General features: G+C 48.9%; 1 long non-coding RNA gene and 3 other non-coding genes across 4 annotated transcripts; all 4 read left to right on the top strand.

Moving 5' to 3' along the window:
• The first annotated feature begins 5,349 nt into the window (after positions 1-5,349).
• Positions 5,350-5,422, top strand: TRNAT-UGU (transfer RNA threonine (anticodon UGU)). The gene has a single exon. It is a non-coding gene; the product is annotated as a tRNA-Thr (tRNA).
• Positions 5,423-6,326: 904 nt separating this feature from the next.
• TRNAT-UGU (transfer RNA threonine (anticodon UGU)) lies at positions 6,327-6,399 on the top strand. Its single transcript has one exon. It is a non-coding gene; the product is annotated as a tRNA-Thr (tRNA).
• A 17,827-nt stretch (positions 6,400-24,226) lies between these two features.
• Positions 24,227-24,299, top strand: TRNAT-UGU (transfer RNA threonine (anticodon UGU)). Its single transcript has one exon. It is a non-coding gene; the product is annotated as a tRNA-Thr (tRNA).
• Positions 24,300-35,474: 11,175 nt separating this feature from the next.
• LOC146847613 (uncharacterized) lies at positions 35,475-132,072 on the top strand. Its single transcript, XR_014980714.1, has 4 exons — positions 35,475-35,856; positions 95,965-96,023; positions 96,123-96,348; positions 131,755-132,072. It is a non-coding gene; the product is annotated as an uncharacterized LOC146847613 (long non-coding RNA).
• The last annotated feature ends 12,107 nt before the right edge of the window (positions 132,073-144,179 follow it).

The raw sequence follows: 144,179 nt of genomic DNA, 5'->3' as shown, positions 1-144,179 counted from the left end.
TCAGACCAGGGAGTTACTGTTGCAGGCAAAGAGTGTTTCCATCTGGGAAGAGTTTTCTGCTAGAGTCACTTTCCCAGAGCGACAGGGATCGCGCGAGGGTTTTGCAATCCTTTTGAGATTCCTTCATTTTAATTAGTCTCAAATTCCTTCGTTTTAATCATGTTCAAATGTATGGGTTTTCATCCACGTGGAAAAGATGTGTTGGTATCCTTTTAGAGTTCCGAAGACTTTTCCTGTTACGGCTCTTCAAGTGTTACTTTTTGTTAAATCCGAGGCCTGGAGATGCATTTTTTCCCCTTTTTTTGGGAGGAAAATGGAAGTGGCAGTTCTCGGCCCGCGATCTGCAGCAAGACTCGGAGACCGCAGCCCGAGCGCCTCGAGTGGCCGCCAGAGAGGTACGAGCTCGCGAGGTCCGGGAGTTCCAAAACCGAGGCCCCAGTGACGTTATTGGCCCTGAGCCCCTCGTATTCTTTTGTCATCCCTGTAAATACTTCACTCTGTGGGTCCTGGGTTTTGCGTGGTGAAATCTCCTACCGTTATTTATTTCTCCTACTCTCTGGACTATGGAGCTCTCAGGGTGAATGCTCCCGCATTAGAACTCAGTAAATTACACTGAGAGTTAATGTGCTTACTGCAGATATCTGTGTAGCCCGCGCCTCGTATGCCGTTGCAAATGGATTGGCTCAGAGGAGTTCATGCCTTTGTTGCTGCGACAGAGAGGAGACGTCATGCGCATGCACATCGCCTGTCCGTGCGCGCACATGGTTTGTCTCCCTTCGCGCACCAAACCGACAACAATAGTCTTGCCAAGGCTAAGTAGTGCATGCGCTGCGTTCGCTAGGCGAGACCTAAAAACATCCTATTTCCCAAGGCTTTCTGTCCCCATTCAGAAGGTGAAATGTGATCATGTTCGGCGCGCCTTGAAGCACGGCGATATAGCTCAGTGATGAAATAGTGAACACGATGGGTGAATATAGTTCACGCACACCAAAGAGGTGAAGGACAGGAACAGAACTGGGGGACATGTTTGTAGCTCAGTGCTAGCAACCTCCAACAGCGAGAGGATAGAGCTGAGCGGAAAAACCGAACTGGAAGACAGAAATGTATAACTAAAAGATACTACACAGGCAGGCCCAATGAGAAAAGATATATAATTGCTTGTTGTGGAAAAAATTGTACAGTGGGGATATAGTTCGGTGGTCGAACACTTGACTGCAGATCGAGAGGTCCCTGGTTCTAATCCGGGTGTCCCCTGCAGATGTGTTTATGTCCTTTTTACAATATGTTTTTTGCAAAGCCTAAACGGAAGTTCGTTTCTGCGCAAAAGACCAAATTAAAAGAACACATGCTTGTTGGATCACGTTTCCTAGAAACGTCCAACAGATTCAAACATTTAACTTTTTAGTGAGAAGTTGACTAAAATTAAGTTCACTCTGTCTGATAGAGAGACACAGAAGGCGAAAGAGAGAGAAACACAGGAGCCGAGAGAGACACAGGGCGAAAGAGATATCCCCAAGCGTTTGGAAGCATGTTATCGCCTCCAGAAGGATGAAGAAAAGAAGAGGTTTTCTCTGGGTTTGCTCAGTGTAGTGAGCTTTCTCACATATTATTCTTAAGTCCTAACGCAAGCTTTTAAAAGTGGTCGCACCCTTTTACATCACCAAAGACAGAAGTTTCTGTTTAATGTAAGACATCTCGATTCCAACGTGTGGAAGGTTGGTGAAACCTGTAGGGTTTGCTGATTAATAGACTACCAGAAATCTAATTTAATAAACAGAAATGTAGAAAGAGGCACGCACTGGTTCTGAAAGTAAGTGGTGCGGGTCCCTGTCGACAGCTAGAGATTGTTAAATGCCCACCTTTGCCCTTTAAATGACATTCTCTGGATCCACTTGAAAGGACAGGTTGAAACTTAGTGAAGGAGTAAAGGATGCTCTGTGTATTCGGATTAGTGACAGCCTCGTGGCAGTGGGAGGGTGGGTACCAATTTCCATGGGGAGTGTAAGGCCTTCCGTAGAGCAGCACTAAACTTCTGCAATATTCCCTTCTCCCCCCTTCAGAACCTTTGGGTTTTTGTTGAACATGTATGTGACAAATGTGCTGTAAAAGTCACCTTGTTTAATCAGTGTGAACCCCCTTCCCCCACGAACCTCTTAGGTAGGCTCCCCAGCTAACATTGCTTCCAAGCTGGCCTGGCAGTAGCCCTGGAAACAGCGGGCAGTGCCATGGTGGCCCGGTGGAGCACACCCTCTTCAGAAACATTGTGGGCAATTGCACACATTTGTTCATATGTTGATCAATGAATGGACGTCGTTTTACAAATTAAGCACTGCCTAATAGCAGCTCCTGTTATATATAGCGCTTAGAAAAGATAGAAGGGAAATCCCTTGGCGAGAGGAGAGAGGGGGGGGGGGGGAGCAAGAGGGCGCACACTTGATGTCGCCCAGGGCGCTAGCTGTCTCTGGTCCCACATGCACACACAGGCTGCATCACGCTCTTGTGAACGTTGTCTTCCGTCACCTTGCTGTCTGTACCTGCTTCTCTCATCGAGCGGTTCTCCTCCCAGCAGTGGACATTAAGGATCTTAACAGCCAGATCCCGGGGTGCCTCGTGAAAGCTACTAGTGGGTGTGGATCCCTGTAGATAAAGATGTGTAAATAACAAGTTTGCACCAACATTATGAACGCTGTGTCGTTTCATTTCTGATTGCTGTTTAACTCTGTTTCAGTAATAAGCGGATTGGTGCACCCGGATCAGTCGGGCTTAATGCCCCAGCGCAATACTGCGCTGAATCTGCGAAGAGTACATGGTGTGATGGGAAGGCTGGCCACGATACAAGAGCAGGCGATTATAGTTTCATTAGACGCATCCATGGCGTTCAACACCATCGAATGGCCATACCTCTTTGCCGTGCTAACAAAGATGGGCTTTGGGCCTGGTTTTATTCAATGGATCAAACTCCTCCACTCGGAGCCCCTGGCACAGGCTGTAGTTAACAATGTGTTTGCATGGGTCGGGGGACCCGTCAGGGTTGTCCGCTGTCTCACCTCCTCTTTGCCCTCCCCCTGGAACCCCTGGCGGCATGGGTTCATAGGGATCCAGTAATACGTGGCCTGCGATGGGCAGCAACATCGGAAGACTGCATCTCATTGTATGCGGACGATATTCTTCTGTTCTTAGCCTCCCCAAAAGCGTCGTTGGTCGCGGTGCTTGCCATTTCTGCAAGCTTTGGCACATACTCTGGATCTTCCATCAATTGGAGTAAATCTCTTCTATATGTCCTCAGCGGGGACCCGGCCGCTCCACCTCAGGGCTGCCCTATACAAATTACCACGGTAGGCTTTAAATATCTGGGGATGTTCGTCACGTCGGACCAAAAACTCCGCTACCACTGTAACCTGCTCCCACCACTACAAAGACTAAAGCGAGATATAATAAGCTGGAAGGTGCTCCCTCTCTCACTGCTGAACAGGGCAGCGCTTTTTAAGATGATGTCCCTGCCTTGTTTCCTTTATGTACTACAAAACTATCCTGACCCTGTACCTACGCGTTACTTCAGGGAAATAGAGGGCCTGCAGAGGGACTTGCGGTGGGGAGGGAATCCTTGTATAGCACTGACCAAACTCACCGTTAACTGGTGTGATGGGGGGGATCAGTCTCCTTGACCTTAAGAAATACTACTGGGCGGCTAACCTTGCGGCCATTGATCACGGTACTTATTGCCGCATCGACGACCCGGGCTATGCCATGGACTGGTGGCTCCTCCCAGGAGGGAACTACAACAGAGCCCTTTATTCTAGACCCAAGCAGTTCCCCCTAACTGGGCTGACTAGACACTCGGTACAGGTCAGGCACGCAGCACCTTAAAGCCTGGGATCGGAGCGGAAATTGACGCTAGCAACACCCCTCTGGGTCTCAGAGACACTAGGGGATCTGTGGAAGTCGAAAGGGTTCGATAAATGGGATCTCTTCGGGATGTCGAAAATCGGAGACATGTGGGTGATGGGTGACGTGGTGACATTCGCCTCCCTGCAACAGAAACACGAGCTCACTAACCCAGAATTCTTTTGTTACCTCCAAGTCTGCCACGCACTACAGACTCACCTAACTAAAGGTTCCTACCTCCCCCGGAATCCTCACCCCTTCAGGACAGACTGCTTGATGGATACCTACCAGAGAAAGCATTCTCCATGACCTATACGAAACTGATAAATAACACTGCAGACCCCCTCCAGAGCACCAGGGCAAAGTGGGAAGCGGATGGTCTCAAATTGGAAGAAGACGAGTGGCAGGAGACACTTGCCTCCCCAAGGGAAGTTGCAATCTCGGCCAGACTGAGGCTCGTCCAGCTCAAAATACTGCACAGGGTGTACATCACTGGACCTTGCCTGGTCCGCATGGGGAGGGCAGCAGGGGGGGATTGCAGATGACAGTGTGGCCATGAGAGCACATTTATCCATATATTGTGGGAATGTGATCGCATTCAGGTGTACTGGCGGCAAATACATGATGTTCTTCGTAAAGTGTTGGAAATTGTCATCCGCCCAGAAGTGAAGAGATGTCTTTTGAATGTATGGGGAACCCACAGACTTGAGCAGTAAGGGTAAGATCTGGGTCACACTAGGCCTCGTGGTAGCAAAAAGAAACATCGCTCAGCTGTGGGAAGCCGCAAGCCCACCCACCATAGCAGACTGGATGAAAAACATGGACTGGTGTATGTTCCAAGAAAATACAGTATATTTGGTGAGGGGCTGCCCCAAAAAGTGGTCTCTATTCTGGGGTGCATGGAACGCCTACCGGGGAGATATCTGTAGCCCTCCACGTGATTCCCTTGCTGATGACTTGCCCTCACCGTAAATGCTGTAACCCAAACTACCCCATTGCTCTGTTCCTATTGCTAATGTGATTACCACTGTATTATTGAATGAATTCCTCTTGCCTGTAAATTGCCACGCTGATTCATGTTGTTTAATAAAAAGAATTGTTTTTAAAAAACTCTGCTTTATATGCAGCTGTGCCTTGCACTTTCTTCTGCCTGCACCTTTAATGCTCCTAAATGTGCATATTAAAGAACAGCAGCTGGGGGGGGGGGGGGGTCGGCTGCCAGTGTGCACAGCACAGATCAGGCTGTTTCTTGTGAGTGACTCACACTGTGCAGTGAGATGGGGCAGTCTCTAGACACAGCAGTTCAACATCCTGTAGATCCTGTTTTCTTTCTCTGACTCACCCGGACTCGCACAATCCTCTCTCCTATTGACTCTCCGCCCAATGAACAATAATAGTATTCTTGCCAGAGATGTGTGAGCTTCATCCATTGTTTAAGCTACTGCAGAAGAGTGAACAGCAAGAGGCTCCATAGCTCAGGGGTTAGAGCACTGGTCTTGTAAACCAGGGGTCGTGAGTTCAAATCTCACTGGGGCCTCTACCACCTTTTTTAATTACATAAAATACCAATTTCTTGTTAATTAGGGGATGGCGATAGAAATATTCCATTAATATTTGCCATTAATCACGGTACTTATTGCCGCATCGACGACCCGGGCTATGCCATGGACTGGTGGCTCCTCCCAGGAGGGAACTACAACAGAGCCCTTTATTCTAGACCCAAGCAGTTCCCCCTAACTGGGCTGACTAGACATTCGGTACAGGTCTGGCACGCAGCACCTTAAAGCCTGGGATCGGAGCGGAAATTGACGCTAGCAACACCCCTCTGGGTCTCAGAGACACTAGGGGATCTGTGGAAGTCGAAAGGGTTCGATAAATGGGATCTCATCGGGATGTCGAAAACCGGAGACATGTGGGTGATGGGTGACGTGGTGACATTCGCCTCCCTGCAACAGAAACACAAGCTCACTAACCCAGAATTCTTTTGTTACCTCCAAGTCTGCCACGCACTACAGACTCACCTAACTAAAGGTTCCTACCTCCCCCGGAATCCTCACCCCTTCAGGACAGACTGCTTGATGGATACCTACCAGAGAAAGCATTCTCCATGACCTATACGAAACTGATAAATAACACTGCAGACCCCCTCCAGAGCACCAGGGCAAAGTGGGAAGCGGATGGTCTCAAATTGGAAGAAGACTTGTGGCAGGAGACAGTGTGCACAGCACAGATCAGGGTGTTTCTTGTGAGTGACTCACACTGTGCAGTGAAATGGGGCAGTCTCTAGACACAGCAGTTCAACATCCTGTAGATCCTGTTTTCTTTCTCCGACTCACCCGGACTCGCACAATCCTCTCTCCTATTGACTCTCCGCCCAATGAACCAGAGGTGTGTGAGCTTCATCCATTGAATGAGCTACTGCAGAAATGTAAACAGCGTGAGGCTCCATAGCTCAGGGGTTAGAGCACTGGTCTTGTAAACCAGGGGTCGTGAGTTCAAATCTCACTGGGGCCTCTCCCACCTTTTTTAATTACATAAAATACCAATTTCTTGTTTAATAGGGGATGGCGATAGAAATATTCCGTTCAGAGTTTACCACTCAAGCTCAGCAGTGCTGCTGCAATTGTTCACGTTGGACCAGGACTGAAGTTCCTCAAATGAAATGAAAAGGTAAATTGTTATGTCCATGACCGACCTTATGATATGGTATGTTAATAAAAAATGAATGGCTAGTTTTCCAGGAAGGGCCGGCTGACCTCCCCATCGCTACATCCATGACAAACAGCCGTCACCTGCAGGGCACAAGGTCATTTTGGGCCTCTAGGGCTTATAAATAAGTTACATTTCTTTATTTTGATTGAACACAGTGACATTTTTAGGTTGAGCCTGGGCAGCGCATGCATGCTCTGCAAGGCACGCTATATTCAGGTAGGGACTTGAAGCTCCGCCACTCTCCACACATATTTTTCATTGGCTTGTGTCATTGTCCACTGCAAACCGTGGCTGTTCATTTGTCATAAGGTTTAGTAGTTCCTCTTTAGTACCGCCTGGTCTCATTTTGTAACCTCCCAAGGCGACATCCCCCCTGTTACTTTTTTTGTTACTCCGTAGGCTTTAAATTCATCCTTCGAGCACTATATTCTCAAATAGCTTTGTCCTGCCTGCTGTTGCAGGCTAGACACGCTCTCGCCTAATGCTTTTTAGAAACATTTTATAGGGCACATTTGTAATGTAATATGTTTCGTATTTGCAAGAGTTTAAGCTATTGGCATTGTAAATGACAATGCCTTTTATTAATCTGTTTTAAAAACAACACATGAATAAAAGGCATTGTCATTTATCATTTCACGGGGCCCAGAGCGAGGGTAGGACGATTGCAAGTTGCCCGCCTACACTTCTATCGGAGCAACCAAGGTGCTCTGGTTTAATCCCCGTCAGCTGGGACTAGGTTACGAGGGGTCTTTATACCTCAGAACCAGTTCTTTAGTATACCCCCTACAGTTTCTAGCAACTTGACTCTATAGTGCTAGACGGTAGTGCACTCACCACACAACTTCACATTGGTCCTGACGAAGTGCCATTGACCCCTTATGGGGCAGCTAGGGCACGAAACATGTTGACCACTTCTACTACTCACTAACCCTTAAGGAACATTACTCCTAAATAAAGGCTTCTATATAGTTTTTAAACTAGGCTAGAGCTACCTCAACAATAAACACTTGAATTAAATAGGACGGCTCTATACCTATTTTACTCACCTCATACTTTGTGCACTACCCAGCCCTCACACCCACACACACCCCACGGCTTCTTCAAAAGATCCCCGATAAAGAGCCCCGGTTTCGGGAGCCCGTCAGGCATTGCAGCGCCGGCTTGACGAGGGGCAAATGCCCAAATGATGAAGCATGACATCCTTTGGGGTGTGTGAGGGCATTTTGAAGAAAGACCTGTTCTTCCCCCCTTCATAGTCTTAACTATTCAGGAACTGCTCAATTCTTACATAGTACTCTCCTTGGTGCCTATGAGCAGGACCTTATAAACTTGGCTCCGTGTCCCTCCTTTGATTAAAAAATTGTCATTTACCATGCCAGTAGCTCGAACTCTCGTAAATGCGAGACCTATTGCATTGCAAATGCTTGTTTATATATTCTAATGGTAGTTCACAGATATATATAAAGGTCTGGGGCCTGTGCCAAACTGTACAGTAGCCAACCATTTCAGTCTTTGAGACCAAGAGGAAGTGGGCTTTGGAGAAAGGAATCCCAGCTACAACAATGGTGGACAAGAAAACCAAGATGACAGAGTGACAGTGGGATCACAAATACTAAACACAGCAGCACAAGAACACAAGACAGAGGAGTGGGTTCAAGGGGGTGTTTGGAGTATGATACCCCCTCTCCAAAAATACGTTCTTAGCTTGAGAGTTGGGCCTGGACCCTCAGTCAGGTCTGTTTAGTTCTGTGTCAGTTTTTCATATCACCCTGATTTTACTGTGAGGTCTTTTTTTTCTGGATTAGGAATGTAAATATATTTAGGCCCTGTTTTACAAAAAGTTTGCATCAGATCACATTACTTTATTGATGCGGCCTCAATGCAAAATCCTTTTTGGGATTTACAAAGCCACACAGTTGGTTAATTTGCATGGCTTTATTAGAAAAAGCAACAGAACGCAGCACATCGCTATGCCATGCCTTACTTTGCACCAGGTCGGCATTCCATGGGTGGTGCATGGTAATTCTCGTGTATCCAACCATGGATTTTAATGTCAACCCATATTTACAAAAAGTTAAAGACATAGCCTTAGGCCAAAATGGTGCACCCCCTGCGGCTTGCGTAGCGAGAAGAAATATCTGTATTTCTCCTTGTTACTTCCTCTTTGCGTGTGTGCTGCATTCTGCTGTACACATACAAAGAGTAAACAAATCTCCAAGGATAGTTGCAGGGCGGTACCCCTTCCAGCACATAACCTATCCTGACTGTCAGGCAGATACCCTTGCACTATGGTGGAAGGTGCCTGCGTTGGTGCCAGTGTTTAATTTGAGCTTTGGTTTCTAGTGCTCGGCACTGGCACTTAACTGTCAACACCCGCAATTGCAACTGTCTGCCAACAGTCTGCCACAAGCTGGCCCTGTCCGTCTGATTGAGAGATGACCACAACAACAATCAACTATTAATTCAATATACACAGGACCACTGGAATTATGTGATTGTGCGTCTGTGGTGATTGTGATTGTGCGGCTGTGGTGATTTTCACATAATTATTGATTTTCAGCATTTGCCACATAATCCATAATCTGCAGATTTTTGCAAAAAAAGAATTGTTCCTAGCTCAAATGGTTAAAAAGTTACTACAAACTCAGCAACACGTGTTGCAGTGCAGAGGAAAGCCGTTTGCAAAGGTTGAACGGTCACCTTTCTGTTGCTTATTGCTATTTTTGGGTGTTACACTTGTACTAATGAGGTGCACCCAATGCCCAAAACAGGGTTAACAAGTGTAAAAAGTAGTAAATAATGAAGTAATGCTATTTAAAAATGTACCGCATTACACTGCATGATTTGCCATTTCCTGCCGCATAATTTCCTCAACCCTGCCACATAATTTGGCCCTCTCTTGCTGCATAATTGCAGTGGCCCTGAATATCCAATAAAAATGTATATTACTTGCTGCCAAAGCTATTCTTATAGTTTTTGGGGCCCCGGAACAGCCTGAACTGTCACACTTGAAGGAGTGTGATGTTAGTAGTGGTGTTGTAACTATCATTGGCAGCATGGCAGGGGCGATGTATAGTGCCAGCTGCAGTGGCCTCCTGAATAGAGCCCTGGCCGTTATGTTTTTACAAATTAAGTACTGGTTGGCACTAGGCAGCCTGAAGTGCAGCAGCGCACTGAGAGCCAGAGCAGAACTGCACCATTCCTGTGAAGACATGGCTCAGCTCTGCTCTCTTCAGGTGAAGCAACAACGCACCTTTGCTTGCTGTGCTGCGTTGCGCAACTTCTTCCTAAATAAAACTATGTCAATTATTGACCAGTTTACCAAAAAAGTATCAACTCTGCACCCAGAGGAGTACTCTTTGAAGCATACTACTGGCAGCCAAACACCCAAAAGGTGTTGAGAGGAGCGCTTGCAAATAGTCTGACTACTGGTAATCCCACTGTTTAGCATTCCAGGCCATTATTTTTTGCTCACTGAGCCACTTAGGATTTAGCAGATGGAGTAAAGACAGATGGTGGAGGAGGTAACTGCCTTTACTACGCCTACCAAATTTAGAGATGTTCACAGCCCAGGGGATATCTCTATCCATTAGCAGGAACCACCATCGTGGCAGTTCCTGTCAATGTAGAAAAAGTTTAATTATTGGTGTAGGAAGCTGGCTTTGTATATGGTATAACACTACGTGATTATATAATGCAGAGTCCAGAGATTCCCCTAGAAGTGTATAGGGCTCAATGTAACCCCAAAGTGCCCTATTTGTGGTAGTGTGGTCGAGCAGCCTTATGCCTAACACAGAGGAGTGTAAGACATTTGTTATGCACACAGTGATTAATAAATGACGCCCAACTCTGACATTTTATTATACTATCAACTGCGCGTGACCTGTAGAGCGTCGTTTGAAACATTCCCAAATCCCCCACAGGTCCTCCCAGCACTGGAATAGCTTTACACTATCAACAGTGCACAGACATAAATCACTTCATTATACAATCGTATGCAACAGTCAGCGCCTGCAGCGCTCACACCTAACCGCGAAGCATAGGATACAGATCTTCAATCGCCTCTTACAGATAAACAGAGGGCATTCTGTTGTGGCCAGCTGGAATCTCTATCGCCCAACTACAGGTTGCGTCTCATCCATTTAACATGTTTACATCACATCTATAGAACGCCTGTACTGGCACACCACATGGGGCTCACCACAGACTCTCGCTGCAGGAGGTGTTGTTCGCCTGCGGCGGATTTTGCGCACTTGGGGGCAGATTTATGAGCCCCTTGCGCCACTTTTGCGTCACTTTTAACATGGGAAAAGTGACGCATAAGTGGCGTAAGGGGCTCATAAATCTGCCCCTTGGTATGGGACTGCCCAGCCATCGCCAGATATTGTGGGGAGGTATTCCAGACCATCAGGACCATGATCGACGCACCATTAAGCCCTTCCCCACTGCTGGGACTGCTGGGTTATGTGGAGGAGGTGGACCGTGCGGTCCGCAGGCTTGTCGCGCTGATGTTTCTGCTTGCGAAGCGCAGGGTCGCGATGAACAGGGGACGACTCCGGGCTCCTCAGGTGCAGGATTGGCTCAGGGATGCCACATACTGTCATGAGCAACTAGATAACTATTGGGAACTGATGCCGCCGAAATCTCATCTGGGAACCATTTAGCGTGTATCTTTGACAATCAGACACCACTGCGGGGACCCCTGCTGAACAGAGAGAGGGACCCCCAAACCCTTAGAGCGCTGGGCTATCCGGCTGCCCATACACCTTTCTGCATGTGTTTCCTTATTAAACACATATGACAAACACTGCTATTATAATGGATTCATGATAGACTGGGTCGGGTGGCGTGTGCCGGGAGGTAAGGGTCCGGCACGGCTACTCCCTGTCCTTGTGGGTATGTCTTCTTATTCACCCATTCAGGTTCTGCTGCTCATGTGGTGCGGAGTAATAAAATACTATTGTACCTTTGTAATTGCATACCTGTCTGGGATGTGCGCAAAGTGTCATTGATAACGTCGTTCGCATTTATTGCCAACATGGTTAAAAAGGTTTTTAAAACTAAAAAACAATAAATAAATAAATAAAGGACACAACTCAAAAAGGAGAGCAACACCAATTTTATAAAAATACTCTTCTTTCAAGATTTATTTTGAGACCAAGAATTACGTAAAACGGTAAGTATGTTTTTTATAAGTACTTTTCACTTTAAAAAGTAGACAGTGCAATATTCAGGCTGTGTAATGTTAACCGACGGGGGAAAGAAGAATGCAGTTTTTCAGATATGGTTATGACTTACAGATCCAGTCTTCGGGGTTTCAGGCCAACACCAGGCAAGGTTCAGATTGGCACCACCAGCGTTCTGCCCCCGGTCGCCCCTGGGGTAAAAGTTAGGTGGAGGGTCAAAATGTCAATTCCCTCTATAGGGTTACCCCATTACTGCAACTCTCCATCTACCCATGACACCTCGAAACACCAAGAGGACAAGCGCTTGGTGAGCTGCCTTGTAGAAAAAAACATAACATAACATAGCAAGCATATTGTGTCTTTAACAACCCCTCACAAACAAAGGGCTCAGATTTGTACTGATGCTTGCACCGTGCAAACGGCAGCACTGAGTAACTTTTGCACACAAATTCTGTTTTGCATTTCAAGTCGACGCATATACAGTGCTGAAGTCCCAGAATTCTAGTCCCACAATAATCTGATTGAAGAGGGCATAACAAGGGAGAAATAATGCAATCATATATACAGTTTAATTCAAAACCAGATCTTTGAAAACACTGTGACCTGCCTTTGCATGAAATAGTAATGCCAGTGCGGTGGTACATCATCGTCTCCAGACGCTTTTTACACATGGTGCTTGTGAGAAGTTGGCCTGGTATATGATGCTCACTAGTTAAAGTGATCACCTTGTACCATGCCAAGCAACCCTTATGGTGTGGTTGTAAGTCAACCTTTTCGGACTAGCTGCCCTAGTGGTAGCGTAGGCTAAGCAGTCTTTGAGGCTAAACTCGTGAAGCGTGTTAAGCAAGCTGTTTTACCAATAGTAACCCCCTTTTATACCAATGAAAGGACACCACACAGATATATATTCAAAATATATATGTATTTATTTCTCAAAGTAACCCCTAGTCTCTTTATGAGCACAGGAGCACAAATCGTCAAACAAGATTATCACAGAATACACAGAAGTTGCACGTTATATGGATAGGCCCTGGTGGCCACTCGAACCATATACTAAAATAGTGGTATAAGTACCACGAACAGAAAAGGGAAAAGGCCTAGGGCCTCTAGAATCGCTGGGCCTACAAGGAGCTAACGTCAGTTAGTGACCAGGAGGTCCACGGGTGGCGTGTGCAGAGCAAATAGTCACACGCGTGCTCCCATAGGTTTCAATGGGTGCGTAAAAAGTACAAAGTTACTGCAAAAGGAATCTTCCGGATGACCTAGGAACTTAAGATTTGGAACACAGGCACTAGAGATGTATTACTACACATGGGCACCGGAGTACCAGCTTTACCTCACCCACAGGAAGCGGGTGCATAGGCCTCAAAGTGCGTCGGGTTTCTTCTATCTGTTCCGTTGAGCCTGGGACAAAGATGCTGCAGGCGGTCGGTCGGGAAGAGATGCGGTGGATCCAAGAGTGGATCGGAGATGTTGAAGACCTGTAAGCAGAGGGGACAGTGTTCACAGTCACTAGCCAGTGACCAGCGTGGCACCAGGTGGGTACCAGGCGATGTCGGGTGCAAACAGGTGATGAGGGGTAGCTTGTCTCCGCAGCCACGTGGTCCCTGAAGGTCGACGACGTCCAGGAGTCGGCTCACGAGCTGTCCCACGCAGGCTCTCGCTGTCGGCGGTGTCGGCGACTTGATCGAAGCAAACAAGCCTTGGCAAAAGCAATTGTAGAAGGATTCGGAAATCAGCTGTTGGTTCTGACCAGCAAGGTCAGAGGGATTGCTCCTTTGGAGGGGAGCAAGGGCCAGTCTGGAGCAACCAGACCAGCGGTGTTTGTCGTAGATTTCGTCGCCAAGATGGCCACTAGCCAGCGGGCCAGCAACCGGTTAGGCGCGTCGAGTGGCAAAATGCAGAAGGGCCCCACGCAGATCGTGGAGATGCTGGAGGGCTCACCTTTGGTGCAGATGCTGCTCGAGGGTTGGGCTTCTCAGGACCCAAAGCACAACTTGGAGGGAGCCTCGGTTGTTGCACTGGTCAGCTTGTCGTAGTCGTTCCAAGATGGCTGGCTCCACGTGTCTCGGTGCCTCCACGGGTCTCCTCTTTTCAGGGACTGTGGATCGGGCGGTGAGAGGTCTGGAGGTCCAGGTCTTGTCAGTCTCTGGGCTCGGGCTCCGGCGGGAGGCGGCGGCAAAGCAGACGGTGATTCGCTGGATGGTGCTTGCGTTAGCAAGGTGGTCACTCCCTGACCACAGGGGAGATTTTCTTCAGTCTTCTGTGCAGCAGAATGTCGAAGTTCCCGTCTTCTTCTTAATTTCAAGTTGATTCCAGGATGTCTAAAGTCTTAGGACACAGCTCCTACCTTTATTCGGATTCTAGGGGCCGGACTACCTGCTAGGTCCCTCCCTATGGGTGGGACCAGGAAGGGGGGTGGTTACACCCCCAATCCTTTGTCCAGCTCGCCCCAGGCCCGGGACTGGTGTGCCCCAGGACCGGTTTGAACTGGCATATGCCCCGAGGCTCCTTGTGAGCCACAGGCATGTCTGGTTTCTTTCAAGCCCTACCTGACCAATACACAAAATCCTGTCTGGGGTGGTGCACGCACCTCCCCTGGCAGGAAACCCTTTGTCCACACCTCCCAAGCTGGAAGGACTCCCAGCAGCAGGAGGGCAGACTTGTGTCTGTGGTGGCAGCATCCATTTTGTGGAGCTGAGGCTATGTCTGATTTTACCCGGGTTTCAGGTACTGTACATGTCGTGTCCCTCTAGAAGGGTGGAATGCTAACCCCGTCGCCAGAATTGGCGAGGGGTTAGTATTCCAATTCGTATGACACCTTACTCGACATGTTTTGATAAAGCCAAACCAAAGATAGCATTTAACCGCGAGGTTCATAATGCACTTAAGAGTATATGGTATGACGATATCTGGAAACAGTAGAAGGAAGTTGTTCCGACCACTGCAGACAGGCTCAGCTCATGCCAGAGCACCATCTCACATGGAACCAAGCACTCTGCCTTCAGGATTGTTAAGGCCTGCCATAGGAGTGACTTATAGGTTACCAGGTGTCCCATTTAAGGTTAGGTATAGGTATACTACACCTAAGTAAGAGGTGATTACACCAACTTACCCCAGCTGAGTGATCAGCCAGTTGTGTCAAATTGTTAGGCCAAGCCTGGGGTGGCATAATACATGCTGCAGCCCTTGGCAGGCCTTGGGTACACCAATGCCCTGGGTACCTAGTGTACACTGGTACAGGGGCTGACAGGGTGATCCACTTCCAATTGGTTATGCACCTAGGGTGCATAGTTTTAATTTAGTAGAGAGAACAGCAGGCTGGGGGTCTGATTGGCAGGCCCACAGCCTCAATATGTCAAAAACCAGTGAAGCAAAAAGCAAAAATTTGGGGTGACCATAGGATAGCAGACCCTACTCTCCTACACAACCCCCCCCCAAACGCTGGGACATTAAACTAGCCTTGACCAGGCTCGTCTTCATGTCCTAAGTGGAAGTACCTGGAGAGACCATCTGCATTCCCATGGTCAGTACCTGGCCGGTGCTCCACTGTAAAGTCCATCCCCTGTAGGGAAATGGACCACCTAAGCAGTTTGGGGTTTTCACCCTTCATCTGATTTAGCCACAAGAGGGGCTTATGGTCGGTCTGAATCTTGAAGTGAGTGCCAAACAAGTATGGCCTCAGCTTCTTCAGGGCCCACACCACAGCAAAGGCCTCCCTCTCAATAGCTGACCAATTCTTCTCTCTGGGGGTCAACCTTCTGCTAATAAAAGCAATGGGTTGGTCTTGACCATCTACATTAAGTTGTGACAGCACAGCTCCCACACCCAACTCAGAAGCATCTGTTTGGACAATAAACTCTTTGGAGTAGTCAGGACTTTTCAGGATAGGTGCAGAGCACATGGCCTCCTTCAGGTCATCAAATGCCTTTTGACAGCTTACTGTCCACTGAACCTTTTTGGGCATCTTCTTGGATGTCAGATCATTAAGAGGAGTCACAATGGACCCATAGTTCTTAACAAACTTCCTGTAATACCCAGTCAAGCCCAAGAAAGCTCGAACTTGAGTCTGGGTGGTTGGAGGGGACCAGTCCTTGATGGATTGTATCTTACTCTCCAGTGGTTGAACTTGGCCTCCACCTACAAGGTGGCCCAAATATACAACCCTACTCTGCCCTATCTGGCACTTAGTAGCCTTGATAGTGAGGCCTGCCCTCTGCAGGGCCTCAAGAGCCTTCTTCAGGTGGATCAGGTGATCCTCCCAGGTGGAGCTAAAGACAGCAATGTCATCAAGATATGCTGCACAAAAGTCATCCAACCCAGTAAGGACTTGGTTCACCAGCCTTTGGAAGGTGGCAGGTGCATTCTTCAGACCAAAGGGCATCACCACAAACTGATAATGCCCACCTGGGGTTGAGAATGCTGTTTTGGCCTTAGACTCCTCAGCTAATCTGATTTGCCAATAGCCAGCTGTTAAGTCAAATGTGCTCAAAAACTTTGCAGAAGCTAGTTTGTCTATGAGCTCATCTGCCCTTGGAATAGGGTGTGCATCTGTCCTGGTGACAGCATTGAGTCCTCTGTAATCCACACAGAACCTCATCTCTCTCTTGCCATCTTTGGTGTGAGGTTTGGGGACCAGAACCACTGGGCTAGCCCAGGGGCTCTCTGAGGGTTCAATGACACCTAATTCCAGCATTTTATGTACCTCAGCCTTTATACAGTCCCTGACGTGGTCAGGTTGTCTGTAAAGTTTGTTCTTTACAGGCAGACTGTCACCAGTGTCCACAACATGGGTACACCAGTCAGTTTGACTAGGTATCAAGGAAAACATATGTGAAAATGATTGTAGAACCTGTCTACATTCAGTCTGCTGATGGGCAGTGAGGTTGCCTCCAAGGGTCACTCCTTCAACTGAGCCATCTTCAGGGTTCTGAGACAACAGGTCTGGGAGAGGGTCACTCTCTTCCTCCTGTCCCTCATCTGTAGCCATGAGCAAGCCCATGTCTGCCCTGTCAACATATGCTTTAAGCCTGTTAACATGGAGTACCCTGTGGGGACTCCTGGGAGTTCCTAGGTCCACCAAGTAGGTGACCTCTCCCTTCTTTTCCAGGATTGTATGGGGTCCAGACCATTTGTCTTGGAGTGCTGCTGGGGCCACTGGCTCCAACACCCATACCTTCTGTCCTGGCTGATACTCAACCAAGACAGCCTTTTGGTCATGCCAAGCTTTCTGTAAGGCCTGGCTTGCCTCAAGGTTTTTAGATGCCTTCTCCATATACTCAGCCATCCTGGAGCGGAGACCAAGTACATAGTCCACTATGTCTAGCTTAGGCTTTTTGAGAGGTAACTCCCAGCCTTCCTTCACCAAACACAGTGGGCCTCTCACAGGGTGCCCAAACAACAATTCAAAGGGGCTGTAGCCAACTCCTTTTTGTGGGACCTCTCTGTAAGCAAACAGAAGGCAGGGTAGAAGGATATCCCATCTTCGCCTGAGCTTTTCAGGTAATCCTTTGATCATACCCTTTAGGGTCTTGTTGAATCTCTCAACAAGCCCATTGCATTGTGGGTGATAAGGGGTGGTGAACTTGTAGTTGACACCACATTCCTTCCACATAGCTGTCAAGTATCCTGACATAAAGTTGGTACCTCTGTCAGATACTACCTCCTTAGGAAACCCCACTCTGGAGAATACTCCCAGCAGGGCCCTGGCCACAACAGGTGCTGTAGTGGTCCTAAGGGGAATTGCCTCTGGATACCTGGTGGCATGATCCACTACCACCAGTATAAATCTGTGCCCAGATGCAGTGGGAGGATCCATGGGACCCACTATGTCTATTCCCACTCTTTCAAAGGGAACCCCCACCACAGGTAGTGGTATCAGGGGGGCCTTTGTTGTGCCACCTGATTTGCCACTGGCTTGGCAGGTAACACAGGAGCGACAAAACTCCTTTGTATCTTCATTCATATGAGGCCAGTGAAAGTGAGGGACAAGTCTGTCCCAGGTCTTGTTCTGGCCTAGGTGTCCTGCTAAAGGAATATCATGGGCCAAGGTAAGAAGGAAGCCCCTAAATTGCAGAGGTATAACCAACCTCCTGGTTGCACCAGGCTTGGGGTCTCTAGCCTCTGAATAAAGGAGCCCTTCATCCCAATACACTTTATGGGTACCTTGAGCATTCCCAGCAGCCTCAGCAGCAGCCAGCTGTCTGAGGGGTTCAAGAGAGGGACAGGATAACTGAGCCTGCCTCAAGTCAGCCCTTGAAGGTCCCCCTGTCCCCAGAAACTCAACCTGATCAGGTTCAAGCTCTTCAGGGACAGTTCCTTCAGGGTCCTCTAGATCAGCTTCCTGGGAAGGCTGATCATCACTCTGAGGCAGGGGGGAAGGCACAGCCTTGACCCTCCTGTTCTTCTTCTTGGTAGGTGCTTGGTCCATTGTTCCAGGATCCAAGACCTGAGGTTCAGTGAGGCACTTTTTGGCCTGTGACCTGGTCACAGCAAGGACATGTGATGATATACCTAACATCTCTGCATGAGTCCTGTACTCCACTTCTGACCATAGAGAACTCTCTAGGTCATTGCCCAACAAACATTCTACTGGGAGGTCTGCACTAACCACAACCCTTTTGAGGCCAGTTACCCCTCCCCATGAGAAGTTAACAACTGCCACACTATGTGAAGTAGTGGCATTGCTGGCATTGGTCACCAGGTAGTTCTCACCTGGTATGTACTGTCCAGGATCCACAAAGCCTGGTGTCACCATAGTGACACTGGCACATGTGTCCCTGTAGGCTTGAGCCACTTTGTCATTAATTAAAGGAGTCTGTCTGTACTTGCCCAGGTTACTGGGGCTCACAGTCAGGGACAAATCAATGTCCCCATCACAGATCAAGACTGCCTGTGTCAGGGTTCTGTCTAAGTCAGAATCTCCTTCAGTTCCCATAGTGATTCCCACTACACCCTTTGTCTGGGGACCAACACTGCTAACAGTAGTACTGGGAGCAGGTGCCTTAGGGGCAACAGTGTTGGGGGCTCCACCCTTTTTGCAATCACTAGTCCAGTGAGTTGTATTTTTACAATGATTGCACCAGGGTTTCTTCTGACCTTCTTTCTTCTTCTTGGACTGTTGGGACCCACCCTCCTTAGCAGTAGTTTGGGGCCCTGTTGAAGACTTCTGGTCTTTAGGTTTCTGATCTCCACCCTTTTGGTCTGTTTTCTTCTGATCACCCCCTTGGCCCTGGTTCTGGTTCTTTTGCTTAACCCTGGTTCTGACCCATTTGTCTGCCTTCTTTCCCAATTCTTGGGGAGAGGTCAGATCAGAGTCAACCAAGTGTTGATGCAGTTGCTGGTTTTGACAGTTATTTAAAATCTGTTCTCTCATCATCAAATTATACAATCCTGTAAAATCAGATACCTTACTTCCCAGCAACCAACCCTCCAAAGCCTTAGTGGCACATTCAATGTATTCAGACCAGTCCTGAGTCTGTGTCTTTTGGGTGTCTCTGAACATTAACCTGTACTGCTCAGTGGTTAAGCCTAACCCATCAACTAGAACACTCTTCAGGACTCTGTAGTTTCTGACATCCTCTTCTCTAACAGTGAGGAGTCTGTCTCTGCCTCTTCCTTCAAAGGAGAGCCAGAGGATTGCTGCCCACTGATCTTCAGGAACCTGCTGCACTTTGCAGGCTCTCTCAAGAGCAGTTATCCACTTGTGGATGTCATCCCCACTTTTGTAGGGGGGCACAACCTTAGACAGGTTTCTATTGTCGAAAACCCTATCTTTGTCCTTAGGGACAATGCTGCCACCAGTGGGTATAGACCCACTCTCTTTATGCTGTCTAGCCTTGCTAAGTTTCTCTTCCATCAGGGCTACTTCTAGCTCCTGCTTCCTGATCCTCAGCTGGGCCTCTTGCATCTTGGCCTCATGTTCCCTCCTCTGAGGGGTGGTCATCCTTCTCCTGGAGTGACCTTGAGAGCCTCTAGAGCCATGGGAAGCATTGGAGTCACCTGAGCGATTCCTTTGCCTTCCAAGCCCTGTGTTAAGTCCACTGGGGAGATCCAGTGGGTTGAACCCACTGTCAGTCCCCAATAGCCTTGGTTTAGCTGGGCCAAGTATAATACTTGGCACTGGGCTAGTTCTCCCTTCATCCTCACTACTGTCAGTATCCTTTTCACTCTCATCCTCTGTGGTAGGCATCCCATCTAAGGGGTGACTATTGGGAAGGGGTACTTCAGTGGCATCTTTAGAAGGGGGGCCTCCTGTTCCTGTCCCTAAGGGGGCTAACTGGGAAGCTTTCTTGAGTGCTCTCTGATTCTCATCATTCTGTAAGAGCTCTCTGAGCTCAGCAGAGTTTGGGTTCTTGGGCTGTTTAAGGCCTCTAAGAGTTGCCAAATGCCTGAGCTCATTCTGATTAAGGGTAGCAAAGCTGGATGGTGCCCTCTGGGGGTCACTCTCAACAGAGATGGGTACAGTGGACCCCTCTGCCCCGGCCATTGCTCTTAAGTGTGGGTGGATGTGTTGCAATCTACCTACACTTGGGTTTACCTACTAAACCTATCTAGTAGTTGTAGTCAGGGTGTGCTACTCCCTTTGCTCTACAACAACTAAGTTCAGTAGAACTTAAGTATATCTAATCTTGTTTTATATGTACCTACAGGTACCTATGTGATCTTTCAATTGGTAACCAAGAGATTACAATGGTAAAACACAGCAAGCTCAAATCCCACCGCTGCTCACCAATGTGAGAAGTTGGCCTGGTATATGATGCTCACTAGTTAAAGTGATCACCTTGTACCATGCCAAGCAACCCTTATGGTGTGGTTGTAAGTCAACCTTTTCGGACTAGCTGCCCTAGTGGTAGCGTAGGCTAAGCAGTCTTTGAGGCTAAACTCGTGAAGCGTGTTAAGCAAGCTGTTTTACCAATAGTAACCCCCTTTTATACCAATGAAAGGACACCACACAGATATATATTCAAAATATATATGTATTTATTTCTCAAAGTAACCCCTAGTCTCTTTATGAGCACAGGAGCACAAATCGTCAAACAAGATTATCACAGAATACACAGAAGTTGCACGTTATATGGATAGGCCCTGGTGGCCACTCGAACCATATACTAAAATAGTGGTATAAGTACCACGAACAGAAAAGGGAAAAGGCCTAGGGCCTCTAGAATCGCTGGGCCTACAAGGAGCTAACGTCAGTTAGTGACCAGGAGGTCCACGGGTGGCGTGTGCAGAGCAAATAGTCACACGCGTGCTCCCATAGGTTTCAATGGGTGCGTAAAAAGTACAAAGTTACTGCAAAAGGAATCTTCCGGATGACCTAGGAACTTAAGATTTGGAACACAGGCACTAGAGATGTATTACTACACATGGGCACCGGAGTACCAGCTTTACCTCACCCACAGGAAGCGGGTGCATAGGCCTCAAAGTGCGTCGGGTTTCTTCTATCTGTTCCGTTGAGCCTGGGACAAAGATGCTGCAGGCGGTCGGTCGGGAAGAGATGCGGTGGATCCAAGAGTGGATCGGAGATGTTGAAGACCTGTAAGCAGAGGGGACAGTGTTCACAGTCACTAGCCAGTGACCAGCGTGGCACCAGGTGGGTACCAGGCGATGTCGGGTGCAAACAGGTGATGAGGGGTAGCTTGTCTCCGCAGCCACGTGGTCCCTGAAGGTCGACGACGTCCAGGAGTCGGCTCACGAGCTGTCCCACGCAGGCTCTCGCTGTCGGCGGTGTCGGCGACTTGATCGAAGCAAACAAGCCTTGGCAAAAGCAATTGTAGAAGGATTCGGAAATCAGCTGTTGGTTCTGACCAGCAAGGTCAGAGGGATTGCTCCTTTGGAGGGGAGCAAGGGCCAGTCTGGAGCAACCAGACCAGCGGTGTTTGTCGTAGATTTCGTCGCCAAGATGGCCACTAGCCAGCGGGCCAGCAACCGGTTAGGCGCGTCGAGTGGCAAAATGCAGAAGGGCCCCACGCAGATCGTGGAGATGCTGGAGGGCTCACCTTTGGTGCAGATGCTGCTCGAGGGTTGGGCTTCTCAGGACCCAAAGCACAACTTGGAGGGAGCCTCGGTTGTTGCACTGGTCAGCTTGTCGTAGTCGTTCCAAGATGGCTGGCTCCACGTGTCTCGGTGCCTCCACGGGTCTCCTCTTTTCAGGGACTGTGGATCGGGCGGTGAGAGGTCTGGAGGTCCAGGTCTTGTCAGTCTCTGGGCTCGGGCTCCGGCGGGAGGCGGCGGCAAAGCAGACGGTGATTCGCTGGATGGTGCTTGCGTTAGCAAGGTGGTCACTCCCTGACCACAGGGGAGATTTTCTTCAGTCTTCTGTGCAGCAGAATGTCGAAGTTCCCGTCTTCTTCTTAATTTCAAGTTGATTCCAGGATGTCTAAAGTCTTAGGACACAGCTCCTACCTTTATTCGGATTCTAGGGGCCGGACTACCTGCTAGGTCCCTCCCTATGGGTGGGACCAGGAAGGGGGGTGGTTACACCCCCAATCCTTTGTCCAGCTCGCCCCAGGCCCGGGACTGGTGTGCCCCAGGACCGGTTTGAACTGGCATATGCCCCGAGGCTCCTTGTGAGCCACAGGCATGTCTGGTTTCTTTCAAGCCCTACCTGACCAATACACAAAATCCTGTCTGGGGTGGTGCACGCACCTCCCCTGGCAGGAAACCCTTTGTCCACACCTCCCAAGCTGGAAGGACTCCCAGCAGCAGGAGGGCAGACTTGTGTCTGTGGTGGCAGCATCCATTTTGTGGAGCTGAGGCTATGTCTGATTTTACCCGGGTTTCAGGTACTGTACATGTCGTGTCCCTCTAGAAGGGTGGAATGCTAACCCCGTCGCCAGAATTGGCGAGGGGTTAGTATTCCAATTCGTATGACACCTTACTCGACATGTTTTGATAAAGCCAAACCAAAGATAGCATTTAACCGCGAGGTTCATAATGCACTTAAGAGTATATGGTATGACGATATCTGGAAACAGTAGAAGGAAGTTGTTCCGACCACTGCAGACAGGCTCAGCTCATGCCAGAGCACCATCTCACATGGAACCAAGCACTCTGCCTTCAGGATTGTTAAGGCCTGCCATAGGAGTGACTTATAGGTTACCAGGTGTCCCATTTAAGGTTAGGTATAGGTATACTACACCTAAGTAAGAGGTGATTACACCAACTTACCCCAGCTGAGTGATCAGCCAGTTGTGTCAAATTGTTAGGCCAAGCCTGGGGTGGCATAATACATGCTGCAGCCCTTGGCAGGCCTTGGGTACACCAATGCCCTGGGTACCTAGTGTACACTGGTACAGGGGCTGACAGGGTGATCCACTTCCAATTGGTTATGCACCTAGGGTGCATAGTTTTAATTTAGTAGAGAGAACAGCAGGCTGGGGGTCTGATTGGCAGGCCCACAGCCTCAATATGTCAAAAACCAGTGAAGCAAAAAGCAAAAATTTGGGGTGACCATAGGATAGCAGACCCTACTCTCCTACAGTGCTGTACATGAATATTTTCACTAGCACAGCACAACAGATTTTCATGCATTGATGAGTTGAATAAGAACAAATGTTACTTACCTGTAAACTGTGGTTCTCCAGTATTGGTGTCTTTCATAGATTCACATACTTGAATATTCCCCGTCGTCGAAGTGGGACTCCCACTTCGACGACGGGGAATTTTCAAGTATGTGAATCTATGAAAGACACCCTAATACTGGAGAAATGTTAGTTAATCTGGGCTAGCCTGTGCTAAAAGGGATATCTGTCCCCGATCACCCTATTTGTTGAAAGAAAATTAAGTTCATGTAATAGGCATGTCCTCTGCTGAAAACCAGTCCAGTAATGGGGGTTTGGAAATCACTTGAGATTGTTTTCAAATGGTGTGGGCTTCTCTTGAGTGGTGTCTCCTGGTGGCACCTCGATGGCTGCTTTTATTGTTGTGTTGACCTCCAGTAGGTTTTGCGGTACTCCAGCGAGACTCATAGAACCACTGAGAGGGACCCACAACTTATAGAACAAACTTGTGTTCACTAGGAAGTAAGATAAAAGACGTGGATTGTGCCTGTACAGAGGAGGCGACATTGCTTTATTAAACTTAAGAAAAGAGAGTTGAATATTCATGAGGACTGGGCGAGTCTACTATTGGGGATAATCCACCCAAGCTGAAGAATTATTACAAGTATCGAGCACCTATTCCATTAGTATACTTTGTTTACCGACGTCGCTGCTAGGGTTGGCTTGTAGCCATACTTGTCAACAACTAAAGAAACAGGACTGCAACAAGCACTGAAGAAGTCCCAAGTGTACATCCTGTTTTCTTTCTCTGACTCACTTGGACTCGCACAATCCTCTCTCCTATTGACTCTCCGCCCAATGAACAATAATAGTATTCTTGCCAGAGGTGTGTGAGCTTCATCCATTGTATGAGCTACTGCAGAAGTGTAAACAGCATGTGGCTCCATAGCTCAGGGGTTAGAGCACTGGTCTTGTAAACCAGGGGTCGTGAGTTCAAATCTCACTGGGGCCTCAACCACCTTTTTTATTTACAAAAAATACCAATTTCTTGATTAATAGGGGATGGCAATAGAAATATTCCGTTCAGAGTTTGCCACTCAAGCTCAGCAGTGCTGCTGCAATTGTTCAAGTCGGACCAGGACTGAAGTTCCTCAAATGAAATGAAAAGGTACATTTTTTTATGTCCATGGCCAACCTTATGATATGGTATTTTAATATAAAATGAATGGCTAGTTTTCCAGGAAGGGCCAGCTGACCTCCCAGGCACAACATCCAATCCACGATGAACAGTCGTCACCTGCAGGGCACCTTCAGCTCACAAGGTCATTTGGGGCCTCTTGGGCCTATAAATAAGTTACATTTCTTTATTTTGCTTGAACACAGTGCCATTTTTAGGTTGAGCCTGGGCAGCGCATGCCTGCTCTGCAAAGCACGCTGTATTGAGGTAGGGACTTGAAGCTCCGCCCACTCTCCACACATATTTTTCATTGGCTTGTGTCATTGTCCACTGTAAACCGTGGCTGTTCATTTGTCATAAGGTTTAGTAGTCCCTCCTTAGTACTGCCTGGTCTCATTTTGTAACCTCCCAAGGCGACAACCCCCCTGTTACTTTTTTTGTTACTCCGTAGGCTTTAATTACATCCTCCGAGCACTATATTCTCAAATAGCTATGTCCTGCCTGCTGTTGCAGGCTAGACACGCTCTCGCCTAACGCTTTTTAGAAAAACTTTATAGGGCACATTTGTAATGTAATATGTTTCGTATTTGCGAGAGTTTAAGGTATTGGCATTGTAAAGGACAATGCCTTTTATTAATCTGTCTTAAAAACAACACAACATGGGGGGTGGTATGCACTCCGTGTTTCTCGCATTTTTAAACAGTGATAATTTAATTGCCCTTTGTTGGTTTGCACCCGAAGATTAAGCAAGTTAAAAGACGCAGGATGGCTCTTGACCAAAGACCACATATATGATGTAACAACAAGTTCATAGCAGCATTGGAAGATCGAGCCAACGAGAAAGGAAACACTGATTTTAATTGTACCAAAAGCAGAAATTTGTAACATTTTGTGTAAATGTACATGAGTTTAGATTTGAACTTAATCACAGCACTGTTTTTATTTCCAGGGGATGAAATGCAATATGGGAATTGTAGTTTGAGAGTAATGTTCTGGGCGTCAGGTAACTAATTAGTAACACATGAAGGGGGTGGAGTACGCTTGTTTTAAAAGCGAGTCGTGACTACGTGACTGTTATGCGAGGGAAACTAATCAGCCGGTGGTGAACGCCGAGTAGAGCGAACGAAATGGTGTAAGCAGGTACGCATTGAATGTGATTCTAGGATTTAGATTTAAGCAGAACGTGCAACGCGTAATAGCTTTGTTCACTTCAACATTCTTCTTTACTTAATAGATGAGGGTTTATTGAAACAGCATGCACTCGGTGGGAGAAAGGGAGGAAAGTAGCAATTTCGGGAGATAGAATGAAGTTGTGAAAGCATAAACATCGGAGTAGAGTCAAGAATTAGTTTGTGTATACCAAAATGATTTTTAATAGATGGACACAAACTCTGAAGGGAAAACCGATGATGACATGTGGTTTAGTCCCGATACTCTATTGTGTTTATATAAGAGAGGAACTTGAGGTGGTAGAACATGGGGTTCAAACATTAGATAAATTCATGTAATCCAATGAATTTGATTTAATGTGAAGTGCTGGTTTGAGCATAAAATGTTACATGCGCAAGACTTAATGACGATTTATGTGATTTTGATTTACAAAAAGTATAAAATATCAATGTTAATCCTTGTAATTGTTGATTCTTAGATACCCCTGACGAAGGGCTGAACATTAGCCCGAAATGCATTGGGTTTTGAATAAAGAAATGCTGCACTGAACTACTTTTGTATTTGGATCATATTTCCGAAGAGGCCTGGACGGGCACACGTTAATATGAGAAGCATTCCAAACGCATGATGAGACGTATGTGGATAAATGAGAGAAGAAAAACGCATGATAAACTTTATGGATAAAACTGGATGAATGTTGCGCAAGATGAAATGGAGTAAAATAGGTTGGATCTGGTATCCTTCACATGCAGTGCGTCTGGGAGTGGAGCACGGGCTACGCGCTCCCCACATAATTTGTTAAAAACAACACATAAATAAAAGGCATTGTCATTTACCATGCCAATAGCTCGAACTCTCGTAAATGCGAGACCTATTCCATTGCAAATGCTTGTTTATATATTCTAATGGTAGTTCACAGATATATATAAAGGTCTGGGGCCTGTGCCGAAACGTACAGTAGCCAACCATTTCAGTCTTTGAGACCGAGAGGAAGTGAACTTTGGAGAATGGAATCCCAGCTACAACAATGGTGAACAAGAAAACCAAGGGGACACAGGGCAAAGGACAGAGTGACAGTGGGATCATAAATACTAAACACAGCAGCACAAGAACACAAGACAGAGGAGTGGGTTCAAGGGGGTGTTTGGAGTATGACACCCCCTCTCCAAAAATACGTTCTTAGCTTGAGAGTTGTGTCTCAGGACCCTCAGTCAGGTCTGTTTAGTTCTGTGTCAGTTTTTCATATCACCCCCTGATTTTACTGTGAGGTCTTTTTTTTCTGGATTAGGAATGTAAATATATTTAGGCCCTGTTTTACAAAAACTTTGCATCAGATCACATTACTTTATTGATGCGGCCTCAATGCAAAATCCTTTTTGTTATTTACAAAGCCACACAATTGGATAATTTGCATGGCTTTATAAGAAAAAGCAACAGAACGCAGCACATCGCTATGCCATGCTTTACTTTGCACCAGGTCGGCGTTCCATGGGTGGTGCATGGTAATTCTGCTGTACACATACAAAGAGTAAAAAAATCTCCAAGGATAGTTGCAGGGCGGTACCCCTTCCAGCACATAACCTATCCTGACTGTCAGGCAGATACCCTTGCACTATGGTGGAAGGTGCCTGCGTTGGCGCCAGTGGTTAATTTGAGCTTTGGTTTCTAGTGCTCGGCACTGGCACTTAACTGTCAACACCCGCACTTGCAACTGTCTGCCAACAGTCTGCCACAAGCTGGCCCTGTCCGTCTGATTGAGAGATGACCACAACAACAGTCAATTATTCATTCAATATGCACAGGACCACTGGAATTATGTGATTGTGCGTCTGTGGTGATTGTGATTGTGCGGCTGTGGTGATTTTCACATAATTATAGATTTTCAGCATTTGCCACATAATTCATAATCTGCAGATTTTTGCAAAAAAAGAATTGTTCCTAGCTCAAATGGTTAAAAAGTTACTACAAACTCAGCAACACGTGTTGCAGTGCAGAGGAAAGCCTTTTGCAAAGGTTGAATGGTCACCTTTCTGTTGCTTATTGCTGTATTTGGGTGTTACACTTGTACTAATGAGAAGCACCCAATGCCCAAAACAGGGTTAACAAGTGTAAAAAGTAGTAAATAATGAAGTAATGCTATTTAAAAATGTACCGCATTACACTGCATGATTTGCCATTTCCTGCCGCATAATTTCCTCAACCCTGCCACATAATTTGGCCCTCTCTTGCTGCATAATTGCAGTGGCCCTGAATATACAATAAAAAAGTATATTACTTGCTGCCCAAGCCATTCTTATAGTTTTGAGGGCCCGGAACAGTCTGAACTGTCACACTTGGAGGAGTGTGATGTTAGTAGTGGTGTTGTTACTATCATTGGCAGCATGGCAGGGGCGATGTATAGTGCCAGCTGCAGTGGCCTCCTGAACAGAGCCCTGGCCCTTATGTTTTTACAAATTAAGTACTGGTTGGCACTAGGCAGCCTGAAGTGCAGCAGCGCACTGAGAGCCAGAGCAGAACTGCACCATTCCTGTGAAGATATGGCTCAGCTCTGCTCTCTTCAGGTGAAGCAACAACGCACCTTTGCTTGCTGTGCTGCGTTGCGCAACTTATTCCTAAATAAAAATATGCCAATTATTGACCAGTTTACCAAAATATTATCAAATCTGCACCCATAGGAGTACTCTTTGAAGCATACTACTGGCAACCAAACACCCAAAAGGTGATGGGAGGAGCGCTTGCAAATAGTCTAACTACTGGTAATCCCACTGTTTAGCATTCCATGCCATTATTTTTTGCTCACTAAGCCATTTAGGATTGAGCAGATGGAGTAAAGACAAACAGGGTGGTGGAGGAGGTAACTGTCTTTACTACGCCTACCAAATTAAGAGATGTTCACAGCCCAGGGGATATCTCTATCCATTAGCAGGAACCACCATCGTGGCAGTTTCTGTCAATGTAGAAAAAGTTTAATTATTGGTTTAGGAAGCTGGCTTTGTATAAGGTATAACAATAAGTGGTTATATGGTGCAGAGTCCAGAGATTCCCCCAGAAGTGTACAGGGCTCAATGTAACCCCAAAGTGCCCTATTTGTGGTAGTGTGGTCGAGCAGCCTTATGCCTAACACAGAGGAGTGTAGGACATTTGTTATGCACACAGTGATTAATAAATGACATTTTATTACACTACCAACTGTGCGTGACCAGTAGAGCGTCGTTTGAAACATTCCGGAATCCCCCACAGGTCCTCCCAGCACTGGAATACCTTTACACGATCAACAGTGCACAGAAATAAATCACTTCATTATACAATCGTATGCAACAGTCAGCGCCTGCAGCGCTCACACCTAACCGCGGAGCATAGGATACAGCTCTTCAATCGCCTCTTACAGATAAACAGAGGGCATTCTGTTGTGGCCAGCTAAAATCTCTATCGCCCAACTACAGGTTGTGTCTCATCCATTTAACATTTTTACATCACATCTATAGAACGCCTGTACTGGCACACCACATGGGGCTCACCACAGACTCTCGCTGCAGGAGGTGTTGTTCGCCTGCGGCGGATTTTGCGCACTTGGCATGGGACTGCCCAGCCATCGCCAGATATTGGGGGGGAGGTATTCCAGACCATCGGGAACATGATCGACGCACAATTAAGCCCTTCCCCGCTGCTGGAACTGCTGGGTTATGTGGAGGAGGTGGACCGTGCGGTCCGCAGGCTTGTCACGCTGATGTTGCTGCTTGCGAAGCGCAGGGTCGCGATGAACAGGGGACGACTCCGGGCTCCTCAGGTGCAGGATTGGCTCAGAGATGCCACATACTGTCATGAGCAACTAGATAACTATTGGGAACTGATGCCGCCGAGATCCCGTCCTCACAATATGTGGGAACCATTCGGCGTGTATCTTTGACAATCAGACACCACTGCGGGGACCCCTGCTGAACAGAGAGAGGGACCCCCAAACCCTTAGAGCGCTGGGCTATCCGGCTGCCCATACACCTTTTTGCATGTGTTTCCTTATTAAACACATATGACAAACACTGCTATTATAATGGATTCATGATAGACTGGGTCGGGTGGCGTGTGCCGGGAGGTAAGGGTCCGGCACGGCTACTCCCTGTCCTTGTGGGCATGTCTTCTTATTCACCCATTCAGGTTCTGCTGCTCATGTGGTACGGAGTAAAAAAATACTATGTTTACAACTGTACTGTTGTAATTGCATACCTGTCTGGGATGTGCGCAAAGTGTCATTGATAACGTCGTTCATATTAATTGCCAACATGGTTAAAAAGGTTTTTAAAACTAAAAAACAATAAATAAATACGTAAATAAATAAATAAATAAAGGACACACAACTCAAAAAGGAGAGCAACACCAATTTTATAAAAATACGCTTCTTTCAAGATTTATTTTGAGACCAAGAATTACGTAAAACGGTAAGTATGTTTTTCATAAGTACTTTTCACTTTAAAAAGTAGACACTTAGTGCAATATTCAGGCTGTGTAATGTTAACCGATGGGGGAAACAAGAATGCTGTTTTTCAGATATGGTTATGACTTACAGATCCAGTCTTCGGGGTTTCAGGCCAACACCAGGCAAGGTTCAGATTGGCACCACCAGCGTTCTGCCCCCGGTCGCCCCTGTGGTAAAAGTTAGGTGGAGGATCAAAATGTCAATTCCCTCTATATGGTTACCCAATAACTGTAACTCTCCATCTACCATGAGACATCGAAAAACACCAAGAGGACAAGCGCTTGGTGAGCTGCCTTATAGAACAAGCATCTGCAATGCAATAGGTCTCGCATTTGGTGCCTTTGGCATGTTGAAGCACACCAATGGTGCAATGAGGAAGAGGCAGGACGAAGAAGAAGGAGCCTTCACATCCAGGGCTCTACTTCCCAGTGTGCAACATGGTGGCAATGTTCCCGCCTATGCTGCAGGTGCCCTGAGCATTGATCGGAACCACTTCTACCAAGGAATTGCTCTTATTGGACAGACAGCAGTACAAAGAACAAAGTACCATCACCAGGGACCAGCACTTGAATGCACATGAGCAGGTGTGCAAAAAGTAGTTTAAAAAAAGAAACATTGAATCCAAGTTTTAAAGGCTCTACTCTGGTCTTAATTCAGTTACCAAAATATTTTTAAATATAAAAAATAACAAAACGGTTTAAAAAAATCACTTTTTCATGGGCCCTTGCCTGTCGCGGGTACTTGGACCTCCCACACAAGTGAGGCACCATTTTTTATCGGGAGAGCTATGGGAACACTGGGTGGTAGGAAATTTGTGTCAGCCCGGTGACGCCACAACTTTCCCACACAAAAATGTGTGAAAAAAATTATTTTTTCAGCTAAATTTCAGGTTTGCAGGGGATTCTGGGTAAGAAAAGGTTGGGGGATCCATGCAAGCCAATCCTCCCTGGAATCCCCCGGATGTCTAGTTTTCAGAAATGTGTAGGGCTTCTTTGCCTGTGGACTGCAGCTCCTGTCACGGTTCCCTGCGGGAGTGCAGCAGCTCTTCCCGGGGCTTCCTTGCCTGCGGACTGTAGCTCCTCTCAGTGCTCCCTGTGGGAAAGCAGCAGCTCTTCCCGGGGCTTCCTTGCCTGTGGACCACAGCTCCTGTCAGGGCTCCCTACGGGAGGGCAGCAGCTCTTCCCGGGGATTCCTTGCCTGTGGACTGCAGCTTCTGTCGGAGCACCCTGGGGGATGCAGCAGCTCTTCCCGTGGCTTCCTTGCCGGTGGACTCCAGCTCCGGTCAGGGCTCCCTGCGGGAGGGCAGCAGCTCTTACCGGGGCTTCCTTGCCTGTGGACTGCAGCTCCTGTCAGGGCTCCCTGCAGGAGGGCAGCAGCTCTTACCGGGGCTTCCTTGCCTGTGGCCTGCAGCTCCTGTCAGTGCTCCCAGCGGGAGGGCAGCAGCTCTTCCCTGGGCTTCCTTGCCTGTGGACTGCAGCTTCTGTCGGGGCTCCCTGCGGGAGGGCAGCAGCTCTTCCGTGGCTTCCTTGCCTGTGGACAGCAGCTCCTTCAGTGCTCCTAGCAGGACGGCAGCAGCCTTTCCTGGGGCTTCCTTGCTTGTGGCCTGCAGCTCCTGGCAGGGCTCCCTGTGGGAGGGCAGCAGCTCCACCCAGGCTTCCTTGCCTGTGGACTGCAGCTCCTGTCAGGGCTCCCTGCAGGAGGGCAGTAAGCTCTTCCTGAGGCTTCCCTGCCTGTGGACTGCAGCTTCTGGCAGGTCTCCCTGTGGGATAGCAGCAGCTCTTTCCACGGCTTCCTTGCTTGTGGACTGCAGCTCCTGTCAGGGCTCCCTGCTGGAGGGCAGCAGCTCTTCCCAGGGCTTCCTTACCTGTGGACTGCAGCTCCTGTCAGAGCTCCCTGCGGGAGGGCGGCAGTTCTTCCCAGGGATTCCTCGCCTGTGGACTGCAGCTCCTGTCAGGGCTCCCTATGGTAGGGCAGCAGCTCTTCCTGGGGCTTCTTTGCCTGTGGACACCAGCTCCTGTCAGTGCTCCCTGCAGGAGGGCAGCAGCTCCTGACAAGATTCCTTACCTGTGAATTGCAGCTTCTGTCAGGGCTCCCTGTGGGAGGGCAGCAGCACTTTCCGGGGCTTCCTTGCCTGTGGACTGCAGCTCCTGTCAGTGCTCCCAGCGGGAGGGCAGCAGCTCTTCTCGCGGTTTCCTTGCCTGTGGAATGCAGCTCCTGTCAGGGCTCCTAACAGGAGGGCAGCAGCTCTTCCCGGGACTTTCTTACCTGTAGATTGCAGCTCCTGTCAGGGCTCCTGGCGGGAGGGCAGCATTCTTCCCGGGGCTTCCTTACCTGTGGACTGCAGCTTCTGTCAGTGCTCCTAGCGGGAGGGCAGCAGCTCTTCCCGGGGCTTCCTTGCCTGCGGACTGTAGCTCCTGTCAGGGCTCCCTGTGGGAGGGCAGCAGCTCTTCCCCGAGCTTCCTTGCCTGCGGACTGTAGCTCCTGTCAGGGCTCCCAGCTGGAGGGCAGCAGCTCTTCTCACGGTTTCCTTGCCTGTGGAATGCAGCTCCTGTCAGGGCTCCCTGCGGGAGGGCAGCAGCTCTTCTCGCGGTTTCCTTGCCTGTGGAATGCAGCTCCTGTCAGGGCTCCCTGCGGGAGGGCAGCAGCTCTTCCTGGGGCTTCTTTGCCTGTCGATTGCAGCTCCTGTCAGGGCTCCTAACAGGAGGGCAGCAGCTCTTCCCGGGGCTTACTTACCTGTAGATTGCAGCTCCTGTCAGGGCTCCTGGCGGGAGGGCAGCAGCTCTTCTCGGGGCTTCCTTACCTGTGGACTGCAGCTTCTGTCAGGGCTCCTGGCGGGAGGGCAGCAGCTTTTCCCGGGGCTTCTTTGCCTGTGGACTGCAGCTTCTGTCAGTGCTCCTAGCGGGAGGGCAGCAGCTCTTCCCGGGGCTTCCTTGCCTGCGGACTGTAGCTCCTGTCAGGGCTCCCTGTGGGAGGGCAGCAGCTCTTCCCCGGGCTTCCTTGCCTGCGGACTGTAGCTCCTGTCAGGGCTCCCAGCTGGAGGGCAGCAGCTCTTCCCGGGGCTTCCTTGCCTGCGGACTGTAGCTCCTCTCAGTGCTCCCTGTGGGAAAGCAGCAGCTCTTCCCGGGGCTTCCTTGCCTGTGGACCACAGCTCCTGTCAGGGCTCCCTACGGGAGGGCAGCAGCTCTTCCCGGGGATTCCTTGCCTGTGGACTGCAGCTTCTGTCAGTGCTCCTAGCGGGAGGGCAGCAGCTTTTCCCGGGGCTTCTTTGCCTGCGGACTGTAGCTCCTGTCAGTGCTCCCAGCGGGAGGGCAGCAGCTCTTCCAGTGGCTTCCTTGCCTGTGGACTCCAGCTCCTCTCAGTGCTCCCTTCGGGGGGCAGCAGCTCTTACCAGACTTCCTTGCCGGTGGACTCCAGCTCCTCTCAGTGCTCCCTGCGGGAGGGCAGCAGCTCTTCCTGGGGATGATGCCTAACTGTAATAGGTGTAAGAAAGCAGTGGGACAAGCGCAGTGCAGCATGATCTTAGATTTCCCCGATACAGGCAAACAAGCAGCAAAGAGTCATGCTGGCTAAAAACATAACATCAACCCCCTCCCCCAGCACCCCCCCACCTACTCCAACCCCCAATCAGGTTGTAGATAACCCTCCCATGAGAACAGAAAGAAACATTGAGCACAAGGGAACAGTCCCGTAAATAAAACAAAGCGAGCTAACCATGGGAGTTCTCCCAGTGGGGGCATGGATCACCGGCAAACACCCCCGTCAAATGACGTGGTGGCTGGGCTATACCTTCGTACCGGAATCAAATATCGAAGAGATAAAGAGAAAGCTGCGCTCTAATGGAGATAGTCAGCGCCACAGACACAGATATAAGGCGCAGAACAAACAACGGTAACATATGCAATGTGAGCAGGGTGCGCTGTGTTGGATTAGTAGTACCCAATCAGTCATTGTCACTGATATTTGCAGTATTTTCAACAGATTGTGAGGAGCGTGGCGAACGTCGCCCAGCACAAATGTGTTTAGCATATTTATGAGCTGATTTCGCATCAGTGAAAAAGTGTGCCTGGCCATCGTAGGAGATCTTAAGTTAGGCCGGGTATAGCATGGCGTAAGGAATTTTATGCTTTCTGTAAGAGGTGCTTGGTAGGGAGGAATTCCTTGCGTGCCGCCTGTACCAGGGGGGTGAAATCAGGAAAGATAGAGATGTTGTTACCCTGATAAGTAATAGGACCGTGACCTCTGGCTGCTTTAAGGATAGAGTTTCGGTCTTGGTAATTTAGGATGCGCGCAATAATGAATCTTTGAGTTCCGCCTGTCAAGGTTCGTTTTATTTTCCTGCAGGAACGTCAAGGATATGAAGCAATATCCACTCCCTCCCTTCACCATCCATAGCACCCAATAGAGATCAAAGTGCCAAGGGTGATTCGGGGAAGAAGGGAAACAAAACAAAGGATAGAGGAAGCTCCTTCACTGGACTGTTCAATAGCTCCAGACCCGTTAGTGTCAAAATAAGCTAGGGAAAAGAAACAGAAAACAGATCAATTACAGAGCAGTGCTCCAGAACCCTGTGTTTCCTAAGAATTATTTGTGTATGAGCGTCCTTCTTACCACACACTAAAAGAGGCTTGCCTTCCCTTCTTCTAAGGGTCAAACTCAAGGTCCTTAACAGTACTCTGAAACACAAGAATAATGGTAAACTACATCTCTAGTCAATGTGTGAGGAAAGAAATATCTTAGGAAAAGTAATATATAAATTGGACCCACCTTAAGGAATAGCTTGCAGACAATTGTAGTCTTCACCAAAGTAAACTAAAAAGGTACACCTTAAATTCAGGTTAGTTTCTTTTCTTTCTCTTGTTTTTCCAGTAATATAATAAGGAAAGCGCGGATTCTGCAGCCGCAGAACAACACAGGTAAGTGATTAGTAATTACAATAAGTAACATGAGTAGAAACAGCGCAAATGCGCTGGTACCGTAATACTTTTCTCTTCTCCGTGACGAATTCTCCAACTGGGCACAATGTCCTTATTCAATTGGGTCTCCAACTCGAGACGCCAAACAATAGGGACGCCGTGAGGAGAACCAACGAGAGTCGAGGGAATTCCAATGATAGGAGAAACGCCGGTGAAGATGCCAAAATACGCAAGACCCTGCCGAATGAAATATCACCCAGGGAAAAGGCTGCACTGCCGGCGGGGACCTTCCGTAGATATATTTCGCAGGGTAAAAAATCCACAGATGCTGAAATTGAAACTCCGAGGCACAGAAGCAGGAAGAGCGCGAAGCGTCTTGACGCTACGGGAGGTCGGGTTTAAACAAACGCTCGACCTCCGCGCAGGCGCGCTACATCAGCCGCCATTTTGGTAGTTCTTGTCAATGCGCCGATCGGGACGCACCGATCCTGACACCGCCAACAGGTGGCCGGGACCTAAGGATATGTGGGCTCTCTCCACTACAATTACAGAGGAGAGGGCCGAAGGAAATAAGTCACGCAGCAATATCTCAACATAGAGTTCCATTTTGGGAATAGCTGTGTTCTCCAGCACCCCAGCAATGCGAAGGTTATTGCGCCGTGAGCGTGCTTCTAAGTCATCATTCTCTGCCTTGATGACTGATAGGATCTTCTCCATACTAAGGAGGTGTTGTTTAGATTTGATTTGAAACTCGTTGGCCTCTGTTGAGTGATTGTCGAGAAGATCAAGCCTGGTTTCATGGATATCAACCTGTCGCTTCACGGATTCCAGCCTAGAGGTAAGTGCATCTAGTTTAGTGTCCATGGATCTAAGGTTGGAACGTATGTCTAACATTATGGAACGTAGATCCTCTTCCTGTGGGTCATTTTGTAGCTGGGATTCTGGGTCTGGTTCGGAGGATGAGTCCATAGTGCGAGTGTGACGTTTGTTTTCGAAGTTGATTTTGGGCTGTTTTGGATCGTCTTCTGGGACACGAAGCCTTTACAGTGTGGATAGCCACGGAACAGTGCGGGGGAGAATTCTGGTCACGATGCATCGTGGATATCCAGTGGGTCGCCCGGCTGGGCGTACAAGCGCACCGGCCTCGGGGCCCGGAGAAGCATGACCATGCACAGACCCTATAGTGTATGGGATGGAAGGGGGATGTAGGGTTGAGCCTTACCACGTGCTCAGCGTCCCAGGCCAGTGCCCACTGTCACACCTACCTGGTTCCCAAGATGCCCCTGGCGCACAGGCCCCACCACCCCGCACCTCGCGCCCTGCGCCCAGCACACCCGCACCGGGTATAACTAGCAAGTGCGAGAGGGCCTACGGGCGAGCGCGCATCAGCACAAGGCCCAAAGCCCAGCATGCCCAGGGGGGCACTCACTGCGATTATTGAAGGGCTCTTGGAAGATCCAGATGTCAGCAAGCTGTTCGTGATCACCCAGATCTCTGCATACAGTCCAAGCCAGAAGTCCGCTGCCGGCCAGGTAGCCAAAGCCAATCACCACCACAGGCAGTCACTGCGCGAGTCCTCACCTGGCTATAGGAGTGGGACAGGTGGGTAAGGCACTGCACAGCCGCAGTGCCAACGCCGTCAGCGGTGGCCCCGGCCAAGTCCAGTCGCGGCCAGAGCGCCTCTTGAAATGCGCCACACAAGGTGACAATGTCCCAGAAATCCTCGATGTCTGGTCTGAGCCACATAGTCCACAAATGCCTGGGCCCTAGATGTCGTAGCCCCAGTACCTGCAGTCGCACCACACCAGCGCCGATAGGAGAGGACGGGCGTGCACCTCAACTGGGAGTGGGCTCGAAGATGACACAGTTTGCATGAGGCAGAGCTGTTGAAGGCCCAGCAGTCGATCACTGCTTCAGCTCCGTCAACGAAGTCGATCCGGAACACGGGCCCCAGCGTGGGTCAGCACGGCCCGCTGGAGCAATTGCAGGCATCTGAAGCAGGCAGCAGGCAGCCCGAGTGTAAGGTGATCAACCAGGCCGCAGCTGCAGGGTAGGGTAGTGCTGCCCACACAGCGCAGGGCCCCGTGTTGTCCTCCGTGTTCACGTGCCGAATGGGTGAGTTCCGTTCTCAAGGCGCGGTGCGGCAGCCACAGATAGCTCCAGGGTTGCGGCGGTGACAAGTGCACTCCTCGATGATCCGCCGCAGGGTTAGATGACTTGCAGAAGGCGGTGTCGGGCTATGGGCGTGAGGACTGCACTCGAGTCGAAGGCCGCAAGGCGCCATATTGGTGTCAGGCGGATCGTGGTCCTGGACACCCTGCTTGCTCCAGGCGGCTCAGAAGTTTCAAGGTAGGTGAATAAGGCGCCACATACAGTAGAAGATCAAGCGGCAGCCTTTTAAGGCATCAGGTTTCCGATTCACGGCAGGACAGTGCAGGATAAAGAGCCCAGCCGGCGGAGCTCGCTCAGTTAGCGGCCATCTCGCTGCACGGCCAAGCCACGCCCCCTTCACCGGGCTTCCTTGCCTGTGGACTGCAGCTCCTGTCAGTGCTCTCTGCTGGAGGGCAGTAGTTCCTCTGAGGCCTCCAGTCACCTGCAGTAGACCAAAGGTCATTAAAAAGTCATTAAACTAGCAAAGAGAAGAAAGGTTTTACATTTGCATAAAATAATTGCATGTTCAGCCCTAGGCTCATGGTTTCAGTGATTTAGGGAATGTATTAATGAATGTATTCATGTTCAATTACTAAAAACCATTACATGGTACAACATACACAAAAATATTATTGAACTCAAAAGCAAGAATATAAAACCAGATATTCTTGAGAAGTCCATGAAGATGGGAGTAAGACTGGGTGGCCAAAAAAATCCACATGATTTTCATAATAGTTATATTGTTTCAGAGAAAAAATAACTCTTAAAGTGCTGATGCTTACGATTAAAAAAAACAACCAGTATAATACATTGTAAAGTGCTAAGTGCAAATAAATGTTCTGGGCAAACAACAAAGGTCCAAGTTTGCTTTAAGAGAATAAACGGAAGTTGAACATTTTAAAAGTCTGTCAGCAGCGGTGTAGCTTCGGGTGAGGGGGGCGGGTGCTTGGGGTGTTACAAACCCCTCTAAAAATGTATATTTTGTAGTAAGTAGTTGGGTACATGTGCTTTTAGTTGGGTATGATGAAATGTCTGTCGGATTTCACCCAGTATTTTTACATGCACACACAGACAAGAACACACACATACACACTCTCTTGGCTAGTTTGAAAAACATTGTGTTTTAAGTACCCCTAACAATCCACGCTCCTCTCTTTTCCGCTGTCTCTTAACCCACCTCGTGTCCTCATTCTCATGATGCATTTTAACATTATATGCCAGCGTGATTGATGGGAAATCTGAAGTCTTACTGACCAAGCTATGCCCCTCAAAGACGTTTTAAGGCATGGGCAAAGTGGGCTCTAGCCCAGGGCCCCAGCCTTTCAGGGGGGCCCCCTGTCAGCTCTGTTTTGCAGAGAGTCTTACCCAGATGACCTTGAATAGTTCCTGATTGTTTTAAATACCATTTTTCTTTAATTTATTTTTAATGTGGGAGTGTATTACCAACACTTTGAAGAGAAATGTGTTTAGGTAAAAATGCAACATCCATAAAAAAGCTTCTTATAAATCAAAAGAGGACCTCACATATGAGAAATGGGAGGGTATCTCAGAGATTATTTGCAATAATTTGAGTGAGCTGCTGCTGTGTTACAACATTGAAAACACACCTCTCTATCCCTATTAGACCTAAAATCATTTAGAATTTGGAGCAGTGTGCCTGTACACTGTCAGTGACCTGGCCAAAGAGGGCAAGAAAGAGGTGAAACTATATCATAAATTCAAAGCTGGTCTGAAGAGGGGCCCCCAAAATACGTTTGGCCCAGGGCCCCCAAAATCCTTAAGATGTCCCTGATGCCCCTCTCCGTCACATAGAAGTGCTGGTGCAGAGAAGTGTTAGAACGCATGGGTGAGTTACAGGTGTCAAGGGTCGCATAGCCAAAATGGTAAGTGCTCAAGTTTTTCCAGAGCCCAGCCAGGAAAAAGTGCCGCGGTTGCGTTGGAAGCGGTTGCCTTAAGATGGAATGGTGCAGGTTTAACCAAGGTGCACTCCATTGACCTGCAGAGAGGGCTGGGGCGGGATCAGGGGGTGTCTTAGCAGAAGGAGCCGGCCCGCCACAGGTGCAGTGCTGAGTGAATGGCATCAGCAAATCCCCCCTGCCTTGCCAGGGTCACAGGAGTGGCGTCTGGAACACACAGATCCATGGCCGCTCTGCAAGTGCCGATCCCGTGGGCCAGAAATAGTTGAAAAAACAAGCGAAGTCGGTCACAGTCGAGTTTGGGGAAACAGCACAAGTGTGGCCAAGATTCGATAGTTGCGCAGCCTGCATGATCTTTCCTCGCCCTGCCTTCCCCCAGGAGGGTTGAAGTCCGTGATTGGTCGGGCAAGGAGACGCGTTTATAAGATGTTTCTGCGGGTATGAGCAGCTAGTGCTTGGCGCGAGCAGGGCTGCGCTTTCCCAGCCGTGTAGGAAGCATCTGGTACCTCCGTGTCCGGGGATCAACGTAGGCTGTTCTTGTCCAGTTCCAATGAGATGTTACTGACCTCAGAGTTTACTGTCTTTTTTTCAGGCTGCAAACAGTGTTTTAAATAGGAAAAAATAGTGCAGGTACTCATTTAAATGTGGCGAGTGGGCGGGGCTAGAGGCGTGGCCAAAGGCAAGACATGACATACTTTTTGACTTCTATACTAGTTGCAGCACATAGCAAAACACATGAGGAACGGTGTCTATGAACAAAATAGGTGAAATCGTTACACAAAGCAAAAGGCAAATGCATTGATATTTTAATAATTCCTTGTTTTGTAATATTTGCAGCTTGAATACTGTTTGCTGTTACTTGGCACAATACTATATATTCTGGAACACGCAGTCACACACAGAAACAAACGAACAGATGTGCACACACACAGCATTCCACACATTTCCTTTAATATTCCCCCAATAGTGTCTCGATGTTCTCCCTCTTTTCTCTCACATGAAACCACGTGCAGGTAATAGACACACATAAGCAAACACTCGCACAAAAGAATCAGGTGGGATTAAAGCCATTTTAACCTCCTCACCTCCCATGGCTTTCACAATTGCACTGTCACCCGACTGCCTCGATTCCTTACAACACAGCATGATGGTGAACACCCGGATATCATGCAAACAAGCCCACGTTGAAAAGTTCAGCGGGGGCTCGGCTCAGGGCTACAGAAGTGTTTTGACTGTCAGAGACAGGTTACCAGCCCTAGCAGCAATGCGCCTATCCCTTAATGAGTATGGGTACTCTCCTCTGCACTAGAGAAGTGCCAGTAATCAGAGTGATAAAAATAAGAAGTGCCGGTACTCAGTACCTGTCAGCACTGGCCCATTTAAAGCACTGGCTGCAAAAGAGATGTCAGAGCAATAAAGGTTGCAGGCTTCTATTTTTTTGTTTTTGATTGCTTGTGTTAGATACTCTTGCAGGGATTGCTGGCAGATTCAAATACTGCTTTGAGTAGAGCCTTGAGGGAGTTCACAGGTGCCCGCAAGATCCTGATGTAATATTTCAGCAGTGCCCCTTGACCTTCCAGGTCCTGTCTCACAAGGTCAGCTCTAGCCTGAGCCCGATCATCGTGCCTGCCGGGGTACATGGAAGATTGTTTGTATGCTCTGCTTTGGATGGTGTCCAGTAATGTTGCTCATGCACCAGGGAAAGATTGATGACTATAATTTAAAAATGGAATTATTTTGCCTTCTAAAAGTCTTAACATGCGCTCTGCAGATAGGCTCACCAGCCGGCTGTTAAGGAGGTTTAGGCTGTGGATGACAGCTGCTCCCTTTGTTTTTATGTGTTTCAAGAGTGCTGTTGGTTTTGCCCCTTCTGAGAACCAGACACCCAGGTAGTTATATGTTGTTACTGTAGTTATTTGCAGCTCCCACAGCCACCAGCGAGAGTATTTTTTTAGGGGGCTCTCACGGAAGAAGATGACTTTCATTTTACCTTGATACACCCAGTGGTCGAAGTAGGGGGGGGGAAGTAGGGGAATTGTGGGCGGAGAATCAGAGAGCGGGAATAACCCAAGGATTGGATCAGTGGGCGGAGCCATAGGTGTGGCCAGAATGCGCAAATATCCCAATTTTTAGCATTTGTTTGACATTTCACTGCCCATTTTAATCAACCAATGGGTACACATGATTATTTAAGGTTATAATGACTTATTGACATTAAAATATACTCACAAAGTGGGATATTCTTCTAATCACAGAATGTCCCAAATACGATAAAATGTGGAAGCACAAGCCATTTGTCTCCGAGCCATGGAGTTTCTGTCATCAGCACTTCTCCCTCTTTCCACAACAGCAGTTCAAACATGAATGGCAAAATATCCTAGTTTGCAAATGTTTTGCATATTATTATGGCTCTGCCATATTTACCTCATAATGCAAGATCTGCCTCATGATCTGACCATATAAACTAATAAATTGTTTGTAGCTCAAATGTATCAAAAGTTAATAAAAAATGTGACTTGTGTTGCTGCAGAGTGGATGGCATATTGCAAAGGTTGACTAATCACCTTTCTCACTGCTGCATTTGTATGTTACACTGGTACTAATAAGGCAAAATCTTTCCAGAGACGGTTAGCGTGGACACATATCAAAATAATAAAATATCAGAAAATATACTGCATTGTGCTGCAGCCTTCTTTTTAATGCATAATTTAGTCAACACTGCGGCATCATTTTGTCCTCCTTTGCTGCATTATTAATTCCAGTGGCCCCACAGCAGGCACCACATGTTAAAGGTGCTTGTGAATGAGGCAGAGAGACTGTGATGTCTGCAAACTTAGTTGGTGTGCGTGCAAATCCTGCATTGCCAATCCCTGGTGAGTTGCAGCTACTACTTCTGAAACAAGGCCAATAGAGGTACCTATCAGTGAGGCAGACTGGTCTCAAGGACAGGGCCGGCCTTAGCACTGGAGGTGCTCTGTGCATTAATGTTTGTTAGTACCCTCCAATGACCACCTCACAAGCTCAGATTTTGAAACGTAATACCATGGTTGGGGGTTCTCTTTAATAATCAGAATTGATTACTGTCCAAAAGAACACTTTTTGCAACATTAGGATAATCAAAGACTGAGGGAAAAAACAAAATGCTCTGATTTAAACCTTGCAGTTTGTATGCAGCTCTTAGATGACAGTTAATAGCTCACTGTTCTGTGTTAGGATTTTAACTTATAAACTGCAAGTAACAAAACCATCTCTCTGACAAAAGCAGTAGCCCACTGACCTATTTACATTATGTGCACTTTGTGATCTGCATGGTACATGTTCTTTGCAGAAGGTACATTATCCCTCTGAGCTACCTTTCCATGAGTCAAAACTTCCACTAGACAAAATTCTGATCTCTCTCTAGGAAGAACATTAATCACCAGAGTCATCATTACATTTTTATTGTTGCCGAAAATTGCTGGAGGGAAGGAAGAAGGCAGCAAGCGCTTTTAAAACCGTAATATACTTGCAAACATGATGCCTCCACCTAAAGTCAGCAACCGGTGCGGTCACACCGGTTGCACCGCCCTAGAGCTGGCCCTTCTCAAGGGTCCTGTGACCTCAGTGACATGGTCACTGTTGTTCTGAGGAAAATAAAATATTATGAGGCCTATGTGTCCCCGTGTGTTCCCCCACACTCATGTGCACATACATGTCACCTACGTATTTCCCCTCCATGGCCTGTCTATCATGATGCTCATGCTATAACGTGGCCTGCCATAATCCAGTCTCCTATGAGAGAAACGACAAATCTGCTCTGAGGCCTACACGTTTTGCATCATGTTTTCCTGCATTTCCATTATTGTGGCCCAGCCAGAGCCGAAAAAAAAGGCTTCAGGCCTCAGAACGCTCTGAAAGCTGTAGCTGCGTATCCTTGGCCTTGCACACTTGGGCCTCAGCCAAAGGGGCCCTGTCCGAGACAGTATTGAGGACGGTTATCTGCTTACTCCTACCGAAACCACATTCCTGCCTGGAGAAGGAGGGATAAACATGACATCTGCAAAGGAGAAGCCTAGCCTTTCTGTCTCTTTTTGTGTGATTACAAAGCTCACGTTTGTGAAAAGCCCATAGCCCCCGTGCTAGACTTCAGCAGTAAACGAAGAAATAAATGCCACATTGGCCCTTGGTGATGGGCAAACTATGTCACGAATCAGTCCCTGCTCCAAACTTCAGATATCAGACAATACGAGATGTGCTGGTCACCCTGACACTGAAGGTCTCACTTCTAGACTACAGACTCCCCGGTTGCATAGCAACCCTTTACACGTCATGCTCGAGTTGAGCACAAGTAAGGCAAAGTTCCAGTAAAATTCCAGCTGATCACGCAACCCCCTCTAGGCATCCACCCACCTATGACACTTACCTGTTATCATCAAGTGGACGCCCACCTTCACGCCTACTTACACGCCCACATGCTCCTATCTCATTCTCTCTTGCTCCGCCTGAAGCGCTCTTGCTTACGTATATTATTACAAATATATATATACTGTACTCTGTGAATAAAGTTTGAGAATACCTTTTTGAGAACCCTGGTCCTGATCCCTTGTGGTGATGGAACTATTCTCCCTATAACTCGAGTTATTGGAATAAAGCCCTTTTTGAACCTGATACCACAGACTCAGCCTCTTGCTTTATGCATGATCTTATTGATATTATGAAATTATGAGAGCGTAATATTTTATTTACGACATAAATGGCGCCCGAACAGGGACTGATCTCCTTCCCCATGCGCCGGAGATGAAGGTCCAGTTTTGCCCCCTTCCACAGCCGTGACGGACTTCGAGTGTACACGACGCGGGTTTTCCCGCCAACTCCCTCAGGCCAACGAAGGAGACGGACTGCGACCAAGCATCCATACGAGGCGGTGAGGATTGCGGATCGTCCCGACCCAGAGCCCACCTGCGAGAGAGCTGTGTCCGAGGTTTCAAGAGATCCACCTAAGATACGCCATTCCCCGCGCAGCGTCAAGTTTCCGAGGCCTTCAAGTTCAAGTACAAGTTCTGCTTCCCGGTGAGTTTCTCATGGGGGTTGCAATCATGACGGGTTCATTTAATGAACACGGTAAAGACGTGTCTCACTTGTGAGACCGGTATGTTCAAGTGCATGCGTTCAAGAATTAATGTTTCCAGATTTAGAGGCCAAGTTTTCAGGTGCACCGATATAGCTGTATGAATGTTATCATCTTAAGTTAGGTTCAGTTAGGTTTGAATGTGTCAGGTTTGTGTGTAAGTTTGCTACATTGTCATTTTTTTTTTTTTTTTTTTGTGTTCATTGTGATTTTCGTTTTCGGTTACATTCCAACATGCCGTTATTTTCGAAACTGCGTAAGATAGGTACCAGGAAAGGTGTACTAGAGGAACCAGTTAACATTCCACCTAGAGACACACCTGGACATTTCATGTACTGTAAGCATGGGTTAGATGCCGTGTTGTTTTTAGAACTTTGGGTGGATTACACAAAGGATTTAGAGACAAAGTATAAATGGCCCATTACGGGAACGTGGGATGCGGAATGCATCATGAAGGTAGAGGAAGAGATACGGAAGAGAAAATCTAGACCTGCTCAGAAGGATGCCATTGAGTTATGGCGCAAGGAATCTCATAGAAGAACAGATAAAGAGTTCCAGAAAGCAGAGAGAAGTAGACAGGAGTCCGAAAAAGCAAAGGAAGAAAAATTACAGGAAGAAGGGGAGCGGGTAAAAAGAGAGCAGGCTGAAAGAGAAAGAAATACTGCCGTTGCTGGTATTTATCCCGTCCTTTCAGAGGAACTAGCAAAAGTGGCCCCAGTAGAAAAATTAGTTAGAGTGCCACCGCCAATACCCCGAAAAATAAAACAAACAGCATCCGACACGTTCATTAACAACTACCTAGAGGAACCCCCACCATCATACGTGGACGGAATTTTCCCTGCACCCCCAACACAAGAACAGCTCCAGGAGCTCGAGGACGGCAGGGAGGGAGGATCCGGGGCAACATCAGGAGGGGGACCGACAGTAAAAGTAGCAATCTCCGAATGTATATATGACCCAGATCCAGGAAAGGGCAGAATGCTCGTGTTTTCATTACGGCTTAGACGAGCAGTCGCAGATTTGGAAAAATTGCCAGATATGGATAGACATCTAAAGAAAATTTACGCGTTCATAAGAACAGGGGAAGGTCCTGAATGTATAGCAGAAGCCGTACAAAATAGAAAGGTAATTATTAAGAACTATATCCTTCGCTTCCTAATTAATTGTCTGATCAGAGAAAAAGACGAAGGTGATGGTGATGTAGACCGTTGTTATACTGGTTGGAGTGATCGCATAGATGCCGGTCAGCATGATAAATCAGGCCAAACAGACAACATGTTGGCCAAAATCCGGAAGGCAATAATAGCATCACATGAAGGAAACACGCACGAAACAGCTGAGTTGTCTTCTGATGACGAAGCAGGGGACACAGACAGAATACATTATGTGGGCCGTGCCCGGCGATTCGAAAGGCCCAAGGGCCTCAACCACCGTAAACAGGGAACTGCCATAAAAGAAAGATATTCCCTTGAAAGTTTGTTTCAGATCACCGAAAAAGCAGGGTAACGATCAGCCCCTCACCCCGACCGAAAATGAATTAGCACGATCAGCTACCCTGTGGATATCCCAATATGATACATATAATAATGATATCGTGGCCCAAACGTTCCTGAGCCTCCCACCAAACGAACAGCGCATAGCTGGTGTTTACATGGTCCAACATTTGATCCCGCTATATGAGAGTCAATATTCTGGTCCTGGTCTGTTGTATAAATTGCTGGACGACATAATACTAGACAGATGGATGAACATGGGTACTGAACTGATTAATGTCATTCTGGATCAGCGACACAAGTATATAGTATACGTGACTAGATCCCTGCTTCCCGCTCCACCCCAGGTTAAGGAACAGTCATACGACAAGCTGAACCCCTACGAGAGGTTCATCCTGTAAAGGATGCAAACAATGAACTGCAACGGGTGTATGTCTACACCCCCTTGTCAAAATTAGAGATACTGGAAATGAAGAAAATGTTACCATCCCATGATAAGGACCCGGGGGGTTTTCACCGAGAACTAAAGGACATTCTTCGTCTAGGAGAATATACATATGCTGACATTCTAAAGTTATTAAAAGTACTATTGCCCGCTGGTATTTACGAGAAATTGAAAGGACAGGACTGGGAGGTAGGAGACAAAAGACTCAGTTGGGATATACTGGAAAGAGAAGAGGCAGGAAGGGGCCCGGGGGTTGGTCTGGGTCCTCGAGCTAAAGACCTACCTGAACTCCTTGTACAGGTTTTGCCCAGATTACTAATCACCAAGAAGGAAGACTGGGATGCTATTTCGGCCTGTAAACAGAAACCAGACGAAGACACTAGCGATTTTTACTCTAGGTTCGAGAAATGTTTCACTATCAATAGTGGTCTTAAGCCCGGTAGTGATTCATATCCCCATCTTTTCGTGAGCAAACTAGTAGAAAATTCCCTACCAGAAGTGAAGTATAGGGTACTAAAGGTTGAGAGTACTTGGCAAGCAAACAGCCCTTCACAAATGTTACAGATGTTACAATACCACCAGAACAGAATTAGAGAGGAACACGAACAGGATAAGAGACGCATGAGAGACACAAAGATGAAGATGCTGGTGGCCCAATCAACACCGGCAAACACAAACACGAACAAGAATAGCACGAAACAAAATACTGGGACCTGTAATTATTGCAAGAAGCCAGGTCACCTAATAAATGAATGTGCGGTCCTGAAACACAATATAGCGGTAGGTAAAACTAAGCCACGACCTTACCCTCCCAAAGAAAATAACACACATCAGACATCAGACACCTTTCCACCACCGCCGCCGCCTGTCCATGCACCTGCACCAGCCCACGCCACAGCACAAATGTATGAGCACGCTCAGACTAACTATCCAGAATACCAAGCATATTTGTGAAAAAGCCCAGAGAGGGAATTCGACTTGCCCCTTATTCCAGTTCCTGTGGACCAAGCGGGTCCCTATGTGCATGCACGTTTACTAGGACAGAATAAAAAGTTTTTGATTGACACCGGGGCAAGTAGAACTACCATCAGTCATTCTGAGGTTCCAGGGGCACCCCTCTCGGGCTCAAAAAGTGTATCCCTGGGTTTTTCAGGAAGGCCTATTATCAATGAGGTTTCAGAACCAGTCTCTTTAGGAGTCGGTCCACTAATACATACAACAGACTTACTGCTTACTAAATCATGTCCAGAAAACCTACTTGGCATAAAAACATTAAAGGAACTGGGAGCAGTTATCTGTTGTTCGCCAGAAGGAGTGCGACTGTATTTACGTGATTTCAAGGGACATTTTGTCATGAAAGACATTGACATCAGGCTTCAAAATGTACCACAGCACCTATGGGCACAAGGCCCGACTGACGTAGGTTTCATGAACATTACACCATACCAGGTCACCCTCAAGGAAGGAACGGTGCTGCCGCGGATTCGGCAATATAAAATTCCTCCTGAAGCTGAAGTAGGGTTGCTGAAAATTATCGATGAACTCATTGCACAGGGGGTGGTGATGGAGACAGAGTCAAACATATGCAATTCACCTGTTCTTCCTATTCTTAAAAGAACTGATCCCAATGCACCACCTTTCTATAGATTAGTTGTGGACCTGCGAGAATTAAACAAATGCGTGGTGCCACAGTACCCTGTGGTCCCGGACATTTCTTCATTATTGACTGCCATTGATGCGAAGGCTACGTTCTTTACAGTTATTGATCTAAAGAACGCCTTTTTCAGTATCCCAATACATCCGGACAGCCAATATCTTTTCGGTTTCAGTTTAAAAGGCCGCAGCTTCAGATTCACGAGAGCACCACAGGGCTTCACGGAAAGCCCTAGCATCTACAGTCAGGCGCTCAAAAGACAACTAGACAGTATTCATATGCCTACCACTACAGCACTGATACAGTATGTAGATGACATTCTCATTACCGCACGATCGGAAACTGACTGTGAAAGTGCATCACTCACTGTTTTACATTTCCTGGCTGACAAGGGGCACAAATTGTCCCCTTCGAAGTTACAATTCTGTGAACAGCAAGTGGCGTACCTTGGGCACTTGCTATCCAAGGAGGGTAGGCGACTAACACCAGAACGTATTCAATTGATTTCTGGTCTTTCACAGCCCAAGACACAAAAGGAGGTACGTGCATTCATTGGCCTCACTTCATATTGCAGGCAGTGGATTCCCCAGTATGCTCACATAGCCAAGCCCCTAATACAATTGACGACACAGGAGGTAGCTTCTACTAAAGTCCTCCCTTGGACACAAGAACACACTGTGGCATTTGAAGAATTAAAAAGAGCTTTATGTCAAGCACCAGTTTTAGCAATCCCTGATTACAACAAATCTTTTATGCTTTTTGTGACAGAGCGGGATGGAACAGCACTATCTGTCCTCACACAAGATCATGCAGGAAAACACAAGCCCTGCGCTTATTTTCTAGTACATTGGACCCAGTAGCACAGGCTTTGCCTGCGTGCCTAAAATCTGTTGCAGCAACAGCCCTAGCCATAAGACAAAGTGACTCGATAGTGCTGGGCCACCCCCTGACAGTACAAGTACCTCACGCAGTAGAGGTTCTCTTGAACCGAACACAAACACAACACCTGACTGTAGCGAGACTGACAGGTTATGAGCTGACGTTATTTCAACCACACATAGAGATCAGACGATGCAACATACTGAATCCTGCTACTCTTTTGCCCTCCAGTACAGAAAACGTTTCCCCACACGACTGTGTTGAAGTAATACATACCGTGACGAAACCAAGACAAGACTTGACAGATGTTGCACTCCCAGACCCTGACCTAACACTCTATGTTGACGGCTCATGCATGAGGACGGGGGTGGGAGAATTAGTGGCAGCATATGCAGTGACCACTGCTACTGAAATCATAGAGACTAAAAGAATAGACATACTGTCAGCACAAGCAGCAGAGCTCATCGCTCTGACTCAAGCGTGCATAAGAGCTAAGCACCTGGGAGTAAATATTTACACTGATTCACAATACGCATATGGGGTAGTTCATGATTTTGGCGTCCTATGGAGGGAAAGAGGGTTCTTGACTTCTCACGGGGCCAAGATACAGCATGGCCCCCTTATTCATGCCCTTCTGGAAGCGATACATTTACCAACAGCCATAGCTATCCTGAAATGCAAAGCACATACTAAAGCCACAGATACCATTTCTCAAGGCAATGATCTGGCAGACCGAACAGCTAAACAGACAGCTCAGACCCCACTAGACATGACGAAATCACAGGTACCATTAAGGTCCAAAACCATGACAGTTAGGGATCCTTCCAAGGATGTACGAGACATACAGACACATGCTACTCTAGACAAATTAAAGAAATGGTCGGAACAAGGAGGGGTACTGACTGATCAGGGTTGGATGACTAAGGGCAAAGAAACATGGTTTCTTCCTGATTCAATGGTACAAGTGATTATAAATACCGCATATAGCCCTGCACACTTAGGAGAGAGAGCAATGCTAGACAGCTTACAGAACATATGGTTCAACAAGCACCTGCGTGCAGCAGCGAAACAAAAAGTCAGAACATGTATGATCTGTTGCCAATTCAATCCAGATAAAGGCATTCCGATGGAACAAGGTGGTTTCCATCCACCTGACCATCCTTTCGAAGTCCTTCAAATGGATTATATCCAAATGGACAGATGTAGAGGTTACAAATATGTCCTAGTAGTAGTATGTTCCCTATCAAGATGGACAGAGGCCTATCCAGTCCCTGATTATACTGCTGTGACTACCGCCAGACAACTGGTGCGAGAGTTTTTCCCACGTTATGGATTACCGCGTGTCGTATATTCCGACAACGGTCAGCCTTTCTCTTCTGAACTCATGAAACAAGTGTCCCTTCTGTTAGGGTATACCTGGAAGTTCCATTGTGTACGACATCCTGAGGCAGCAGGCCTTGTAGAAAGACATAATCAGACCTTAAAAATAAAACTAGCAAAAATTTGCGCAGAAAAAGGTGTGGATTGGATGGTAGCCCTGCCGGTTGCCCTCTTTTACATGCGAATGGTAGCCCATTCTAGAACAGGTTTATCTCCCTATGAAGTGGTCTTTGGTAGACCACCGAATATGTGGGGCACTCCAATGCCTAAAAAGATCACTGATGTTGATAGTAACATGCTGACAGATTACCTGGCTTCCTTGATGTCTGCACTACTCTCTTGTCGTTCGCAGGTTGCTGCCGCCTTCCCTGACAACACCCAGGTCAAGGAACATTCCCTCGCTCCTGGGGACTTTGTTCTTATAAGGAACTTTGACAGAACGAGCCCTCTTGAGCCAAGGTGGAAAACGCCTAAACTAATACTATTGACTACGAGAACCGCTGTTAAAGTGGAAGGAAGAAAAGGATGGGTCCATATTCATCATTGCAAACGCTACTTTGGGAATAACGATTCGTTTAAAAAAGGCATAAAGACTTCAGACTTTGAGCCCCCTTTATTAGAGGAGACTCCTCAGCAGACTTACAAAACCAAACTTAGATCTAACAAGTCAGAACCCGTTTGATCAATTAAGTCCACTAGGTGGTGAAGCGGTTGAACATGTATTCTGGCTCGCATAAGATCTTGGATACCGGAGATGAGAAAAAGAGCAAGATGAAAACAAAATACTGTAAAATATTACGTGGTAGATGTATAGCGACTCTGATATTTTTATTTCTTCTGTGCATCACGATGATATGTATTAGCTTAATACTACATGCTATTTTTCCTCCTATTGCCTCACTCTTACACTCTACCAATGATACCATAAAACACACATTCAGTGATCTGCCATCCCATGAGCTATCGTATCGACTTGCCTTACGCAACAATACTTTTATCCAGATGCTGCACCATTCACATCAGACTAGCAATGCTACAGACTGCTGGGTCTGTGGCCGACTTCCCCCGTATCAGAAGGTGAAGGGAGTGTTGCCTCTTTTCCCTTTTCCATTCTCCCATAATGGTTCTTGCGGACCATGGTTTGCCTTAATGACATCCATCAATGGTGATGCCAAATAATGTCAAGACAAAGAATGTAGGGGCGACTGGGTATGGGGTAACTTGAACAAAGTCATGAATAAAGCATGTTTCCCAGATGAAGAAGGTCTTCCCCAAAGGAAAGGTACCGATCTAGAAAATGAAGAGTATCTGCAAGGAAATGCGACCCTTGACTTTATAGTGTTGAATGTCAAGCCCATACATAATTTAGGTCCATCCTCAATCACAGTCCTGCCAGTAAAAGGGAACTTGTGTGTCAGAAAAGAAGGCTCTGTACAGTTGGGGCACAGCGAGTGTAACACTATACTAGTGTTCAAAGACAAAGGAAAGTCTTACTTCAGAGCATCACGACACACCTACTTTATTTGTGGCCCGACAGCCTATGTACAACTGCCCTTAGACTGGGGTGGGACGTGCTATATATCATTCCTCCTACCACCCGTTTTCTTGGCCCCATCGAACTATCATCAAAATCTTCAAGTAGAACTTATCAGGCACAGACGAGGGCTCGATGCCTCTGGCATTGACCAGACTGAAACAGCTTGGGAACAATATACAGATTTCAACAAAGGATTCTTTTTCTTCATAGGTCCCGTCCAGAATAGTAAACTTATCCGCAGACTAACAAGGATTCTAGAAACAGTTGCTAATGAGACTGCATCAGCCCTGGGGAACTTGACCCAGGAACAGCCTGCTATGAGAATGGTCGTTCTTCAGAATCGTCTTGTTCTTGACGTCATGTGGTAAATAAAAATTCCTAGGCAGGAATGCATCGGCTGAGGGGGAAGCAGATAATTCGAAGGTGAAATACAGTTCTTGGCAGAGAATAGGCTGATGTCAGGCTTCGTGAGCCGCGCAGAGAATGAGACAAAGTTCATGGTCACAGATGCAGGCTCAGACTGGAGCTTTCAGAGGCAGAAGGCAAAAGGAGTTTTGATGACAGAATCAGGGCCTACTTGCCTGGACTGTAAAATGGCATAAGTGAACCATATAAAGCCGGTGGCCTTTCATATTTAGGAATGGAATATCCGGCCTATTCATGGCGGATCTGACAGAGGACATGTTGACGGTGGACGCACATGTATTTGCGTCTACATAACTGGAACTGGAGGGAACATACATGTACTTGTGACATGCACATGGAACCGTTGGGGTCCAAGATAGGGGACATAACTGACCAGAAAAATCCATATTTCCACATTCCCTCCTTGTCCCCTACTTGCCCTTCAAGAGATATCAATCTTCATCAATCCATTGATCTGTTCATATAGCATCATTTGTTCTTCTTTCTTCTTCCGGGATCTTGAATGAAATCTTGGTGGTGGAATACACGATGTGGCACACAGACCACAGATCGCTGGTCCACATTGTAGACATAGACAGCAACTGAATAGTATGAGAAGGCCAATACCTAGGAAGGATAAAACTCTCCATCCCCAGGCTGATACCACATTCCAAAACCAACTGGACCAAGTCCAAGTGCCTGGGTTCTGGTGTATCTGGCTTACAATCTTATGAAGGCGAGTGATGGCTTTATATACAGATGGCGAATTTTCTGGTATGAATACGCAGCAGCTTGATCCGATGACCCTACAAGCTCCGCCCCTATCAGCCAGGATGACGTCAAGGACAAGACGATTTTGAAGCACAACAATCCGCATAGCAGACTGCTCTTCCGTTAAATTGCCTAAGGCGGTAATAGTCTCGTTCACTACTGCTTCAAGGGTTCTAGTTAATCTACGTATCAGCTTACTATTAGTAACAGTACCTATATAGGGAAAGATGCCTTTATTAAAATCTACATACTTGTCCCATGCCGTCTCAGTGTAATCGACAATGGGGAGATCTCTCCGCTCTCTGTTGTGTACTAAATGAATATTTCTGTAATAATCAGGAGGAGCTAGGAAAACAGGTGGCAAAAGGAATGCAATGTAGCAGGTACCATCCCAATCTGGAGGTAGACGCATATATGCAGTCTGACCACATATAAAGTAGGAGTGGCGGGAAGCTCTAAATGAAGATTTGCCTTGATCACTGAATTCTACTATAGAAGTGCATTTACTATGGCCCATATGTATGGAACCAACCTTTCTTACACACAATTCACCCTTCGCTGGGAATACTGACATGGTGGGTAAGACTAATTCAATTTCAGATACGACATTTAGAATCATGAGATTAGGTGTAAAATTACCTAATCCATATACTTCATTTTCTAGATCAGTTCCTGTTCTTTTGGGGCGACCCTCCTTGTCAGGGTAGCAGACCTTGAGTAAAACTAGGTTCAGGTTTCCCCATATCCAATGATCTTGGTAAACTGCGGTGTCTGAGTCTATGGAATTGATTAAACTAAACCATGCTCCACAGGAGCCATTATGTGTAAATGGATGTGGAAAGAAAGGCAGGACTCCTTCATAATTCTGATAGGGAGGGAGTCGGCCACACACCCAACAATTAGTGGCATTACTAGTCTGATGGGAATGATGTAACATACTAATGAAAGTGTTATTGCGCAGCGCAAGTCTATAAGACAATTCATGCGGAGGTAAGTCACTAAAGGAATGTTCAGCAGCAACATTATAAACATGTCTAGAAATAGGGTAATATATGTGCAACAACATACTTGTAATAATTATTATGAGACTCAATAAAAACAGAATTAATAATGTCCCTATACAGTGGCTACGCAGTGATTTACAATACGCCTGTCGTTTCAACATTTTTCGCGACTGTCCATGATTCGGGTCTAGAGGATACATGTCAGAGACAAATTCAACCGCTTCACCTTGGAGAGGACTTAAACAATCAAATTGTCTGACGTTCTAGGCCTCAATTTTACTTTGTAGTTTTCAGAGTCATTTGGTTCAACAAAAGGGAGTTTTGTATCAGTCTGTGAGGGAGTGCAGGGCACAATGTCTATATCCGAGGATAGTCCATGAAATTTCTTGATATGGCTTGAATGAATCCAGCCCTTGCGGCCCTCGATCTTCACGGCTGTCCTTGTGGTCAGCAGGACCAACTTGGGTGTCTTCCACCTGGGCTCCAGCTGAGTCTTTCGGTCGAAATTCCTCACAACGACAAGATCACCCGGAACAACGTCATGGGGTTTCACCTCAGTGTTGTCGGGAAAGGCTGCAGCTACCTGTGAACGAGAAGATTGTAGTGCAGACATCAAGGAAGCCAAGTAATCTGTCAGCATATTACAGTCAATATCAGTTATTTTGCGTGGTATAGGCGTCCCCCACATATTCGGTGGTCTGCCGAAGATCACCTCATACGGGGATAGCCCTGTTCGAGAGTGTGCTACCATTCTCATGTAAAAGAGTGCAACTGGTAATGCTACTACCCAGTCGACACCTTTTTCTCTGCATATTTTGGACATTCTGATTTTCAGTATCTGGTTATGTCTTTCTACGAGACCTGCTGCCTCGGGGTGTCGGACACAGTGGAATTTCCACTGATATCCTAACAGAAGTGAAACGTGTTTCATTAATTCGGATGAGAACGGCTGGCCATTATCTGAGTGAACAGCACGTGGTAAACCGTATCGTGGGAAGAATTCTCGAACCAACTGTTTGGCAGTAGTCGGGGCAGTGTAATCTGAAACCGGGTACGCCTCTGTCCAACGGGACAGAGCGCAGACAACTACGAGAACATATTTGAATCCTCGACATCGTTCCATCTGGATATAATCCATCTGTAGGACTTCAAAAGGGTGATTAGGAGGATGAAATCCACCCTGTTCTACGGGAACGCTTTTTCCTGGGTTAAACTGGCAACAGATCATACAGGTACGGACCTTTTGTTTGGCTGCTGCTCGTAAATGTTTATTAAACCAAATGTGTTGAATGCTGTCTAGCATAGCTTTTTCTCCTAGATGTGCTGGACTATGTATTGTGTTAATTATAACTTGGACCATTGAATCAGGAAGGAACCATACAGACTTTTCCTTCATCATCCATCCCTGGTCCGTTTGAATCCCTCCTAATTCAGTCCATTTCTTTATTTCGTCTGGTGTAGCATGTGTCTGTATGTCAATCACGTCAAGAGTAGGATCTTTAACTGTCATACAATGTGTCGGTGTCGGGACTATTGTCTTTGTCATGTCGGGGGTTTGAGTTTGAGCAGTCTGTTTAGCTGTTCTGTCGGCTAGATCATTGCCTTGGGAAATGATATCAGTAACCTTCGTATGAGCCTTACATTTCATAATTGATATTGCAGTGGGTAGATGTATTGCATCTAATAAGGCATGAATGAGGGGTCCGTGCTGAATGTGGGCACCGTGGGAAGTTAAATAACCTCTCTCTCGCCACAGCACGCCGAAGTCATGTACAACTCCGAATGCATAACGTGAATCAGTGTATATGTTGACTTTTTTATTTGTGGCTTGAATACAGGCTTGTGTCAGAGCGATGAGTTCTGCGGCTTGAGCTGACAAGGTGTTTATACGATTAGTTTCAATGACTTCAGTATCTGTGGTGACTGCGTAAGCAGCCACTAACTCTCCTGTACTTGTTCTCATACATGAACCATCTACATACAATGTTAGGTCTGGATCTGGCAATGGGACATCGGTTAAGTCTTGTCTGGGTTTCGTCGTTATCGTAATAACTTCAATACAGTCATGGGCTAGTGGGTCTGTTCCGGTTACTGGCAAAAGTGTGGCAGGATTCAATGTGTTACAGCGTCTGATTTCTATATGTGGCTGGAACAATGTAAGTTCGTATCCTGTAAGTCGCGCTATAGTCAAGTGTTGTGTTTGCGTTCTATTTACAAGAACCTCTACTGCGTGTGGTACTTGAACTGTCAATGGATGTCCTAACACTATGGCATCGCTTTGTCTGATTGCTAAAGCTGTTGCTGCCACTGATTTCAGGCATGCAGGCAAAGCCTGAGCTACGGGATCTAATGTACTAGAAAAATAAGCACATGGTTTGTGTGCTCCTGCTTGTTCCTGTGTTAGTACTGACAAGGCAGTACCTTCGCGTTCTGTAACAAAGAGTATAAACTGTTTTCTGTAACATGGTGTTGCTAAAACGGGTGCTTGACATAAAGCTTTCTTTAGGCTTTCAAAAGCTTGTGTGTGTTCCTGAGTCCAAGGGAGAACAGTCGGTGTGGCTGCCTCCTGTGTGGTTAACTGAATGAGTGGTTTTGCTAGAAATGCGTATTGAGGGATCCACTGTCTGCAATATGACGTGAGGCCTATGAAAGCTCGTACCTCCTTTTGTGTCTTGGGTATAGACATGTTAGCTATCAACTGAATGCGGTCGGGTGTAAGCTGCCTTCCCTCCTTGGACAGCGAGTGTCCAAGATAAACAACTCGCTGGACACAGAATTGCAGCTTAGAAGGGGACACCTTGTGCCCCTTTTCGGCTAGAAATTGTAAAACTGTCAGTGATGCTTTTTCACATTCGGGTTCGCTTCTCGCGGTGATCAGCAGATCATCGACGTATTGAAGCAAGGCAGTGTTAACTGGCATGTGGATACTGTCAAGTTCTCGTTTCAGTGCTTGGCTATAGATGCTGGGGCTTTCTGTAAATCCTTGAGGTGCGCGGGAGAATTTAAAGCTGCGCCCATTTAAACTAAATCCGAATAAATATTGGCTTTCCGGATCTATTGGGACGCTGAAAAAGGCATTCTTGAGATCAATTACAGTAAAGAATGTTGCTTCGGAATCAATAGCTGTCAATAATGACGAGATATCTGGGACCACAGGAAATTGTGGCACAATGCATTTGTTTAACTCGCGCAGATCAATAACCAATCGATATACTGGCGGGGCTGTCGGATCTGTTCGTTTAAGAATAGGAATTATCGGTGAATTACATACATTGGAGTCTGTTTCTACAACTACTCCTTGGGCAATGAGCTCGTCAATGATTTGTAGTAAAGCCACTACAGCATCTGGTGGTAACTTGTATTGTCGCATTCGTGGTAGCACCACTCCTGCCTTTAGTGTGACTCGATATGGTGTAATATTCATGCAACCAACATCAGTAGGGCCTTGTGCCCATAGATGTGTAGGTAAAGTCTGCAGTCGGGGATCCATGTCTCTAGATATATAGTGACCTTTAAAATCACGTAAAAACAACCTTACTCCTTCCGGAGAACAACATATTATGGCTCCTAGAGCTTTCAGGGTTTTAATTCCTAACAGATTTTCTGGACAGGATTTAGTAAGCAATAAATCTGTAGTTCGGGTCAGAGGTCCTATCGTAAGTGGAAGAGGCTGTGATACTTCATTTACAATAGGTTTTCCCGAAAAACCAAGGGAAATATTCTGAGAGCCTGAGAGGGGTGCCCCTGGAACTTCACTACGTTTTATAGTTGTTCGACTTGCCCCTGTATCGAGTAAAAATTTTCTATCTTGACCTAATAATTCACTATGTACATAAGGTCCTTCTTGATCTACAGGAATCTCGATAAGGGGTAAGTCAACTTCCCTCTCTAGGCTAGTTCATGCGTAACGTTGATACTCAGGATATTCATACTGTGCAGTCTGATACATTTGTCGTGTTGTGGTCTGTGTGGCAGCAGCAGGCAACGGTGGTGCAGCTGGCACAAACTGTATTGGCTGTTGTGCGGCTGGCATGGCCTGGGCATGCTGCATAGCTCCTTGTTCATTCTGATCTTGTCTTAGTGGCCGTGATCTTTCTTGTGTTTTACCTATGGCGATATTATGTTTTAAAACTGGACAATCGTGTACGTAATGACCTGGCTTTTTACAATAATTGCATGTCCCTTTTACAGGTCCTGCTGAATCGGAATGTGTCATACCCTTTTTATGTCCTTCAGCTGGAACTGTCTGGGAAACTAGCATTTTCATTTTCGTGTCTTTCATGCGTCTGTGTTCATGTTCTTGTTCCTCTCTAATTCTATTGTGGTGGTACTGTAACATTTGTAACATTTGTGATGGAGTGTTACCTTGCCAGGTACTCTCGAATTTTAATACTCTATTCTTTACTGGGGGCAGGGCATTTTCTACTAATTTTGTTACAAACAGATGCGGGTATGATTCGCTACTTGCTTTTATGCCACTATTTATACCAAAACATTTCTCGAATCGGGCATAGTAATCACTAGTGTCTTCATCTTGCTTCTGTTTACAGGCTGAAATTGTACCCCAATCTTCCTTTTTCGTAGTTAATAAACGTGGCAGTACCTGTACTAGTAGACCTGGTAGTGCTTTAGTTTTATCCCCAAGTCCTGCTCCTGCAGTTCGGGCCCTTTCTTCCGCTTCTAACACTGACCACTCTATCTTTTGGTCTCCTACCTCCCACTCTTTTTCCTTGAGTTTTTCATAAATGCCAGCAGGCATCAACACCTTTAATATTGTCATAATGTCGGGATAGGTATACTCTCCCATGAGTAACATGTCTTTAATTTCTCGGTGAAAACCCGCTGGATCTTTGTCATGACTGGGTACCACTTTCTTCATTTGTAACAGTTCTATTTTTGATATGGGCGTATATACAAATACGCGCTGAAACTCATTGTCCTCGCCTTTTATTGGGTGCACTTCTCGTAAGGGATTCTGTCTATCCATGTGATACGTGGTTCTTTCTTTGACGGGCAATGAGACATGCTCTGAGCATACAAAAAGAATATACTGCTTTCTTGATACTAGAATTTCTTTAATTAATTCAGTACCTGGACCTCTCCATTTATTCATAAGCAATTCAGTCAATATGTCAGGTAAGGGACCAGGGTCCGAATGCTGACTCTGATATAGTATAATGAGTTGTTGAATCATATAAATCCCAGCTAACCTCTGCTCATCTGGGGTGAGATTCAAAAATGTGCGTACTACTGTAGCATCACTATATTTTCCGGGACTGTCCACCCAATGAACAGCTGCCCTGGCTAAATCTTGTTCATCCATAGAATCGAGAAAATGATAACCCCTTCGTTCTCGGAGTAGTTTGTCGGCGGTTTGGAACGAATGCTCGTTAGACCTTATATTAATTATAGGTATTTGGAAATTCCTGTCATTATCTGGACATATCGGACGTATTGAGTCAGTATGACATCTAGTCTGATTCCTATTACAAGATCTTCCTCTACCTACATAGGCTATGGTGTCCGACTGTCCTGCGGGCAGTCCTGACCCTTCTTCCTCTCTTTGTTCGAACTCGTCTGTCTCTAATCTCTCTTCGTGTAGGCGCTCTATTTCTTTACGGATCTTTCGGCACATGGCTATTATACAATTTTGTTTATCGTGTCTCCCTTCTGATATATTCTGGCTCCACCTTGTAAGAATTTGCATTGCATCCGGATTTACCCCCGGTCGGTCTTGATTTCTGATCACACAATTTATGAGGAAACGTAACAGTTCCCCCTGTATCTCTACTTTCTGGTATTCCATAGCTCTGTTAATACATTCTGGATCTCGCCCTGTTTGGACAAAATGATATATTTTATCTAGATGCGCAGTCATTCCTGGTAGCTTCGCTAAATACCCTGCGGCTCGTCTGATACGTAATGATGCCAGGATCATTTCGTCCTCTTTACCGAGCACCGGGTCATATCTACAATCTATAAGAAGTTCCTTAAGCGTACGATCACTTACGAATTTGGGTGTACGTGAATGCGCTGACTCTTGAAAAATAAGTTTATTTATTCTAGGTGGCGTAGAAAAAATATTGGTAGCACCTCCCGTGGCCCCATCTGGGGCGTCGGGTGTGAAAGGATTCGTCGAACGTGACACAGCAACTATAGGTGTGGACACAGCTATAGAAGTAGCTGTAGGAACGGATGCAGAAACAGATGTGCTTGCCGGAACTTGTGACTCGATTTGTTACTGTAGGGATACGGGTGCTGGATCTTGGCGTTGGACCTCCCTGGTATGCGGTCTATGTGGGGCAGAATTAGCATACTCGGGAGCTGCGTCATCTAAATATGAGGAAAGAAAAACATCTTCTGCGGTTCTAGGATGCCCCTTAGGATGTACCTTAATTGGGAATAATGGGGGTGGCAAGTCTTTCGGTATCTCTGGGGTAGCCTTAGGTAATCCTTCGGCCAGAAGGGGATACATACCATTCATGAGGGCATTTCTTTGTCTATCTACTTGTTCTGATTTCACTCGGATACCTTCCTCAATTAATAGATTTTCTTGAACTTTACTTGAACTTTCTTTACTCTTCTCTTCCTGTCTACGTGCTTTTTCTGTACGTCTATGAGATTCTTTACGCCATAACTCAACGGCGTCCTTCTGTGACTGTCTGACTTTCCTTTTCCATAACTCTTCCTCGACTTTCATGATGCACTCTGCATCCCAGGTTCCCGCTGCGGGCCATCTCTGACTTTCCGGTAATCCCTTGGTGTAGTCTACCCATAAATCAAGAAATAATATAGCGTCTAAGCCATGTTTGTGATACATGAAGTGCCCTGGAGTATCCCTAGGAGGAATAGGGACGGCTTCTTCGAGTACCCCTTTTCTAGTAGTGATCTGTCTTAATTTCGAAAAGAGCGGCATATTGACAACTGATCTGACACTTAATCTTGAACACACTTAATACGAAAGCACAATAATGAACAACCATTCATACCACAATATGCAGGACGTTTAACACATTAAACATTAAACATTAAACATTTAACTGAAACAACAATGATGATCGTCTGCATAACTAATCACCACGCTTAATTCTTGACACTTACTAGATACTTCGGAATACTTGATATACTGCTAAACAGTACAGATACACTGCTAAAACAGTGCAGACCGGATTTGTGTACCCAAACCCGTCTTGACCGGCACAACCTATGTGCACGTCAGAAATGCCTCCCCGGTAATGGTACTCACCGGGTAGCTTCGGAAACGGAAGGCCTCGGTAACTTGAACTTGAACCGGACTGGACTCGACTCGTCTCATCGGACACTGGGCTTGACTTCGAACTGGTGGGTCTCTGTATACCTCGGATCTTGCTCTCTCAGCTAGGCTCTGGTCGGGATACTTCGCACTTCTCACCGCCTCGTCTGGGTGTTGATCGCAGTCTCAGTCGCCCCCGCTTGGCCGGAGGGAGATACAGGAAATCCTGCTGGTACGCGTTATTGTCCGTCCAGCTGTGGCAGGAGACCGGGCCTGCAACTCACCGCCGGCGCGTGAGATGAGAAAGTGTCCCTGTTCGGGCGCCATCATGTGGTAAATAAAAATTCCTTTACCGGGACTGAATTTGATACAGAAACATTATAAAATAGCTCAGTAAATGAGAGGCAGAAATCCGTGGTATTAGAGTTTCGGAATGGGCTTTATTCCAGTGATCGATTATAATCGGATGCTCCAAGTTCCATCACCACGGGGGTTCAGGAAGTGAAGTACATACTTTATTGACAAGAAGTAACTTTTATAGTACATACATTATAATGAAGTGAATACAGTAGGCGTAACAATTGATAAGGAAATTGACGTTTTGTCTGCGTAACCGAAAATGGGTGTAATAATGAGTGAAAAGGAACATGATTGGTTATGATGTCATGCATAGGTGGATCTATAAGATAATACTTGGCATAGATGCGCGCGCAGCAGCATGACGTGTAATTGACGTGTAACTAGGGGGTGAAGGGGACTTGACATTTAGCTCTACATGTGGAGACGAAAAGTCTGGGGGGTCAAGTCAACCTAATCCCAAATCATATCTAACATCCTATGTTTAAAGAACTATGTTATCCACAAAAGAAGGACTCTCGGACAGAAATCTATTCTATACTGACTGTGCGTGCGTGTACAAGCGTCTAAGTGTCTACACTGAATGCGAGGGGGTAGGAATATTCCATGGTAACAGGGCTATGAATTACTTGCATGAGGACAGAGAAGCTGGGCCTTTTGCTTGGTAACTGGAAGAATGTTTACTTAAACTACTAGGCAGGAATGCATCGGCTGAGGGGGAAGCAGATAATTCGAAGGTGAAATACAGTTCTTGGCAGAGAATAGGCTGATGTCAGGCTTCGTGAGCCGCGCAGAGAATGAGACAAAGTTCATGGTCACAGATGCAGGCTCAGACTGGAGCTTTCAGAGGCAGAAGGCAAAAGGAGTTTTGATGACAGAATCAGGGCCTACTTGCCTGGACTGTAAAATGGCATAAGTGAACCATATAAAGCCGGTGGCCTTTCATATTTAGGAATGGAATATCCGGCCTATTCATGGCGGATCTGACAGAGGACATGTTGACGGTGGACGCACATGTATTTGCGTCTACATAACTGGAACTGGAGGGAACATACATGTACTTGTGACATGCACATGGAACCGTTGGGGTCCAAGATAGGGGACATAACTGACCAGAAAAATCCATATTTCCACAGTCATCCTAGCGGATAGGGGCGGGGCCTGTAGGGTCATCGGTTCCAGCTGCTGCGTTTTCATACCTAATAACGCACCGTCTGTATACAAAGCAATAACAAGACTTCACAAGATTGCCCAAAGCATACACCAAGACCCAGGCACGTGGACTTGGTCCAGTTGGCTCTGGGAGATAATATCAGCATGGGGATGGAAAGTGTTGACGGTCTGTGGACTAATACTACTGATGATATTCAGTTGTTGCCTATGTCTGCAGTGTGGCCCGGCCATTTGCGGCCTGTGTGCTACTGCATGTGTCCCACATCCCCATTTACAAAGCATTGAAAATGGAAAAATAATGCTGCAAGAACAGATTGACTGTCTAATGAGAATAGATATGACGTAAGGGTCCACTAGGGGACAAGGAGGGAATGAGGAAAATAAAATTTTATGAGGTCTATGTGTCCCCGTGTGTTCCCCCACACTCATGTGCACATACATGTCACCTACGTATTTCCCCTCCATGGCCTGTCTATCATGATGCTCATGCTATAACGTGGCCTGCCATAATCCAGTCTCCCATGAGAGAAACGACAAATCTGCTCTGAGGCCTACACGTTTTGCATCATGTTTTCCTGCATTTCCATTATTGTGGCCCAGCCAGAGCCGAAAAAAAAAGGCTTCAGGCCTCAGAACGCTCTGAAAGCAGTAGCTGCGTATCCTTGGCCTTGCACACTTGGGCCTCAGCCAAAGGGGCCCTGTCCGAGACAGTATTGAGCACGGTTATCTGCTTACTCCTACCAAAACCACATTCCTGCCTGGAGAAGGAGGGATAAACATGACATCTGCAAAGGAGAAGCCTAGCCTTTCTATCTCTTTTTGTGTGATTACAAAGCTCACGTTTGTGAAAAGCCCATAGCCCCCGTGCTAGACTTCAGCAGTAAACGAAGAAATAAATGCCACATTGGCCCTTGGTGATGGGCAACCTATGTCACGAATCAGTCCCTGCTCCAAACTTCAGATATCAGACAATACGAGATGTGCTGGTCACCCTGACACTGAAGGTCTCACTTCTAGACTACAGACTCCCCGGTTGCATAGCAACCCTTTACACGTCATGCTCGAGTTGAGCACAAGTAAGGCAAAGTTCCAGTAAAATTCCAGCTGATCACGCAACCCCCTCTAGGCATCCACCCACCTATGACACTTACCTGTTATCATCAAGTGGACGCCCACCTTCACGCCTACTTACACGCCCACATGCTCCTATCTCATTCTCTCTTGCTCCGCCTGAAGCGCTCTTGCTTACGTATATTATTACAAATATATATATACTGTACTCTGTGAATAAAGTTTGAGAATACCTTTTTGAGAACCCTGGTCCTGATCCCTTGTGGTGATGGAACTATTCTCCCTATAACTCGAGTTATTGGAATAAAGCCCTTTTTGAACCTGATACCACAGACTCAGCCTCTTGCTTTATGCATGATCTTATTGATATTATGAAATTATGAGAGCGTAATATTTTATTTACGACAGTTCTAGAGTGTGCTGTTTCATAGGCATCCCGCAAGACTGGAGGTGAACTTCAGTATGGATTGTGGTGGACAAGCCTTGAAGGTTAACCTACACTTGTCATGCCAGGGTCCACCTGCTGGTGTTATGACAGCCTTCTAGGGTCTAGCATGGGATTGTGCTCTCTCAGGAGAGTGGTCTGGCAGACTGGTTATTAAGGCTGAGCCTGGTTCCCCAGTTCCAAATTCAGCAGCTCTGGCCATAGTGCCACATCATCTCCCCCACTGAACACCATACTGCCCCACTGAGAAAAACTCACACTGCCTTCAACTACAACCCAATTGTTGCCGGCTATAAACACCTGGATGCGGCTCAATTTATATTACGCACTAGACAAGAGCAATATGCGGCCTACAAAAAAAAGTAACAACATCCTGGAAAAAGCAAACGCTCATAGGGAATGCAAAATTTAGCAAACCATGTGAAATGTAAGCAGGAACAACATGGTTTCCTTAACGCTTTTACACTCACTATTCAGAAATCAGTGAGTGCTTTTGCCTGAAAAGTTAAGGACATGACTAAAGGGTCCTGAATGGGCCCATTTCCATGTCCATTGCTTATATCCTTACAAAACGTAAGCAGCATGGTAAAAAGACCACATCCCTGGACTCAGAGCCGCAATACACATTTTGTTTTCCAATCCACACATTGCAGTACCTCCAGGATTGGTGCACTAGTTCCAAGTCCACGGAAAACAAAGACAAGAAAACAAAAATAGAGCTTCACTGGCAAACTCTGTAAAAGTGGCGCTAATGTGTTTGGTGTGAATAAAATCAATCTGGCCAGTTTGCTACCACTTTGTCTTACTTTATTTATTTATTTATTTTTCATATTTTAAACCTTTTATTCCCGATGCTGCACTTAAAATGCCAGAAAAATACGACATTTCCAGCAAAAGTGTTTTTTGGATCCATTTCACTGGGGAGCAAATAAAAGAAAGGAGAGGAAACAGAGTGAGAACCCCGTCTTGAAGTGTCGGTTTTCAGTAATAGAAGAACTGATACACAGAAAGAGAGGGAAGAAGGAAAGAGTGGGGGGGCAGCTGAAGCGGCAGAGAAGTGGTCACTGTCCTTGTGTTCTCTGGGCAAGAAGGAAAAGACAGAGTCCTGCTACTTCTCTGCCACACGCCCGCCAGGAACGCCAGGCTTTATCTATAGGTAATGGAAATTTTTTGCATCCTGGGACGCATTTTTAAAAATAAAAAAGTAGGGGAACGGAATCTTTAGAATTAAAGAAGTAGGTGCACGCGGTGCCCTGCCGATCCCGCCCACTTCGACCACTGGATTCACCTGAAGTTTGTTGCCTCATTGTACCTATGGAGTGTGTTTAGGGCTCTCTGCAGACCTGACTTTGTGTGGTCCATGATCGCGATTTTGTCTGCTTACTGCAGAATGGGAAGTCCAGACAATTCTAGCCTGGGTGTGATTATACAGGCATCTTCTCGATCTTTGCCCAGGTCGGCGTGGAAAGGTTAAAAAGGAGGGGGGCCAGCACACACCCCTGTTTGAGGCCGCTATTATTGGAAGTAGCTGTGGAAGGGCCTGTTTGTTAGGAACCTCAGTCCCCTGGTATAGGGAAGTTATTGCTTTTAGGATTGCCAATAGTTTTTTCCACAGCATTCCCCGGTCCACCATACCGAGAGGGCTCTGTAGTCAATGAAGCAGCAGAACAGTGGCTGTTTTCTTCGTGATGCGTGATTTGATAAGCAGGCTAATGCTGTGATAGTACCAATGGTGGAACCCGCTGCCCTGAACCCTGATGTGAAGAAGGGGAGGATGTTCTCTTTCACCCAGACCTGAAGATCCTCTAACAGAATATGCACATAAGCATTTGCTTCTAGCTCTAACAGGGCGATAAGCCGATAGTTCATAGGATTTGAACAGTCTCCCTTTTTGTGTATCGGGAGGAGGATGGAGCCCCTCCATGACTCAGGGGTTTTTAGGCAGTGGTGAACGAGAGATTAAAGACCGGAGTCAGTAGTATTGCCCAAAATGCATGTGCTGATTTAAATATTACTGCAGGGAGGCCGTTGGGCGCAGGAGAGCCGTTGCTCCTCATTTTCCCTATTACTGTTAAAATGGCAATTCCTGTAATGGGGAGAGTTGGCTGATTGAGAGAGTCTGATACTGTATCAGTCTGGTTAAGATTATAGTCAGGGAAGAGGTGTGGTGCAGCGGCCTGGGCGGCTGAGTCCGGAACACGGGGACTCACAGTTTGACTGCCTGCGGCTGGTTAGCCCGGCACCATGTGACTGTCACCTCGCCCGAGGTAGCTGCTGTGAGAAGTTGGCCTGGTCAGGTCAGGCCAGTTTGCTCCCCATGCTGCACAGCTTCACCAGTTGTGCCCGTGCCTTCCCCCCTGCTGCCTCCTGCCTCGTGAGTTCGCCGCTGCTGTGCTGCGCTGAGCAGCTCTGCTGGTTCGTTGTGGTTTTTGTGGTATTGATATTTGTACTGTAACTGTATTATTGCCCTTTGACTGCTCCTTTTGTGCCCCCTGTTTTTCCAGTATCCCCCTTTGCCTTCTGTACCCCTCGCGGTTGTCCCCGCTCCCGACGCTGCTCCCCTGCGACCCGCCCCCTTTTTGCCTTCTGTATCCCACTCGCCACCCCGCTCCCACCTCCCAGCTGCTCCTCTCTCCCACCTCGCCTTAAATGGCAGCCGCTGCGCGGTGGTGAGAGCGACCCCTGACCCTGCCTGCAGGCCAGGTCACTCCCCACGCCGCACAGCTCCACCAGTTGTGCCCGTGCCTTCCCCCCTGCTGCCTCCTGCCTCATAAGTTCGCCGCTGCTGTGCTGCGCTGAGCAGCTCTGCTGGTTCGTTGTCTCTGCCATACTTGTGGTATTGGTATTTGTACTGTAACTGTCTCATTGCCCTTTGACTGTTCCTTTTGTGCCCCCTGTTTTTCCAGTATCCCCCCTTTGCCTTCTGTACCCCTCGCCGTTGTCCCCGCTCCTGCCGTTGCTACCCTGCGGCCCACCCCCTTTTTGCCTTCTGTATCCCACTCGCCACCCGCTCCCGCCTCCCAGCTTCTCCTCCCTCCCACCTCACCTTAAATGGCAGCCGCTGTGCGGCCATGCCGCTGGAGCGCCGGAGGCACGCCAGAGGCAAGCCTGTCTGCGCCCGTCCGCGCCCGCGCCCAGCGCCAGAACCCCTGGACCCCGCAACCGCCACGAAACCAGACTCCGCTACGATGCCAGCACCCTCCACGCTCTCAACGCCGGCCGAGACCACCACTGCTTCCAGGCCGCCCCAAAACGCACCCACGGACCTTTCTCCTGCCACACCTGCAGCTTCACCTGCGACAGAGCCACCAAACCTCCCAGGACCAGACCCAACCACCTTCACTGAATACTCCTCAACACCGTCGAGCTCTGGGACCTGCTTGCTCCTCCACCCCAGACGTCGCCTTCCTGACCGAGACCTGGTGGAACGACTCATCGGCGCCCGACATCGCCATAGTCATCCCGGATGGCTACAAGATCACCCGCAGGGATCGCGCCAACGGAATCGGAGGAGGAATAGCCATCATCCACAAGTCCACCCTCAAGGTCTCCACCCACGCGGATGACACCCTCAACACTGCCGAACACCTGCACTTCTGGATCCACACCGACCCCAAAAACCACCCTCAGAGGAACACTCATCTACAAACCCCCCGGACCCCGGGCACAGTTCAGCGATTCCATCGCCGACCTCGCCAGCACCCACGCACTGGCCTCCACGGACTACATCCTCCTCGGGGACCTGAACTTCCACCTCGAGAACAACAATGATGCCAACTCCGCCACCCTGATCGACAACCTCGCCCACCTCGGCCTCAGACAACTCGTCACTGCACCCACCCACGCCGCCGGACACACACTAGACCCCATCTTCTCCACTAGCACCCACGTCGCCTACCACCACACCACCGAGCTCCACTGGACCGACCACCGCTGCATCCATTTCACCTTCAAGAAACAACCACGCACCACCACACCCAACTGCTGACCCGCCGTTGCTGGAGCAAAGTCACCGAAGACCAGCTGACCACCACCCTCGCCCAGAACCCACCCACCGATCCCAGTGACCCAGACGCCGCCACCCACAACCTCAGACAGTGGTTCAACAACTGCGCCAACACCTTCGCACCACTCAAGAAACCCTCTAACAGTCACACCAGCAAGAAAGCCACCTGGTTCACCGACGAGCTCCAGACCTCCAAACGCGCATGCCGGAACCTGGAGAAGAAATGGCTCCACGAATGCACACCGGACAGCCACGCAGCCCACAAGGACGCCACCCGCAGACATCACCACCTCATCAGAGTAGCCAAGAGATCGTCCTTCAAAGACCGCCTGGAGAACGACGCACACGACAGCAAAGAGCTCTTCAGCATCGTGAGGAAACTCTCCAACCCCAGCGCCAACACCAATGACATCCCGCCCTCACAAGAACTGTGCGACTCACTGGCCACCTTCTTCCACCGCAAGATCGCTGACATCCAAGACAGCCTCAACACCATGAACACCCGACTACACCCGAACCCACCCCCCCTGCGAACACCACCCACACCATCCGCCTGACCTCCTGGGCCAACGTCAACGACGACGAGACACGCAAGGTCATGAACTCCATCCACTCAGGATCTCCGTCAGACCCGTGCCCACACCACGTATTCAAGAAAGCAGACGCAGCCATCGCACCCCAACTACGAAAGGTCATCAACACCTCCTTTGAAACAGCGAGATTCCCGGAAAGCTGGAAGCACGCCGAAATCAGCCCCCTCCTCAAGAAGCCCAAGGCAGACCCCAAGGACCTCAAGAACTTCCGGCCCATCTCCCTACTCCCTTTCCCGGCGAAGGTCATCGAAAAAAATAGTCAACATACAACTGGCCCGCCACCTCGAAGACAACAACATCTTAGACCCCTCCCAGTCCAGATTCAGACGAAATCACAGCACCAAGACAGCCCTCATCGCCGCCACAGACGACATTATGTGCCAACTAGACAACGGCGAAACATCAGCCCTCATCCCCCTGGACCTATCAGCCGCCTTCGACACGGTCTGCCACCGCACTCTAAAGACACGCCTCCAAGAAGCCGGAATCCAAGAGAAGGCCTTCTACTGGACCCCGTCCTTCCTCTCCGGCAGAACCCAGAGCGTCCGCCTCCCACCCTTCCAATCCGAAGCCACCGACATCTGTGGCGTCCTCCAGGGCACATCCCTCAGCCCGACGCTGTTCAACGTCTACATGCCACCCCTGGTACAAATGGCACGCCAACACGACCTCAATATCATCTCCTACGCCAACGACACCCAGCTCATCCTCTCCCTCACCAAGGACCTGCACACCACCAAAACCAACCTCCACGAGGGAATGAAGGCCGTCGCCGACTGGATGAGGAGCAGCCATCTGAAGCTGAACTCGGACAAGACGGAGGTCCTCATCCTCTGACCCACCCCCTCAGCCTGGAACGAGTCGTGGTGGCTGACCACGCTGGGAACAGCACCAACATCCACCAACCACGCACGCAACCTAGGATTCGAAGCAGGTCAGAGCGGTGTCCTCCTCCTGCTACAACACCCTCCGCATGCTCCGCAGGATCTACAAGTGGATCCCGACCAAAACAAGAAGAACAGTGACACAGGCCCTCATCAGCAGCAGGCTGGACTACGGCAACGCACTCTACGCAGGAATCCCAGCCAAACACCTGCGTCAACTACAACGCATCCAAAACGCCTCTGCCCGACTGACCCTCAACGTCCCCCGCCGCAGCCACATCACCCCCCACCTGAGAGACCTACACTGGCTCCCCATCGACAAGAGGATCACCTTCAAGCTCCTCACCCACGCACACAAAGCACTCCACAATGCCGGACCAGCCTACCTGAACAGCAGACTCAGCTTCTACACCCCCACCCACCAGCTGTGCTCCGCCAGCCTCGCCCTCGTCGCTGTCCCCCGCATCCAACGAACGACCTTCAGCGGCAGATCTTTTTCCTACCTCGCCGCCAAGACCTGGAACACCCTCCTGACCCACCTACGGCAGACCCAAGACCTACTCACCTTCAGAAGACTCCTCAAGACCTGGCTCTTCGAGCAGTAGTGGCACCCTCCCCCCCCCCCCTCCCCTCAGTGCATTGAGACGCTCACGGGTAAGTAGTGTGCCTTAAAAGTACTTTGATTGATTGGTATATGCTGTCCACTACTTATGGTGGGCACCCTGTACCAGTCCAAACAACCCCTTATTGATGATAGGTTAAAGACAACCTTTATTGAAAGCTATCCTAGTGGTAGCTATGGAGAGCAGCCTTCAGGCTAAGTCTTGAAGGAATGTAAAGCAGCTTGTTTTACCAGTTTATAATCTCTTGAATGGCTAAATGAAAGACAACCACACCAGGTATATATAAAATATATGTATTTATTTCTAAACACACCCTCCTAGTCTCTTTATGAGGCTAGAGGTCAAAACACATAAGTTACACTTCAAATATCACAGTAATAAGCAAAAATACATGTCAGGCCCTAGGGGCGAGCCAAACCATATACTAAAATAGTGGTATAAGAACCACGCTTAACTAGACACAAGGCCTAGAGCCTGTAGAATCGCTGGGACCCCAAGGAACCACCCAAGGTAGTGACACAGGGGACCCACGGGGGCCGTGTGCAGTGTGAGAACACAGCAGCGAGCTCCCATTAGCTTCTATGGGGAAAGTTGCGGTTAGATTTTTAAAGATTAGGGACACTTAGAAATGAGTCAGGACCAAACCCTTTGTGACTTAGGAAGTTCTAGGGTCAACACCCACGGGAGCACCGGAGTACTCGGGTTACCTCACCCAAGGAAGCCGGGTGCATAGGTGTCAAATGGTGTCGGTTCGCGTTGTCGTTTTCAATGGGAGCCAGCGAAGAAGTGCTGCTGCCGGGAAGATGCGAAGTGTCCAAAGAGACCCAAGCCTGGATCGAAATTGAGAAGAACCTTAAAGCAGAGGGGACAGAGTCTGGGTCACTAGGCAGTGACCAGGAAGGCGATAGGCGCATGCCCACCGATGTTGGGTGATTTCAGGTGAAGAAGGTAAAGCTTGACTCTTCAGCCACGAGGACCAGGAGGTGTCGAGGATGACCAGGAGCTGGATTCGAGTTGTCCCATGAAGGATGTTGAGTGCTGCATTGTCGGTGCCCGGATTGGACACAATAAGCCTTGGCAACAGCAACCCACACAGAAAGGAGAAAGATGTTTCGGTGCAGACCAGCAAGGTTGAGGGACTCACCACTTGGTAGAGAGTTGGGGCACGTCTAGAGCAACCAGGGAAGCTCAAAGAAAATCAAAGGTACCTTCACAGGGACCCACCAGTCGACGGACCAGGGATCGCAAAGGGACCTCAAGAGGAAACACAAAATGGCGGCCCACGGGTCACGCGGGGTGACTAAGCCAACAATCTTCGGTGGATTATCTGCTCGAGGTAGGGGCTACAAGTAACCCCAAGCATGACTTCAAGAGACGTCGAGAAGTCAATGCACTTGCAAAAGTGCCCTGTGACCAGGAGTTCCAGTTCCACGCTACTCACGAGGGCTGCAGGACTCAGTTTTGTTGGGGACTCGGGTCTGCCTCTGAGATGTCTGGAAATCCTCTTCCTGGGCTGCAAATACTTTGGAGTCCGGCAGGAGCTTTGGAGAAGCAGACAGGCAAAATGCTTCGTTGTTGCCTGCCAAGCAGGGGAGTCACTCCTTGACCCCAAGGGAGATTTCTTCAGTCCTCTAGTCTTTAGTAGAGCGTTGAAGTTCCAGGATTCAGCTTCAGAGTTTCATCCAGAGATATCTAAAGATCTGGTTACAGAGGTTCCTTACTTATACCTAAGGAAGGGGTTGGACTAACTCTGGGGACCCACCTATGGGAGGGTTTGGAAAGAGGGGTGGCTACACCAATTTCCTTTGTCTAGTTTCATGCCAGAGCAGGGGCTGGAAGCCCCTGAACTTGTTTGAGCTGGACTATGCACAGGGACACCAAATGTGCTCCCAGTGCAGGACTTTAAAGCACTCAGAGAGTGCTCCCACCCAGCCCTAATACACATAAGCCTGTCTGGGAGGTGGTTACACCTCCCTGTGACAGGAAACCTATTGTCCAGGCCTCCCTTGCTGGGGTTTCGGTCAGCAGCAGGAGGCCAGACCATCCATTTTGTGATGCTAGGGCTCTGTTAAGTTTCTACCGGGTATACCACTACTGAAATGTCTCTCCCTCTAGAAGGGTGGGGTCATATTCTCACATCAGGATTTGAAGTGGGGGTATGATTGCAAGGTGTTTGACACCAAACACAACATGTTTCCGTGCAGCCAGTCCGAAATTAGCATGAACTGTTTTAGATACAATGCACTTAAGAGTATATGGTCAGGCTGCACCACTGACAACCCCGGAGAAGAGATTCCGAAGGTTACAGAGGGGCTCAGCTCATGCCTGGGCATCCTCTCACATATAACCAAGCACCCTGCCTTCAGGATTGATAAGGCCTGCCATAGGGGTGATTGATAGGTTACTATGTGCAGTGATAGGTGAGGTATAGTGAACCTATATCTCAGTAAGGGGTGCATGCACCACCTTACCCAGGCTGCAGTAGCAGACCTGTGGCAGGGGCGGCTCTAGGCTCATGGTGGCCCTGTGCAGGGAGCGTAGGTAGGGGGCACTGGAAGAGGGGGTCCGGGCGGGGCGGAGCTCAGGAAGGTGTTTTAATAAAACGTCCAGAAAAGGCGTTAGATGACCAGTACCTGCGGCTGCTCCTACCCTTCTGAATTCATCTCAGAACAATAACATTTAGGAGGAGGAGGAGGAGGAGGAGGGCATTGTGACACACAACGTGAGGGACTGGCACAGACGGCTGCAGGGCCATGACAGGACCTGTGTCCTCTGGAAACGCTGGCAGCGGTGTAGTAAATAAGGGTTTGTTTTCACCCAGGCACACCAGGAAAACTGCAAAAGAAACAAATTTCCGCAACCTCATCACGTGACGCACTACTCATGTTTACCTACTGTTTACCAAAAACCTATCATGCTTCCCTTTCTTCCCTTTTTCACCCAAAATGTTTTTTTTCTTTGTATTTAAAAAATTGTAAGACTCACTGAGACACACCTTCCTACCACAGTTTGGCAATGTGTGACAGCTAGATGGCACCGCACGCGTCGTAACCTTCCGAGTCTGACCAACTGAAAGAATGCAGACTGATGAATTGGTCATTATACGTTTTTTCATAGAGTTCCATAGCTTCACAATGACATGTACATCTTACACCATTCTGTAACTATACCAATATGTTGCAAATAGCAGTATAAAGACATAGCACATCGAACTGTAAGTTACTGCTGCCAATCACTTTAGAAATGACTTGTAGTGAATAAGCAAATGCTAACTTCAAACACACAGAGGAAAAATGAAAAACTCTAGGGTAAACTCAAAAGCACCATTACACCTGTCTCCGTGCCACCAGTGACTCAACACCTGCAATGCCTGTATTTCTGTCACAAACCAGCACAGCTCTGCAACAGCCACATCTAAAACGTAATGTTAGTTACATACAGAAATCTCATTCAAGGTGGTTTCCAGCAACAGTAATGCCTTGTGCCAAAGAGTCCACGAGCAGTCCTTTGATATTTCTCCTGTATAGGGTTGTAAATGTGGGCTTTTCAGCTTGTGTCAATTTCACAACATCTTGCAGTCACTTGCAAACATCAGGAGTCTTTCTCACTGTCCAGGTCATTACAATATTTCTTTTAGCTATTATCAATGCCAAATCAGTTAGTTCGCGTAGATACTTCATCTAGGTGGCTTCTAGGGATCCTTGTAGGGTCAGATTTCATAAGACAGTGATTCCCGACTGGCGTATAAACTTTATCTTCTGATGAACTAAAGAAATGCAGAAGCAAGCTTGTGTGACCTACCACTTCTTCACAGCACACCACCTGCAAACCAGTGGATTGGTGGAAAGGTTTAATAAGTCCTTAAAAACCACGATGGCAAAACCCTCAGGAGGAAGGGGATCTTCTCCTGCCATGTCTGTTATTAACATACAGAGAAATTCCATAGACAAGGGTAGTCCCTTCGAGCTTCTCTTTGGTCCCCCAGTGTGTGGCCCACTCACCTTAGTCAGAGAGGGGAGGAACTTCAGAATCACCACAGAAGGATGTGGTGGATTATGTGAATGGCTTCTAGGAGTTGATGGTGCAGTACTTGAATCAGGCAAAGCTAAGAGCTGATGAAGGAGGGGTATGAGCAGAAAGCAACACTTATTGTGTACTAGGAGAGTTAGGAGGTTTTGGTGATGAAGCACATTTGTCAAAGAGTTTTGGAGTGTAAGTGATGTGGGCCATAAAAGGCAGTGCAGAAAATTTCTGAGGTAAACTACTTGGTAGAGACAGAAGCCACAAGGGAGCCAGTGACAGTGGTCCATGTGAACTGGGTTAAAATATACCTTCCGACAGTGAGCATCCTGGCAATAACAGAGGAGGTTCAAGAAGGCAGTGAGCATAACACTCGCAAAAATAGGCGCAAGACAGGATGACCTCTGTTTGAAAGGTTGCCGGCAGCCGGCTACCTTCTGCCATGCTCTGTGGGAGTGCTCGCTGGTACATTGCCTCTGGGAGAGAGCTACAAACCATATACAATCTGCACTGGGAAAGACAGTAGACCTGACACCGCAATTGGGCTTATTAAACATCTGGGCAGCCACTGACCTGACTGAAATTGAACAACAGCTAGTGACGCTGGGATACACGCTGGTGAAGAGGGAACTGGCGAGAGGATGGGGCGGAGTGACACCGCCTTCCACATCAGTATGGTTGAGGGAACTGGACAGATGTATGGTCGCGGAGAAAGAAGTTTTTATAACCCGGGGATGCCCGAAAAAATGGGATAGAAAATGGGCCAAATGGAATATTTATAGAGGAGACATTTGTGTATCGCCAGTGGTGGAGTTAGAAATTCGTAGAAATGTGGACAGAGATGTGATTTCTTAATGTAACTGCTTTTTCATCCTCTGTATAATGTACCATGATGAGAGTAACCAATCAACATCACTGATCAATAGCTTCTGTATGTCTGTCATGAAGTTTAATAAAAAAAAATGTTTTTAAAGAAAAAGAAGGCAGTGAGACACTTCTTGACCTAGTACATAGTGATGTGAAGGATGGTCTGTGTATGGGGTACAACTTGCATCCAAAGTAATGCATGCTCAGCTGAAACTATGTGGAGAAGTGTTGTGAAGATTTTCCTTTCTCTTTTCACGGACTCTAGGGTTGACCCCTATCTGTGTTCATGTCCTAGATCAGTGTTCTTCAATCTGTGGGGCGCGCCCCCCAGGGGGGGCGCGCCACCATCCCAGGGGGGGCGCGCACTCCACACGAAAATCTGATGGCTGATATTCGGCCGGCATAACGGAGGTTTTGAACACGGCGGGATGGCAACCCTCACACCTTCAGCCCTTGATGAGCTGTTAAGAGGTGCTTGAAGGTGACTGAGAGGGAGGGGCTGCAGCTTCAGGAGCAGGGGCATCTATTTAGATGCAAACAGCCCTGAATGCGTCTCTGCAATTTAGAGGGGCCTCACACATTCCCTTTCTGCCCAGGGCCCCAAACATCCTAGAACCGGCCCTGATTACCCCGAGGCAGCACGTGGTTCTCTTCACAGAGCTTAATTACAGTCACTAAATTGTAAGCAAACCTCGGTTCTGCAAACATGCAGTCTATAATTGGAATAAAATAAAGAAATGGCACAATCGCACCCACACTGATTAAACAAAGTATGGAGGACAATCGGTTAAATCAGTTCTCTTGGAGGATAGCCTTTAAGTACTGTACAGCACAGTGGGGGATGGCAAAACTAACATTTTGGAAAGAGAGCCTGTCTTCTCCTTGTCTTGTCCAGGAGGGGGTGAGGAGCCCTACCCCTCCCTGGAATACTTGAAAACTGCATGCCCACCCCTGTGCCCACCCTGGTGGATCCCGTCCCAGTCCTGGAATGGCTCCTGCAGCGAGGGTGAAGTTCTTGATGGGCCTCTTCTCAAAAAGGCTCAGCTCAAAATTAATATGAAAAGGTGGGAGAGTGAGTAAATGAAGGGATGGGTGGATGGCTGGATGAATTAGTGAAAGGGTGAATGGATGAATGAAAGATTGAATAGATGGAGAATGAGAGAGGATGGATGGATTGATGAGTGAGTGGAAGGATGGATGAGAGAAAAGGTAAATAGCTGAATGTATGGGTGGAAGGGTAGCTGGATGGGTAAAAGAGTGGATGGATGAGTGAAAGGATGGATGAGTGAAAGGATGGATGAGTGAAAGGATGGATGATGAGTGAGTGGGTGGATGGATGAGTGAAATGTTGGATGGATTGATGAATTGATAAGTGCAAGGGTGAATGGATGGAAGGATGAGTGAAAGGGTGGATGTAAGGATGGATGAGTAAGTGAAAGGGAGAGTAGATGGACAAAAGGATGAATAGATGAGTGAAGGAGTGAAAGGATAGATGGATGAGAGAAAGAATGGATGAGTGATGGGGTCAATGGATGGATTAATGAGTGGATGAGTAGATGGATGGGTGGGTGGATGGATGGAAGTGAAAGGGTCGATGGAGAGAGGAAGGGAGGATGGATGAATGACTGAAAGGGTGGATGGGTGGAAGGATGAGTGACTGGGTGGATGGATGAGTAAGTGAAAGGATGGCTGGATGGGTGAAAGGGTAAATGGCTGGATGGATGAGTGAATGGATGGGTAGAAAAGTGAATGGATGAGTGTACAGATGGATAGGGTGGATGGGTGGAAGAATGAGTGAATGGATGGATGGGTAGAAGAGTGAGTGGATGAGTGTACAGATGGATAGGGTGAAAGGGTGGATGGATGGATAATGGATGGATGAGTGAAAGGATGGATGAAGGAATGGTTGAGTGAAATGATAGATGGAAGGATACGTGATGGATAGGTTTGCAAACGGTTGAATATGTTTGGATTTGGCTGGGTTTACTTATATACTATGGCGTGACCTCCTCTGATGTGTCTGTAAAACGTACCTATTGTCCTGAAGTTTTGTCCTGAATTTTGACCTCCTGTCCTGAATTTGTGTCCTGAATTTTGACCCTTTGTCCTGAATTTTTACACTCACCGTCGGCAGTAGCAAAAAATCCATCCACAGATTGACCGTCTCTGTGGTGAAAAACAGGCACACCCGTCACATTAATGTTGGTGGTGATATTATCAATCTGTCATGTGTAAAACAAAGCATCCTAGTAAAAACAATTTGCACACATTTTATCTTGGAACATTTTGTTTGTTTTGAGCTGTGTAATAAGCCTGTCCCACACCCACTCACAAACCTACAGTTCACTAAACTCCCATTGCGGTGAACATTATTTGCCGGATATGGCCCGGGATATGCGGGTGGCAGTCAATTATGTAGTGTACAAGATTCCAGAAATTTCTGTCAGGTGGTGGGGGGGCCCGACATTTCAAAAAATTCAGTTGGGGGGGCTCAACCTACAAAAGTTTGAAGACCTCTGTCCTAGATACTGGGGATAATTTGCCAGAAAAGAGTAAAGTTTACAGAATGTCTCACTAAGTTGAAGAGTGCAAGGCAGAGGTTAGCAAGATGTTGGACTTGAGGCTTGGTGAGCATTTCTGTAGTCCTTGGACCAGTACATTGGTTTTGGTGCCCAAGCAAGGATCCACAAACTTGTGCTTTTGTATGGACTACAGGGCCCTTAGTGAGGTGACCAAGGCTGGTGCACACTTGATCCCCTGACCTGATGAGATAGTGGACTAACTGGGTGCTGCTCGATAATTGAGTGTCTTCCATTTGACTAGTGGCTACTGGCAGATCGCTTTAACAACTGGCGCCAAGGAAAAGACTGCATTCTCTACATTAAGAGTTGTACGAGTTAAGGAGCATGTCATTTGGGCTTAAGAATGCTCCTGCCACTTATCAGCACCTGCTGAACTGTATTTTTTCAGGGTTGGAAGAGTTCTTTGTGGCTTGCCTTGATTATATTGCTGTCTTTAGCAGTTTGTGGGAGGACAACCTGAGTCACCTAAAACAGTTGTTGGCCAGGTTACAGGGAGGCAAATTTTTTTTAAAAAAAAGAACAGGCGGGATAGAATAAGCAAAACGGGTGGGGGTATAGCCTTAATTTATAAAGAGGAACTGACCGTTATTATCCTTGATCAGATGGGGACGGAAGCGTTTGAATGTATAGTTTTTTAGATTGGATCCATCTGCGGTCTGTATTTGAAAAGGTGCTCTAGTCTATAGACCGCCTGGATCAATATCCAATTTCACTAGCCAATTGCTTGAATTTATATCTCCCTATCTAATCACCACGCGTAAATTTCTCTTGATTGGGGATTTCAACATCCACAGTGAAGATGCCTCCAATCAAGATGCCAGACTGTGCTTACAAGATCTAGCTGCTGGGGGCCTAAAGATCATTAACATTGTTCCCACTCACATTGCTGGTCACACTCTGGATCTCATCCTTACCAATTCTTCGGACATAAAATGTGGTGAAACTCTGCCACTTACCTGGTCTGATCATTTTATGATTAATTTCCAACTGTTGGGTCCAACTGAACATCCTCCGGCGACTATCAACAACTCTGGTACCCGCCAATACAGACCTTGGCACAAATTAACGGTCAACCATCTTTCCTCACTGTTTGCTGAGTGGGACGGGATCAGTATGCAGAGGGATGTGGATCAGCAGCTGGAACTATTTGATTCGACAGTTGTTAATTTTCTCGATAGAATAATTCCTCTTAAGCCTCTTAGATTCTCACCCAAAAGGTCTGCCACTGGCTGGTACACGCCTAGCTTACGGGTGGAGAAAAGTGCCTGTAAAAAACTGGAACGGACTTGGCGTCGCTCACATAATGAGCAAGCTAAAATCTCTTACAAAGCTGCCATGGCAATCTATCATAAAAATGTTAAATTAGCCCGTAAAACTCATATTGCTGAAACTCTAGAACAGGCAGGTAATAATGCTAGGATGCTTTTTCAAATAGTGCAGGATTTTACTAACCCCAAATCCTGTCAGACTACGGTTAGTTTTTCTCAGACACTATGTGATGATATCTCCTCTTTTTTTGTACAAAAAATTGAGAGAATCTATCAAAATATCATCCTTTCTAATACTTTTACTTCTATTCCCGCGGAGATTACTCCTCACCTCAATAGGGAAGGACCTTGTCTGACTACATTTCCTGCTATTACCATCTCAGAAGTACAAACCCTCTTGGAATCCACCAGATCCGGATCTCCCCTGGATACTATTCCTGCTAAAATCTCCTCAAGATTTGCGGCTCAGCTGGCGCCCCCTTTTTGCTCCATAATTAACACTTCTTTAAGATCTGCCTGTCTTCCTCAAACGTGGAAACACGCACAAATTCTGCCCATCCGCAAAAATGCCAACATCTCTCCCGAGGAAGTGTCAAATTATCGCCCGATCTCGCTGCTTCCTCTACAGAGCAAGATCACTGAGAAACACATCAATAAGCACTTATCTGCCTTCCTTGAGGCTTCTGGTGCTTTGGACATCTCGCAGTCAGGCTTTCGAGCTAAGCATAGCACGGAGACTGCCTTGGTGGAGGTGACGGATAATATCAGAATGGCTCTGGATCAAGGTCAAGCGGCACTTCTGGTGCTGCTTGACCTTTCAGCAGCATTCGATACCATCTCCCACCAAGTTCTCTTGCATAGACTACTGGAGTGTGGCATCCGCGGATCTGCACTGAGCTGGCTGTCAAATTTTTTGTCCAACCGTACTCAGGCAGTGTCAATGGGTCCTTTTACATCTGCTCGTTCACAGGTTACCAGAGGCGTCCCGCAGGGCTCTTGTTTGAGCCCTACTTTATTTAACATCTATGTGACGCCCCTGGCAATACTGATGAGGGACTTGGGGTTTAACCCCATCTCTTACGCAGATGACACTCAACTCCTCCTCACCTTCGACAAAAGGAGATCAGACATACAATCCATCTTTTCTCGGGGTATGATGGCTATTGCCTCCTGGATGAAAACCAACTATCTCCAGTTAAACTCTGAAAAATCTGAGATTCTGCTGTTCGGAGGTGCTGACATCTGTTGGTCACCTAACTGGTGGCCGGAGGAGCTGGGTAAAGCCCCTGCACCCAAAGAGGTAGCTAAAAATCTGGGCATTAAGCTTGACAACAAACTCACTTTACAGACCCATGTTAATACTATTGCTGGGTCGTGCTATCACACTCTAAGTTTACTTAGAAGAGTCTTTCCACTGCTTCCAGTATCCACCAGGAAGACCCTAATTCAGGCCTTGCTCATGAGCAAGATTGATTATTGCAATGCTCTTCTTCTCTCTGCTCATGCTGCCTCTTTGGATAAATTGCAGGTCATTCAAAATACAGCTGCTCGACTGGTTACGGATTCTCCGGCCAGAACCCCCTCTTTGCCTTTATTGCATGAATTACATTGGTTGCCAATTAAAAAAAGAGTGCAATTTAAAACAGGTTGCATGATTTTCAAGGCTCTAAATGAGCTGAGTCCCTGCTATCTAACAATGAAATTAAAGGCCTACAATCCTATATCCTCACTTAGATCAGGATAAAAAACTCTTCTCGCTGTTCCTAGAGTATATAAAGCCCGTTCTGGCGGCAGGGCCTTTTCGTACTTGGCTCCTTTGTTTTGGAACAGCCTCCCCCATTATCTTCGCATGAAAATGTCCCTCCTCTGTTTTAGAAAGCTGATGAAAACATACCTCTTCTAGCTCAAGATAGTCTGCTGTCGCAAGCGCAGAGATACCCTTAGGGGTGATTCAGCGCAATATAAAAATATAAATAAATAAATAAAATAAAAATATAGCACACATTTTGGTATGAAAACCCCTGAAATCCATTCAGTGTTTATCTTTGTAATACATTCAAGTCTGCTTTGAGATAGGAGTGTATCTGGTCTTTCAAAAGGAGAGAAGGCTCAGGAGGGTTTTCTGGCATGAGAAACACCCAGAGAAAGCGGACTGTATTAGAGAGCGAAGCCAGGAGTGACTGTTAGCTGGAATGGGTCCCTGATCTCTCTACATGTTTCTGGTTGAGAACTGGCCCCAAAGTATTTACCAATTCCAAGTGTGGCTGTATCATTGACAGCCACTGTGGGCCGCCACCTGGTGCTGAAGCTACCAACGTGAGAGTAATACAATTTGCTGCTAAGTTAAGCCCGTAAGGCTTGCTGGAGAAGACATGCCATGATACTGGATGTGCCACGGTTTGATCAACCAACAATGCTGAATAGCTGTCACTGAAGGTAACCAGACAACCTGAGAGGCTGCAATTGCTGGAGAAGCTGCACCATGACCCCTGAACCTGCTGTGCTGCAACCATCCATAACTTGAGTGTCGAGTGCAATCTGCCTTGAGAACAGAAGGCACAGACTACATCCATCATTGTATCTGACCTGTGAGATAACCGAGCAGACACCGCAAGGCTTCAACCAAGGCTGGAGCAAACGACTAAGATGTGCTCAGAAAAAGTCGAGCGCAAGGACTTGAGACTTTCAGCCCATATTAAACCTGGGGTAACTACCACTGACTGAGACGCACATTTTAAAGGTGATGACGACAGTAAACGCCTCTGCATCTGTGCCCTATTCATGCCTCTGTCAGAATATGGGGGACTGTAAAATATTGTTCTACAAAAATATTGTAGCCATAATACTGAATGTCACACACAATACAGTGAAGGTTTGCTATTCTTAACTCCACAGCTATGTACCTCGGATATATATATAATGTAAAGGTACATATATGCGGCATTAAGATCGCTATGTAGTTACACACATATACTTACTTACCTCTCCGCAATGGGGAATCAGTATTCTGGATACGGTACTTTTGCAGGATATTTAAAACAGAATATTTTGGAAGGATACTTATTCGATCAGTAAATCTGCCTCTTAAGTCTTTCAAAATGTTGCCACATATGCTCGATACCTATGCAAATCTGGGAGCTAAAACCGGGCATTTTGTTTCTTGTACAGTAAAGCTAACCTCATTTCTAGGAGAACCATCAGGTGAACATTGTTTTGCCGACATTGGCCCTATCTTTATGTCAGACCGTTAAAAAGAGAATGTAAAAGGCAGTATTTTTCTCCTTTGAAGTGCAAACTTAAAGCAGCAAATACAATACATGACTTAAAAAGTTTTAGAGGCGCCTAAGTATTCCTAAATGATTATTCAAGCAAACAATGGTAAGATTGTCATTTTACAAAAAAAAGCAAACAATTTTACACAATTTGTCGTTCAAGGGGTGCTCTGCGCCCAGCGAAAATCGTAAATATTTGATCAAATGTCCTGCATTTTCTTTGAGCACGTGCTCTGATAGATGGACGTTAGGGTTAGTGGAAACACGATACTTCACGTTTGTGCGTACTGCTGCACACTCCTCGCGCCTGAACATCCCCGATTACCTAATGTATTATTTAAACAGAGCAGGCGTGTTCTAAAATTGATATGACGTTTGGTTTATTTTAGGACGCATGCACCGATATTTTATTTTGGACTATTTTTGACTGTAGAGCTCAAGGTTGAATGTTGAATGCCCGCTAAGTAAACCCTCGCCTGAACTGTAGATATGCTTTCTTCATGAAAAACTGAAGTGCGCTCATAAATGGTTTTGTCTGACCAGGAGGCCGCCAAATCCCTGCCAGGGGCCGCCACGAATATGTATTGTATCCGATTCCTCGTGGCGGCCCCTGGGGTTTGGTGGCCCTGTGCAGGTGCACAGCTTGCACATGCCTAAGGCCGGCCCTGCCTGTGGTGTCATTTTGAATGGCTTTCCAGGGTTGGCACAATACATGCTTCAGCCCCTGGTAGGCCTCTGGGGTACCTAGGCCCTGGGTACATAGTATACCATACACTAGGGACTCATAAGGGTACCTCAGAATCCAATCTGGAATGTACATAAAGTACATGCAATCAATTTAGAGAGGAAGCAGCTAGGCTGGGGCCCTGAATAGCAGGGTCCCAGCCAGACTAAAGTCGAAAAACAGTGAAACACCAGCAAAAAGTGGGGGTAAACATGTTAAGCCGAACCTACTCTCCTACACAAACCCCTCCCCTCCCCCAAACGCAGGGACATTAGGCTAACCATGACCAGTTGAGTCTTCATGTTCTAAGTGGAACTATCTGGAGAGTCCATCTGCATTGGAATGGTTACTCCCAGGTATATGTTCCACTGTATAGTCCATCCCCTGTAGGGAAATGGACCACCTGAGAAGTTTGGGGGTTTCACCCTTCATCTGTTTTAGCCATAAGAGGGGCTTATGGTCTTTCTGAACAATGAAGTGAGTACCAAACAAGTATAACCTCAACTTCTTCAGAGCCCAAACCACAGCAAAGGCCTCCCTCTCAATGGCTGACCAACGTTTCCCTCTGGGGGTCAACCTTCTGCTTATAAAAGCTACTGGTTGATCCTGACCTTCATAATTCAACTGTGACAGTACAGTCCCTAAGCCCCAACTCAGATGCATATGTTTGTACACTGAATGTTTTGGAGTAATCAGGACTTTGCAGAATGGGAGCAGTGCACATGGCCTGCTTCAGGTCATCAAATGCCTTTTGACAGCCAACTGTCCACTGAACCTTTTTGGGAATTTTCTTAGAGGTTAAGTCATTCAGGGATGTCACTATTGATCCATACCCCTTGAAACATCTTCTGTAATACCCAGTCAGGCCTAAGAAGGCTCTCACCTGAGTCTGGGTAGTGGGAGCAACCCAGTCCATTATGGTCTGGATCTTTCTCTGCAATGGTTGAACCTGGCCTCCACCTACAAGGTGGCCCAGGTACACAACCTGACTCTGCGCTTCTGACACTTAGTAGCCTTGATAGTTAGGCCTGCTTTTTGCAGGGCCTCCAAAACATTCCTCAGGTGGACCAGGTGATACTCCCAGGTGGCGATAAAGAAAGCAATATCATCAAGATATGCTGCACTATAGTCCTCCAGGCGTGTAAGAACTTGATTCACCAACCTTTGGAAAGTGGGGGGCGCTAGGTGGCGCAAGCACGGAATGACTGCCTGGTGGTTAAGCTCCCGTAGCCCGATGTTTGAATCCGTTCATAATCCTCACTAAATGGCGATAACGCCGCGCAAAATATAGGGCACTGACAGTGGAGACTTCGCTGATCTGCTTGAAAGCGCTCTGAAAGCGGCAGAGGCGGGCGGTGTCTACAGGCGGCGGCGACAGCAGTGGCCGATAAACGGGTACACCCGGTTGGAGGCTGGACCCGGGGGAAGCACCACTGTGCGACACCGCGGCGCCCATGTGGCGTGTAGGCCGCGGCTGCCTGGAAACGCCGGTGGGGTCGGAGTTCTACCTCATTGGCCTGGGAGGCGAAGTTGGGTGGCGAGGCGGCCATCGGTGAGTGTGGAGCGGCGGCTGGGTGCGTGAAGTCACTGCGGAGCGGCTTGATCCTCCCCTCTGGCAGGTGAACGAGGCGGGCCGCGATACGGCCAGGAACTGTCCCCGGGATACGACAGCTGGCCGGAGAGCTTTATACGGAGGCTTGGACCGGAGAACCTGCGGATACAGGTGACAGCGGGAAGATATATCGGCGGGCGGGCCGGGATCGGCCGTTGCGTGAGTACTGAACAGAGCGCTACAAATACTGCGTACAGAGAACGGCGCCTTGGAGCGAATGTAGCGGCGGATCCACTGGCGGGATCGGTGAGTGTGCAGCGATTGCTTACTGCAGCCAGGAGGTGAAGGTACCGGAACGTACGGCTGGTGGACCCATGCGGTGTGCGTCTAGACATCCTGACGCTGACAAAGCCTAATGGGTGAGACGTGATCGGGGCCCGCTTGCAGCCCGGAACTCAGCGATTGCCAGGAGCTGAGGCCTGCAATTGCCCTGGTGCGCTTAGATAGGGAGACGAAATCCTCATTATACCAGGGAATTTATATGGACACAGTGATGACTTCTATGCATGGGGCCTGCATATCACGGACTCTCCGATAGCTGCCACCTTTGACTGGTGATTGGGATTCTGATGACAGGGGTGAGTGCCTGTGGATGAACCTGCGGAGGGCGCCTTAGGAGGAGGATACGGTGCGTGACTGGAGCAGTGCGCCGCTCCCGTGGAGGACATACGAGCCAAAGGGAAGACACCATTTTTGCGACACCTGAGGGCTCCCTGTGGCACGCAGTAGTAACGGCAGAGAGGCAGACTGATGGGCAGACCAGCCGAAGGTATGCGCACACACTGAGGCGGAGAGAGCTGAAATCCGGCGAACAGTGTAATAGGCGCTACTGCAACCACTACATAATAAGGTGATCGACACCAGGTGCAACGAATGGGAAGAGGTGGACTTTCCTGCCACTGGCTGGCTGCGCTGTCGCTGGGTCATATACTACGCTCAGACGCAGATAGAGCGGCGGTGCGGCCAGCGCTGGGCTACACTCCCTGAGAAGACCACTGGCAGAGTGCAGAATGGGGAAGCTACACGCTCGGCAGTCTCGGCTGAAATTTGAAGCGAGTAAATCTTCCAAAACGCTCCCGGAGAGCGACACGACTACCACGGAACTTGGAACCCGAGAGCCGCCGATGGAAGCGAATGTTGACATAAAAACCATCCTCCTGGGAGTGCGCCAGGGCATAGCTACCATTGCGGGCAAAATGGACAATATGAATACACGAATGGATAGTATTGCGCGTAAGCTGGACGGGCATGAGGACCGGCTCAAGGAGGCAGAGAAGAGAATTTCAGACTCGGAAGACGCTACTGCACATGTACAGGAAAATTGCTGAAAGTTATCGCTGCCAAGACTGAGGACATAGAGGCGAGGAGTCGCCGCAACAACCTTAGACTCCTAGGTATACCCGAAAGCACCAACACGGGTACGATGGAACTGTACGTAGAAAAGTTACTATTGGAGGCGATAGGGGCGGACTCCTTCTCATCTCAGTTTGTGGTGGAGAGAGCGCATTGGTTGCTAGGACCTAGGCCTCCGGTGGGTGGCACGCCGCGCCCTATCATTGCCCGCTTCCTAAATTATAGAGATCGGGATGTGGCTCTTCGAATTGCGCGAGAGAAAAATCAACTTCACTATGAAGGGATCAATTTCACTATTTATCCGGACTTTACTGCTGCAGTGCAGGAGGACAGACGAAGATTCCTTCCGGTGAAACAAAAGCTGAGGCAAGCGAAAATAGATTACGCGTTGCTTTACCCGGCCCGCCTCCGCATTACCTACCAAGAGAAACAAACATTTTGCAGCAAGCCGCAACAAGTTGAAGATTTTTTGAAGCAAATGAAACGGCGCACCAGACCTCCACACACTGCCGAGAACTCTCGCTCACCCACCACGTCGGATATTGACTGATCAAGGGGGCTGGAGGCGAATGGATGGGCGCATGTTAGCATTACCGGGCCTTTGCTCTCAGCCCTCGACCGAATATGGCCCTTTTGTCCTCTACAGTCTTACAAATATATATACAACATGATTTCGGCATTGAAGACAGGATATAGATTACATCAGACACCCTTGCTCCCTCTGGGAAGTGCGGTACACAACCCCGCACCCATGGGGCAGTAGGGGGTTGCTTGTGAGCCACCTGGCGATGGTCCCCACTTGGGAGAACCCTCTAAGTTTTGTTTTCTCTTTGAACACCCCTACCAAGGGGAGTTTACCAGCCACGCTAGTGCGGGCTAACCGGGTTTGGGAAGGGGGAGGGAATTCCAGTACTGGCATGATTGGGATGCTTCAGTGGGAGGGGGGAGGAGGGGAGGGCAGTTGGAGTTTATCAGAGTTTATTGTGAGGTTCTTAGAAGGGCAGTCAAGTCAATGCACAAATGGAACTAGGTAATTAGGCGAGACATTGCGAAAAACTACCTTCCAAGCTGATGGAACATGTGGGCACTGTGACAGCTATTAACCATGTGGGGGGTCCTGTCCTGGAATGTGCGGGGGATCCTCGAAAAAGACGTCAAATACTTGCCTATTTGGATCGCCATAATGTTAGTATAGCATTTCTGCAGGAAACTCACTTTACACCACAGCGGCAAATACTATTTGCAGGGAAATGGGCAGCTTACAGGCTGTTCTCCTCATACTCCACCTATGCCAGGGGCACTGCGATTCTTATTAAGAGGAATATGCCCTTTGTACCACAGGGAGAGTTGGCGGACCCACAACGGAGATATGCAATTGTCTGGGGTCGACTGGGGACTGACACGGTAACGCTGGTGAGCTGCTATGGCCCGAATGTGGATTTGTCTGACTTTTTCACAGGCCTATGGGGGAAAATAATGGCGTTGGACACCACGCATATCATTTGGGGCGGGGACTTTAAAGTAGCCTTAAACCCTAGCACGGATAGGTCTACGACACTACCCCATCATTATACCCGTTCGCTGGCAACGATGCGAGCCATCATGGAAGACAGAGGGTTAATAGATACCTGGCGATATATGAACCCGAACTCTGCAGAAGGTACGCACTTTGTGGCGAGTGCTGCGTCGTGGGCCCGGATGGACTATTGCCTCACATCGAGAAGCCTGGGACCGTCTATTGGTGCAGTGCGTCATTTGCCCCGCACATATTCTGATCACTCACAGGTACACCTGATGCTGAACTTACTGGGGGGTGAATTGCCGAGATGTAGATGGCGATTACAACCCACAGCACTACTAGACGCGGTGTTTCATGCTGAACTAGGGGAGGATATTCGATGCTTCTTCCAGAGGAATAAGGGCTCTGTCCGGTCGGCCGAAACTATATGGGAAGCGTTTAAAGTCACAGTCAGGGGAATTTGTCTCTCTAAAAGCTTTGGGGTGCTACGCGATATTAGGGGACGGCTTCGGCGGTTGGAAACAGAATTTAAGGCGCTGGAGGCGCGAATGGTCGGTGGAGACAAGGAACAGGCACCAAGTGAATTTCGGGACAAGCTATCTGATTATGTTGACACGGCGAATCGGGAATCCAGGTTTTTGGGGAAATACTGGCAGGCCCGAAGATACGGGGAGGGAGAGCGCCCTGGAAAGATGCTGGTGCAAGTAATACAGAAACCCAAATGTTCTAACTATGTCCTTGAAATTATAGACCCGGATGGAGGCTTGCGTCGCACCGCGACGGATATACAGACTGCCTTCATAGATCACTACACCACATTATACGCCACACAGAGGGGGGATCCTTTGGAGCTAGAGACCTTTCTGGGGGATGTCGCACTGGGATGGCTGGAAGACCATCGTCGTGAGTTTTTATGTGCCCCATTTGAACTGGATGAAGTGCGCGAAGCCATAATGCAGCAGAAGTCTGGCAAAGCGCCGAACCTCGATGGGCTTCCTGCTGAATTTTATAAAACGTACATAGATATCATGGCCCCTATATTGAAAGAACTCTATGAGGAGTCCCTGGAGCACGGTACGCTTCCCCCTTCTATGAGAGAGGCCTTGATCACGTCTCTTCTGAAGCCAGGCAAAGCGCCCCAGTACTGCACCTCCTACAGACCATTGTCGCTTCTAAACTGCGACACCAAAATCTTGGCGAAACTTGTAGCGAACCGGGTCCTCCTTTTGATTGATAAGCCGGTACTGCCAGATCAGGCAGGTTTTATCCCTGGGAGGGCAACCTCACACAATCTCCGTACGTTATTCTCAATAGTCCAGAATGTGTCGCCTGAGCTCCCCTTAGCAGCGGTATTCTTAGATGCTACAAAAGCGTTTGACTCAGTTGAATGGGACTATCTTATGGCTATAATGTTGGGTGCAGCTGCTATATCACCAGCTGACTGCTAGGGTACTTATTAATGGTCGTACGTCGCCTACTATCCACATCACTAGAGGGACTAGAGAGGGATGCCCGCTGTCTCCCCTGTTATTTGCCCTTGCGATTGAACCATTGGCGTGCAGGCTACGACAACACCATAACGACAGGGCGCTCCGATGCCCACTGCGCCAGATACTGATCTCACTATATGCGGATGACCTGACGCTATATGTACGAGACCCCCAGCATAACTTGAACCCTGTGTTGCGAGAATTCATACTTTTTGGAAAACTCTCGGGAAATCATATTAACTGGGAAAAATCGCAATTCTTTCCCCTGACACCGGCAGTGGTCAGGTTCCCTCTAGACTACCCGCTTGCTTGGTGCGATACCGATTTGAAATATTTGGGGATTCGAATCTCCGGAGATCGCGAAGAAATGTTCCGGTTTAATTATGGTACCACCCTGCATCGCCTCACCGATAATATTACGCGGTGGATAGTACTGCCCTTGTCCATGTCAGAAAGAGCCTCACTGATTAAAATGGTGATACTGCCGCAATTTTTATACCTCTTCCTGAATCTCCCTTATTACCCGGGGCGAGCCTTTTTTAAAGCACTGCGCTCAGAACTGATGCGTCTATTTTGGGGTGGTAAACGGGCGCGGGTTTGATGGACGATGCTTGTGCGGCCTGTGGCGCAGGGGGGATTTGATATCCCGGAATTCGAGCTTTATCATGCATGTGCCCAAGCCCACTATGCATACTTTTGGATACACCCGCCGGCATGTATGCCGCAGGTTGCGGCTGAGCACTGGCTAGCGGACCCGATTCCTCTGGATGGAATGCTATATGCACAGATTTGCCCTCAAAGCACTGAGCCCTCCACCATTACTAGCACAGTGGATGCATGGCGCTATATTATGAGGGTTCTGGAAGTCTCAACTTTATACTCTCCGGTTTTCCCCCTGACGTATCATCCACAGCTTTCGTTACTACAGGAAGAAGGGTTTAGACAACTGTGCACCCGAGTGCGCAAGAGAACTTGAGGTGACCTGTTTTGCAATGGACGTTTTTGCACGTCAGCCCAATTTTTGGGCGATATCCGAGTTCCAAGCCAAGGGGTAAGATTGTGAGCCGGGCATGGAAAAAGATAGATAGGGTTGAGATGGGGAATTACATAAAGTCTAATGCCCCCTGTATCTTGTTGGACGTGAACAAAGCTGTTGACTTGTACTCCAAGTGGGTCGAGAGGGCCTGCGATATTTTTGCGCCAGTAAAATCTTTCACGCCCAGAAGGGCTATGCCCTCGGCGCCGTGGTTCTCAGATTCTCTGCAGACCGCCAAAACGGACTGTAAGAAATTGGAGAGACAATGGCAGAACGGGTACTGTCCAACTAAGAAAGATAGATATAAAAGGAGCCTCTTTATTTATAAAAACCTAATAAACGAAGCAAAAAAAAACTTATTTCACGGAGCAAATAGAGAGGGCAAGCTCATCCTCCAGAGAGTTGTTTAAGACCATAACCAAACTTACGAATCCAGCTGAACCTATCCCAGCGACTAGTGCTGATCTGTGTGAGGCCTTAGCCACCTTTTTTCAGAATAAAGTGGCGGGGATTTTCTCCTCCTTTGCCAAAGTTTATGGAGAGGTGGGAGTTGCAGCACGAAGGGCGGAAGCCGGGTCAGTTTGGTCACAGGATAGACTAAGGGGCTTTAGCCCGCTACAATCGGAGGAGGTTACTGGTCTTTTGTTGGCTGCCCGTTCGGGAGCCCCTAGTGATCCGTGTCCTGTGGCGGTCCTTAAAAGTTGCCCAGAAGTGATTGCTACCACGCCTTACCCCACTGTTTAACTCTATTATCGAGTCAAGTATTTATCCTAGGAGGTGGAAAGTTGCTTCTATCCTACCTTTAATTAAAAAACCCACAAAAGTGACCCAAATAGCTATAGACCAATTTCGCGGCTCCCTCTGCCGGCGAAATTATTCGAGAAGGCCATAAACAGGCAACTTAGCTTCTTCTTAGAGAGAACTAAGGCCCTTGATCTCGCGCAGTTTGGGTTTCGGGCAGGACATAGCACGGAACTGGCCCTGATTAAGACGACGGAGGAGATTAGAGTGGCGGTAGATCAGGGGGGTGAGGTGGTCCTGATTCTGTTGGATCTGTCGGCGGCGTTCGACACGGTGCATCATGGAGTAATGATGGACCGGTTGGCAAAGGCAGGGGTGGAAGGCACGGCCTGGAGCCTCCTGAAGTCTTTTCTGGCCGATAGAACCCAGACTGTTGAGTTGGGTGCCGAGGTGTCCAAACCCTTTGCCCTCCCGTGCGGGGTTCCGCAAGGGTCTTCCCTGAGCCCCACTCTTTTTAACATTTATGTTAGTCCGCTGGGAGTCTTGATTAGATCTTATGGCCTCCAACTTACCTCGTATGCAGATGACACGCAAATCGTGCTATCAATACAAAGAGAGTCCCAAGTGGATATGATAACGAGGTGTCATGATTGCCTTAAAGATATCGCGAGTTGGATGGCCGCAAACTGCCTCAAACTAAATGCCGGTAAGACTGAGGTCATTATATTTGGAAATAATCCAAATATCTGGTCGCCAGCTATGTGGCCCGAGGCTCTAGGGAAGCAGCCGGTGCCTACCCCAAAAGCTAGGAATCTGGGTGTGATTATAGACCAGAAACTGGACTTTGGAGGACAGGTCAGTGGAGTGGTTTCTTCGTGTTTTCACATCATCAGGATACTGAGGAAAGTAAAAACATTTCTTCCTACGGATGGTTTCCGGTTAGCAGTCTCAGCTTTGATCCTGTCGCGTCTAGACTACTGTAATAGTCTGTACCTCAATCTGAAAAAAACCCAACTGTACAGATTGCAGATGGTACAAAACGCGGCAGCGAGACTGCTGACAGGCTCTCCTAAGTATGTTTCAGTTCGAGAAGGAATAAGGAAACTCCACTGGCTCCCGATACACAGACGCTCTCAATTTAAGGCCCTGTGTACGGTTTTCAAGGCATTGGCCCAGAGTTTCTGAGGGATTGTTTCAGGAGGTATGTGCCAGAGAGGGCACTGCGCTCTGCGGAGAACAATCTAGTGGTTGTTCCCAGGATAAAAAAGGCCAGCTGGGGAGGAAAGATGTTTTCCTATGGCGCGGCCACAGCATGGAATTGCCTTCCAGCACATATTAGAAAAGCGGAGGAACTTCTGTCTTTCAGGAGGGGGCTGAAGACCTGGTTGTTCAGGGATTAGACCCTCTTTCTACAGGGATGCTCAGCATTACAGCGCCAGGACACCCTTGGGTATTAGTGCGCTTTATAAGCTCCTAAATAAATAAATAAAATAAGATATACAACCTACCCCATTGGAATTGTTTTTATAAGTACGATTACAACAGGGGGTGCGAGCCATCTTCCCGGGCTTCCCGTGGGAGCCCGCGGTCCTCAAACCGCTGCACCAGATGCTACAGGGCACGAGCCCTGGCCACCTGGTATCTAATATGTATCGAACGATCAGGGCGGAATATGTGGGCCCTTGTAGTGGAGCGTGGGTACACTGGGTGGCTGACTTGGGCAGGGATATTACAGATGAACAATGGCAATACTGTTGTCTACAAACTGCGGAAATCTCAGCCAGTGCTAGGCTCCGTATAATCCATTACAAACATTTACAGCGCATGTATTATACCCCGGCTAAAATGTATTGCTATGGACTGCGAGACAGCGACGGGTGTGACAGGTGCGGCAGGGAGGGAGCTGGGTTCCTGCATTTAGCCTGGGAGTGCCCGAGAGTGATGGAATATTGGGGACAGGTCTTTGCAGCACTCTCTGAAATGGTAGAACTACCGATGGTGTGTGACCCCCTGATTGCACTTCTTGGCTATACTAAACAAATTCCTAAAGCGAGCTGCCGATTTGTCACGCTCTCATTATTGTTAGCAAAACGCAGAGTTGCATGCAGATGGGGTAGAGGACGGCCCCTAAATTTAAGGAGTGGATGGAGGACATGGTATATTGCCAGGACCAACTCGCCATATATGCGGAGACGCTGCCCCGTAGCTCGCGACCGAAAGATATACGGGGTCCTCTCAAGACTTGCTTACTGGCGCACACTACGCACTCCCCTCTGGACAGCCCTATAGATGCAGGAGATGATGGTAGAACTCCCCCCCATGTATTGCTGCCTTAAGGGGGCGAAGGTGAAGAGTGAGATCCACGCCCCCTGCGGCGGGGAAGCTCTTACTGTGGTAATGGGATGGCAGACACTATATGACTTACACCATGTATTTGCTGGCAACCTACCTGCACATTTGGAACCTCAGGGCGATCGGGGAATACCCCGAGCCCTGAATGTACAAGCTATATGAATAACTGATATGGGGGGGGATCACCCCCCCAGGATATGCTCGCCTTACTCCCCGAACACTTGGGAAATGAAGCCCACTCTCATAGTCATGACTTGCTATATATTTGCCCAATCTATGATGTGCATACTGTACTGCTTATTTAATGAATATGATGTTTTTTCAATGGAAAATATAAATAAAGTTAAAAAAACTAAAACAAAAAACTCTGGAAAGAGGCCGGTGCATTCTTCAAACCAAAGGGCCTTACCACAAATCGATAGTGCCCACTAGGGGTAGAAAATGCTGTTTTTGGCTTTGCATCATAAGCTAGCCTGATCTTCCAGTAGCCAGCTGTCAGGTCAAATGTGCTTAGAAACTTGGCTGAGGCCAAAGTATCTATCAGCTCATCTGCCCTGGGGATGGGCATCAGTCCTAGTGACTGCATTGAGACCCCTGTAATCCACACAAACCTTCATCTCTCTCTTGCCGTCTTTGGTGTGAAGTTAGGTACCAGGACTACTGGACTAGCCCAAGGGCTATCTGAGGGTTCAATGACTCCTAAATCCACCATTTTTTGGACTTCTGTCCTTAACAGTCCCTGGCATGGTCAGGTTGCCTGTAGATCTTATTCTTCACAGGCAGACTGTCCCCAGTATCAACTTCATGAGTGCACCAGGTAGTCTGACTTGAGTCAGAGAAAACATATGTCTGTACTGGCTGAGAAGTTTTCTGCAGTCAGTTTGTTGCTGGACAGTGAGGCTGCCTGCCAAGGCTACACCATCAACTGATCCATCATCAGGGTTCTGAGAAAGCAGGTCAGGGAGTGGGTCACTCTGTTCCTCCTGTTCTTTATCAGTAGCCATGAGCAAACCCATGTCTGCCCTGTAAATATATGGTTTAAGTCTATTGACATGAAGTACCCTGTGGAGACTCCTAGGGGTTCCAAGGTCTACCAAGTAGGTGACCTCCCCTTTCTGTTCAACAATTGTATGGGGGCCACTCCATTTGTCCTGGAGGGCTGCTGGGGCCACAGGCTCGAACACCCACACTTTCTGCCCTGGATGGTAAACAGTCAGCACAGCCTTTTGGTCATGCCAGGCCTTTTGTAATTCCTGGCCTGCCTCAAGGTTTTTAGTTGCTTTTTTCATATACTCAGCCATCCTGGAGCGGAGACCAAGTACATAGTCCATTATGTCCTGTTTAGGGGATTTGAGAGGTAACTCCCATCCCTCCTTCACCAGACACAAAGGACCCCTAACAGGATGGCCAAGCAAAAGTTCAAAAGGGCTGTAACCAACCCCCTTTTGTGGCACCTTGCTGTAGGCAAACAAAAGGCAGGGCAAAAGGATTTCCCATCTGCGCCTAAGCTTTTCTGGGAGACCTTTGATCATGCCCTTTAAGGTGTTGTTAAATCTTTCAACTAAACCATTGTATTGTGGGTGATAGGGTGTGGTGAATTTGTAATTCACTCCACACTCCTTCCACATAGCAGTTAAGTAACTAGACATAAAGTTTGTACCTCTGTCAGATACTACCTCCTTAGGAAAGCCCACTCTTGAGAATACACCCAAGAGAGCTCTTGCCACCACAGGTGCTGTAGTGGTCCTAAGTGAGATTGCCTCTGGGTACCTAGTGGCATGGTCCACCACCACTAGGATAAATCTGTGCCCAGATGCAGTTCGAGGATCCATGGGACCAACAATTTCAATCCCAACCCTCTCAAAGGGGACCCCCACCACAGGTAGTGGTATCAGGGGGGCCTGTGTGGTTCCACCTGCCTTGCCACTGGATTGGCAGGTCACACAGGAGCGACAAAACTCCTTGGGGTCTTCAGACATGTAGGGCCAGTGAAAGTGAGGGACAATTCTGTCCCTAGTCTTGTTCTGGCCCAGGTGTCCTGCTGAGGAATATCATGGGCTAGTGTCAATAGGAAGCCCCTAAACTTCAGAGGTATAACCAACCTCCTGGATGCACCAGGCTTGGGGTCTCTACACTCTGAATAAAGGAGTCCATCATCCCAATAAATGTTATGGGTGCCACTAGCATTCCCAGCAGCCTCATCAGCAGTTTGCTTTCTGAGGGGTTCAAGAGAGGGGCAGGTTTTCTGCTCCTGGCTCAGATCTGAACTGAACTGGAAGGGCCCCCTGTCCCCAAGAACTCAACCTGGTCAGGTTCAAGCTCCTCTGGGACAGTTCCTTCTTCAGGCTCAAGATCATCTCCCTCAGGAGACTGATCTGTATTCTGAGTCAGGTGGGAAGGCACCGCCTGTCAAGATTCGTTTTATTTTCCTGCAGGAACGTCAAGGACATGAAGCAATATCCACTACCTCCCCTAACCATCCATCGCACCCAATGACAGTCAAAGTGCCAAAGGTGGTTCGGGGAAGAAGGGAAACACAACAAGGGATAGAGGATGTTTCTTCGCTGGAATATTCGATAGCTCAGGACCCGTCAGGATAAAAATAGGCTAGGAAAAAATAAACAGAAAACAGGTCAAATACATAACAGTGCACCAACTACCCTATATCTTCCTATGTGACTCTTTCCTTATGAGCTACCTTCTTACCTCACGCTAAAAATTAGAGAGGCTTGCTTTCCCTTCTTCTAGAGTTCAGTCTTGGGGTTCTAATAGCACTCTGAAACACAAGAATAACGGCAAAACTAAATCTCTAGTCAACTGTGAAGGAAAATATCTTGGAGAAGAAATATATAGATACTGGGACCCACATTCAGGAATGTTTTGCTGATGTCTGTAGTTTTTCTAATGTACACTAAAAGGCGAAACCTTAACTTCAGGTTTGTGCTTCTTTTTCTTGTCATCCAGAAATGTAGTAAGAAACAAAAGAAAAGGAGGATGGATTCTGCAATCGCAGAACAACACAGGTAAGTAAATAGTAAATAAAAAATAAGTAATGCAAGTAAGAACAGCGCCAAAGCACTGGTACCGTAATAACTTTCTCTTTTTTGTATTATTCTTGGCAGATTCCCCTGCTGGTCACAACATGTCCTCTTCCAATGGTCGCTCCATGGTCCAAGAAGTCCATCAACAGAGACACCGCGAGGAGAAACGACGGGAGCCGAGGGAATCCCCACGATGAAGAAACTGCCAGTGAAGACGCCAAAAACACGAGGCACCCGCCTAACTGAAAGGCCACCCAGAGACGAAGCTGCGACGCCAACGGGTATCTTCAGGAGTCAAAGTTCACAGGTAAGTAGTCCACGGATGCAGTTGTTCAAGACGCAGAAGTGCTGGAACAGGAAGAGCGCGAAGCGTCTTGCCGCTGCGGGAGGTCAGGTTTAAACATACGCCTGACCTCCGCGCAGGCGCTCTACGTCAGCTGCCATTTTGGTAGTTCTTTGCTGACAAGCCGATCGGGACGGGCTAAACGGTAGTCCTGACACCGCCTTAACCCTACTGCTCCTCCTCTTGGGAGGCACCAGGTCCACTCTTCCAGAATCCAGGGCCAGTCTAGTGTTGGACATTTTGGCCTGGGACCTAGTCACAGCAAAGACATGAGCAGGGATCCCTAACATTTCTGCATGTGTCCTGAGCTCCACTTCTACCCAAGCTGAAGTTTCTAGATCATTGCTAAGCAACCATTTAACTGGTAGGTCTGCACTTACCACATCCTTCTTAAGGCCAGTTACCCCTCCCCAGGAGAAGTTAACAACTGCCAGAGAATGGTCTGTTCTGACACTGCTAGCATTGGTCACTTGGTACATTTCACCAAGTATAATCTGCCCAGGATCCACAAGATCTTTTGTCACCATTGTGACACTTGCTCCTATGTCCCTAAATGCCAAAGCCTCTTTTCCATTTATCAAAGGCTTCTGTCTGTATTTTCCCAAATTACTGGGACTCACAAAGGAGGACATATCCATGCATCCATCACAGACTAGGACAGCCTGAGTTGGAACTCTGACTAGGCCAGAGTCCATCTCAGAACCCAGGGTCAACCCTACAAACCCTTCTTCTGAACATTACCACCACCAATTGAAGCTGTACTAGGGGGGACAGTTGCCTTAGGGGCAATGGTGGCTGGAGTTGAGTCTTTGGACTTGGTGCAATCACTTGTCCAGTGAGTCTTCTGCTTACAGATTTTGCACCATGGTTTCTTTTGGCCTTTTCCCTTGTTAGACGGTGAATCCCCAGGAGAAGCTTTTTGAGGACATTGTGAAGACCTCTGGTCTTTACCCTTCTCCCCACCCTTGTCAGAGTTTTTAGGATCTTGCTTCTTCTGGTCACCACCTTGGTTCTGAACCTTCTGCCTCACCCTGGTTATGACCCATTTGTCTGCCTTCTTTCCCAATTATTGGGGAGAGGTCAGACCTGAGTCCACCAGGTACTGGTGCAACAGCTGATTCTGACAATTATTAAGGATCTTCTCCCTCATAATCAAATTGTACAATCCTTGAAAGTCATGCACTTTGCTGCCAAGTGACCAACCCTCAAGAGCCTTAGTAGCACAATCTACAAAGTCCACCCAGTCTTGATTTTATGCTTTTTGGATATCCCTGAACGTTAACCTGTATTGTTCAGTGGTTAGGCCAAACCCTTCGATCAATGCACTTTTCAGACTGGTATAATAATCTGCCTCCTCCTCTCTAACAGTGAGGAGCTTATCTCTACCTTTGTCTGCAAAGGAGAGCCATAAGATTGCTGCCCACTGCTCCTGGGGGACCCTTTGAACTTTACAGGCCCTTTCCAGTGCAGTTATCCATTTGTGGATGTCATCCCCACTCTGGTAGGGAGGGACAATCTTATTCAGGTTTCTATGGTCATGAGACCTTTCCCTATCGCTAGGGATGTTGCTGCCACCATGGGACTCTAGCCCCACCTTTTTTCTAGCTCTGTAGAGCTCTAGGGCTTCCCTGTCAAGGGCTACCTGCTGCTTACTGATTTCAAGCTGGGCTTCTTCATACTCCAGCAGTCTTTCGCTCTCCTCTCCTGGGAGGTTTCCCTCCCATGAGAAGAAATAGAGGTCCCTATAGATGAACCAGAATGGTTAGACTCAACTGATGGAGATCTAGACCTTCTGGGCCTACCACCAACTCTTCCATAAGGGACAAAGAGGGGGCCATTGTGGCCCTCCATCTCACCTTCCAGGGGAGCTGGATTTTCTAGGTCAAGATCATTGTCATCTCCCTGGTCAGCATTAGAGGTCAGGTCAGGGGGAATTTCACCCCTATGCCCTTCCTCGTGTGCTGTCCCACCCACCCTCCCTCTATGAGATGCTGGGTGGTTGGACTTTTGCCTGTCTTCAGTTTCCTAGTAGTGCATACTGCTCTCAGTTCCATGAATGGGAGGTTATCATACTTGGAGACAAGAAGCCCATTGGCTTCGAGCAGGGACCCACTGGTTCCTGGCCTTGAAGACATTACTAGTGAGGTGTGGTGTATTGCACTACCTACTCTAGTGAGCCCACTGAACTCTCTTGAGTTGTAGAAAGGGTGTGCTAAGCCCTTAACACACAACTCTAAGTTCAGTAGAACTTACTGTATTCTAAAGCTTGTATTATATGTACCTAGGGTACATTTAGTTTTTTTCAGTTAGTCACTCAATTGAGATTATCTGGTAAAACAATAGCAAGCTGGAATCCCACACGCTGCACACCAATGTGAGAAGGTGGCCTGGTATATGCTGTCCACTACTTATAGTGGGCACCCTGTACCAGTCCAAACAACCCCTTATTGATGATAGGTTAAAGACAACCTTTATTGAAAGCTATCCTTGTGGTAGCTATGGAGAGCAGCCTTCAGGCTAAGTCTTGAAGGAATGTAAAGCAGCTTGTTTTACCAGTTTATAATCTCTTGAATGGCTAAATGAAAGACAACCACACCAGGTATATATATAAAATTTATGTATTGATTTCTAAACACACCCTCCTAGTCTCTCTATGAGGCTAGAGGTCAAAACACATTAGTTACACTTCAAATAACACAGTAATAAGCACAAATATACGTCAGGCCCTAGGTGCGAGCAAAACTATATACTAAAATAGTGGTATAAGAACCACGACTGAACTAGACACAGGGCCTAGAACCTGTAGAATCGCTGGGACCCCAAGGAACCACCCAAGGTAGTGACACAGGGGACCCACGGGCCGTGTGCAGTGTGAGAACACAGCAGCGAGCTCCCGTTATCTTCTATGGGGAAAGTCACGGTAAGATTTTTAAAGATAAAGGACACTTAGAAATGAGTCAGGACCAAACCATTTTGGACTTAGGAAGTTCTAGGGTCATAACCCACGGGAGCACCGGAGTACTTGGGTTACCTCACCCAGGGAACCCGGGCGCATAGGTGTCAAATGGTGTCGGGTCGCATCGTCGTTTTCCGTGGGAGCCAGCGAAGAAGTGCTGCTGCCGGGAAGATGCGAAGTGTCCGAAGAGATGCAAGACTGGATCGAAATCGAGAAGAACCTGAAAGCAGAGGTGACAGAGTCTGGGTCACTAGCCAGTGACCAGGAAGGCGATAGGCGGATGCCCACCGATGTCGGGTGATTTCAGGTGAAGAAGGTGAAGCTTGACTCTTCAGCCACGAGGTCCAGGAGGCATCGAGGATGACCAGGGGCAGGATTCAAGCTGCCTCACGAAGGATGTCGAGTGCTGCAGCGTCGGTGCCCGGATTGGACACAACAAGCTTTGGCAACAGCAACCCACGCAGAAAGGAGACAGATGCTTCGGTGCAGATGAGCAATGTCTGAGGGACTCACCACTTGGTAGGGAGTCGGGGCACATCTGGAGCAACCAGGGAAGCCCAAGGAAAATCAAAGTTAACTTCACAGGGACCCACCAGTCGACGGACCAGGGATCGCGAAGGGACCTCGAGAGGAAACACAAAATGGCAGCCCACGGGTCACTTGGGGTGACTAGGCCAACAATCTTTGGTGGATTCTCTGCTCAGGGAGGGGCTACAAGGAACCCCAAGCATCACTTCAAGAGACATCGAGAAGTCAATGCACTTGCAAAAGTAGCCTGTGACCAGGAGTTCCGGTTCCACGCTACTCACAAAGGCTGCGGGTCTCAGCTTTGTTGGGAACTCGGGTTGGCCTCTGAGATGTCTGGAAATCCTCTTCCTGGGCTGCAAATACTTTGGCGTCCGGCGGGAGCTTCGGAGAAGCAGACAGGCAAAATGCTTCGTTGTTGCCTGCCAAGCAGGGGAGTCACTCCTTGACCCCAAGGGAGATTTCTTCAGTCCTCTAGTCTTTAGTAGAGCGTTGAAGTTCCAGGATTCAGCTTCAGAGTTTCATCCAGGGATATCTAAAGAGCTGGTTACAGAGGTTCCTTACTTATACCTAAGGAAGGGGGTGGACTAACTCTGGGGACCCACCTATGGGAGGGTTTGGAAAGAGGGGTGGCTACACCCAGTTCCTTTGTCTAGTTTCATGCCGCAGCATGGTCTGCAAGCCCCTGAACCGGTTTGAGCTGGACTATGCACAGGAACACCAAATGTGTCTCCAGTGCAGGACTTCAAAGCACTCAGAGAGTGCTCCCTCCCAGCCCTAATACACATAAGCCTGTCTGGGAGGTGGTTACACCTCCCTGTAACGGGAAACCTATTGTCCAGGCCTCCCCTGCTGGAGTTTCGGTCAGCAGCAGGAGGCCAGATTCGTGTCTGTGGCTGCAGCATCCATTTTGTGATGCTAGGGCTCTTTTAAGTCCCTACCGGGTATACCAGTACTGCCATGTCTCTCCCTCTAGAAGGGTGGGATCATATTCTCACATTAGAATTTGATGTGGGGGTATGATTCCAAGGTGTTAGACACCAAACACGACATGTTTCCGTGCAGTCAGTCCAAAGTTAGCATTAACCGTTTTAGATATAATGCACTTAAGAGTATATGGTCATGCTGCACCACTGACAACCCCAGCGAAGTGGTTCCAAAGGCTGGAGAGGGGCTCAGATCATGTCTTGGCACCCTCTCACATATAACCAAGCACCCTGCTTTCAGGATTGATAAGGCCTGCCATAGGGGTGACTGATAGGTTACTATGTGCCGTGATAGGTGAGGTATAGTGAACCTATACCTCAGTAAGGGGTGCATGCACCACCTTACCCAGGCTGCAGTAGCAGACCTGTGGTGTCATTTTGAATGGCTTTCCAAGGGTGGCACAATACATGCTTCAGCCCCTGGTAGACCTCTGGGGTACCTAGGCCTTGGGTACATAGTATACCATATACAAGGGACTCACAAGGGTACCCCAGAATCCAATCTGGAGTGTACCTAAAGTACATGCAATCAATTTAGAGAGGAAGCAGCTAAGCTGGAGCCCTGAATAGCAGGGTCCCAGCCAGACTAAAGTAAAAAAACAGTGAAACACCAGCGGAAAGTGGGGGTAAACATGTGAAGCAGATCCTACTCTCCTACAGCTGCGCGCTTTACAAAGGCTGTTTATTATTATTATTGTCATTTGCTTGTTCCTCGGAATATAATTTCTTTACATACATTGTCCACTTCCTTTCTGCAACTCCATTTTCCTTGGTCTCGGAAAAGCTGGTAAGTCTGTTTAGGTGCTTCCAGAAGTGGGAATGGTTCTTCTCTTCTGGCAGTGTGAAAATCTTAAACCATTCATCCTCATCTTTCTTTCGTTTCAGATTCCAGACAATCTTCCGCCTGTGTGCCGGTCTGTATTTACTGACCATTTGGACTGAACTGTGTTTCTCCCCTTGTGCATGGGCCAGTTGGGCTCTCCGAACATTATGATGGCTGATGGATAGTGCCTTGAGATTTTTTTAGAGAGCAAAAGCAGTTGGTTGAGAACTATAACTTTTTCTGGAGGCCTCCCCACATCCTCTGCCAAGGGTAGTGCGTAGACCAGCCAGGATTATGTCCCAGTGTTCTAGTAAAGATGGTAGGTTGGATGCAACGTCGACTGCCTGTTTTGGCGTGATCCAGTTATTCAGCTTTCCACCGGAGTTGTTTTTACGCTTGATTCTTGGCAGGACTTTGTGGTGTTATTCCCCATTTGGTTTGCCTCAGGCACCTTGATTCCCTTTGGGCTAAGTTTGCGCATTATAAATTTATTTTCATTTCATTCATTTCATAATAACTGGGCTGATTGCTTAGAGGCAAGCTCCAGAATCAGTCGCAAAGGTCTGTGATCGCTTTCCGTCTGGTCATCCACTTCAAAGGTACTGAGTCTGGGGATCAGTGAGTCCCTGATGATGATGTAGTCAGTGGTTGATATGTGGCTGAATTTTGGGAAAAAAGACACCGAGCGGCTCTGCGGAGGCTAGCTTGTAGATGTTGATGAGGCTCTGAAGCAGGGCAGTGTCAATCATTGTGTGGCTTGATGGGGTTTGATGGCTCCAGCCCCTGGTGTTGATGTCACCCACTAAAATTGTTTCGAGAGTATGGTATTTGTTTAATAACACTTTGATTGTAGTACAGAGGTCGTCTAAGGCCTGTTTTTTTTTGTTTCTGTCCTTCATAAACATAACAGTTTAGAAGCAAAAGCAGGAGTGGTTTAAAGTTACATTTCAGGCCTTTAATGATCAGTGCTTGGAGTGTAGGTAAATTGTCGCTTATTGCTGTAACCTCTCATTTTCGGTTGTTTTTTAGGTTGACCGACAGACTTCCTGAGGATGGGCGAAAATATTACGTTTGATGGCTAGGGATAGAAATTCATAATGTCCTGGCAGCGTTGTGTATAGGGGTGGGCGGAATTTGCGAAATTCACTTTCGCAAATTATCGCGAAAATGTTAAAAATCTCCGCAAACACAGGGAAATATCGCGAATATGCCAAAGTTTTTTTTCTGCCCGTTCGTGGTATTTTCTGCATGGTCGCGGCTCGCCAACTTACCCATGCGGTTCCTCGCGGGCGCGGCCATCTTGTTTTCACTTGTCTCGCGGTGCATGATCGCGAGAAGAAAGACGTGATCGTGCGACGAATGACGTTACTGCGGGTGTGAACTGTCGCGAGACAGCGCAAATGGCTACCAACAATCCAACATCTCGTGGAGAACGCGACCGGATCGGGAAAACTTGTCGGCGAACGCGGGGATTCAGGTAAGGCGATCGCGCGCACGCGAGAATGTATTATTTTACAGCGCGAGCAAGCAAAAAATTTCCGGTAAAATGCGGATTGTGGAAATTTTGACATTTTTGCGCTCTCCGTGGAACGCGAAAATGTTAAATTATTGCAATTTCCGCAAGCGGAACGGATTTTTAGCCCAGGCCTAGTTGTGTACCTGTATCCCAGGTCTCCTGAAGACAGACTATGTCCCATGTGTGCAGGTAGTTAGCAACTGCTCCGTCTTCTTTAATTTTTAATACCTGCCACATTCCGTGAGATTACTATTAGCTGAAGGCGGTGAGTGGGCTCCTCTGCTTCGTTGCTGTGTGCCGTACTAGGTATACCGTTGAATATGACTTACTGAGAACTGAGCAGGCCATCCCCGGTCTCTTCTGGCGGCCTTAGAATGCACCTCCCTTTGCTCATTCATACATGATATTGTGAGAGGCGTTTACTTACCGTGTCCTGATTAGTATTCGCAGATGGAATGAGTGCTGTTTGTGTCTCGAAGTCGGGAATTGGCCCCTCGCTTTGAGGGCTGAGACTGGAGCACACGTGGGTATTTCTCTGGTCAATTTCTTGACTTCTATCCCCCATTCAGCAGGTTGGTGCGCTTCTTGAGCATGGCGTCCTGATGAGATTGTTGGCGCACGCCTACTATGGTTGACTCCCATTGAAACCTGACCCAGGCAAGGTCTTCAGTACGCAGGTGGGCTAGGAGTGGAACATGTTTAAGTAGGTTAGAATGTTGCCACTACTTACTATGTCGTGATGGCCTTTTATATGATTGCTCAGTGTTAGCACTATCTCCACAATGTCTAATGAGTCTTCCGAGTTGTTGGGTCCCAGTGTTCTCGTGTGGTGCCCAAATGGGTCACTGGGCAGATCGGGTCCCTGAGTTGAGGATGCATCTAGAATGGGTGTGACGGTGGAAGGGTTAATAAGCTGATCGTTGGAGAGTGAGTGCTTGTTGTTGGTAACAGGTCCAAAAGACCCAGAGGTTTCTGTGCGTGGCTGATTATTTGGTTCAACGTGGGTGCTTGCAACTAGTCTTCCCCTAATTATCGGGGAGGGGTTATTTGTCTTGTGGGTGGCCCTTGGTGGGGCAATGCCTATCATGTTCACCCGGCATTCCCAAGGGGCAAATATTGGTTACAATGGGGCAGCTCAAGCTTGACTAAAGGTTTAGGTGTTTTACAAGCCATTGAGATCTGGGCTACTTTTTATGATTTTTCAATTTTCTTCAGCAGTTTCTTTTGTTTTTTCTTCACTCACTGAGAGAGTAGCAGGAAGGGCTGAGTTGGGGGAAATTCTGCCTCCTTGGTGTTACCTTCAGCTGGCAGACCAGGGTTGTGTACTACTGTCGATGTTAAGAGGTTGCTGATTTGGTGTGGGCTTTGAGCTGTGTTCCCTTGTTCTACTTGAGGAGTTCCCTCTGTCTTTGTGAGTGTTGTATTGCTCCTCCCGGCGGTTCATTCGTCTGCCATGTTTTCGTGGGTTAGTGCAAGGTTTCCGTTGTCTATGGATGCCGCAGGGCCGGCTTTAGGGCAGTGCGACAGGTGCGGCCGCACTGGGCGCTGACCTGTGGAGGGGGCGCTGTGACCTCAGGGGGGCGCTGTGTTTAGCAATATCTTATGATAGGAGAGTTTAGGGACACTTTTACAGATGGTAGGGAGAGAATCCAAGGAGGCAGTCATGGGATGAGGGAGCGCCAAAAGTGATTGTGGCACCAGGCGCACACCTGACAGAGGCAACGAGCTCTGTTAGAAACCCCAGGAGTGTGCCCAGATAGTCGATGATGGAGCGACATTGACTCAACCCTCCTTCCAGTTCGCGTTGGATTTGAGCTTCGATGAAATCCAACTTGGCTTTGGCTTGAGCTCCAGCTTTTTTTCAATTTTTGAATCAAGGTTTTGGTAAAAAGATGTTGAGAGGTTGCCTCGATCATACTTGTGTTCCATAGCTCTGTTTGCCTTTGGTCTAATTGATTCAAGTGGGGCTGCCTGGGGAGAGGCTGAGCTGGTCGTGTGGCAGATACATTTAGGTGTTTGCTGGGGCCTCAAAGGCTTGTGTCTTGAAGGGAGGTGATAGTTCTGCGCTTCCTCCGTAGCCTTACGCTTCTGGCTTATTGGTTCTTCCGTAGGCTTGGAGGGGCGACGGGGAAAGGTGGCTGATGCACACTGGGTCCCCGCTCAGCCTTAGGCATGACCAGGTCCTGCTTCTTTTAGTTGGGATGTGACAAGAGTCCAGTGCCGGAGGATTGCTCGGACTGTTATTAGCATTTCTGTGCTTTTGTTTTTTAGGTGGCATGAGGAGCTTGGAAGTAGTGGGTGATTAGACCTTTCAGCATGAATTTAGGGAGCTCACCTGCAAATGTGGAATGCGGCCCTTGGTAGACTCCCGAGGCTCATCACTATCCAAGTTGATTGTAAGTATGGGGGAGACTTCCCCTCCGGGACAGTCTTGCGTGTTTAGACTGCAAAATTGTTGGCGGCTTGTTGTTAGTAACTTGGAACGCTGTATAGAATTTAGAAGATGGAGAAGTAGACAAAGTCCCTCCGCAGCTCAGTTGGAAGGATGGTGTTCATTGCTGTTGCAAGTGTGGAGGGTGGTGAAGGTGGGGAGCACACAGAGGGAGACGAACCGCACCAGAAACTAGTATAATCATCTCTGCCCCCCTCAGCTTAACCCTCTAGCCGCAGCGATTGCGTTGCAGCCAACCCTCCACACTGATATATTGACAGCTCAGGCCCTCGCATCTATCTGCTCTATGTCATCTAGGAGCCTGGAGCTGTGGAGGTGAGGTGAATGGTAGGCCTTTCCACTCCACAGAGAAACCTTGTGTCCTCCAGACTTTCCTCGACCTAACTCAGAGGGCATTTCTGCAAAGAATTTGGGGATCTGGTTTGGTGAAGACCTTCGGTTTTCGGTGCAAATTAAGAAACTCACCGGAGTCTGCTTTGGCACCCTTAAGTCACTTAGAAGGTTCTTCCCCATACTTCCCAGTCCGGCCAAAGAAATGGTTGCCCGCGCACTCATCCTTTCTCGCATTGATTATGCCAATGCGCGCAACATTGGCATCCTGGGATATTTGCTAAGAAAATTGCAGACAATACAGAATGCCGCAGCTAGACTTCTGTTTAACATTTCTGGAAGATCTAGCGTAAGACTGCATCTACGAGACCTGCACTGGCTTCCTGTGGCCCAGAGAGTGCAATTTAAAGCTCTCACGTTGGCTCACAGAGCCCTGCATGGTCTGGGGCCAATGTACATTAGGAAGCGGTTTGCCTTCTATGTTCCCAGCAGATCTTTGCGCTCAGTCTTCCAACGACGGATGATGATCCCCCGATTCCGTAGGTCACGGTTGGGAGGCCAGTCCATCTCTGTTAAAGCAGCTATGGAACTGCAGCATATTCAGGACTTTACACTTTTTAAGAAACAACTTAAAACTTTTCTTTTTAACTAGACGACTCATATTTTCCGCTTCATTGGGCTTTGGTAACTGTACGTGCCAGGACACTCTTGAGTATTTGAGCGCGGTATAAAACCCTCTATAACATAACATAACTTGTGAGTGCGAGTGAGGAAAACTTACTCCAGACACCCTTCTGGCAAGATTTCTCAGGAAGCTCCTGCTCGAGTAGAACATCTACTCAAGTGGCAGAAAGAAGCTGCACCCTCTTGCCCTCCTCATGGTGCCATTTGCGCTTTTTTTCCAGTGCGGTACAAATACCTGGCGCTAACAATCAGCGCGAACGGCGCGACCAAATGCACTCTGCCATTTGGGCAACTCCGTGTAGCATGGCGGAGTTTTGGTCACTTCGCAGAGTTCCAACATGCAGAAGTCTGTGAACTCCACCCAGGCGTAGTGAAAGGTAGTGCAGTGAGTCAGGCGGCGTGAGGTCCTGGCCGAGCAGTAGGCTGGAGCCGGGTCTGGGAGTCTCTGACTGTCTTGAGGTCACTGATAGCTGGCTGCTGAATACTGGAGGAGCTAATTGAGTGGGTGGAGGGCCGCAGCAGTGGCGGAAGATGAGTGGGATGAGTGAGGTAGAATGGCTGAAACAAGCAGTTGCTGACAGCAGCGCAGTAGGATGAAGTAAGCTGCTAGGTAAGCAACTGACAACAGCAGCTGAACCTCAACTGACATGTTGGCACCCCCCTCTGCTCCATCAACTGGCAGCTGCTCGTACTCACCAAAGGCCAAGTATGAATGAGGCATGACATCACGGGTGCACAGGTACTTGGTGAGGCCTCACGTCCACGACTGTGCTGACTGCTCCCAACTCCTGGCTTCGCTCCACTAAGCACGCTGCAGGGCACCGACTGGGATCCGACCCCGACTCCCTGGCCCTGCCGCCATCAGGAGCGAATAGGAGAAGCTCCACGCAATAGCCACATGCCAAACTCTGCCCAGGGCTCAGCCACACAGCCCTCACAGATCTCATTGGTTTAAGGGAATGTTCTTGAAAGTTCACAATACACTCTGATGTAGCTTAAATAGGCCACAATAAGTCTCAAACCCTGTTAGACCTGGCACCATTGGCATGGGTCTCCCTTCCATTTTTTGCTGTTGCATCTGATTTTTTTGCTGCTTTTAGATGCTTTGGGCACTGTGCCACTGCTATTCAGTGTCACAGTGCAAGTGCTCCCTATGTTAAATTGATGTATGGATTAGTGACTCCATGATTGGCTTATTTGGTTTACTTGTCAGACCCTAGTACAGTGCACTGCATGTGCCCAGGGCTTGTAAATCAAATGCAGCATGGGAGAGAGAGTGGCTAAGAAATTGTACCCCTCGTGCACGGGCGAAATTACTTGCAGTGGGCTCTGCACGAAGGGGGAGAAAAGAGATTATAGTATAAAGTTTAGAGTTGTTCCAAAAAGGTACTTTGAAAAGTTTCTCTTGATGGCTGGTTACCTGTACACTTCTTATTAATTCGGTTCTAAAAATGTTGTAGTGCTTGCAGCGGCCCCTCTTTCGTTTGGTTTCCACTAAATTCAAAATATATCGACTGATGTTACTGTCATTTCTTGTCTCTGTAGATGATCGAATTTTTGACTTTTACTTCTGTCATTATTTATTCGAGGGGAGAGCGATGGAAAAGACAGGCAGGGAGAGAGATTGGGGAAAGAGTGTGTGATTAGAAAAAAGACAGGGGGGTAGAAAAGAGAGAAAGGAAGCTGAGAAAGAGATTAACGAAGTGTGAAAGAGAAAGGGGGAGAGAGAAAATGTGACGGAGATAGAGTTGGAGTCCGAGTAGAGAGGGGGAAGTGAAAAGAGCGTGTGCGAGCGGAAAACAGTGTGAGAGAGGCAGGGAATTAGCGATGAAAAGAGACAGCGGGCCATGCTCTGACAGAGATATAGGGGCACAAACAGGCCTGTGTGAACTTTTGTGCAGCACAGTTCTGAGAGGGAAACTGTTGGAAAGGCGTTCGCCGGAGGGGGGTTCGATGCACGTCTTGCCCACCCCTTTGACCCACCTCTCCCAAGTAGGCCGAACCAGGCGCGCACACCCTGAGCTTACACTACGAACAGAGTGACACCACACGTATTCTTTGTAGGACGATAGGTTCTTTTATCGAAGGTTTCAAGGGATCTTTATGATCCAAAGCGTAAGGAGTACATCAGCGGCACAAGAGTCTACAAATCGGTGGTAGGGGAATGGGGGAAGCGGGACAGTCTTTGAAGGTAGTGTCTCTGCAAAGTACCCTGCGGATAGCTCACAATCCTCGAGCTGGAGGGTGTTGTTTCTCTGGGCGACCTCTTGCCAATTTGTCCTCGAGGGGAGAGCCGCGAGTTACTCAGCAGGCACAGGTAGTCGGAGTTCGGGAGCCGCGATCTTGTCAGCAGGGCTCAGAAGGTTCAATGGCTGGGGGCCGCGAGTCACTCAGCAGGCCCAGGTGGTTCGGAGATCGGGAGCCGCGATCTCGTCAGCAGGGCTCAGATGGTTCAATGGCTGGGGGCCGCGAGTCACTCAGCAGGCCCAGGTGGTTCGGTATTCGGGAGCCGCGACAGCGTCAGCAGGCTTCGATGGTTCCAGGTCTTCTCTGCCATTCGTTCCTCCGGCACCCCTTATTATACTCCCCCTGCCCTTTGAAGTCCGGAGTCCTCGCAGAGGGGGCCTTGGGTGACTGAGGGGCTTCGGCGGGATTTCCTGCCGCTCGTTTCTTTGGTCTTTTCAGGTGGGTCTGGGAGGGACCCCAGACGCTCGGCAGGCGAGGAGCCTGCTCCCCAGGGGCCTGGTGGCCGATCGAGTCCTCCCGGGGGAAGGCGACCTGAGGTGTGACTGGGCTGGCGCCTCTTGGTCTGGCTCGGGGGTTCCCGCTCCCTCGGTCGGACATGCGTGTTAGGGTGTCGAGTCTGTCGGGGGCTCTGGCCGGCCCTCGGGTCTGTGTGGCTGGGGCGGCCGGAGTCGGAGATGTCGTGTCTTGGGGGTGGTTGCAGGTTGGCTGGATGATCGGGAGGGCATACGCCGTGAGGCCGGTCTCACACGCGTCCCCCCCAGCTGAAAGGCGTGGAGAACTACCCATCCACTGGGGGGTTCTCCTCGCCGAAGCGGAAGAACCGGGATAGGCCATCGGCATTGGCATGATCCGTCCCGGGGCGATGCTCGACAGTGAAGTCCATCCCCTGGAGGGAGATTGACCATCGTAATAGCTTGGGGTTCTCTCCCCTCATCTGCATCAGCCACCGCAAGGGCCGGTGGTCCGTCTGCACTCGGAAGTGGGTTCCGAACAAGTAGGGCCGTAGTTTCTTGAGGGCCCAGACTACGGCGAAGGTCTCTCGTTCTATGGTACTCCAGCGCTGTTCTCGAGGCAGCAGCCTTCGGCTGATGAAGGCTATGGGCTGATCGATGCCCTTGTCGTTGAACTGCGAGAGGACGGCTCCGATGCCGTGTTCGGATGCGTCGGTCTGGACCACAAACTCTTGGGAGTAGTCGGGGGCCTTGAGTACTGGGGCGGTGCACATGGCAGTTTTCAAGGCGTCGAACGCCTGCTGGCACGGGGGAGTCCACTGCACCTTCTTCGGGAGTTTTTTGGAGGTCAACTCCGTGAGAGGCCCTGCGAGGCTACCATAGTTTTTAATGAACTTCCGGTAGTATCCTGTGAGGCCCAGGAAGGCCCGGTCTTCTGTCTGAGTGGTGGGGGCTCCCAGGACTTGATGGCGTCGATCTTTGGTTGGAGGGGGGTGACCTGCCCGCTCCCCACCTGATGCCCCAGGTAGACCACGGAACCTTGCCTGAGCTGGCATTTGCTGGCCTTCACTGTTAGGCCGGCTTGGCGCAGGGCCAGCAGTACTTGCCGGAGGTGCTGGAGATGCTCGTGCCATTGAGAGCTGAATACGGCTATGTCGTCAAGGTACGCTGCGCTGAACTCCTCGAGTCCGGCCAGGACCTTGTTTACCAACCGCTGGAAGGTGGCCGGTGCATTTTTCATCCCGAACGGCATGACCCTGAAGCGGTAGTGTCCATCGGGTGTGGAGAAGGCGGAACGTTCTTTTGCTCCCTCCGTGAGCGCAATCTGCCAGTAACCGCAGGTCAGGTCGAAGGTGCTGAGGAAACGAGCGGCCCCAAGGCGGTCGATGAGTTCGTCGGCGTGGGGGATAGGATGAGCGTCCGCTCGGGTGACCGCATTGAGCCCCCGGTAGTCCACACAGAATCTTAGTTCGGGGGCGACCCCAGGGGCGGCCGCTTTCGGGACCAGGACTACCGGGCTGGCCCAGGGGCTATCGGAGGGTTCGATCACTCCAAGGGTTAACATCTTCTGTACTTCGGTCTTGATGCAGGTGCGGACCCGGTCAGGCACCCGGTAGGCTCGGTGTCTCACAGGTGGGCTGTCGCCGGTGTCCACGTCGTGGACACACCAGTCGGTGACTCTTGGGATGAGGGAGAAGAGGTCTGCGAATTGTCTGAGCAGCTGGCGGAACCTGGCGGAACCATCCAGTTCTTTAGCGCACAGGGGGTCGGGCAAGAGTTCAGTGTCTTCTTCCGCCCCATCATCGGTGGCCAGTAGCAAACTTAACTCCGTTCTCACAAAGTGGGGCTTGAGACGGTTAACGTGGAGAACCCGGAGGGGGTTCCGTGGGTACTGTACATCGATCAGGTACGTGACCTGACTCTTCCGCTCGATCACTTTGAAGGGGCCAGTCCATTTGTCCTGTAGGGCGCAGGGTTTCACCGGGGCCATGACCCAAACCTGCTGGCCCGGCTGGAACTCGACCAGAGTTGCGTTCTGGTCATACCAGCGCTTCATTTCTTCTTGGCTGGCCTCGAGGTTCGCCTCTGCGAGTTCTCTGAACTTCCGGGTCTGGTTGCGGAGCGCCAGGATGTAGCGGAACACATCAGGAGGGGTCCCCCGGGGGCTTGTCTCCCAGCCCTCTTTGACCAGGCTCAGGGGCCCCCAGACGGGGTGTCCGTATAGTAGTTCGAATGGGCTGAACCCCAGGGATTTTTGGGGAACTTCCCGGTACGCGAACAGGAGGCAAGGGAGGAGGACATCCCATCTTCGGCGCAGGGGCTCCTCGAGGCCCAGGATCATCCCCTTCAGGGTTCGGTTGAAGCGTTCCACCAGGCCGTTGCCCTGGGGGTAGTAGGGGGTCGTGAACTTATATGTTACTCCGCACTGCTGCCACAGGGACTTCATGTAGCGGGATATGAAGTTAGTGCTGCGATCGCTCACAAACTCGCGAGGGAATCCGACACGGGAGAAGATCCCCATGAGAGCCCGGCCCACCACGGGAGCCGCCACGGTGCGGAGGGGAATGGCCTCGGGGTAGCGGGTGGCATGGTCCACCAGGACGAGGATGAATCTGTGGCCCTGGGCGGTCTTCGGATCCAGGGGTCCCATGATGTCGATGCCGACCCGCTCAAACGGGGTACTCACAACGGGAAAGGGTTGTAATGGAGCCTTGCGCTTTCCGCCACTTTTCCCACTGCCCTGGCACGTGAGGCAGGATTTACAGTGGACTTCTACATTTGCTCGCATCTTGGGCCAATAGAAGTGGGTAACTAATCGATGATATGTTTTGTCTTGGCCTAAGTGTCCTGCCAAGGGTACATCATGGGCCAGGCCCAAGAGGAGGCTTCGGAAGCGCAGGGGTACTACCAGTACTCGGGCTGCGCCTAGCTCGGCTGACTTTTGTTCACTGTATAGGAGGCCATTGTCCCAATAGACCCAGTGGGTTCCGGTCCGGTCACCGGCGGTCTGTGCTTCTGCTTGTTGTCGGAGTCCCACGAGGGAAGGGCAGGTGGCCTGTTCCTGGCAGAACTCTTCACGGGAGGGACCTCCCTCACAGCACCACTGGGCCATCTCGGACAGTTCTCCGAGCTCCGTCAGCGCCTCAGGGGCGGAAGGTTCCGGCCCTTCTCCTGGGTTAGTGTCTTCTTCTCCTTCCGAAGGAGAGTTGTCCGTTTCTGGTAGGGTGCCCCGGTTCTCGGGGACAGTGTTCGGTGGGAGGGCCTCACCGCCCTCGGAGAGGGGCAATCGCGCGGTCATGGAGCGTGTGGTGGCGCAGACCCATTCGGGTAGGCCCATCATCCCGAGATGGGCTCTTCGTTCCACTTGCCCCCACAGGGAACTCTCAAGGTCGTTGCCCAGGAGGCAGTCTACGGGCTGTGATGTTCGGACGGCTACCTTCAATACTCCGGAGACTCCTCCCCACTCGAAAGGCACCAGAGCCATCTGGCAGATGCTCTCGGAATTGTCGGAGGATATGACTGGACAGAGGGCATCGGGTAGGATCTGGTCTTCAGAGATTAGGTTGCGGTGGACCGCGGTGACACTTGCCCCGGTATCGGGGAGGCCCTCGACTCGGTGGCCATTGATGGTCACCTGCTGTCGGTACTTCTTTGTGTTGGCGGGCAAGGGTGTCCCGGGGACCATTTCTCGATCACCAAGGGAGACCAGGGCCATGGCAGCTGGTTCCCACTCTTCGGAGTCCTCGATCTCTTCCCCTAGGGCCACGGAGGCCATCTGCCGGGCCGGGGGGTTGGTCGTTGCGGGTCGTTGATACTGGGGACACTGGCGTAGTGTCCTGGCTGTTGGCAGCGGAAGCAGGTGATCCTGGTTCGTGGCCCTAGCCGCACCGGGGCTCCGGTGCTGGCTGGGGACGGGGCTGGACCGGCCGCTGGTGGGCTGCTGGGAGGGCTGTGCGGGGGCCCCCCTGGGAAGTCTCTTGGTCGGCCGTGGTCCTTCACTGTGGCGACCGTAGTCTCCCACGGGGCCTCAGGTGGCCCGGGTGTTCACCCAACGGTCAGCCTCGGCGGCCAGCTTCCGAGGGTCGGTGAGCTTACTGTCCAGGAGATGTTGGCGCAGTTCTACAAAGCAATTGGCCGCTAAATGTTCCCAGGCGATCAGATCAAACAGCTCTTCGAAGGTGGAGACCTTGCTGCCCTTGATCCACCCGTCCAAGGCCCGGCTGTAAAAGTTCACGTATTCTACCCATGTGGTGCCCGGTATCTTTTTGCAATCTCGGAACCGTTGCCGGTACATCTCGGGAGTGAGTCCATACCGGCCCACGAGGGCTTCTTTCATGTGGCTATAGGAGTTCATGACCGTGGAGGGCAGATCCAGCAGGGTATCTCTTCCTTCGCTTAAGAACCGGCCCCATAGCCCAGCCCCCCAATCCTTCTGCGGGACTCGGTGAGAGGTCATGGCGACTTCGTAGGCCTTAAACCACTGCTGGATATCGTCGTTTTTGTAATACTCCTTTACCACATCCTTGGGGATGGTAGACTCCCGGAAGGTCGTGACTCTTCGCTTTTAGCCCTCAACTCGATCTCTTTCAGGCTGCGTTCATGTTCCAGCTGGAGTTTCTTTCCGTCGTGCTCTCTTTGGCGTCTCTTTTCCTCGAGTTCCCCTTGTAGCCGTAACTGCTCGATGGCTAGCTTTTTCTCGGCCAGTTTTAGTTCTCCCTCGATTTTCAGCTTGGCCAGTTCAAGTTCGTGGTTGCGGCCTCTCTCTCGGTCTGCTAGTTCCTCGGGGGACAGGTTCCCCTCTGGCCCGCTGTTTCTCACCGGGATGCTTTGTGGTTCATGGGCGGAGTCTCCTTCCGTTTGGGTCGGGGGCGCCCCGTCTCGACCCAGGTCTTCAATACTTTTTGGAAGTCTTCCTTTGTGCTTAATCCGGTGGTAGCGATTCCAAGGTCTTTGCAAAATTGTTTTAATTCTCTATGCGTATAATAGTCCAATTGATCCTTTCGGAACGTCGCGCTCATTTCGGTACCTGCGGCACCCAGGGAGGTTTCTCCTTCCATCTCTGTTTGGTAGTGCGTCAGTCGTTCACTGCACGCTCTCTTTCGGTGTCGGCTCGGATCCCGTCGTCTGCCACCAAATGTTGGAAAGGCGTTCGCCGGAGGGGGGTTCGATGCACGTCTTGCCCACCCCTTTGACCCACCTCTCCCAAGTAGGCCGAACCAGGCGCGCACACCCTGAGCTTACACTACGAACAGAGTGACACCACACGTATTCTTTGTAGGACGATAGGTTCTTTTATCGAAGGTTTCAAGGGATCTTTATGATCCAAAGCGTAAGGAGTACATCAGCGGCACAAGTGTCTACAAATCGGTGGTAGGGGAATGGGGGTAGCGGGACAGTCTTTGAAGGTAGTGTCTCTGCAAAGTACCCTGCGGATAGCTCACAATCCTCGAGCTGGAGGGTGTTGTTTCTCTGGGCGACCTCTTGCCAATTTGTCCTCGAGGGGAGAGCCGCGAGTCACTCAGCAGGCACAGGTAGTCGGAGTTCGGGAGCCGCGATCTTGTCAGCAGGTCTCAGATGGTTCAATGGCTGGGGGCCGCGAGTCACTCAGCAGGCCCAGGTGGTTCGGAGTTCGGGAGCCGCGATCTCGTCAGCAGGGCTCAGATGGTTCAATGGCTGGGGGCCCCGAGTCACTCAGCAGGCCCAGGTGGTTCGGTATTCGGGAGCCGCGACAGCGTCAGCAGGCTTCGATGGTTCCAGGTCTTCTCTGCCATTCGTTCCTCCGGCACTCCTTATTATACTCCCCCTGCCCTTTGAAGTCCGGAGTCCTCGCAGAGGGGGCCTTGGGTGACTGAGGGGGTTCGGCGAGATTTCCTGCCGCTCGTTTCTTTGGTGTTTTCAGGTGGGTCTGGGAGGGACCCCAGACGCTCGGCAGGCGAGGCGCCTGCTCCCCAGGGGCCTGGTGGCCGATCGAGTCCTCCCGGGGGAAGGCGACCCGGGGTGTGACTGGGCTGGCGCCTCTTGGTCTGGCTCGGGGGTTCCCGCTCCCTCGGTCGGACATGCGTGGTAGGGTGTCGAGTCTGTCGGGGGCTCTGGCCGGCCCTCGGGTCTGTGTGGCTGGGGCGGCCAGAGTCGGAGATGTCGTGTCTTGGGGGTGGTTGCAGGTTGGCTGGATAATCGGGAGGGCATATGCCGTGAGGCCGGTCTCACAGAAACGCTCCCCAAGTCTCGCGTTGTGCGTAGTATCCTGCTGCACAGCCCCTGTGGGTTCGAGTTGTGTTTATGTGGGCGTGTTTAATCCCTTTACACCTATTTTTGTTAAATTCCTTGACAGTGCCCTGTGTGCTTGCCCCGACTGGTGGTCCTGTTTTGTATGTCCAATCTGTGTGTCTTCGAGCCCTTTCTCACGCTCCACGTATTCCCGGTCTTACCCTGGAGTCATGCGAGTGTCCGATCCATCTGAAACGTAACATGTGTGTCCAGTTTTGCAGCCCCCACCGTTCACCGAACCCCCACACACGCCATGGTCCGGTTATATATACATGACACAAGGCATCAACTTACACATGCAATATACGGGGCGTTAAACCAAGCACGCCATGTGCTTGCCCTTTTACCAAGGGTGCCAACTCGCGGCTACCCATAGAATATTGCTTTCAAGTCCTCGGATCTCTGTGCCTTCAAAAACATTCTGAAGCCAAAGTAAAGAACTACAACTCCCATACTGCACTGAGGTGGTCATTTAAATAACCGGAATGAAAGGGCAATGCTGACCCAGGGGGTCTGGCTAAACGACCTAAACCAGAGCTTGGACTTTTACCAAGCATTGGCAGTTTGAGGCGGGGTCAGTGTGTGGAAACCGAGGAGGGTTACACTGTAAACAGTGCAGAGTCCAGTGCACACAAGAATGGCTTCCCCTTCAAACCTCTTGGAGCCATCGGGCCATGCGAACGCCTGCTCTGACACTGTTTAAAGAAACCTCTTCCTGATCTGTCAGACCCCAGCAGAGCGGTTGGACTTTTATTCTTCTACAGCAGTCATACTCCTATCGCGCCTCCCCAGCCCCCCCAATCTCTCTTTCCAGGAGCTGCCAGCCGCTTCTAGGAGTTGCCGCACACTGCACCGTGGGCAGAGCTGGGAGACACGCCACAGATCCACGCAAGTTAAACGGGCTCATAAAAACGATGCATGGCGATTATAAGAGAACAGCACCCCACAGCTGGCCTGGCTGCCCATGTGCCTTCCTTGCCCTGCGACTGCCTCTAGCAGCCCGGTTTGCCACTGATTATGCCCCCTTCAGCCCTCCACACTTTCACCAAATGTCGGTGGCATCACTCCTAGCAACAGTGTCAATAATGGTCATATGGTTGTTGGGAACGAATTATGAGTCGCTAGGGGCCATTGTGATTTTTTTTATTTAAATAGGTAGCGAGAACAGGAGATAAGTGTGCGGTCATATTACACATTTCAATTCATTTTATCTGTGTTTGCATTGCCATTTTGTTAATAACGAAGCGGTGATAATATCGCATCATTTGTGGTCTAATAACGCAGGTCACTTACATTTATCAAAAGCCTCTAAATGTGCTTAGTTACGTGTTGATAAATCTATACCGAAGCCACCAAAAGAGAACTCGGCCAGACATCCTGTGCAGTCCCGGCTCCCCCGAAGAACCCCCCACCCACTGTGTGATCTTGGGCATGTGATTTTCTTTTCATTCTTTAGGTCTGAGTTTTCTTATTTGCCATAGCTGCCCGCAAATAGATGAGGGCCAAGGACAGTGTCTAAGGACAGTGGCTAAGAAGTTCTCAGAGACAAATGGAATTTTCTGTGGCACACCTATAAATATCAGTGATCCCAGACAAACGCGCCTCATTTCTGCCTCTTCATCTTTACGTACAGCTAGGGGTGCGTCATGGCAATGCACTTAGAAGGAGGACACAATGGATCATTCATAAACCCATATTTGTCTGGCAAGTGGGCGTAACGCCTTTCCCACACCCTGGTCCCGGAGCATCAGGGTGTTTCTGAGTCCAGCCTGCCCCGCCAAGGTCATATGAGGTCGAGAGGTTGTGTGCGCACCGTCTGCCTTCGGTGGTCGCTGAGGCCTGAGGAGATGGAGGACCAGGGACGCTGGCTCTGGTTAGGATGGGGGATTGGTGGTGGGCCGTTGCCATTGCTTGTATTACGATAGCAGAGCGGGGGCTTTCCACCGCCAGCCATGAGTCAGGCCGTTCTCACAGCCGCTCCCACCGCAGGCGGGGCTGGGCACGGAGAGCAGCCCTGGAAAATGTTGTAATCTGCGCTGCACACGGGAAAGAAAACATTACTGCACATGGGAAAACATTACTCTGAGGGCTTCGCGGGCGAATATGGACAGCAGCCCTGGAAAATGTTGTAATCGGCGCTGCACACGGGAAAGAAAACATTACTGCACATGGGAAAACATTACTCTTGGGGCTTCACGAGCGAATGGGGGAAAAAAAAGTCACCCCAGGCATGTCTGTTTCCAGGTGCCACCGTCCTCCAGTCTAAAAAGATCTGAGGGCAAATTTAAACAAGCTGAAAAAACAAGACTTCGTAAGCATGATCCTCACTATACGCTCCCCATAGATAAGAAATTGCTTCACGACAGCCGTGAAGCAGATGACCTAGTCCGGATGGGCCGTCCAAAAGGGAGACAGGGCGGTAACCAAGAAGCATCCTTTTCAATGAGAATCCAGCGTTTAGCATAAATGCTGATGTGACTCAATGAAAATGATGGGCGAGGCTTCAAGTCCCCTTCTGAAATCTCCTGATCACAATAGACCTCGCAGAGTTGCAGCGCATGTGCGCTGCAACTCTAGGCGAGACCTAAAAAAGCACACAAATCCTTCCTAAAACTTGAATAATTTCCAAAACTCATCTCAGATGCATTTTTAAATGTCTGTCAGTACTCAATACTAAATATGCCTTAATTCTTACATGGGTCATGTGGGTTTACTAGCTAAAACTTTAACTGGTCAGTATTATTACATCATAGATTGGGTTAACAATACATTAAACCAGAACACTTCTGCGTATTATCATGTAGACCTTAAATTACCTCAAATCTGAAACCATAAATTTACTCACCCCGTCAGGGAATTGAACCCCGGTCTCCCGCGTGACAGGCGGGGTTAATGACCACTATACTAACAAGGAATCTACTGCTGCCTGCGGCGCATGCAGTGGGCCCTGTAAGAGGGTGCCTCCTTAGTGCTGCATTAGGCACATCCCCACGCCCTGTCGCTGTGACCCCCTCCTTGGGAGTCCCTCCTAGGTCTGGCGCCTCTGCGTCATCATTTTCAGTGCGCAGTGGGCTGGGGACAAGTATTTATACTTGCCCCACACATTGCCCATCCTCTTTGTTCCCCACTGGACACGCTGTCCAGTCTCGCCGGGCTCTAGGTGGTGGTGGTGGTCTCGGTTCAGGTTTAAATTTGATTTTGTTTGCGGTGAACTCGGGCCAGGAGGGGCCATTGTCTGGGCTGAACAGCCTCCCTCCTCTTTTCCCCTTTTGGGATCCCTTTGGCTCCGACCTCCTGGTTGTTGCATGCTCCAGTAACGTACGTGGAAGAGAGGACTGCACCAAGGGCTGGCATATTTGGAAGCCTACATGCAAGTGCTTGGCTGGCAGCATCCCACTAATGAAACGCTGAGAATCACATGCTTTTATGTCATGTGCACACATTTTATTAAGTGAAAAGTGTTGTTTGAGGGCTGTATAATTACCCTAATGGGTTGTTAGTCCAATGTCCTGAAATGGCACTTTGGTCTCGTAAGTGCAACTGCACTGCAAATCATTTCTCGGTCTGGGGGTTTGAGGCTGTCCTGGTTGCCTGGGTCCCGATTTGTGTTGTGAAGGGGGTGGGGGTGTTTGCAGCGTGGGTTGTGCCGGCCTTTCGACACGTGGAGTTGGGGTCGGGCCGGTGGCTGTGGCCGCCGGATTGTTGTACTGTGTTTTTTCAGGGAAGGGGGAGGGCAAGATAGCTGCATGTATGGAGATCCTGCAGGCTTGCAACCAAAGCAATACGTGTGTTGCTATTTTTAGCACTGGACCCTGCTGGTGAGTAAACTTGAGCTGGAAGAAACAGGTGTTCTGTTCCTTTAGAAAGTAAATTGGCAATTAAACACCTTTAAATCTTGTTTTATCTTGACATATTTGTCAACTACTCAAGGACAGAGGTCACATGTCAGTTTGTCTTTTTACTAATTGTTGCTCATGTGTTCCTGGAAAATGGTGTTGACTTTTCTTTCTCTTTTTACAGTTAATGCTTTTTGTCAAGTGAGCTATTTGACAATAATTGTGAAACAAAATGCAGTAAAATGTCCGTTTTTTTCTCTAAAACAACCTTCGAACAGCTTGGAAATAAATAGTACAAGTAGATCAGAAATTATGAAAGAACTTTTTTTGTAATTCAGAATTGTGTGATGCAAACAAAGATTTAAATTGGAGGAAAACAAATCAGAACACTTTACTTGGTGATGTGCAAATTACAAATATTTGCAAAAACGTTATTTCCAAACATTGTACATTATAAGTTTAAAACCACGTGTCAGTGACAAATGCTGTGGCCATTTCAATGTAAGTTCTGCTGATTGCAAATAACAGTGGTGTTGGAAAGTAGGATCTGCTTCTTATGGGTACCCCCAATTTTTGTTTGTTGTGATGCTGTTTTTGACTAGTCTGACTGGGATCCTGCTAATCAGGACCCCAGTCTATCTGCTTTCTCCGTAAACTGTTATGTTATGTAGGGGGTGGGCGGAATTTGTGAAATTCACTTTCACAAACTATCGCGAAAATGTTAAAAATCTACGCAAACGCGCGGAAATATCACGAAGATGCAGAAGTTTTTTTCCCGCCCGTTTGCGGTATTTTCTGCGTGATCGCGGCTCGCCAACTTACCCATGCGGTTGCTCACGGGCGCGGCCATCTTGTTTTCACTTGTTCCGCCCGCTCGCGTTCGATATGACGTGCCCGCGTCCTCACGCTCTCGCTAGCGGTGGAGAATGACGTGTTCGAGATCTCAATTATCTCATACTCTCGCGGTGCATGATCGCGAGAAGGAAGACGTGATCGCGCGATGAATGACTTGATCGTGCGACAAATGACGTTAATGCGGGCGCGAACTGTCGCGAGACAGCGCAAATGGCTACCAACAGTCCAACATCTCGTGGAGAACGCGACCGGATCGGAAAAACTTGTCGGCGAACGCGGGGATTCAGGTAAGGCGATCGCGCGCACGCGAGAATGTATTTTTTTACAGCGCGAGGAAGAAAAAAAATTCCGGTAAGATGCGGATTACGGAAATTTTGACATTTTCGCGCTCTCCGCCGAACGCAAAAATGTCAAATTATCACAATTTACGCGAGCGGAACGGAATTTTTGCCCAGGCCTAATGTTATGTACACAGGTACACTCCAGATTGGATACTGGAGTACTCTTGTCAGGCCCTAGTTTATGGTACACATGTACCCAAGGCATAGGTACACCAGAGGCCCCCCATGGGCTGAATCATGTATTATGCCTCCCATGAGAGACCATTCAAAATGGAACTACAGGCCTGCTAGTGCAGCCTGTGTAAGTTGGTGCATGTATCACTTACTTAAGATATAGGTTTACTATATCTAAGGGTCACTTAGTTCTAAGTGAGAGGGTGCCCCTGCATGAGCAAGACACCCCTGCAGCCTACGGAGTCCATTCTCCGCAGTAGTCGGTGAAGCAGCCATATGCCATATATAGAGGGGCATTACGTAACCGCGTGATGACAAACTCTAAAACGGCTGAAACAAACTCTATTGTGTATGGTGTCAAGCATGTTGGAATCATACCTCCCACACCAGTAACCGGCGTGGGAGGTATGATTTCACCCCTCAGAAGCGAGCTTCGTGGGGTCCCTGGTGTTCCCGGTATAAGCCTTCTAGTCCCAGGCAGCAAAAAATGGTTGCTGCTGACCAGAGACACATTTCTGCCCTCCTGCTGCTGAGCCAAGCTTGAGTAGAGGAAGGTAGGACAATAGGCATCCTGTCACAGGGAGGTGTGACCACCTCCCAGACAGGATTTAGTGTATTAGGTCTGGGTGGGTGCGCTTGCCAGCAACTGAAAGTCTGCATGAGGGGCCCATTTGGTGTCCCTGTGCATAGTCCAGTTCAAACCAGTCCTAGGAGCCATTGGCTCCTGCTCTGGTGCGAAACTGGACAAAGGATATGGGAGTAACCTCCCCTCTGTCCAGACCCTCCCCTGGGAGGGTCCCCTGAATCTTTCCAACCTTCTCCTGTGGGCACTGAAGGGCTTACCTGGCTGTAGGACCTTAGATTCGACATGGACAAGATTCTGAACCACAAACCACTGCACTTCGACCGTCTGGGCACTCTGGACTTCGCTGACTTCGACTGGGCCCGACTTTGTCTCCCTCTCAGTCTGCTGCATCGTCTGTGCCCATGCACCATGCAGAATCTGTGTAGGACCTGTGGAGCATCAAGGACAACTAAAGATAATCTCCCTTGGAGTGAAGGAGTCACTCCCCTACATTCACAGGCACCTCAACACTGCTGACTGGTCTGCTGATCCCAAGCTCCTACGGACTGCGTAGGTTCCAGCAACACAGGAGGTGGATTTCTATGTCCCTCGAGGCCCGAGCTGCCCTCTTGCTGAGTTTGAGGCAGTATACCTCGTGGGGGCTGCAATACCCAAACCCCTGTGCTCCGTATATATTTGCAAGTGCATGTGCTTGTTGTCATTTCCTGAGCAAGTGCATTAGGTTCTGAGTAGCCCTAACCACTGGCACCATTTCCTACCAAGATCTTTGACCTCCTCATACTGAGTTCTGGCGTGGCCTGTTGTTTGGTGAAATCGCTCGAGGTCCTCTCACAACTCCTGTGCCTCTGGCCTGTTGGTCCAACTGAAGGTCCACTTTGCTTTTTGTGGGCTCCTCTGGTTGCTCCAGGCTGGCCCTGACTCCCCTGTGTGTGGTGAGTCTCCTGGACCATAGGGTAGGGCAAACACGCGTCAATTACTTCAGAGGTAGAAATTAGTTGTCCAGTAAAAGGACGGGTAACCCGTAGGTTGCAAGACGGTATGGAGCCTGCCATGTTGGGGGGGCCCTGGTTATGATGGCGGCCACATCCGGGGCATTGGCGGACTTACAGGGTGATCCGGAGGCTGATTGGTAAATAGGGGTATCCTTTCAGGAGCACAATAGGGGTGCCTTATGCAATAATCCCAGGAGTCTTTACGGCAGGACCCTGGTTTAAAAGCGACGGCACCCCGCTAGTCCTTCGGGCAGTTGTTAACCTGAGCAACCAGGGGCTTGCCTGGCCACGCTCCGCCCCTAAAAAGGCGTGAATAAAGGAATGGACTGGTAGTCGACGGTATTTAAGGGGGATAACCCCCACATAAATGGTAGCACCAATTGGGTTGGCCACTCTGCATTTTGGCTCATGAGGCGGGCAGGGCAGCTTAGGTTAGTCACCGCTGCCCGCCCTTGGATCGCCCGTACGTTAACCCACCATGTTGGCATACTCCTTGTATGAAATAAACCTGCAGCAAACTGTTTCCCAACAACATTTGTGTGGACTAATTATTTTGCAGCGCAACTTTACTGCTAAGCACTATATCCATTGTCACCTGCTGAACAGCTTCTCATCATTTCCTTCAACCAGCCCGTTCTTCCTCAGTGACTGATCCTTTTCATTTACCACCTCCTTTACACCAACAGGGGAGGGGCTAGGGTAGGGGGGCACCGGCTTTTTTTTTTTTCCCCATTCATAAAAAAAGGGGACCGCACGACACCTGAAAACTACCGGCTCGTTGCCCTATTAGACATAGAAGCGAAGGCATATGCCAGAATTCTGTTGAAAGAACTAGAAACCTGGGTAAAGGACATTTTTTTCAATCCGGTTTCAGACCTCAAAGTTCTACCATAGATAACATCTTAGCACTGGGACACTTGTCACTCCGTGCGACCCAGCCATCACAATTACCCCTGTTTTGCTGTTTTGTTGACTACAGTGCAGCCTTCGACCGAGTTGACCGCTGGAAGCTGTGGGGAAAAACTGGACTCCTGGGGCATTCCTCAAAAGCTGTTAAGGGCAATAATCGCCCTTCACGAGGGGACCTAGGTTCGTATCAAAACCAGTCATTCGTCTGCAACAACTAAGGTTCCAACTAATAACGGTCTTAACCAAGGATGCGTTCTCGCCCCTCTTTTTTTTTAATCTCTACACAGCCGACCTGGGCAAAGCCCTGGGGGGGCAAATCTAGTAACATCAAAACTGGGGAATGAGCGACTCCAAATTCTCCAATACGCTGACGACATAGTCATAATGGATCACACTAGGACAGGCCTACAGAAAGCCTTAGAAGCTCTGTATAGGTTTAACCAAAAGAACAATCTCTTGATGAACCAAGAGAAGACCAGGATAATCATTTTTGGGAAGTACCACCGAAAGAAGACACCACAATGGCACCTAGGTGACCTGCAAATCAGGACATGCAGAAGTTATAACTATTTGGGTCTCAGGTTATCGGACGGGGCCAAACCCCCAGCTCATCTGAAACATCTAAGGATTAAGGGGGCCGGTATCATACACAGCTTGAGAAATCTCAATCGTCGTCTACAGAGTCCGACTGCCGAACCCATCTTGAAAGTTTTAAAAGCAAAATGAGTCCCCTCTCTTAACTACGGCCACCTAGCCTTCCCCAGAGCCTTTACTAAGTTCCTCATAAACCACCAACTTTCTGCCTATAAGAAGGTGCTAGAACTTCCACGACAGGCCAGGAAAGCAAGAGTAAGGTTGGAGCTGGGTCTCACCCGTCTGGATATCAGCTGCTTAGGGGATATTCTAAAATACTATATTAGCACCCTGCGTGCTCCAGTAACCTCCCTGAAAATGCAAATTAAAATAATCTTTGAAGAAGGAGGATCTCCATGGCAGGGTCAGCTGGCAGTACCCGTAGAATCGCTAGAAATAGATGCTCAAAATGTGCACAATTTAAATATTCCAGTAACCACATGGAAAAGAACAGTGGATACACAGGTTAAGAAAATATCCTACGAAAGAGATTTGGAAAGCTTACACCACCAACCCAATCTCTCAGCACTGGACACTTCCTATACAGTGGGCAAACCACAGCCTTACTTTGAGTGAGCACTGACAGTCCCGGCCCGGAAAAAAATCGCATATATGAGACTTCTCACACTGCCTATCGTGGATTTTAACCAAGCCTGGGCCCGGAAGGATAATTCAGTTGCATGTCGACTTTGTAGTTACCATTGTGAAACCTGGCTCCATCTGCTGTGCTGCTGCCCAAAGCTAGCTAGCGAGCGGCACCGACTGGTTCTTCCAATTTGCAGGTCTCACGGTCTTGTACGATGCAGAGAAGCCTCAGACCTGTGTTTCTCTGCCAAAACAGCTCAAACAGTAGCGCGGTTAGGGAAATTTACAGAATCAAACCGGGCAGCACAGTCACAGAAAATGGAGTTACAAAAAAGAAACCAGCTGGCTATCAAGCAAGAGAGACTTTGACAATACTCCCCACTCATTTGTATGCACTTGCACTTTATTGCCAGTTTGGATAAACAGTTTTTAATGTTTTAATTCTCTTATAGTTTGCAGCAGGTTGTGCAGGATTTTAACTCTTTTCCTCTTTTAGATTATTGTAATGATAGTATATTGTAACGATTTTAAGTAATTGAACAATAAAGCTTAACACACACAGTGACTGATCCTTTTCATTTTCCACCTCCTTTACACCAACAGGGGAGGGGCTGGGGGGGGGGCACCGGCTCAACAAAGACACATACTTTCCCTTGCACAAAACGTTTACACATACACACTCCTCCCTCACACCTTCTCACCTCCTAGCAGACACTCTCAGCAGTGCTCCCCAGCAGCATCAACTGATGCCAGAGTCACCACAAACAGCTCCCAGGGCTGCTTCCAACGGGGCGCCGGCCTGTCTCTTCAGCCCAGGGGCCCCTGGCTCTGTCTGTTGATGGGGGATTGCAGCGGGGGCTGCACACAGGGAGTGAGGAGGGAGGGAGACCCTCCCACCCCCCAGCTGGAGGAGGAAGCTGGGCTGTAAAAGGGAAGAGAGGAGGTAGGAAAAGCCCAGGTGTGTGAGTGTCTGAGAAAGAGGCGCTTTCTATTGTAAGCAGAGGGAAAAAGAGTTCAGAGTTTGCCAAACTCCTTCGAGACAGATTTGAATCAGTGACCTAAGGATGTCAGCTTCCCCACTACAGTCCTCCGCTCTACCAACTGAGCTATCGAAGGCTCATCTGGCAGGGGATGACAAGGCGGTATATGGCATGAGAAGTGGGCCCGGAGCCTGCCCATCTGGGCAGCTTTCTGTTTCTAAACACCGACTCAAGGGCTTCATAAAGCTGCGAAGCCCACAATGGAGAGTTTCGTTTCCAAACAACACCCCCCCCCTTCTCACACCCCTGAAAAGGGCTGAAAAGAAACAAGCACATGTTTTACTAATCCACAGACACTTCTCAGACAGATGAAAATGGGGAATAACAACCCTTAGCCTTTGCAATAGTTCTCTCCCTGGATGGTTCCAGGGCTGGCTGCGTGGACACTTATGTACAGGATCTGACCCTCTGCGTGCTTGCTTCTGCTGCTGCTATGCGTGTTCAGGGAAGATTGGTTCTGTCTTGCTCTGGCTACACATCTCCATGTGTGCCTGATTTACAATGAAATGCCGGTCAATGTGGTGTTTCTCTAAGCAAAGCCCACAAATGAAAAGAAACAGGTCTCCTGGATTTGCCAGTGCTTTTTTCTAAGTGGTAATACATCCGTTATGAAGAATAAGCCTCGAGAACCAGCATTCACTTTTATATCAGTGCTTTGTCTCTCTCCCTGAAACGCCACGTGTTATTAACAGGTGGCAAGTCAAGTAACGAAGAAATCTATGTAACAAAAGACTTGTCATTCAAAAATTCTTTAAAGGTGTGTTTTGATACGATTAAAATAAACCCATACTGAAAAACACACCTTCCCTGACAGAGAATCGAACACGAGCCACGGCGGTGAGAGCGCCGAATCATGACCACTAGACCACAAAGGAATTCTATGTCAGGACCGGAGGCTCCGATTATGCTTCTCAATCTTTACTAGAAGCTCACAGCAGCCAATGAAAAACAGAGATAAAACCATGTGACAACCATAGAGTCTCTTCTATATAAGGTCCCTGTCAGCACATAGTCCTCTTTCTTTGCTGCTCCGCAGCCAGTTAAGTACACTTAAATTTTCTCTTGATGAATGTATTGTTGCAGAGTTGCCTTATTGCTGGCATCTATTGTTTACATCGCGCTTTCTTATGCGCGTGAATGCGACCTCGGCGTTTATAGCTTTCTGTGAGGCTGTCGCTAGATGATTTCTGTTGGTTGCGCTGCGAGCGCCTACCGGCATACCTGTATCGGTGTAACCGTTACCTTGTTGGCGGGTTACCTTGTTGCGTGTTTGCGTGTGTTGAGAGGGGTTTTTCACTCGCGTCGCCGGTACCAGTGGAGCGGGAGGTTGAGGAGCAGGGATGCGCATCGGCTTGACGCGCAGTCCCCTTTCACTTTTTACGAACCTCGGCCAGCGCGCATGCGCGGCGGCCATCTTTGTCCGATATCGGATTTGGACTTGAATTGAACGCCGGAGCAGCGTTTTTACATGCTTCTGACCCGAGTGTATGCCATTTGTGCAGAAAAAAGGCTCGTTTTCGCTCCTCAGACGCCCCTGATGTATATAGATTCTGTGGGGCTGTACAATTGAGCATAGGCTTTGCCTAGAGTGGGTTTTTTGCAAGCCCTCCCTCCCTCCACATTCTAAAACTTTCACCGAGATTCACCTGTGGGTGATTGCTTAGGGCTTGCCTGGGGTTACCACTCCCCCTGACCTCCTTTTAGAATATCTCATTTAATTGTGGGCTGGACAAAGTCACACACGCTCCTCCAGGGTCAGTAAGTGCACTTTGTGCTGATATCATGTCGGAGTATTATGAGGAGGATTACTACTATTATGAGGAGGAACCCTCTGGATCGATGGAGTATGACCTCGTTGAGGCACTGGACGCGGGTGTCCAACAGTCAGTAAACTCGGCTTTGGTGAGGGCGATTGCGCCCCTAAAACGCCACCTTTGCTCTTATGCACAACAACAAGGTTGGCTGCCAGCGTCAGGCTCCCGTGCTAAATCTGGGGGTAAAGCAAGAGCGAATCCGCACGCTGCGGATTTCGCTAAATTGGCCAAGTCAATGGCGGACCAAGAACGCTCAGCTTCTAATAGAGAAGCTACGATTACTGAAATATCCCAAGAGGATGATGTTCATGATACCTCCCCAGATCCTACTTCTGACGAAGACGAAGCCCCTCGACCTGCCAAGAAGGCACGGAAAGAAAAGCATGCCGGCCCGTCCACGTCTCCTAAGGTTCTCAATTTCGAGCCGGCGGACATTATCCATCCTAACTCCACATCCTGGCTTCCATCACAAGAAGTGGCGGACTATGTCCAGTCCTACTTACGCCAAGCATTTGACACGGACATGCGGACTCGGCTGAGGTCAGAATGTCCTAGGCCGGACCTGGCGGACAAGGTGGCGGCTACCCCGGAGGTGGACCCGTCAATGTTAACGTATTTGAAAAAATATTCTAAAGATCCCAAGAAAGGCTTGGATAGGTCCTGGTGGTCCTGCCAGGATAAGCTGCTGGTCCCCTGACAAAGATTCTCGAGATGGGCTTTCGGGCCAAAGAGTCGGCCCTCTTAATTAATCCGGACGAGCTCATTGGCTGCGCCCAACGGGCGGTGTGCCAACTGGGCAATGCTAATTGTGTGCTGTCGACTGAGCGGCGCCGGTCCATCCTCCTGAAACTAGATCCCAGGTTGGCCGAATTGGCCACATCGGAATCAGGCCCACTGCCCAGGGCCTTCTGTTTGGTCAACCTTTTCTTAAAGAATTAACGAAGTTCGTGGCCACTTTCAGTGGGCTGGGCAAGGCCCAAGGTTCTTTGAAACGGGCTTTCCGCCCGGTTTTCGGCAGGGCCGGGCGCTTTCGTGGGCGCTCGTTCGGCCGGGGCTACAATCAAGGCACCCAGCGTGGCCAACAAAGAGGAGGTTACCAGGAGAACTCTGCCAATACCTCCAACTTCTACCCCTCTCGCCGTTCAAGAAACAGATTCCGCAAAGGTGGCAGATTTGGAGGAAAATCCAACAACCAGCATGATGCCGCAAACTCAGGTGAGCCTGGTTCCTTTTTCAGAAGTGACATTGGGGGGCAGAGTGGCATTTTTTCTAGACAAATGGCGCGAAATTTCGCAAGATGCATGGGTGTTGCAGACTGTACAGGGGTACAGGTTAGAGATGTACAGCTCCCCTTCGCAAGAGTTCCGCCCACTCCCGCTGTCTTTTTCCCAACAAGATCGAACTTTCATCACGGACGAAATCAACTCCTTGTTACAGAAAGGCGCGATTGCGCCTTCCGTGATACACCCTCATGGCTTTCTGAGCAATGTCTTTCTAGTAGAAAAGAAAGGGGGCAGCACCAGGTTAGTGCTGAACCTCAAAGAGTTCAACTCGTGGATTGTTTACAGGCATTTCAAGATGGAAGGCATCCATCTACTACGCGATCTCCTCCAGGAAGGAGATTGGATGGTCCGGTTGGACCTCAAAGACGCGTATCTATCCATCCCCATTTTTCCCCCCCACAGGAGGTTTCTTCAGTTTATCTGGGAGACAGTATGTTACGAGTACAAGGTCCTTCCATTCGGTCTCTCGTCAGCACCATGGTGCTTCACGAAGCTTCTGAGACCGGTAGTGGAGTCTCTCAGGGCTCGAGGAGTCCGCCTCATAATATATCTGGACGACATAATAATTTTGGCGTCCTATCCTCAGACAGTCCAAACACACCTCAACTGGGCGATACATCTGCTGCAGAGTTTGGGGTTCATCGTCAACCCGCAAAAGTCGATGTTAGTTCCCGCGCAATCCATCTAATTTCTAGGGTTCTTGATAAATTCTCTAACGTGTCTGCTCTTGCTGCCAATGACAAAGATCAGGTCGATCAAGAAAGAATTGCGAGCTGTCCTTCACAAGCAAACAACATCCCTGAGATCGTTAGCCCGCGTTGTGGGATTGCTGTCTTCTTCCATCCAGGCAATCTTCCCGGGTCCCCTTCACTATCGGGCACTCCAGCGGCTCAAGATCCACCATCTCCGGAAATGTCTCGGTTACTCAGAACAGATTCCTCTCTCAGAGGAGGCGAGGCTGGAGATGGAATGGTGATTAAACCACATGGAGGCCTGGAACGGCCGAGCGTTATTCGGAGCGGCACCGGATGTGATAATCGAATCGGATGCCAGCCGATGGGGTTGGGGAGCCCGTTGCGACACATTGACCACGGGAGGTCGCTGGTCTTCGGAGGAATTACGCTTGCATATCAATTGCCTGGAACTATTGGCCGGTTCCTTTGCGATCCGATGCCTTTCGCCGCAGAAGGCGGATTGTTGTATCCTCCTCCGGATGGACAACATATCGGCAGTTTGTTACGTCAACAAGGTGGGTGGTACCAAGTCGAGAATGCTGGCGGAGATCGCCAAAGATTTTTGGCACTTCTGTCTGCAGAACAGAATTTCGGTGGTTGCAGAATACCTCCCCGGCTCCAGCAACCAGGTGGCAGATTGGAACTCCTGTCACCTGCAAGACTCCAGCGATTGGAGGTTGTTACCCACGGTGTTCCGGCGCCTGACCCAGCTTTGGGGTCCTTGCCTGATAGACTTATTTGCATCTCGATTGAACAAGCAAGTTCCCCAATTCTTCAGTTGGAGGCCGGATCCGGAGGCGATAGCCATGGATGCATTCCTGCAGGAATGGCCGAAAACTCTCTGCTATGCGTTTCCCCCGTTTCTCATGATTCGCAGCGTTCTGGCGCTAGCCAGAACTTTTCGCGCGAACTCATATTGTTCACCCCTTTATGGAGGGCTCAAGCATGGTTTCCGGTATTGTTATCCATGAGTTGTGCGATCCCGATTCTTCTTCCCCGGTTACAGAACCTATTGCTGGACCCTCTTCAGAATCCTCATCCCTTGGTGACATCGGGCCAGCTCCCTCTCGTTGCTTGGCGGGTTTCAGGGACAGATGGAGTGTCCCGGGCCTTTCACGCGAAGCTAACAACTTCATCAAGGAAGCCTGGTCGGCCAACACCCATAAAAGATATTCCTCATCTTGGAGGAGATGGTGTGATTGGTGCGCTCAACGGGACGTGGATCCCGCTAAGGCACATATCTCTTTAGTGGTCAATTTCTTAGCCTCCATAGCTTCCTCCGGTTTAGCGTACAGGACGGTCAACAACTTCCGGTCTGCGATATCGGCAGGACATTTACCTTTGGAAGGTAAACCCATAGGAGAACATCCTCTGGTATGTAAGTTGCTTAGAGGGGTCAGGATGGTGAAGCCTCCTTGCCCAAAATATTCTCATCTCTGGGATGTCTCTATTGTCCTTAAATTTCTTGAGGCCTGGCCTTCCAACAGATTCTTATCTCAGAAGCAAATTTCGGCCAAGTTAACTATGCTCCTATGTCTGGTTTCTTGCAAACGGGTGGCTGACGTACGGGCGCTAGATTTGGCAGGGCGCAGATTTACCCCGGAAGGTGTGCATTTCATTGTATCCAGGAGAACCAAGTGTAACACCACTTCAGTCACGTACCCAAGTTTTCCTAATAATCCTAAACTGTGCGTGGTGCAATGTATTAAAGATTACGAGGTAAGTACTGAAGAATTTCGTACTAATATGCAAGGACAGCTGCTTATTGCTCTGCAGAAACCATTTCGCCCAGTGTCTTCAGCTACTTTGTCTAGATGGATGCGTTGGCTCATGGGCGAAGCGGGAATTGACATCTACAAATTTGGAGCGCATTCTGCACGCGGAGCCATGGCTTCGAAGGCATATTCGACAGGTGTCAGCCTGGCAGATATCATGAATACGGCTGACTGGTCTAATGAAAGCACTTTTAAAACGTTCTACTATAAACCTATTGCGAATGTTGCGTCAATGGTGGTGGCTCAGCTTTGAACAAGCATAATCGGAGCCTCCGGTCCTGACATAGAATTAAACATTTGCGAACATTCGTGACAAGAATTTTCAATTCTATTAAGGACTACGGAGGCGAGGATTATCCCACCCAGAGTTACACATTGTTTAATGTACTGCTTTTATTTCATCATGCTTTTCACATGGTATGTTATTATGCTTATATTTAATCATGTTATGTTGTTGCTTATGCTATGGATTTGCATTTCTCTGTGTGATATTTCCCCCCCTTTCTTCTCATGCTCTAATGTTGCTTTATCAGGCAATCTGGAATGGCTTTTACGGGGTGTTTTCTTTCTTTCAGGTACTGACAGCAAGTAAACTGGAATATGGTTATCGGTGATTTGTTGAGTACAGTTCGTTGTTCCGCTCACAAGCGAGTTACCTGGACCGGGATCCAGTGAAAGGTTCGGCCCCGTTGGGCTTGCAGTTGGTTGGACAATGCCCTGGCTATCGGTGATCCTCGAGAGCAGGTCGTGCATGGACTTAACTTCTGTTACAAAGAAAGAGGACTCTATGTGCTGACAGGGACCTTATATAGAAGAGACTCTATGGTTGTCACATGGTTTTATGTCTGTTTTTCATTGGCTGCTGTGAGCTTCTAGTAAAGATTGAGAAGCATAATCCTCGCCTCCGTAGTCCTTAATAGAATTGAAAATTCTTGTCACGAATGTTCGCAAATTTTTAACTCTAACAGCCTTTCAGAGAACGTTCTCCAACACACAGTGTGAGGCTGTGTATGCCCATGAACCATAGTAGGTAGAAAAAAACACACATCAAAATAAAACTCTCAACCCACTGTTTACTAAACTCAGGAAAACTTCAACAGACACAGAAAACACACTGCTGTGAGGCACACTGTGAAGAAAGCAATTTGCTGCACCTTGAATAGACTCAGATCTCGGGAGAGTTTACAAGCGTGGAAGATGCGTGGGACCTTCACAACACACAACTAACTGGAGAGCAAAAACAGCAGGAATGAATTAACCATCCAGAAAAATACCAGTCACTGTTCTAGGTCAGCTCCTCTTCTCAGGGACCCCTGTAGGAGGGCAGCGCCTCTTCTCAGGGCAGCAGCGGAAGGTCAGCGCCACCAGCGAGAATCAGCTCATCCTCTCAGGGCACCAGGGGAGGGCAGTGCCTCTTCTCAGGGCACCAGCGGGAGGGCAGTGCCTCTTCTCAGGGCACCAGCGGGGGGCAGTGCCTCTTCTCAGGGCACCAGCGGGAGGGCAGTGCCTCTTTTCAGGGCACCAGCGGGGGTCAGTGCCTCTTCTCAAGGCACCAGCGGGAGCTCAACGCCTCTTTCCAAGGACCCCTGCAAGAGGGCAGCGCCTCTTCTCCAGGCAGCAGCGGAAGGTCAGCGCCACCAGCAAGGGGTCAGCACTTCTTCTCAGGGCACCAGCGGGGTATCAGCGTCTCTACTCAGGGCACCAGCGGGGGGTCAGTGCCTCTTCTCAGGGCACCAGCGGGGGGTCAGCGCCTCTTCTCATGGCACCAGCGGGGGGTCAGTGCCTCTTCTCAGGGCACCAGCGGGGGGTCAGCGCCTCTTCTCAGAGCACCAGCGGGGGTCTGCTCCTCTTCTCAGGGACCCCTGTAGGAGGGCAGCAGACCTTCTCGGGGATCCCTGCAGCTTGTCCAAGGCCTCGTCAAAGCTCTCAAGTAAGCCCAGATCATGAGCGCTTCACCCAGACGAGGGGTTTTCTTTGGATGCTGAGTCCACTCGCACTCATAGTGCCAATATCGGCCACACTCACCAGCCCTCCCGCAGCAACATACAGGTAGCATAAATAAGCAGACAAGACTACTTTTTGGTGGAGAAAATTGCTGCAGGTTTATTAGCATACCAAATATGCCAACATGGTGGGTTATCTTACAGGCGATCCAAAGGCAAGCCGCCCCTCGCGGCCTACCACCTGATGGGCCAACTTGCATCGCGGTCTTAGCCAATCGGTGCTTAGCGGTTGTGGTGAGGGGATAGCCCCTCCCACTTCCGGTGAACCATTGGTCTACCATATAACTCACGCCCCCCCCTACGAGGGGCGGAGCGTTCAAGTGACCCCCGGTTGTACAGGTTTCCAACCGCCCGTAGGACAGATGGGGCGCCGTTGCACCCCAGGGTCCACCGCACAGACTTCCTGGGGATATTCAGCCTCAGCACCCTTTGTGCTCCTGAAGAGGGTACCCCTGAGTACCTTTCCGCCTCTGGATCGACATGTAACTCTGCCTGCAACACAAATAAAAAGATTAGAATATCCTTCCCCCCTGACCCTGATTACACCGGGTAAGCGGTAGGGAGGGAATCGGCGTCAGGGCGAGGGGACAAAGAGGCCGCCAGCGGGGCGGGAGAGGAATTTTTTACCTCTCCCAGAACCCCACCCCGGCCGGAAGTGAAGAGCGGGACCCCAAAGGGGTCTCTGGACACTAGGCTGCCCAGTGTGCCATCTTGTGGCACTAAAGGGGCCGCCCTCTTATAAGGGTCCCCTGCGGTGACTTTGTCGGTCAACCCGCATAGTGCCAATATCGGCCACACTCACCAGCCCTCCCGCAGCAACATACAAGTAGCATAAATAAGCAGACAAGACAACTTTTTGGTGGAGAAAATTGCTGCAGGTTTATTAGCATACCAAATATGCCAACATGGTGGGTTATCTTACAGGCGATCCAAAGGCAAGCCCCCCCTCGCGGCCTACCACCTGATGGGCCAACTTGCATCGTGGTCTTAGCCAATCGGTGCTTAGCGGTTGTCGTGAGGGGATAGCCCTCCCCCCACTTCCGGTGAACCATTGGTCCACCATACAACTCACGCCCCCCCCTACGAGGGGTAGAGCGTTCAAGCGACCCCCGGTTGTACAGGTTTCCAACCACCCATAGGACACATGGGGCGCCGTTGCACCCCAGGGTCCACCGCACAGACTTCCTGGGGATATTCAGCCTCAGTACCCTTTGTGTTCCTGAAGAGGGTACCCCTGAGTACCTTTCCGCCTCTGGATCGCCATGTAACTCCGCCACAGCCCTGGGTGTGGCGACTGTCGCAGCCAGAGCCCCCCACCAAGGCCGGCGCACCTACTTACATCCCGCTATTTCCAGGGCCTCCCCTAGGTCCAGGAGGAACAAGTCCATTCCTATTCTGGAGAGATGTATCCCATCGTCCTCAAAGCACCCTGTGAATTTGGCGTGTAGCAACCCTTGTCTAATGAAGCCAAATCCCCTCTGCTCAGTGAATTAACGCATAGCGCAGATGCAGCTCTTGTGCGCAGGTTCCATTGCCTCCCCCAAACGAGCTCCATGCCACGGGAGCCGGGGGTGAATTCAGACCACTAAAATTCACCTGTCCCCAACTGGTTGCTAATTTGCACCTTGTGGCCTTATTCTAGGGTGCATTACTTCGCCACATTGACCAGACAATTTCATAGTTCTTTTCGATTGGTCCCTGGCGAACATAGTAATGGTGTCACAACAGGTTTGAGGGAATAAATGTATGGTTTCCATTATAAGACACTGCCCCCTTTAGTGAAGTGACAACTTACGCAGCCTACCCTGCTTGCTGAACCTTCGACGGGTCACAGAATATGTGACATAAGCACGGATGTCCTTGTGTACCTGCAGTGTAAGAGGGGGAATAACATGAACGAATACTTGCCCCTTCTTGAGCAGTGGGAACGCCAAAACAATCCTTCATCGATCATTGTAGCCAAATATGCTCTGACCCCATGTTCCCTCAGCTTATTGCACTGCAAGCCCCTAGTTAGCTGGTAGCTTCTGCAAATGTCTGGCTCCCTGGCTATAGGGCTGGGCCTGGATGGTCTCGAGGATCCATCTCTTGGTGCATGCTTGCAACCCTTAGTTTGACAAGCCCGCTGCCTGGCCGCAAGCTTAGCTAAGCCCCTGCGGAACTCGCCTGCCTGTGCGAGCAGACCGAGATTCATCGCTCCCCACTCCCTCACCATCTTTCTTGCTTCCCAACGTTGGCGTTATGCCGTCTATGGTGTTTTGCTTCCCTTTGCTCCAGGGGAGAGCAGTCCCGTCTGGAGGTGTGTGTACTGATGGAGATGTGTCCTGGAAGTACCATTGATATGACCTCAAATGTCACTACTTCGTAGTACTTGGTGTGTTTAATAAAATTAATAACAGGTCCAACCCATCACTCTGGCATTCCTCGCTTACTTAGGCATGTTGGATTGACGGGATTCCGTGAAATATGTAAGCTATCACCCTAGGCATACCCTCCCTTTAACACAGGTTTTTTCTCTTTGGCATGTCATTGTCTCCATCATGCACTTAAGGCCAGTTTGAGTTCTGCTTAGGCAACATCCCTTCTAACACACCGTATTGAGTAACTACTCATGTTTATCTCTTGTACAAGCCGTCCCCGTTTGCCTGGCCCTCGTTGGACCCGAGGAAGCTTTTAACAAGCACCCTCTACAAATGCATATACATGTTGCGCAACTAGGGGAACTATTACTTCCTCACTACGTACTTCCCGGTATGTGAATACTGCAAAAGGTATCCCTGCTTTACTACCTGAATAACCACTAAATAAATACTGTCTAGGTAAAAGCTTACCAGTGCACCTAGCCAAGGGCCCTCCACTGCGTGTCAACCCTTGTTGTTGAGTTTGACTGTTGATTTTGCCCGCCCACATCCTGACCCTTCCACTAAAACCAGCCAAACCAATCGCCTACCTGGCCATTAACGTGCCAACATGTGTCCAATGACATTAAATAAGTTAGAGGCTTTATTGTATCAGCCAGACCCGGAGTGGAGCCAGAGCTGACTGGTCTTAGTGGGGTCAGACTGGAGGAGGTATGTGTGGCTAATGCAGGCCCAAAATCTGTGCAAATTGATAATGCATCGCCATAGTACCAATTGGCCTGAGTAAAAGAAACTGGCGATGCTGTGATACAACTTATGTAAATGTCTCAGCGTGGGCCAGAATGTAGCAGGTATATGTGTGGCTTGTGCAGGCCCAACTAATTTGCAGGGCTACCCAGCTTGCTCAGGCAATGTGCTGAATATTGCCTGGTATTTAGCCGCTAGGTCATTGTCTCCCTGTATTTGCTACAAAAGGAGCACTACACCTACAACAAGCCCATCTGTTGGCTTAGTCAATGCTTCTTAGTCGCATAAGATACATAAGCCACAATTATAGCTTTCTTGCATAGCCAACCGAGAGCTAGCCGCCCCCATCCATGGCTGCCAAGGTTTCAACTGCTATGTGTGACATTTCAATCATTCCAGTGCACTAAGAGTGACATTTAAAAGACTATGAATGACACTTTCTTGCTAGCAATCAAACCATGAAGATGAGGGAGACATACCGATATCAGTAATTACGCCTATTTGAACAACATAAAACTCTAAGAAGACCAAGGTTTAAGGCTGCTTTTGAGAGATATTCCCAAACTTGGAGTGTGCATGTGTGAGACAGTAACATATATACGATACTTTGGGAGTCAAAGTGCCTGGTATGGTATGAGACTGAAGTAGCTCAGATTGAGCAGAGTATCACAAATATACACAGTCAGTCTGAACAGCCTGGCACCGTAAGTACAGGAGATGGGCGCCTGCAAACTACAAGCCTTGCGTGATGTACACACCTTGCGCTGAGGGGGGAACCGGCTCGTGCCGGTTTCGACTCATACTGAGCATGCCACTCACTGACCCATGGTGCCATCAACAAGATGCACCCCAAAGGCCCCCCAAACAGCAGCTTTACCTAGAGAGAGCACTGCCCCCCCTACCCGGGGACGGGAGGCCCGACACTGCCTCTCTCGAGCACAGGCCCCCAACCAGGCGAACAGCCCTAATATGGCTTTGGTGTAGTAGTATACTGAAAATGCAACGATTCTGGACAGGTGGCACATGTGCTTGCGGAGAACACAGTCCCTTATCAAATTGGCACCAACCAAGTAGAAGTCTCTTATTATTCTTCTCAACCTGTGAGAGCAAAACTAACACCAACGGTCGCACTACTGACCCACAGCGCTCCGATTACCGGGCCCAGTATGCCTCCCTGCAACGCTTCACCACGCGCCGCTTGGGCCATGTGTTCCACCCTTACAACATCACTAAAATGTGTTTGTTTTTTTTATATCAAAACATGCTAGTTGGTAGAGTCACCTATTATTTTCATTACTATTAGTGAGCTACTTCTGTGTTACCCTATTGCAAACACGTCACCATCCCCAAATATTGTATGGAAACACATTTAGAAATTGGAAGAGTATGCCCGTGCACTGTCAGTACTTTTCCCAAGGTGGGCAAGAAAGAGCTGGACTGTATCAAATTCAAAGCTGATCCAAACAGGGGCCCCCAAATAAGTTTCTACCAAGGGCAACTGATAATACTACCACACGTGCTGTTGTGCACGAGTATGCACTCCTGACCTGGTTTGGAAATTATATGAATTGTGCCCACTGTGGCACCACCGCACCCTTTCGCGGAGTGACAACTTACTCGGTTCACCATGCAACTGACCTTGTTGCTTAATCAGCCCCTTGATGTCCTTGCCTGTCAGTCACAGATCCTGCCAACATAATGGCCAGCAGCATGTTGGAGGGGAGAGTACCATGTACCAGTTTGCGTTTCCATCATACCTTTACAGAGGCTCCAGTTCGTGTAAAGTGTGTGTGTCACTGTCCTGGCAAGGCATACCCAGTAACCCGTCCCAATCTATAAATGTGGTACCTATGGGCATTTGCATCATCCGCTGTACTTCATTTCTGTAGTGTTGTGGACCTCAGTATTAGTGAAAATCCTACCAATGAACTAAGAGACCTTCTAATTGCATCTGTGTCCTACATGAGGTCTAGAGCGACATTGCAGTCTGCTCAATCGACTCGCATGAGAGCACTCCCACGTGTGAAGAACACAAGGAAGCGAGTTGAAATGCAAATGTGCCTGTGATCACCCAGTTGGGTCAAGTGGGAAGCCTGGACTGACCTCCAGTTTTAAGTCTGTGCAGGCCCCGCCCCAGACAGCCAAACCCCATCACGTCCTCCAAGGGACCAGCGTGCCCACCCACCGATACCATGCCCACGGGGCACCTTCTGTCCCCCCTTATAGTTTAGCCAATATACTTCTCACAGTACAATACACAGATTGCTCAATGCACCCTGCCCCCTACTAAAAATAATTGGAAATAAATGAGACATGTGACCAAATGAGTCGTTGCACTTACCCACGGGTACTGTCAATGGCACTTGACGAGTGCCCTGGCACTTCTATTAAATAAAATGAATGCCTTGCATTACTGAATTATTTTTTATTTATTTATATTTATTTATTTGTAACTTAAGATGCCCCAGTCCTGCTGGTCCTATTACCAGGAAACGTGCCTTGCTTTGCAGGCCGAGACACCTCGTGTGTGCTTGTACACTGTGACCACACATGAGAAATGCACTTGGTGTCCCCTCTTGTGTGCTTGCAACCATAAAAGCTTGTGTAAACCTTCCCCCAGTGACACCCCCTGAGTACCTGCACCCGGGTCCCCCTATGCTTGAGGGAGCTATTCTGTGCCTAGGTGATGTGCCTCCCGACTGGTATTTTGCTGTTTCTGTCATTGCATGCGGATATATTATCCAGCCAGACCATCATACCTGACATGTCAGGGTAGTTGGCTTTGTCAATGGTTGTTAGTTGCATAAGATAAATAAGCAGCAACTGAGCTTGTGACTAATATTGCAAACTTTTCACTTGGGCGCGCTGACAGACAATATTGCTTATGATGCAGCAAGAACATCATATCTGCCGTGAACATTGATTTTACCCGTTCACATTGTAAGCTGCAATGCTGCATTTGCCTTTGGCTACTGGGGGGAAGCACCGACTTCCCGATTCAAATTATTGGCTGCTATTGCTGCTGAACATTCGTATAATCGCTTCTTACCACTCGCATGATTTTGTAACTGCTGTTAACTGTGTCAGTCATCGTCAGTCATTCAACTGTAGATAGCAGGGAATGGGATCAAACATTGAAGATAGCTGCCGAAGTAATGGATTGCAATAAGTGACATTTCCATCATTTCCGTGTAACAAGTGTTAATACACTGATTTGAGAGACACTTTTTCGTGAGCATAATGAAGTAAAGAAGGAGATGAAATCATGTAGTGATCAGGCGATGCCCCAATAGAGAACAATACCCTTGAAGCGATCGTACCATAGCTGAAAAGCACCATCAACGGGAGGGCCCTTAGTGCTGCAGTGGGGGGGGCAACCGACCCGATCTGCTCCCCCCGCATAGAAGCAGCCTGTGGTGGGTGTAGGATTTTATGTTGGGATTAAAATCCCTGGTGTAAGCAACGGCCTTCACTTTACTGGCTGTGGAATGAGAAAGGTGCATGAAAGGACAGTCCTTTAAACTTACACTTTATACTCCAACTTTTGAAGCTGCAACTGACTGGAAATGAAGGTTTTCACAACTGACACTAAAGCTAATGTAGCTCCTCCTTAAATTGAGCCAGATTGAAGCAACACCATCAGCTGGGACTTGGGCAAACCCTCCCTACGCATTAGCACTGCTTGTCTCTTTTTCCGATTGAAAGCCCATATTGTGTTATCAGCCGTCCTGTCTCTGCGCAAATATTGGCAACCCCGGGCAATCCCATACAGTTTCAAACACCGGAATCACAGGCTGCAAGCTGACGCCGAGACTCGAACTTAGCTCCCTGGTTCCAAGGTCGGCTGCAATCACCATTACGCCAGATCCTCTCCCTAAGGCTGCCAACATAAACCAATATTGTAACCGCTGAGAGAATTTCCTCGAACCGCTCTGCTTGTGTGGATTCTGCTCGCTTCTCTGTCTGGGCTCGCACGAAAACATCCTGCTTGTATTCCCGGTCGGGAATACAAGCAGGGGGAGGGCGCTTCGCCCGCTGTCTCCTTCCCCCGCATGGCTTGGACAACTCTGCCCCCAATGTCTGTCCACATTCCCCGTGGTACAGCTGAAGAGAAACAACCCGCTCCGGAAACGAGCAGGGGGGGGGGGCGCAGGCAGAGAACCCCTGGAAACGCCACCATGCGGGTGGAGGCAGAGGCCCGTACTGGCACCCTGCTGGCTACTCCACGGGTGCGCGTGCCCGCGGCCGTGTCACCGTTTGCCCCCTTCGGGCACACATGCTGTTAACATCCCAGTGCTGGGCCGGCGCCCGGGCGTCGCAGGCTCAGTCCCTAATGGGGGAGCCTGACCCGCCCCCTGTGCCAGCCAAGTGGCGAGGGGGGGAGCGGGAGGAGCCACATCAACACTGGCCCCCCTGCGGCCTGTACCGCCGGTGAAGCGGGCCGACCACGTGCCCCCCCCCCCGGGGTGGGGCTCAGACGGATTTGGCCCACTACGACCCCCCTCACTGCCCCCCCCGCGCACGTTGTATGAGGAGTATTGGCCAGCTATTGATTTTTCGGCAAGCATCCTACCCCCGGGTTGGGTGCGGGGTAGCACGCACAAGTGGACTGCAGGGGGGGAACGGCCCGCCGGGCGAAGGACTCCGATCGATCCCTCCCAACCACCGAGCATGCCGTCATATTGAGGGGGGGCATTGTGAACTGGGCGGTTCCGCCATGCCAAATTCCTGCGACCCAGTTGCCACACTCACAAATACCCCTACGCCGTGGCATGGGGTGCACATCTGCCAGGTAGAACGTCTCCCAACTGCCGTGACCCGCAATGGATGAACAAATAGATGCGCGCTGCCCCTGCGATTGGCCCAACGTCGCTTGTGCAGCAAAACACGTTGTCTCCCCAAATTAAGGCCCGGCAGACGTGTCTAAGTGAAACCCCTAGACACGGTGCCACTACCTTGCGGACCGGGCCTAAAGTCGCGTGCTCCAGAATGCCTCCCCACACACACAGGGAGAGGAGGAGCACCCCAGCCCCCAGACACGACAACTACTGAGCGGGAAACGGGGATCAAGGAAAGTTGTGTCCCCTAAACCCCGTAGCCCCCTCGGGCGGCCTGACCAAATACCGTGCGAGCTCGATGGGTGCTGCTGCTGCCCCCCCCCCCCGGGGGCCGCAGGCCTGGCTGTGCCGCCCTGCTCCAGATGCACCCAGATGGATGCTCGGGCGGGGGCAAGAAATGCACTCACCGTGCTAATCTGCAGCAGCTCCCACGGACACAATCGGCGTAAGGGCGAGGGGACAAAGAGGCCGCCAGGGAGGAGGGGGAGGAATTTATACCTCTCAAAGACCCCACCCCGGCCGGAAGTGACGAGCGGGACCCCAAAGGGGTCGCTGGACACTAGGCTGCCCAGTGTGCCATCTTGTGGCACTAAAAGGGCCGCCCTCTTATGAGGGTCCCCTGCAGGGACTTTGTCGGTCAGCCCGCAGTTTAGAATGTTGGAAACAGTACGACCGGGCCAGTGGTACTTTTACAGTGTGCCTTTAATTTGTAAACCAGTACAATTAAATAAAGATAAATAAAAGTTTCATCGACATATAAAACAATTCCGCATTCAGAGCCCGATCCATCATTTCATTTATGTAGCGTGGGTAAAAAACAGTAGCGTAAATGCATTTTATACATCATGTAGTACTTTGATTTTTATGTAAATAACAACCCTTCGTGCACGTTTCTTTTTTCAATAAAGTACACAGAAGCTTAAAATGAAAAGGCAGACATCATTCCCATAGTGTCTCACTTAAAATTGCCCGTGATTGATTTGCAAAAGTTATGAGATTGCATTAGTAGATCTTTTACTTATAGGAGATGATCTCATTAGTGGAAAGCGTCAGTGCTCATTAGCATCAGTGCTACACTATAGATTACATTTAAAATAGATGTTCAATCGTCATGCTTTCAAACTATAGGCTGACTATAAAAAAACACCTCTACGTCGGGGAACCAGTCTCCCGCGTGACAGGCGGGGATATTGACCACTATACTAACGAGGAACTGTTATGATTTGGTTTATTGAGTAGTAGGTGATCTCTCGGATTTCCCGACTCCTTGACAGTGACACAGGGGGCCACAGGCTCAACAAACACACACGCTCTCCCTCCCTCCCAAAAAACACACACAAACACACTTCTCCCTCACACCAACTCTCCCACCTCCTAGCAGACGCTCTCAGCAGCGCTCCCCAGCAACATCACCTGGGTTGCTTCAGACAGGGTCCCGGCCTGGCTCTCCAGCCCAGGGGCCCCAGGCTCTGTCTGATGATGCCCAGGTTACTTACCGGTAATCTTCATTACTCCGAGTCCTAGTCTTCCTCGCCACAGTAATACATATGAGCCTCTGTCTCCACACAGAACTCCAAGTAAATAAAAGAGCAGCGCTCTAGTCTCCCCTCCCTCCTCCAATATGGCCCCCAGTGGCTTCATCCAATCCTATAAAAGGATACAAACAAACCAGCCCGATCTGACAACCAAGCAGCAGACATGAAGCCACCACCAGGGCCGGGAGGGAAGGGAAACTATACTGTGGCGAGGAAGACTAGGACTTGGAGTAATGAAGATTACCGGTAAGTAACCGGGGCATTACCTCCTCGTCCAGTCTTCCTCGCCACAGTAATACATATGAACCGATACCAAAGCAATCAGCTTCATGTAAGGAAAATAGATCACACCAAAAGTGCAATGAAAAACATAATTTAATATACAGAGGTACCGCAATCAAAAGAAAAACCTCTCAAGTCACCCCCGCAGTCAGAACAGAAGAGGCAAATGAAACAGAACCCCCACCCCCAAGCTGGAGGCGGTAGTGGGACATGAATGTATGAGGGGAAGACCAAGTAGCAGCCCTGCAAACATCCTCCATGGACACCCCTTTGAAGGAAGCCCAAGACACAGCAACAGATCGGGTGGAACGCCCCTGAACAGGAAGGGAGGGAACCTCAGAAACCGAAGCATACGCCAACATAATGGCCTCCTTAATCCAGCGACTGATCGTCGAGAGGGAGGGTTTCAGGCCCTGATGCGACAAACCATAATTGACAAATAAGTTTTCCACTTTGCAAAAGGAAGAAGTGCGTGACAAATAGATCAATAAGGCACGACGAACATCCAAGAGGTGCAAAAGGGATTCCTCAGCCGAGGAAGGATCAGGACAAAGAATTGGAAGAACCACTTCAGCAGACCTGTGAAAATAAGAATCCACCTTAGGAACAAATGTAGGATGAGGGCGCAAGACCACACGGTCCGACAAAACCAAGAAGAATGGGGCAGAACGAAGGAAGGCACCCAATTCACCCATACGTCTGGCAGAAGCAATCGCCACCAGAAACACCACCTTGAGAGTTAAAAACTTCAAGTCCACCGACTCCAACGGCTCGAAGGGAGCCAACTGCAAAGAACGCAAAACTAAAGGTAGGTCCCAAGGAGGAGGACACATGATAGGACGGGGGCGTTTGAAAGAGAGAGACTTAAAAAGTCTAGCAACCAACGGTGAAACAGAAACCAAAGGGAGGACATGGAATGCCCGAATCGCAGCCCACTGCGCCCGAAGAGTCGAAATGGCCAAGCCCAACACAAAACCATCATTTAAAAAATCCAGAATGCGAGCCGGGTCCAAAGAAGCCACCGATAGTTTGTGACTCAGACACCAAGAAACAAAATTATCCCAGTGCCTCGCGTAGGATTTAAGAGTAGAAGGCCTCCGGGATTGCTGAATGACCCCAGCCACAGCCACCGAACAACCATTCCGCATCAATGAATCCCTCTCAAGAGCCAGGCCCGCAGACCCAACGAACGGAACACAGGCAGAGGAAGAAGAGGACCCATCAGAGGATAAGGT

Source organism: Triturus cristatus, chromosome 4_1, assembly GCF_964204655.1.
Source record: "Triturus cristatus chromosome 4_1, aTriCri1.1, whole genome shotgun sequence".
Lineage (NCBI taxonomy): Eukaryota > Metazoa > Chordata > Amphibia > Caudata > Salamandridae > Triturus > Triturus cristatus.
Note: the sequence above shows the minus strand (reverse complement) of the source record. Positions and strands in the feature narration are given on the sequence as shown.